The sequence below is a fragment of the Bubalus bubalis genome, chromosome 16 (genome assembly GCF_019923935.1).
Source record: "Bubalus bubalis isolate 160015118507 breed Murrah chromosome 16, NDDB_SH_1, whole genome shotgun sequence".
Taxonomy (NCBI): domain Eukaryota; kingdom Metazoa; phylum Chordata; class Mammalia; order Artiodactyla; family Bovidae; genus Bubalus; species Bubalus bubalis.
Genome location: NC_059172.1, coordinates 70019805 through 70163353, shown reverse-complemented (window position 1 = coordinate 70163353; position 143549 = coordinate 70019805). Strand labels below are relative to the sequence as shown.

The window sequence follows — 143549 nt, the reverse complement described above, 5'->3', positions numbered from 1 at the left end:
CCTCGTAAGGTGACCTTGAATAGTCTTAAACTCTAAGATCTAGGTTCCGAGTCGCACCTTCTAACTGTGTCATCTTAGTTAAGTCAGTTGAATCTCTGAATATTGCTTTAAAATCTGTACAATTTGGATAATTAGTACTCACAGGAATAGACAGAAATGAAATGAGCTAATGTTCAGTTCAGTTCAGTTCAGTCACTCACTTGTGTCCTACTCTTTGTGACCCCATGAATCACAGCACGCCAGGCCTCCCTGTCCATCACCAACTCCCGGAGTTCACTCAAACTCACGTACATCGAGTCAGTGATGCCATCCAGCCATCTCATCATCTGTCGTCCCCTTCTCCTGCCCCCAATCCCTCCCAGCATCAGAGTCTTTTCCAATGAGTCAACTCTTCGCATGAGGTGGCCAAAGTATTGGAGTTTCAGCTTTAGCATCAGTCCTACCAATGAACACCCAGGACTGATCTCCTTTAGAATGGACTGGTTGGATCTCCTTGCAGTCCAAGGGACTCTCAAGAGTCTTCTCCAACACCACAGTTCAAAAGCATCAATTCTTTGGTGCTCAGCTTTCTTCACAGTCCATCTCTCACATCCATACATGACCACTGGAAAAACCATAGCTTTGACTAGATGGACCTTTGTCGGCAAAGTAATGTCTCTGCTTTTGAATATGCTATCTAGGTTGGTCATAGCTTTCCTGCCAAGGAGAGCTAATGTTAGGGATTAGCAAACCTAGGTGGCTAAAAGAGATAAAGCAAGTTAACTTAAATGAGTCAGGTGGTTCAGAGGGATGATCAAGAAAAGATGGGGCCCATGATAAACTGTCTACTCAGTTCTAGATGATTATGGCCTTAGAAAAATGCTGGCCCAGAGTTACCAGAGCTTCTATTTTTCTAAGAGAAGTCAGATTCCAAAATAGGTGTTGTTCATATGTCCACTGATAAATGTGAAAGGGCTTTATAAATCACAATGCACCTCATATATTGAAGGGGTATCACTATGTTTTAAATCAAGCTGTGAGTCAGGCCATGAGGGTCTATTGTACGTGTCTATCTTGCACCACCTTCTTCATCTTTCTTATGACACCACGACCATCACACGGCTCCATGACACAGACTGGGTCAATTATCTTATCATATCTTCCTGGCCGCAGGGATTGACCCAAGATAGACTGTACTCAACTGGGCAAAAAAGTAGAAAAAAATTAATTCCCTGGGAATTTTCCTAGCCAGAGCTAAAAAGCTTCCCTTCCTCTCTAGACCTGAGGCCATAAGGATGAATATCCCGAGCTGCCTGTGACCATGCTGTATGAGGAAAGACTATCTACTCTAGGCGACAACATAGGACAACATGATGTCATAGAGTTCTGCCATCACGTGAGTCTCTGACATCCAAAGACCCTCTCCAAGCTTCTGTTACATGATCCAGTAAATTTGGGACAGGGCTAGCTTCAAAGGGGTTTCTGTTGCATGCAACCAAAGAAATCCTGACAAATGCATTTTGCCATCTTGAAGTACAATGGCAGCAGATGAGTTTTCGCTGATTTTCAGGGCACCCTCATGATATGTGATTCATGGAGAGAGGTCAGAGAATGAAGAAGTAAGTCTTGAACGAGGAGATGGAAAGGTGACCAAGGTGTTTAGGGGAAGCTAACCAGGGCTGTGTAGAATTCTCTGTTGGTTTGGACAGTACACCCTGAGGTATTTTCTTGTATTTATAAGTACATATGCAGGCTCTGTGGAGAAGGCAATGGCACCCCACTCCAGTACTCTTGCCTGGAAAATCCCATGGATGGAGGGGCCTGGTGGGCTGCAGTCCATGGGGTTGCTAGGAGTCGGACACGACTGAGAGACTTCATTTTCACTTTTCACTTTCATGCATTGGAGAAGGAAATGGCAACCCACTCCAGTGTTCTTGCCTGGAGAATCCCAGGGATGGGGTAGCCTGGTGGGCTGCCGTCTATGGGGTCGCACAGAGTCGGACATGACTGAAGCGACTTAGCAGCAGCAGCAGCAGCATGCAGGCTCTGATGAGCTTCTGGAAGTGATAGCTTTCTAGAAAGGGATTTATACTAGAACACATGAGAGATTGAGGGGAACAACACTATGATTATTAAGGTTAACTGAAAAATAGAACTGATTTGTAGACTGGAACACTTCCATCAGCATCTTAATACAGTATGTTCTTAAGCTACAAGGGAAACCAAAACATATTGAAAGCCACTTTGTTAAAATCTGGGTTTCTCTGGTGGCTTAAACAGTAAAGAATCTGCCTGCAGTGTAGGAGACCTGGGTTCAGTCCCTGGGGCAAGAAGATCCCCTGAGAAAGGATAGGCTACCCACTCCAGTATTCTTGCCTGGAGAATCCCATGGACAGAGGAGCCTGAGGGGCTACAGTCCGTGGAGTCACAAAGAGTCAGACATGACTGAGTGATTAACACTTTCTTACTTACTTGTTAAAATTTGCTAAGATAAAGCATTGTCAAAGGAGGTTGAAATCTATGTTCAGTGTACATTCACCTTAAAGGCAAAACAACATCAGAAACTCTATCACAAAGTTTCTTTGGTTGCAATGGGATAAAAACAGAAGTGTTAGTAGGTTGATGTTTAACAGCATCGAGCCGAAAATAATGATGCATTCATTCAGGGCAGGTGATGGAGCCTTTGGATTTGGAAATATTCAAAGTTCAAGTTGCAAGGCCTTCCTCTCTTCTGGTGAGTACTCCTCTGGGTGTGGTCAGTGTCTGTCTTGGTGATTTTTCTTTTCCTGGTATACGATGGCTGAACACCTCCTTTTTGTGCTGGAAAACACTTTTCCTATATATGTTGTAAGACCCTCAATTAGATTCTGGAGTTGTGGTGTGTGTGGCCAGCTTGAGTGAGTACATGCTGGTCGCTCAGTCATGTCCAGCTTCTTGTGACCCCATGGGCTGTAGCCCCACTAGGCTCCTCTGTCCATGGGATTCTCCAGGCCAGAATACTGGAGTGGGTAGCCATCCCCTTCTCCAGGGGGTCTTCCCTACCCAGGGATTGAACCCAGGTCTCCTGCATTGGCAGTCAGATTCTTTACCGTGTGAGCCACCAGGGAAGCCATGTGGCCAGCTAAGGAGAGCAGATTTTATTGTTCCCAACTGTGCTTTTCATGGTGGCGTTACACAGGCAGCTGGAAATCAGGCATCGTGGGCATGCTTATACTGGAGAAATTGGCAAATATTCCACATCAAGGTGGTCTCCACCCCCAGCAAGCTGGTTGTTCAACATTAACCAGCACACTGCAGGTGACGAGCCTTGTTGCTTCTTTCAGGTGTACATTTCTACTTAGATCTACTATTGGCTGATCATCCATGTGACAAGTAGAGAGCGATTTGTTGTATTATTTCCCAGACCTCAGAGGGGCAGCACACTCTGTCCCCAGACCTGGGAACGCAGGGCTTGCCTGGGCCAGGCTCCAGCCCCGTGGGAAACTGGTCTAAGCAACCTCCTGATCCTCCAGCAGAGTTCCCACCACACCTCTCACCTGGCAGAACAAGTCCTGTGTGTGGGACTCCATCCAGCTGGTAGGAAGGATTTCACAGGATCATCTATTCTAAGTTGCTAATAGTAACACAATGGGCTAAATCTCCTTGGGCTGTTTGTATTTTCATGAAAGCAGACAGCTGAAGGGAAGAGAGTCAAGGGGTGAGATTTCTGGCAATACTGCAGGCTGCTGGGGGGAGGGAGGTGTTATTTGGGAACAATGAGTGTTTTATTTCTTTTTTTTTAATTAATTAATTTATTTTAATTGGAGGCTAATTACTTAAGTGCTCTCAGGTTGGTTGCCACCTAATGGTTACCCTGCTCATCAATTTTGTAAGTCTGGGAAGAACTGATGACAAGAATAGCAATGGTGGAGGCGATAACAATGATATCAATGTTAATGCCGGTCTGCTGTCGGTCCCATAACGTCCCAGGAGATTTCTCTGACTTTGGGGGAAGGCTCAAAGAGTAGAGAGAAATGGCTGGAACTTAATCTCTGTGAGGCACTGATGTGAAAGTGCTTGTTGAAGAGCAAAGATGTATTACCCACGATTTAACAAGATCCTAAAGACTGTCCTGTGATAGCATCCAGAAAAGGCGCAGTGACTCAGAGGAAGCAAATTCGGGTCTCCTGGGGACCACAAGCATCCTCTCCTTTGACCAGCATGCTGATTCCTCACTCCTGGAACTTTCACCTCCCTGGAAGTTTCCTTCTGGATGTCATGAACAGGATACACCTGGATATGCCTCGTCCACAAATAGGTTGGGGAATCAGAGACTGGAGACAACCTCCGGAATCATAAACCCAGGAGTGGCTGGCGGGTGTTCTCCGGGACAGTGACTCAGGGGCAGACCCAGACTGGCCTCCCGTTGGCAGGCTGCCAGGGGAGGTCTGGGCGCTCCTATCATTTCTCAGAGGCTCCTCTGGGACTTTTCACTCTCTGGCACCCGTTTCTTGTTCAGCTCTTATTGCTTATGACTCATATGGCATTTTCTTTTTAATGCCTAATACATTAGGGACTCTGCTGATTCATACCAGGAGGAAAGCGAACTGGCTTGAGGTGAGTTCAGAGTCCTGTACTGAAGATGGGATTCATTGAGTTTAAGAACACAGGACTTGGGACTTCCCTGGTGGTCCAGTGGCTAAGACTTTGACTTTCAATGCAAGGGGTGTGAGTTCAATCCCTGGTGGGGAAGCAAAGAGCCCACATGATTTGTGGCCAAAAAACAGAAGTAATGTTAGACTTTAAAAATGGTCCACATTAAAAAAAAAAGATATGGGACTTAATTGGAATTGACATGCATACAACGCTATGTATAAAATAGACAACCAGTAAGAACCTACTGTGGAGCACAGGGAACTCTGCTCGGTGCTGTGTGGTGACCTAATGGGAAGAAAATCTGCAAAAGAGGGGATATCTGTAAACATATAGTTGATTCACTTTGCTGTACAGTAGAGTAACACAACATTGTAAAGCAACTATATTCCAACAAGAAGTAATTAAAAAATAAAAAGGACGTCTGTATCTTGAAAAAAAAAAAAAAAGAACGAACGAACACAGGACTTAAGGACAGACAAGAGGCAGAATTCTGAGGCCTGGAGATAAGAGCCTTTTCAGGGCATGGTGTTCAACACTTATTGTCAAACTCAAGCTTTGGCTAAGCCATTTACACTTCCTGGATAACTGCTTTATTTTTCATGAATGTTTATTCACCTTCTTACAAAAAAGAACTATGTACTTATTTTTAAGATAAAAAGAACCAACTCTGGAGAGTTCTATAATAATACATCTTTATATTTCTATAATACTTAATAGTTTACAAAGCATATTATCTCATTTGATCTTTTTTTTTTTTTTTGAGGTGGGGGGGTAGGGGTAGGGGGCTTGCTATGCAACTTGTGGTTATCTTAGTTTCCAGGGATTTAACCCAGGCCTGGACAGTGAAATTGCCAAGTCCTAAGCACTGGGCCACCAGAGAATTCCCCTCATTTGATTCTTACATAAACTTTTTGAGGTTGATATTTTTATTCTCCACCTTTCACAGATAAGGAATTAAAGTTCACAGAGGTTTGGAGACTTCCCCTAAAGTGTCGTGGGGGGACTAAAAATCGAACCCGGGTATACAGAATCCAGAGTGCAGCTTTACAAACAGAAAACAAAACCCTCAAGCCCTATACCGTAACTCTCGGAAGAAGCACTGCAGTGTAGAGTTCAGGAAAATTTGATCTTGAACTCCTTTTTGCTCTTTCAAAGATGATTGAAATCCTGGAGGCTCTTGTAAGGACAAGGCCTTTCCTATAACACAGAGTCCTCAGGATGGTTCTAAATAGTGATGTTCCAAATCAGATTAGCACTGATCCGTACAGTCCTGGATGGAACTTCTCTTTGCACCCACAAAGTTAAAAAAACAAACAAACAAAAACTGCACTTTTTAAAACTGCTAATCGGTCCACCTTAGCAAGTATGCCATTCCTTATCTGGAAGATAAAGAAATATTCCCCAGACTCCTGCTGTCAAAGGCTAGATGACTGTGGAAATACCTGTCAGTATTCTGGTGTATGCAGTGTTTAGGAAGATCAGATGAATCCCTGCAGATGAAAGCACTCTGTAAACTCTAGGGTTCTATGTGGGTGTTTCCCACCTTCAGATGAAAAGAAAGCCAATAAACTTGTTCAGATGGGCAAGGAGTGTCCAAGCTATACTTGTATTTAGGAAGAACTTATAGACATATGTGAGAATCTTAATGAGAACTGGTTTGAAATACCTCTAGGTATCACCTTGCCTACAAATTATACCCCCACAACAAATTATTTTCTTTATTCTCAATAACCCTTTTTATTAAGCACCAGGGCTTCTCTGGTGGCTCAGCTGGTAAAGAATCTGCCTGCAGTGTGGGAGACCTGGCTTCAATCCCTGGGTTGGGATGATCCCCTGGAGAAGTGAAAGGCTACCAGTATTCTGGCCTGGAGAATTCCATGGACCGTGTAGTCTATGGGGTTGCCAAAGAGTCAGACACAACTGAGTGAATTAAGCATGAATTATATTTTCTATACTTTTTATTTATCAAAGCTATGCTTTATTCTGTACACATTTCCACTGTACATCACACATTCTCCTCTTGCTTTCACAGTAAACAAATGTACAGCAGTCCTTTGGCTCAGGTTTTACAGGTCTTCTCTGGAGAAGTGTGTCAGGCCAGTTAGACACATATAACTCTGGGCCAGCGTGTCCCACTGCCCAGGAGCCTTCGGGTCGTGTGTAAGTGCCCAAGAGGCTGGTCCCCTCCAGCTGGAGCTGCCTGAGCAACTGTCCAGAGGAAGGGGCTCTGGCTGGAAAAGTGATCTCTCTGGGGATATAACTAGATCAAGATTAAAAGAGGCAGAACTTGTCCTGAAGGGTCAAATCTTAGAAACCTGGAAGGTACCTAATCAGTGCTTCAGTTACAGTGGGAGGCAGAGGGATGAACAGATGCCGGACAAAGTGGTCAAGAAGGAGGGTGTGGGACTTGCCAATGAAAAGGGTCATTCAAGAGCTAAGCCCACGAGCTCTGGGTATCCACCAGCATGACTAATTTTAATGTTTGAATCAGAGTGATCCATTAAGAGGGTCAAGTTAGGACACAGAGGATACGTAGACCTCTTACAATTTCTTAGTTATTCATCAAAATTATCTCTTGGTTCACCTGATTAGTATGGATTCTTCTTTATAAAAATAATCTCTTATTTTTACAAGGTATGCAATCTTCAGTGATAGCAGGTGGTTTTATATCCTACTCAAGCCTCCAAAGTCCAAATGTGTTGTCAGCATCTGCTTTGGATGGGACTCGATCACCCAAGAATGGCACTGCAGCTGACAGGCAGGACCTCTTGGAGGTTGTTCCTGGTTCGTGTAGAGTTGGTGGGGGGAAGGGCTGGTCATTCTAGGGTGAGATCTAAGGATTAACTAAGGGGATCCAGCGATCCTACCTAATCAATGCTCCAGGATCAATTAATCTTTGGGGACAAATTCATAATGCTTTAACTCACAAGAGGCTGACTATAAAGAAGGTTGACTATTTACAGGGAAAGTCATCCTTTTCAGCCTTAATGTGTACGTATTCTCTGGTTAACTCTCTTTGAAGTACTGGGGTTCCTGAGAAACTGAATCTGTTATAAAACTACGGACTTAGCAAGGCAGGGTCTGGAGGGGAAATATTTCTCTACTCCAGAGACCAGAGATGCTCATGCCTCCCTTCCTGAGCGCATGCACTGTTGTGTCTGACTCTCTGCGACCCCAGGGACTGCAGCCCGCCAGGCTCCTCTGTCCACGGGATTTTCCAGGCAAGAATGCTGGAGTGGGTTGCCATGCCCTCCTCCAAGGGATCTTCCCAACCCAGGGATGGAACCCACATCTCTTGTGTCTCCTGCATTGGCAAGGCAGATTCTTTACCACTGAGCAACCTGGGGATAGCTTTCTGAATAGGTGCTGAAAACAAGTAGAGCTCTTGTTCTCAGAATCCCCCTTTCTAGACTAGCTCCAGCCCTTGCCTGTCTCTTCAGATACACTGACACCACCAATGAGGCTCTGGATTCCTTCATTTTCATTCCCGACCTCAACTCCCAGACTGTACTTTAACCCTCGCCTTTCCAGCTCTGATCCAGAAACGTCCTGACGTCTAAGGCAACTTCGTCATTTCACTCAAGATGCACGGATATTATGACCAACAATAGCTCTACAACAACAATTAACATTTACTGGGTGCTCCCACGTGACAGGCATGGGAATAACGCTTCATCTTCATTAACTCATTGAATTCTCATAACAATTCTCTGAGGTGGGTAGTGATAATTAGCCCCATTGTATAGACGAGGAAGCTGAGGCTTTGGGTGGGAACTTCCCCAGTATCGCAAGCTTGTTAAGAAGTGAAGCCTGGACTGGAACCTAAGTCATTCTGACTCCAGGGTCTGGGCTCTTACATTAGGCAACATGCCCTGCAGGAGTGACCTTGATCCTCTGCTGAGAGCATCTCCTTATGAACACCAACTGAATGGCACACAATCAACAAAGACAAGTGGTCTCAGTGTTTTCCATGTTGAAATTTAAGCTTAAAAATAATATTTTATTTAAAATGGATTACCAGTGAGGACCTACTGCATAGCACAGGGAACTCTGTTCAGTGGTACGTGACAACCTGGATGGGAGGGGAGTTTAGGGGAGAATGGATACGTGTACATGTATGGCTGAGTCCCTTTTCTGTCCACCTGAAATTATCACAACATTGTTATATATGTATAATTTATTTACTTAATTGTTTTTGGCTGTGCTGGGTCTTCGTTGCTGTGAGGGCTTTTCTCTAGTTCCAGCAGCAGGGGCTCCTCTCTAGTTGTGGTGTGTGGGCTTCTCATCATGGTGGCTTCTCCTGGTGCAGAGCACAGGCTCTAGGGCGAGCCTATAGCTGCAGCACGTGGGCTCAGTAGTTGTGGCTCTTGGGCTCCAGCGCGCAGGCTCAGCAGTTGTGGCTCCTGGGCTCCAGCGCGCAGGCTCAGCAGTTGTGGCTCCTGGGCTCTAGCGCGCAGGCTCAGCAGTTGTGGCTCCTGGGCTCTAGCGCGCAGGCTCAGGAGTTGTGGCTCCTGGGCTCGAGCGCGCAGGCTCAGCAGTTGTGGCTCCTGGGCTCGAGCGCGCAGGCTCAGGAGTTGTGGTGCACAGGCTTAGTCGCTCCCTGGCATGTGGGATCTTCCCAGATCAGGGATCAAATTCATATCTCCTGCATTGGCAGGCGGATTTTTTACCACTGAGCCAGCAGGCAAGCCCCCTATCACAACATTGTTAATGAGCTATACTCCAAAAAAAAAAAAAAAAAAGGTTTGGAATGTATTTATTAGAAATCAAGCCATGATCTGGGAGAAAATACTTAGAGAGAGAAACAGTGAGAATTCTGAGAGCCCATTTATGAAGACCAAGGAGTCCACACTATGTAGCTCCTAGTGTAACATTTTGAAACCTCAGTGGGTGACAAGTTTAGGTGAAATGCTGAACAAGACATCAAATCACACATAAGACCCAGCCCACAGTGGGAAGGCAAGAGCTATCCCAGGGTTGAGTGCCCTACCAAAGGCCACAGAAGACCACCTGTGTTGAGAAGACCACCACTCAACCATCCCAGGGTTGAGTGCCCTACCAAAGGCCACAGAAGACCACCTCCCTCCAGAGACTGCGTGTCATATCTCACACTGTGGTGGTGGTGGGGGGGGGGGGGTGTTCCTAAAATAAAAATTTAGAGTGTTCCTATAACTTCCTATGTGATTCAGAATCAGTGAAGCAGTAGGTTCCTGGGTGCTTCAAATATTTCATGTCCCAAATAGCTTTTCAGAGAAATAACATGGAAAAGAAGGTCCAGGGCCTGTTTCACTGATCTAACCTCTCTGTTTTCTTATGTATGATTAAAAAATTTAAAAAAAAAATCCAGATGGGAGTGGAAATGGCTTGAGTTAATGTTGATCAAGAAGAAAATGGAAAAAAATAAAATAAAAATCAAAGATAACCCCCAACCTCCTTCCAAGATTCTCCCCCTTTATATATTTTCCAGAACAGCTGATGAGTTGTCAACAATTATTTTATTGAGCATTGCAAGGTGCACAGCATTGTACATAGCTTGAAAATGTCAAATTGACTCATCACGCCCTTTATAAAGGCTTCCCCAACGTCCATGTTTTGTGGGTTTTCCTGCTGTGCTCCAGGGATGCTAGTACCATTGCAGGCTTACCACAATGTGGTACATGGATCAGCTCACCACGTCCTCCCCACTAGATATCTGAACTCCTCAAGGATGGGATGCACGTATTGTTGATCTCTGCAACTTAGATGTTCAAATGGACATTGGATGGATGAATGACCAGTGTTTCACTCTAGCTCCTTCTCCAGATCCCTTCATCTGCATTTAGGGGCAAGTGCTGATGCTGAGTGAGAAGCGAACACTCAAAAGGCACAGTGGAACAGAGGAGTGTCCGAAGGCGTGGCTGATCCAGACTAGAAAGTCAGCTCGGCAATGATGAAGAGCTGGCTGACCTCTCCAAGGGCCTGAGAACATAGCAGAGCCACAGAAAAATCTTCCAGCCAGAAATGGGGCTCGTCAATTCAAAATCCCACCCCAAAGGCCAAAGTGGCTCACTGGGGGGCCAGCGGTCTGGCCACCTGCTGGGGCTGGCGAGCCACAGGCACAAAGACCCACAGTCCGGAGTGGAGGCTCTCAGCCACCCAACCTTGGGGATTAGTTTTCCCTTTATTATCCCTTTCCAGATTTCAAAAAAGGCCACACCATAATAAATAAATAAGACGCAAAACAACTGGAACTGAAAAGGAAGACATTTTCGAATGGTTCTCTAGAAAAGTTCAGATGCCCTGCTCCTTGCATGGTGCCAAGGGGCTCCAGCTGCCATGGATGGCCCCCATGGGCCTTTCGGTATGCAGATAGGTACTCTGAGGGGACATTAATTCCACAGGAGGCAGCAACCCTACTGGTGCACATGGACAGCTAGTTGCTTTATCACATGGGCCAAACCCATTTAATTCATCAGAGTCCAGTTTATCCGATGGATGATGGAGAAAACCCCGCCCTAGACGAGGGAGACACAGATCTGACATCCAAGGTGTGGGATGTCACCTTGGATAGGACCCAAGCCGAAGACCTTGGCTCCTGGTCTACCATCAGTTAGCATCAGGCATCAGCTTCCTCATCAGAGGCGGCTTTGGTCAGGCCGAGCTTGTCTCTGGTCAGACCATCTCTCTGGTCCCCTCTGAAATTCCCTTTCTTTCATCTGGCAGGATTCTACCTGACCCATCAGTACCAAGGCAAAATCTTCTCCTCCATGGCTCCTCATACTACTGAAATGAAGGAAAGCCTGACTACAGATTTTTACAATCACCAACAGAAGTGTTGGTAAAATACTGCTTAAGAGTCTTAGATAATCTAGTATATTACTTCCTATGACAGGTTCAAGGCCTGGTGTCCCACTACCTACCTCATGTAACAAACTGATCAGGATGGCAGCTTGCTGGCTGCCCTGTTACTTCGGGTCCAATTCCATTATTTTTCTGCAAAAAAGTAACTCTCATCACACTCACATTTCTTGGGCATCAACTTGATGCTGACAGTTTGCCCATCCTTCTCCCCTCATTGCCTTTCTGGACCCAGATCTCTGCACTGAACTTTCAGATGCACGGTGGCCTGCACCCCCAAATCAGTAGTTTACACTGGGTCCTATTCTACCTCACAGGAACTCTCTAGAACACTCAGAAAAATCCAGGTGATTCCCTCTCAGCTCTGGAAGGCAGAGCAAAGTTTGAGAGCTTTGGCTTCCTCCTGTTATCGTTTTTCAGTGCAAGAATTAAAATGACAAGTGCTTGATCAAAACATTGGAGATTAGCTCTCATAAATAACTTGCTTTAATTGGACAGTTATGTTTTCTAGCATCAAACACACTATAAAAATAATTTCCTGAGATAATGATTCGGAATCAAGATTATATACATATAAACTTAGATATATGTGTCTATGATTTTTTTTTTGCCAAGATGGCCAGAAGAGTTATAATTTTCTGACTATTTTTTTATACTTTTATACTAAAACCACCATTTAAGGACAGAATCAGAGCATTTTACTCTATTGGGTACTTGCTGGAAGTTTAAGAAAGACTGATCTAGTATTTTTCAGGATATGAATTTTCATATTAGCTTAACATGTAGGTCTTTGAGCTCCATTTTCTCAGCCAGAGATTTAATATATGTCAAGTTAATCCAAGCTTGGCTAAGGATATCCTCAGACCTATGGCACCTATTCAGAGCAGAGGTCCGATCTTTGCACTCCCTTTTTAATACCTGGGTAGCATTCAAGGGGCAAACAATCTTAGTCCTTGCATTCAGAATTTGTTATGCCATATTTGCATATAATGCTTACCATTAACTCAAAGGAAAAATGCAGCAAAATTCAACGTTGGAGAAACAAAACCACCTTACAGATTCTCGGGAGTCATGGAAAGCTAAGGGATGTAACAGATTCTATATCCTAAGAGAGCTATTTCAACAAGGAAGTGTCTGCACCTCACCAAGTCAGCTGAGCTGGGGAGAAAGAGAAGCAAAATGATAACAAATTGGCCAGGAATACTTATATCAGTTTTGTCTTGAGTCTCCGAGAGTAATAGCAGGAATAAATTCCTTTCTACTTTTCTCAGACAGTTTGGTTTAAAGTGGTCCTCTTCCAGATTCTCCTTCTTCTGTAATTTTTACTGATCACAAATGAACACCAGCATCTCTCACAAGGTCTCCTGTATCAGAGTGAATCACTGAAGGGGACGGCTTGGAAGTTCACCCACATCCCAGCAGGAAACCTACACATAATCCCACCCTGAACATGTCCTTGGGTTAGGTTGGAACAGGCAGACACCCCCACCAAAGGCCAAAATATAATTGACAGTGAACAGAAACCCATAGTACAGACAAAATATTCCAGCTTTCTCTATTAAAAAAAAATCAAATTCACTGGGACTGGGCTCTCATTATTTTTTTTTCTATAACTCCCCAGGATTGTCAAAAGTAATCTTATAGCCAACCCGCTTGCAGACAGTAAAGATGACCTGAAATAGACCACCCATGGTGCCAAAAGCTGTGTCAAAGAGCAGAGAGAGGATGCCACCAAGGCCCATGGCAATGTCCCTGCAGACGATCGGAACTGCGCCTATGGTGTACACGGGGAACGTGGCCACGTCCACAAGCACCCGGACAGGGACACCCACAATGCGGCAGACCACCTTCAGCAGGCAACAAAGGATCCGGAGCACGGCCCTGGTGATCCTGACCGTGACTTTGAGGACCTTCCAGGGAATGCTGCCCAGCTCCTCCCCGATGGTCAAGAAGTAGGTGATGGTGGCTGACCCCAGGCGATAAAGGCAACTTTCTAGACCGTTAATCACCTGCTTCGTAACATACCAGAGGAAATACACAGTGTACTTCAGGATCCCGAAGGCAAGGTAATAAATTAACTGGCAAAGCTTAATGAACGGGGTAGCGACAAAGCCCAGGAGTCCTCCCAGAAGGCTACTCCCTTCCCCAGATGTCTCCGGAGGTGGCAGGGCAGACCTGGTTCCCCTTGCGCTGGAGAGCATCTCGGAGCCCCCCTCAGAGTCCAGCCTCCGCTCCTCGTCCTGGACTTGGTTAACCACCTCCAGGATTTTTTTCATCTTCTCTGTGTCTTGGTCACTTTCCCCACAGTTGTTCTGGAACAGCTGAAGGTGGAACGGAAGCAGCTTCTCCAGGTCCCTCAGCATCACATCCTCGATGACCTCCCGGTTGCGGGTGTGCTTGACAAAGCCCATGGCCCAGCCTCCCCCAGGGACCGCGCAGCAGGCCGCCAGCCAGACAAACTCCGGGATGCTCACTCTGTCTCTGACCCTGAGGTCCGAGGGCACAGCGCCTGTGATGATGTAGAGCTCGTCCCCGCTGCCACACTGCGGGGTCAGAGCTCGCTCCATCAGGCTGTTGAGATTCATGTACCACCTTTCCTGGAAGGATGGGGTCATCGGAGCCGCATTTGTGAGAGTGAAGGTGGCCGAGTGGGGATCACTGCTGAGGGAGAACGGGTAGAGCTGCCCGGTCCGGTAATCAGAACCCAGGAAATCTTCATTCAAGGCTTGGTTGCTTCCTAGCTTGTTCACAGACCTGATGGCCTCAGCCTCATCCGTCACCTCCTCCAGGCTGCTGTTGGGGTCATCAATCTGAAAAGAGAGAGCGAGGTTGAGATACGTCCCTGTTGACAGCAGACTGGGGATCCTCAGACCATTCTGCCCAGACTCTAGTGAAGTCCCTACTATACAGACACTTCCAACACTTTGGTCTGGAAGTACACACACACTTCATCCTAATACACCACAACCCTAGTGTCTGAAAGCATCTTTCAAGTCGACTATATCCTCTTCCACTCTCTGTGTCTATTCCACTCTTGACCTACAGTAATGACCTATCACACACTCACACAAATACACCATCAGAACACCGGTTTTCAATCTGCTGTGGTTTTATATACGTCATACCCTTTTCCGGGAATGTTTTTCCATGAGATTCAAACTGACTGTAAAAACGAAAGCAAGGGGAAAAGTAAATCTCAGCAGGCCTGTAAAAATCAGAACTGGAATTCAGATAATCAGCCACCAATGTGAGCTGCAATTTAAAGAACGCAGTCTTAAGTGAATTTTGCATATTTTGGGATATACAAAGAGCAATCAACTCTAGAGAATTTAAATCAAATAGAGGGACATGTATAGATTATTGTCAGTTACATTAGATTCTTCCCAGGCCAAGATAAAATTTGACCAGCTGCTCTTTGAACTTCATCTCCTCATAATATTTGCTATTATTAACAATGTAGTTTCTGTCTAGGCTTATCGAGCTATGTGCTAAATATCAATAATTATATATATACACATACACACACATCCCTCTTAGTTCTGCTCTTATTCATTTTAAATTCAGTAGTATAATATATACTTCACTTTGCCAATCTGAAAAGATGAAAGGAAAGAGCTCAGGACTGACCCAAACCTCTGTTTTTAGCTCCCAAATTAGACTATAAATTTCTTGACACCATGGACCCTGTACATAGGACCCAGTCAAGGACTGATACATACTAGAATCTCACCTTGTTGTTGTTTTTTAGTCACTAAGTCATGTCCAACTCTTTGTGACCTATGGACTGTAGCCTGCCCAGCTCCTCTGTCGATGGGATTTTCCAGGCAAGAATATTGGAATAAGTTTCCATTTCCTTTTCCAGGGAACCTTCCCAACCCAGGAATCGAACCCATGTGTCCTGCATTGGCAGGTGGATTCGTTACTACTTGAGACTCTCAAGGCACTCTTGTTAATCTGAGATCAGTATTAACTGATCACTGCAGTATTTATAATAGCAGGAAGCTGAACCAACCTACATTTTCAAAAACTAGGAACAGTTAAATAGTGTTATATCCAGCAAGGAAATATCTCAAAGCCATTAAAAAGCACTTGTAATGATAGGGAAATATGTGCTATAATTTTGAAAGGAAAAGGCAGATTATAAAATTAAATGGCAGATTATTAAATTAAATGGATTATAAAATTAAATTAAATAGGCTTAAATTAATTTAAGCCTAAAAATGAGCAAGAAAAAAGTCTGAAACACATGAAAATGTCCATTATGGCTGATCAACTCCCAAGGATACAAGTGATAGACTTTTTCCCTTGTTTTCTTGTTTCTCTTGGTATACCTCTTACCTACATCAACCTGCAAATGATATATATGTTACTTGCAAAAGGAAAAAAAGAAATGAATTAAAAGAAGTAAATTCTGACTAATTGATTCCCTAGAGTTGGTGCCACTTGCTAAACCCAAGAGGGCCAAGGCCATGTGGATTGCTGTACCTCACGTGGGGAGGGCAACCCACTCTACATTTCTCCAGCTCTGCAACAGCAAATGTAGGCATGCTCATGCACACATGTGTAGCTTTAGTGAGGGCAACAGACGAGCAAGGTGGTGTGAAAGCAGGAATAGTCATGAAAGCTAATGGAGTATTCCATAGCCTCACCCTTCAAGGTCGTTCTGTCCCCACCCCCAGACTTCGAATTAGAAATGATCCTCTTGCTGCTTTTAATATTTGTTCTTTGTGTTTGATCTTTGTTAATTTGATTAATATGTGTCTTGGGGTGTTTCGCCTTGGGTTTATCCTGTTTGGGACTCTCTGGGTTTCTTGGACTTGGGTGATTATTTCCTTCCCCATTTTAGGGAAGTTTTCAACTATTATCTCCTCAAGTATTTTGTCATGGTCTTTCTTTTTGTCTTCTTCTTCTGGGACCCCTATGATTCGAATGTTGTAGCGTTTAATATTGTCCTGGAGGTCTCTGAGATTGTCCTCATTTCTTCTAATTCGTTTTTCTTTTATCCTCTCTGATTCATTTATTTCTACCATTCTATCTTCTAATTCACTAATCCTATCTTCTGCCTCTGTTCTTCTACTATTTGTTGCCTCCAGAGTGTTTTTAATTTCACTTATTGCATTATTCATTATATATTGACTCTTTTTTATTTCTTCTAAGTCCTTGTTAAACCTTTCTTGCATCTTCTCAATCCTTGCCTCCAGGCTATTTATCTGTGATTCCATTTTAATTTCAAGATTTTGGATCAATTTCACTATCATTATTCGGAATTCTTTATCAGGTAGATTCCCTATCTCTTCCTCTTTTGTTTGGTTTGGTGGGCATTTATCCTGTTCCTTTATCTGCTGGCTATTTCTCTGTCTCTTCATCTTGTTTAAATTGCTGAGTTTGGGGTGTCCTTTCTGTATTCTGGCAGTTTGTGGAGTTCTCTTTATTGTGGCGTTTCCTCACTGTGTGTGGGTTTGTACAGGTGGCTTGTCACGGTTTCCTGGTTAGGGAAGCTTGTGTCGATGTTCTGGTGGATGGAGCTATATTTCTTCTCTCTGGAGTGTAATGAAATGTCCAGTAATGTGTTATGAGATGTCTATGGTTTTGGGGTGACTTTGGGCAGCCTGTATCTTGAAGCTCAGGGCTGTGTTCCTTTGTTGCTGGAGAATTTGCTTGGTATGTCTTGCCCTGGAACTTGTTGGCCCTTGTGTGGTGCTTGGTTTCAGTGTCCGTATGGAGGCGTTTGATGAGCTCCTGTCAATTACTGTTCCTTGGAGTCAGGAGTTCCCTGGAGTCAGGGTTTGGACTTAAGCCTCCTACTTCCAGTTATCGGTCTTATTTTTACAGTAGTTTCAAAACTTCTCCTTCTATACAGCACCACTGATAAAACATCTACGTTAAAGATGAAAAGTTTCTCTACTGTGAGGGTCACTCGGAGAGGTTCACAGCGTTACATGGAAGAGAGAAGAGGGAGGAGGGAGTTAGAGGTGACCCAAATGAGATGAGGTGGAATCAATAGTGGAGAGACTCTGTGAGAGAGGGAGAGGGTGGGAAGATTTGGGAGAATGGCATTGAAACATGTAAAATATCATGTATGAAATGAGTTGCCAGTCCAGGTTCGATGCATGATACTGGATGCTTGGGGCTGGTGCACTGGGACGACCCAGAGGGATGGAATGGGGAGGGAGGAGGGTTCAGGATGGGGAACACATGTATACCTGTGGCGGATTCATTTTGATATTTGGCAAAACTAATACAATTATGTAAAGTTTAAAAATAAAATAAAATTAAAAAAAAAACAAGGATTAAAGTTTAAAAATTCAAACCAGATTAAACTAACAATATAAACAATTTAACCAAGATTAGAATGCAATAAATGATATTTGATTAAAAAAAAAAAAAAAAAGAAATGATCCTGGATGGTCCCCACTTCCACCACACCCCTAGAGGACAGAAGCTCATCCATTTTGTAAAGCTGCCCTTGCTTTCCTATAGCCAGAAGATACAACCCATGGAAATATCTGCCTCATTCCTGAATCATGAGATCAAGGTATGGCAGAGCCAAGATTGTAGAGTCTTGGGTGGAAGGAATTTTAGGGTGCCTGTTTATTCTCCCTCTTACTAGGGTACTGTGTCTGCATTTAGCCTGGTGTAGCTTCTTTATCCCATCTAGAGGAAGCCTGGAGCTGGGTTTTTTTTTTTAATGGTAGCCGGTGACAGAGCATAGGGCAACACACTGGTTCATCTTCTGTCCAAGAGCCACCCAGGGATGAAATAATGCCTTCAAGGACAGAAGGCAGGTTGGAACACAAACAGAGAAGAGAGTCTTAGATAAAGAAGGGGAAGGAACCAAAAAGGGCAGGCAGGTAAAGAAAAGGGGAGGGATAAAAGAGAGGGGGGATAAAAGAAGAGAGCGAGATTGGGGGTGTGTGTGTGCATGTGTGTAAGAGACAGCCTACAACATCCTGCTCTTGGACAGAAACCAGGATTGTGGGTTGATTTACTCCCAAACTTCAGAGCGTGGTCTCCCGTGGCTAAGGTCAGAGGAGACTAAGCTGGGTGCTTCCACATCCTCTCAGGCCACTTGAGTTCAATGGGCTCCAGATATCTGCCATAATGGAGTCTGTTCTGCCCGCAGCTCGCAGGTACATGGGAACGGGCCAGGATGAACCGAGGTGACTGCAGAGGTTGGGACCTAATTCTGCAGTGGGCGCTGTGCACCTCCCTGCTCTGAGCCTCTGCAGGCAAAGCAGAAACTAAACGATGTGGTCCGGACGCACAGGCAGGAGAGAGCTCTTCTTCCTTTCCCTTTTCCTGGCCTTCTTCAGAACCCCACATCCATGGTCACTGTATTGTTATGAACCCCAAATTGGCCCTATGGTTTGATGACAGGGTAGAATATAGTGCTGGAAATGAAGATAGAATGTCTGCACCCGGTACCTATATAGCAATACAGCAGGAGGTCAGGGACTAATTTTTCTTAACTACCAATTAAATGATTTCAATATAATGTTACAGAAGGTGTTTTTTTTCTACCTGATTTTACAGGTGGGAAAACTAAAACACAGAAAGGTGAATTTTTCCAAAGTCATCCAATAATTAGCAGGACAGAATTTGAACTGAGGTCAGTCATTTTATTCCTAAAGCACACATTCTTTATGACTAAGCCATGCTTTCCCCATATTAACGGACACTGCTGTACCAGTTTTATATGCCAGAGAGTGGAAAACCAAACAGAAAAAGAAATCACTGTCTCCTTTTCTCTCTATGACATGGAATAAATGAAATTCCTTAAATGTACAGGGAGAGAAGCCGGTGTCTGAGCGCCCTGGGGTTGCAGTCCCCAGAAAGAAGGGAGAGTGGAAAGGGGAAGGTGAATGGGAACACGTGCAGATTGGCCCTCAGGCTTGCTTTCTGCCTTTGCCCAGAGCACATAAAAGCTCAGCCGCCAGCTTCACAAGCCAAGGAAGGTGGCAGCTCAGGCAGGAGCAGCCGATCAGAGTAGTTTCCAGCTTGCACGCTTGCACTCAGTCGCTCAGTCATGTCCTGACTCTTGTGACTCCATACACCATAGCCCGCCAGGCTCCTCTGTCCACGGGATTCTCCAGGCCAGAATACTGGAGTGGGTTGCCATTTCCTTCTCCAGGGGATCTTCCTGACCCAGGGATCAAACCCACATCTCTTGCATTGCAGTCAGACTCTTTACCAAATGAGCTATGAGGGAAGCATACTACTACCCTTAGAAAGTGGGCAGCTGGCTGGTCTCCCAGAGACGTTGGTTCTATTAGCACCTTACATGGCTACTTGTTCTCTTTCTCCTCACCAGCAGCTGTAACAGAGAACAGTAAGCACAGTGAAACGTCACGGAGAAAAACTGTCAGGCATTCTAGGACTGTCTTGCCTGGTCACAGTTCAATACAGTGATGTATATACTGTACATAAATCAGTGTGGATGCTGCCAGTCAGAATTAAAACAGAAAATAAATAATAGATTTCTCAAGGCTTATCTAACAGAGTCTTATGAGGGAAGTTGCTCAGTCGTGTCCGTCTCTTTGCGACCCCATGGACTGTAGCCCGCCAGGCTCCTCCGTCCATGGGATTCTCCAGGCCAGAATACTGAAGTGGGTTGCTATTTCCTTCTCCAGGCGAACTTCCTGACCCAGGGATCGAACCCAGGTCTCCTGCATTGCAGGGTGACACTTTACTGTCTGAGCCACCAGGGAACACAGTCTTAAATCTCTGACCAAAATGCCAAGGAATGTTTTATGAGACCATACACTGATCTTCAATGAACTCTCTATTCTCTCCTCTGAGGATCCAATCATATCAAAGCCTCTCTTTCTATCCTTTTTTGTGACTTACGTTCTTTTTCATAGTGTTGTGCATTATTTGTTCCATCAGGTCTGACTCTGAGACCCCATGTACTGTAGCCCTCCAGGCTCCTCTATCTATGGACGCCTCCAGGCAAAAAGACCGGAGTGGGTAGCCGTTCCCTTCTCCAGAGGATCTTTTCAACCCAGGGACTGAAGCTGGGTCTCTTGCATTGCAGGCAGATTCTTAACCATCTGAGCTATTTATATCTTATTAACTCTCTATATAGCATTCCAGGTGAGTCCCTAGATCTATCTTCCAAGGCACTGAGTCTCTCCTTAGCTATGTTTAGTTTAATACCTATTTTGTTGAGGTATTTTTCTTTTTTCTTTTTGTTTCTCATTTCAATGACTCTTCTTTCTTTCCTAGCATTTCTATTTGGTTCTATTGAAAATTCTGTTGTTGGTTTTTTTCTCTTGAGAAATTCTTTTTTTTTTTTCTATCTTTCTTAGATATTCTTAAATTCCCTTTAAGATCTGTCTATTTTATTTGGCTTTTCAGTTTATTTTGTTGCTCCTATTGCTTGACTTTAGGGTGGTGTATATACTTAAGTGCTCTGCAATGTTTGCCCATGAGCTTGTCTTCATAAAAGGTCCATGATGGTCTGCTGAAAAAAAAAAAAAAAAGACAAAAATGGAAACAAAACCAAATCTAATAGGACTGCATTTGCAGTTGCCTCTGCTGGAGCTCTAAAGAGTTCAATGATTCTGGACTAGCTTCTGAGTTTTTTCATAGGTTAGGGTTTCCACATGGAGTAAGCAGTGCACATCTGGACCCATACAAGGAAAAATGACAGCTTCAGGCTTACTTCTGGAGGTTGACTGTTTCCACTAATGACATGGTGTAGGCAGCTACTTCCTATAACAACTTGCAAGTAGCTTTCCTGCCTGGTTCACCAAAGCTGCAACAGTCTGCCAGCCCCCAGCTTTACCTGGAGAGCTCAGCTCCAGACCCACATCATGAATAGGTTATGTAACCTTGACGTCTGTCCACAGGCAGTATAGAGCCCTAGCCCCTAGCATCTACGTGTCCTCCCACACACAGCTTTGGCTATTGATTTCTTATATATTTCTGGCACCTGAAAATTTCTTCTTACTTTTTGGCTGAAATATGAATTTAATTTAAATATATAGATAATTTTAAAATTCAACATTTCTATGTGATTGCAGTGGGAGGAGAGGAACTGCACACCTGCCCAGGAACTTTGTCTAAGGTTATAAAGTTTCTGCTAAAGCATGCCTTGTTTACTTTTATAACTCACTATAGATTTATCATCCCCAAATTTACTTACTTTGCTTAAATCTCCTTCTTTTATATTTAGGCCACCTCCCGTGTGGTCTAAGTAGAACAGTACCTTCCAAGACCTTTCTCTGATGTGTCAAGAACTTTACAGGCTGAACTCTCTCACTAAGAATAAGACAGAAGGACTCCCAGCCCTTTGCCAAAACACACCAGCCAGCTTACAAACAACCTGTTTGGTTTTTGTTTATTTTTTACTAATTCCTTTGCTTTATCTATTAGCTATAATTCTCTCATCTCTTCATATAGGTATTTCTGTCTTATTCAAATTCATTTTCATTGATTTTGTATTTGCAATTTGGAGTCATTAAAAATGGATATTCCATTATGAAATCACTCTTCCATCTCATCATAAAACCTATTAAATCCCAGGGTCTTAGAACAGTCTGCTAACTGATCTCCACTGGGAGAAACGTCCATCACGATTTCTACTTCCTGTCTTAAAGCCGCTTTTTTAACTTATGACAAAACTTTGTTTTGATCTCAAGATGACTGTGGTTCTAATGTCATTTGTTAAAGACTCATCTGAAAGTCTAAATAAAATCAGTTATAACAGCTTCCCCCATCATCATGCTTACTAAACTCTATGAAACAACCACCATGTCTTAGTAGGTTCTCACTTTCTGAAGGAACAGCCAAGTGTGTGTGTAACTAAAATCTCTGACTCATGTATGGAAAACTGTACTGAAAACAATAAGAATATTTGATGTAAAAGTCGAATGCATTCTTTGAGACACTGTCACATAAAGGGCAGGTGTTTTTTGTTTCTTTCCAGGCTCTCTGCAGACACAGTCTAATGAGCTGGTCACTGCAATTACACTAAATTACCAACAACACTGCTCCCTAAAGACAAAAATACACCTATGATGTAAGAAGTAATTTCAGATTACAGTTTTGGGGCTGCCCTTGCCCTTTTGCAAGCACCACTTATCTTTCTCTTTGGTTTCTCAGCAGACTCCCTGGATGAAGGGACAGGTACAAAGCTCTCTGTGTAATCTGCCTCTCTATTGACCTAGTCCTCCTGGGCTGCCAGTGTTATTTGATACAGCGCCTGTGTTTAATGGATTTTTTTTTTTTCCTAATCGCAACAAGTTTTAGACGAATGAGCACTCTGCATCCACCAGCATCCTGCCCCATAAACAACTTTATAATAAATTCCTTTTCAAATTTAATGCCAAGAAAAAAACCTGTTTCTCTCAATGAGTTGGTCTGTTTACTTTAGCAGACAGCCAAAGCTACTTAAACCCATGGGATTGTTTTCCCCCTCCTTTGGAATTAAATAAAAGGAGCCTTTCAATTTTCCTGCTAGTATGCATGGAAGAAAAATAGATGAGGAGAAAATTGAGAAGGAGAACTGGAGGGGAAATAGGCGCCCATTCAACAATATGGATTGAGGCTATTTATGTGTGAGTGCTACTGTAGGAGAAAGCAGGAGGAATGGTAACAATAACAATCAGCAACACTTAGTGAGTAATACACGGCAGGCACTATTCTAAGAATTTCACAGTACTAAATCAGTAAGTAGCTGCACCAAGTACTCACTCATCTAAACCCACAAAAACTAGGTACTATTAATATCATTTTTTGACAAGTGGAGAAACTGAGGCACATGAAGATTAAGTAGCATACTCAAGGTCACATAGGTGGTGAGTGGTGATGTCACAGCTGCTGCTCTGAATCCCTGCCTCACATACCTCCAAATGGCATCAAGAAACTCACCGTCTACTTAGGGAAGCAAGACACAGACACATACAAAACTAAGTAGGAAACCAAGGAAAAACCAGATAAAGTTAACTGCCAAATAAATGTTATAAAGAAAAAGAGCAATCAGATTCCAGAGGAAGGAAGGACACCATAAACAGTCAGAGAAGATAAGATATCTTTAGCTTTTGGAGAAAACAAAAGTTGAGGCAGGGTTAGAAGGATATGCAAGGTTTTGATAGAGAAACAGAAAGGTCAGTATGGCTTAAGGAGACATCTGCACAAAGGCTTGAGAGATGGGGAGTCTGTGAAAATGGGACTCTGAGAAAGGAAAAGCTTTAACTGGGAGGGATACCAGGGGACCAGATTATAAATGATCTGATACACAGATAACTCGTCATAGAATAATCACAACTAAAGCTCACCGAGTGCTCTCTAGGTAGTGGGCACCATGTAAGTGTGTTACAGGACATACCTTCTTTAATCCTAACAGGATCCCTACTACCTCCTCTGTAGAAAGTGTAATGTAGGCTCAATCACTGAGTAGCAGGTGGATATCACACTGTCGATGAGGGAGGCCGAGTTTGCAAACCCACGTGGTCTGACTTCAGCGACCATAAAGCTCTCCAGCTCCACTCTGCTCTCTGGGTCCTTTCAATGCTGCGTTTTCGAGTCTGGACTTGATCTGTACATTCCCTAAGGCCAGAGCATCATTCAGTCAGTTCAGTCGCTCAGTCGTGTCTGATTCTTTGCAACCCCATGAATCGCAGCACACCAGGCCTCCCTGTCCATCACCAACTCCCAGAGTCCACTCAAACTCATGTCCATCGAGTTGGTGATGCCATCAAGCCATCTCATCCTCTGTAGGCCCCTTCTCCTCCTGCCCCCAATTTCTCCTAGCATCAGGGTCTTTTCCAATGAGTGAACTCTTCGCATGAGGTGGCCAAAGTATTGGAGTTTCAGGTTCAGCATCAGTCCTTCCAAAGAACACCCAGGACTGATCTCCTTTAAGATGGACCGGTTGGATCTCCTTGCAATCCAAGGGACTCTCAAAAGTCTTCTCCAACACCACAGTTCAAATGCATCAATTCTTCTGTGCTCAGCTTTCTTTATAGTCCAACTCTCACATCCATACATGACCATTGGAAAAACCATAGCTTTGACTAGCTGGACCTTTGTTGGCAAAGTAATGTCTCTGCTTTTGAATATGTTATCTAGGTTGGTCATAACTTTCCTTCCAAGGAGTAAGCCTCTTTTAATTTCATGGCTGCAATCACCATCTGCAGTGATTTGGGAGAACCAAAAAATAAAGTCTGACACTGTTTCCACTGTTTCCCCATCTATTTGCCATGAAGTGATGGGACCAGATGCCATGATCTTCGTTTTCTGAATATTGAGCTTTAAGCCAACTTTTTCACTCTCCTCTTTCACTTTCATCAAGAGGCTTTTTAGTTCCTCTTCTCTTTCTGCCATAAGGGTGGTGTCACCTGCATATCTGAGGTTATTAATATTTCTCCCAGCAGTCTTGATTCCAGCTTGTGCTTCTTCCAGCCCAGCGTTTCTCATGATGTACTCTGCATAGAAGTTAAATAAGCAGGGTGACAATATACAGCCTTGACGTACTCCTTTTCCTATTTGGAACCAGTCTGTTGTTCCATGTCCAGTTCTAACTGTTGCTTCCTTAGGAACGTGTAATTCCAGGGAAATGTACACCTACCCACACTGGGCAGGAAAGACCGTGAGGTAGCTGAGGGAATGGAAAGGAAAGGACATGTGCGTAACTTTGGAAAGAAGGTGCCCCAGGATGTGGAGGTGGACCCAGAAGGGTCCCCAGAAGGTGAAAGATGATGTCAACTCCGGAGCCCAGGTCACCTGAAAACAAAGGGCAATGGAGGGAAAGTGAACAGGCTGACCTCTAAAAGGGACCAAGCTGACAGGCAGAAACATTTTATAGCAGCTGGAGATACATGACTGGAGCTTGGGCATGAAAGCAAGTTTGGCCACAGAGAGATAAAGGCTCATCCTGGTGCACACGCATCCTGGGGTCGGGGCACTGGGGCATGACTCATGTAAGATTCGCAGGACAGTGCCTATAACTCTGTGGTTTCTTGTGGACAGCGAGAAGTGAACCAATGGATGCTTCTATTTTAATAGCTATGCATTCATGTTTAATTTCTCCTGGGAAGATATAACCAATAATTCCTACACACAATTTCAAGGATATGATTATTTAGGATAAGACTAAATTTGTTTTCCAATGACTTGACTTAAAGTCAATGTAAAGACCAAATCTCAAGAAAATAGCAGTACAAGCTGGACTCTGGTGAAGCAGGGGTGCAAATGACTATTATTTAGAAAACACTGCAGTGCAGCAACGCATTCAGTTCAGCTCAGTCACTCAGCCGTGTCTGACTCTTTGCGACCCCATGAACCGCAGCAAGCCAGGCCTCCCTGTCCATCACCAACTCCCAGAGTCCACCCAAACCTATGTCCACTGAGTCGGTGATGCCATCCAACCATCTCATCCTCTGTCGTCCCCTTCTCCTCCTGCCCTCAATCCCTCCCAGCATCAGGGTCTTTTCAAATGAGTCATCAACCCATTGACTCTCCACAAAACCCCACCAGGTAACTAGTATCATCATGTCCACTTTACACACAGAAAAACTAAAACTTGGGTAAGGGGCAGGTACGAGGCCACTCAATTTGTCAGTGGCACGGCCAAGGCCGTGCCCGGCATTCTCAGATTCAAAAGGTCCTAGCCCCACCACAGCAGCAGCCCAGCCTCTAGGTGAGGGCAGTGAGGAAGGAGGCACTAGAGGATGAGGTGGAGGGTGGGCAGGAGGGGCAACTGGAAACTGATGGAGCTGCGGGAGAATCAGTCATCCAGTATCATGTCGAAGTCAAGGGAGGACAGAGCTTTGGCTAGAGGAGGATCAGCAGTGCACGACACCTGCACAGAAAGGAAAAGGAAGGATGGAGACAAGGGTCGAGGGCTGTGATGATGAGAGAGTCATTCATGAGGATTCAGAGGGCAATTTCCCCAGCGGGCTCAGGAAGGAAGACAGGTGGTGGACGTGGCTGGGTTTGGGCAAGAAGAGGCTGCAGACAGACCTGCATTTAAGCAGTCTTCCCTAGTGACTCAGAGGGTAAAGTATCTGCCTGCAATGCAGGAGACCTGGGTTCCATCCCTGGGTCGGGAAGACCCCCTGGAGAAGGAAATGGCAACCCACTCCAGTATTCTTGCCTGGAGAATCCCATGGACAGAGGAGCCTGGTGGGCCACAGTCCACAGGGTCACAAAGAGTCGGGCACGACTGAGTGACTTTACTTTACATAAAGGCAGGGGAGGAACATGGTCTCAGCAGGAGAAGTAGGGCCCACAGGGGTGAGCAAAGATGCTCCATCAGCCCCCCACAAACCCCCAAGAAGAAGGGGCACTGGGAAGGTGGGACAGCCTAGGTCTCCAGACATGTAGCATTGGGAAGCATCTCAGGGGATGATGAGAAATCGATGGGCTAGAGGGGCAGGGGGTCCCTGAGCAGGGCTCCTGTCCTGGAGGACTCCTGGGCTGTGAAGTCCAGGCAAGCCTCAGGGCACCGCCACTGGGAGCGCACAGAGCAGAAGCAGAGGAGCAGGGTGGGCTCCGAGATGGGGCAGCTGGCACGGGGAGGGGGCAGGTGGGCCCACGGCTGACGGGAGCTGGCCAGAGTACAGACAGGGCTGAGGTGTGCGGGACACGAGGGAACCCGGTGCTGGGCAGGCCAACCCCAAGGACAAAGTGGGGAAGGGTCAGCCCAGGATACCGGGGAGACAATTTCAACACGATGAAAGAATGATGTCCCGTGTGAGCCACAGATGCGCATACAATGTCCTTGCAGACAAGGAAAGAGGGGCTCCAGGGAGAACAGAGGGGCCTCTATCTCTGCTCCAGGATTTCTCCCTGGGAAAGCTAGTCGTGGAAAAGGATGATCAAACGGGTGTTAGAGCTCCGCACTGATTCGCCCTAGGAAGGCTGGAGTCTCCTTCCCCCGCTCAGTCTCAGTCTCCATAAGCACGGGCTGATAATGATTCACACCAGACCCTATGGTCGCAAGCAACCTCGCCAACTCCTATCTAACTGTGGCCACGGGGACAGGATGTTTCCTCTGGGGGTTGTTTTGTTTTTCAACCAGAGTTAGGTCCATGTATGAGTTGAACAGCGGGAAACAGGGTTATTAAAGAAACGCAGTCACCCCACGGCCCATCAGCAGGTGGGCAGGAGGGCCCCCCTCGAAAGAAACTGAGATTGCAGCTGACCATCGGAACATCAGATAACCTTATCAGAGCTGAAGCTGCAGACCGCTCCCCCGCACACTCCCAGCGTCAGAATGAACTAGATCTGAGGACTCACCACGGAAAACACCCAGCTGGGGGTTCAGAAAAGCCATGTTTCAAAAAAGAAGTGGAGGCCAGTGGGGCCACAAGAGGCGAGGAAGGACTTTTGAGAAGGAATAAACCGCAAGGCCTTTCAGCTCTCAGGAAAGGCATAAACAGCTCTGACCCACCCACTGCAGGAAAAAAAAGAAAGAAATCCTCCCTGCTTGGCATCAAAAATCTTCTTTCTGCTCTTGGGCGTAGAAACAGCTTTAGAAGAATCAGAAGGATGCTTTTTCCTTTTTTTTTTTTAGGGGATGAGAAATGCAGGATTTTTATTTTCCTGAACAGCCTTCCTGCCCTGAGTCACCCTTCCTCCAGGCTGCCCACACTCCCCCCTGCCTTCGGGAGGAGCTGCCCCGGCACTGGCACACCGTAGGCGCCTGGCACGCATCTGCACTGGGGCAGCCGTGCAAATCCAAAGACACGCGCAACCTAGGAGTTCTCCCCTCCTAGGTCAGAAGACGGTGGGACAGGAGAGGGGAGGAAAGGATGGCGCCCTTGCATGTGAGACCTTCCTTTGTCTTCAAAATCTGAATAATGCAAATGAAAGGGGCGGGGTGAAAAAAATAATCCAATCCCGAATTTGCTGTATGACTCAGGGAACTCAAATGGGGGGCTCTGTAATAATCTAGAGGGGCGGCAGAGGGTGGAAGTCGGAAGAGAGATTCAAGAGGGAGGGGACCTAGGTATACTGGTGGTGAATTCATGTTGATGTGTGACAGAGATCAAACCAATACTGTAATCATCAATCAATTAAAAATTAAAAAAAAATTTTTTTAAAGGAAAGAGAAAGCGGAAGAAAAAAGAGAAAGTGGAAGAAAAAGAAAAACAAAAAAAACAAAAAAAAACCAAAAAAACCCCAATCCTAAATTGGCATTGGGTGCAGGCAAGGGAGGCCTTGAGGAAAACTCCTGTGGGACATCTCCCACCGCCTCCCGGGGAGCCTGAGACAGCCCCCGGCGCCTTTAAGGCCTCTCTAGACCTGTGGTACCTTCTCAGATTTCCAACACCCCTGGTCCTATTCCTCCTTACTCGCTGAAGCCAGTTTTCCACTCCACTGTTGCTTTCTTTTCCAGAGCAATTATTTTTAGCACTTGACTATGTGCTACAGAATTCAGAAAAGTCAGTTAAATTGAGACATCCCCATTTCTAATTTTTTCCACGTGCAGACAAGATCAGAGGTTCTTAGAATCACCTATGTGTATACTCAGTTGTGTTCGAGTCCTTTCAACCCCAAGGACTGTAGCCCACCAGGCTCCTCTGCCCATGGGACTTCCCAGGCAAGAAGACTGGAGTGGGCCATTTCCACCTCTGTCTCCAGAGGATCTTCCTGACCCCGAGATCGAACCGCATCTCCGGTATTGGCAAGCAGATTCTTTACCACTAGCGCCACCTGGAAGCTTCAAAAAGCTTGAGTGGAGGGTGGTGCTTGGAGATCGGTTCAGGATTTTTTTTTTTTAAGTTCTCCAGCAGCAGCAGCAGGTGATTCTAAATGGAGAACCCCTGCGCTAGATCACTCTTAGATTCATGTTTGGTCTTCAGTGGAAATAAGCCCCCCTCTACGCAGCTTCTATAGGAAATCAGTGATGTTCCCTTAAATCAATACTTCTCAAAATTCAGCCTGTATTAGAAGCAACTTAATCTTGTTAAAAATGCAGAATCCTGTGCTCCACACTGGAGATGCTTTCAGAAGGCCTCTGGTGGTTTCAAGATTGCATTTTTAACCACCACCCCCAGTAAGGCTGATGCCGGGACAGGGGTCTATGGACAACTCTTGAGGCACAAACTGCTGATGAGGTCAGCTCCGGTGGTGGCCCAGCTGGGCTTGATTTTTTCACACCCTATTAATACTCTGTGAGAGGTGTCATCCTCAAATTGCAAGAGCTGGGATGGTAAAGCCGAGAAAGAGAATAAAGTACTACAGGATCCTCCACTCATCAGAACAGCTAACGTTCTGATCACAAAACTGGACACACATGGATTTCCTGCCTTACTCACGTGTGAAGTAAGAAGCCCCTTTTTGCTATTTGTACTTTTTGGATCATGTCTTACTACTCTTTCTAACATCTTCAAGAGCATCCTGAACTTGCAGGTTAAATGACAGACTGGCACAGTCATGACCACCCGCCCCCTCCAATGCCTCCTGCCAAATCTTCTCATACATCAACCAGAAAAGTACACTCTGGTCCCCTAGCTGAGTCAGTTACATGGTTAGGATGGAAATGCTGCCCTGCTTACCTCTGTGCTGCGGCCCATGTCAGCACTGGCCGGGGTGCCTTCACCACTCCTCTCTGCTACCTGTGTCCTACCTGGGGGCCCAGGCCTTCCTCTAACCTCACAGCTCCCGTGTGGGGTGCTCTTCTTTGGACTCCCAGATCCATTCTCCACTCTCTTCCATCCCCTGCTCTGTGTCCCAGGGACCCGATTTCTAGGGACCACATCATCTGAGCTCTCCTGCCCTCTGGCTTCTGACTGGAGCAGCCAATGGGAGGAGAGAAGACACGATTTACTCCCTTGCTTCCTCCAAACTCCAGGAGACAGTGAAGGACAGGGAAGCCTGGCTTGCTGCAGTCCATGGGGATGCAAGGAGCTGGACACGACTGAGTGACTGAACAACAACCTCCCCACCTGGCTGTTGCAGTTCTGACTCTAGCTGAGTTTCTCTGCAGTCACAGCTCTTACCAGGCTCCCTGCAGGCCCCATAGGCCTGGGATGGTGAAAGCTTCCTGCAATAACCAGGCCCTGGGTACTTGATCATATCTTAACGACTTCCTTGTGTGCATGCATGCATGCTTAGTTGCTCAGTCGTGTCTTACTCTGTGATCCACAGACTGTAGCTTTCCAGGCTCATCTGTCCAGGGGATTTCCCAGGCAAAAATACTGGAGTGTGTAGCCATTGCCTTCTCCAGGGGATCTTCCTGACTCAGGGATTGAACCCAGGTCTCCTGAATTGCAGGCAGATTCTTTACCATCTGAGCCACCAGGGAGCCACCAGCCACCCTGTTGACTCCCTTAATTCTCTGCAGTTTCTTCACTCAATTCTTAAACTACTTTGAAAGTTCCGTCTGTTTCCTTCCCAGACCCTGGCTGATACAGCCTCAGTAAGATCTTTCCCAAGACCCCAATTCACGCAGTCCTGGGGGATCACACCCACCTCAAGGTCTTCTGGAGCATGAATCACACATGTGGTTGGTACACAGGCTAGGCTGTGTTGAACAATGAGGGTCCCTTGAGTAGTCTAATCTGGCTGCCCACCCTACACTCAACCACTAGCTCTGCCAACCGTGTCAGCCAATGCACCACACTCAACTCTTACGTCTAACTTAACCTAGCACTTATTTCTCCTCACATGACCTCTCCTACCCACCTCCTTACCAGGCATAACGAAACAATAGCCAATCTGACCAGCAGCCTACCAGATGGCTTTATTGGATTCTCGATCCAAGAAGCTCTGAGCCCAACATTGTCAGGGTGGGGAGGTTGCTGGATGGCCTTCAGGAAGGCCAGGCTGACCCACAGGAAAATGGAAGAGCTGGTCGAGAGAGAAAAGACAGAGGAGGGTGGGAGAGAGATCCTGAAGGCTCTGCGGGGGACCACTGACCTTCCAGAAGCTTCCCGGTTCTGGATCCTTTGAGGCCTGTGTGTACCTCTGTTCCTGTGCCTGTGAACTTACCAGTGATTTCTGACGACAGTTCTGCCCTTCCTTTGAATAAGCTTGGGTAAGTTTATGACTCATGCACCAACAAGCCTGAAACCTCGGGAGTCCTACTCTTACGAGAACCCAAGAGAATCAAGGCAGGGACCTTGTAGACCAGGAACTGTCTAGATACCTGGATTAAGTCTTGGGCACAAAGGAAGAGACATGCCTTGGTTGCAGAAGTCTGGGAATGGATAAGAGGGGCACCTGCGGGACTGAGAGAAGGCACTCCTACTACATTCTTCAGCAGAGGAGAGCATCAGTGGGCAGAGGAGCACAGAGGACAGAGCGGGAGAAGCTGAACCCAGAGGAAAAGCTGAGACCAGTCACGGGCAAGGTGGCAATGAAGCAGGGCAGAGGGAGAAAGGGCATTTCAGCAGGAGAATGGAGACATATTACTGAAATGTCTGACCTCAGGGTCAGACCTAAGGACATGGGAACCCCCATCCTGGTTGTCTCCAAGGAAGGCATGGTCTGGGAAGCAAAGGTTCCTTATTCATCCCACATGCTTAACATATGTGTATTGAGTATGCAGACACAATGCAGAGTCATCCTGAACCTTCCTAACTCATCCACAGGGTGGGAGTCTTAGCTGCTTAGTCGTGTCCGACTCTGTGACCTCATAACAGGCCAGGCTCCTCTGTCCATGGGATTCCCCAGGCAAGAATACTGGAGTGGGTAGCCATTTCCTTCTCCAGGGGATCTTCCCCACCCAGGGATCAAACCTGGGTCTCCTGCACTGCAGGCAGATCTTGACTGACTGAGTTACCAGGGAGGCCCTCATCCATAGTGTAGGGGTGATTTATGAGCTCTGGGCCACAGATGGGGACCTGGGCTCTGTGAGATTCAGCCACCCGGTCAGTAACTAACAGAGTCAGTTGTTGTTAAGCTGTGTTGCTCAGCTGTGTCCGACTCTTTGCCACCCCCTGGACAGCAGCATGCCAGTCCTCCCTGTCCGCCCCCCATCTCCTGGACTTTGCCAAAATTCATGTCCATTGAGTTGGTGATGCTGGGACAGAGCTGGGGCTCAGCCCAAATCATCTCACTACAAAACCCATCTTCTGAATGACTCCATATGCCCAGTCCTTGCCCCTTCCAGTGGGGCATTTCTTGTCTCTGATCCACTTTCTTCACTAGGTAAAAAGACATCTGAGGGCAGGGACTAAGTCTCGTCCCAGGCCTGTGTCATGGACTCCTATTTCTGGGCTTAGACCCCAAAACTCAATAAATGGTTGTGACGCCAACAATAATAAAGACACTACTAGAGGAATCAATCAGCAGCCTGATGTCTGGGGACTCTTCCTTCAGGATGCTAACATTCTCCCCCTGCTGCCCAGGAATGAAGAGATGAAGGTACAGATAAACAGGGTGAGCTTGTTTCTGCCACTGAAAGAAAGTGAAAGTGAAGTCACTCAGTGGGGTCTGATTCTTTGTGACCTCGTGGACTGTGGCCTACCAGGTTCCTCCGTCCATGGGATTTTCTAGGCAAGAGTACTGCAGTGGGTTGTCATTTCCTTCTCCAGGGGATCTTTCTGACCCAGGTCTCCCCCATTGTCCATATACACCCCAAATCATTCACAGAAAGCAAACTGAAGATAATCTTTCATCCGTGATTGGCTGTGGCCACATTTATTATGTAAATGAGTGAGAGGAAACTCCCAGGCTCTGATTGGCCTGGGACAGGAATGGAGGGGCAGAAGGCCATCCAATATTGAGAGCAAAAAAGCAAGAGCAGTGATAAGCCGGGTCAATGAGCTCCCCGGGTGCAGAACTGCAGCCTGTAAGGTCCCACTGTCAACTCAATAATGTGTCACTTTCATCTGAAAACTGGGGAAGGCTCACAGCCAGTCTCCACACAAGACTGAAACTATGAGATGGCCCTGCTCCAAAGCTAACAGGCAAAGTGCTATCTTTATCTTCAAGTTCATGAGGGAGGGGGACCTGATAGCCCTTGGGCCCTTTGCTCTCACATCAGTTCAGTTCAATCACTCAGTCGTGTCCGACTCTTTGCCATCCCATGGACTGCAGTATGGCAGGCCTCCCTGTCTATCACCAACTCACTCAAACTCACGTCCATTGAGTTGGTGATGCCATCCAACCATCTCATCCTCTGTTGCCCCTTCTCCTCCTGCCCTCAATCTTTCCAGGATCAGGGTCTTTTCAAATGAGTCAGTTCTTCACATCAGGTGGCCAAAGTATTGGACTTTCAGCTTCAGCATCAGTCCTTCCAATGAATATTCAGGACTGATTTCCTTTAGGATGGACTGGTTGGACCTCCTTGCAGTCCAAGGGACTCTCAGGAGTCTTCTCCAACACCACAGTTCAAAAGCATCAATTCTTCAGTGCTCAGCTTTCTTTACGGTCCAACTCTCACATGCATACATGACCACTGGAAAAACCATAGCCTTGACTAGACGGGCCTTTGTTGGCAAGGAAAGGTCTCTGCTTTTTAATGTCTAGGTTGGTAATAGCTTTTTTTCCAAGGAGCAAGTGTCTTTTAATTTCATGGCTGCAGTCACCATCTGCAGTGATTTGGGAGCCCCCCAAAATAAAGTCTCTCACTGTTTCCACTGTTTCCCATCTATTTGCCATGAAGTGATGGGACCAGATGCCATGATCTTCGTTTTCTAAATGTTGAGTTTTAAGCCAACATTTTCACTCTCCTCTTTCACTTTCGTCAAGAGGCTCTTTAGTTCTTCTTCACTTTCTGCCATGAAGGTGATGTTATCTGCATACTTGAGGTTATTGCTATTTCTCCCAGAAATCTTGATTCCAGCTTGTGTTTCCTCCAGTCCAGCGTTTCTCATGATGTACTCTGCATATAAGTTAAATAAGCAGGGTGACAATACACAGCCTTGACATACTCCTTTCCTGATTTGGAACCAGTCTGTTGTTCCATGTCCAGTTCTAACTGTTGCTTCTTGACCTGCATTCAGATTTCTCAGGAGGCAAGTTAGGTGGGCTGGTATTCCCATCTCTTTAAGAATTTTCCAGTTTGTTCTGATCCACACAGTCAAAGGTTTTGGCATAGTCAATAAAGCAGAAATAGATGTTTTTCTGGAATTCTTGCTTTTTTGATGATCCAACGGATGTTGGCAATTTGATCTCTGGTTCCTCTGACTTTTCTAAAACCAGCTTGAACATCTGGAAGTTCATGTACTGCTGAAGCCTGGCTTGGACAATTTTGAGCATAACTTTGCAAGCATGTGAGATGAGTGCAATTGTGCAGTAGTTTGAGCACTCTTTGGCATTGCCTTTCCTTGGGATTGGAATGAAAATTGAACTTTTCCAGTCCTGTGGCCACTGCTGTGTTTTCCAAATTTACTGGCATATTGAGTGCAGCACCTTCACAGCATCATCTTTTAGGATTTGAAATAGCTCAATTGGAATTCCATCACCTCCACTAGCTTTGTTCATAGAGATGCTTCCTAAGGCCCACTTCACTTCACATTCCAGGATGTCTGGCTCTAGGTCTTATATCAAGAAATGATTTATTTGCATCTGACCTCAATCCTCCTCATGGAGAAGGAAATGTCAACTCACTCCTGGAAAATACCATTGCCTGGAAAATCTCATGGACAGAAGAGGCTGGTGGGCTGCAGTCCACGGGGTCTCAAAGAGTCAGGCACCACTGGGCAACTAACACTAACACTTACTCAATCCTCCTCAACCTGTTGAAGCTTAAGGCCTCTTGTCTTTAGCACAAAAGACAGCATCTGCTTCTCCATGTTGTGTCACCAACAGCCTCTGAGGCTAGTAAGTCTGCCCCCAGGCAAAATCATTTCCCTTTCTTTGACCTCTCCTCCAGGCTTTTGTGGGATTCCCTGGTGGCTCAGACAGTAAAGCATCTGCCCACAGTGTGAGAGACCCAGGTTCAATCCCTGGGTTGGGAAGATCCCCTGGAGAAGGAAATGGCAACCCACTCCAGTACTCTTGCCTGGAAAATTCCATGGATGGAGGAGCCTGGTGGGCTACAGTCCATGGGGTCATAAAGTCAGGCACGACTGAGATTTTTCTTTCCAGGCTTTTGTGAACGTGCTTTTCTTCAAGCTCCTCTAAAGGTGAGGCTGTTAGGCAGCGGTGACGGAACACCAGGTTGGAAACGAGATCCCTTCAGCTCTGTCACTTAGAGCTTGTGACTTCGGGCAGCCCAGGGTTGCCCCAGGCCCACTCTCTTCTTAATGTAGAGGATAATACTTCCTCTACTCAGCAGGGTGAAGAAGGTATTATTTCAGGCCACCTGTCAGTTATACATGACTTTAAAGTTGTGAAAGAAGAAGGTGATGAAATAGACTTTGCATTTTGAGTCCCCAGGCCTTCTAAATATTTATTACGTGCAAATGCTTCATGAGACCAACTGTTTATGCTTCTGTGCAAATCTGCTCATCAAAAGTCCCTTTCCTCTCCCACTCCATGCGGGTGCTGATTGTTTGAGAGACTAGTTAGACGTGGCTCCCCAGAATCCAAAAGGATGCTAATGCTTGACCAGAAGAAAGGATGTGAGAGTGCACAGGTCTCTCTGTATGTGATGGAAATTTCTGGAATGTTACACACACACATTCATACACACACCCATACACACAAACTGTGAAGACTGGCTATCTGTTAGAAGCAGGATCTTTTTCTTTATATACTTCCAAAATGCTCAGAAATTTTTTTTTAACCATAAGCACATGATTACTTTTATCATCTGCTGCTGCTGCTGCTAAGTCGCTTCAGTTGTGTCCAACTCTGTGTGACCCCATAGAGGGCAGCCCCCATAGATGGCTCCCCCATCCCTGGGATTCTCCAGGCAAGAACACTGGAGTGGGTCGCCATTTCTTTCTCCAATGCATGAAAGTGAAAAGTGAAAGTGAAGTTGCTCAGTCCTAAAAAGGCCTAAATATAAAGAACCACCACAACACCACTTTAAAAAAGTTCCTGGAAATTGACTGTAGGTCTCAGTCTAGGGCTGCCATGCACTAAGAGGAAGAAGACTGCACAGTTTTCAGATTTCACTGCCAACGCTCAATCCATACCTGTTGAGTGCTCAATATTCAACAACATTGACTAATAAGCACACACTCGGGGCTGGCATCGTGCTAGACCAGGAGTTGGCCAGCCGCAGCCTGTGCACCAAATCCAGCCCACCACCTGTTTCATAAATAAAATTTTCTTGGAACATAGCCACGCTTACTCATTTATGCATTGTCTGTGGCTGCTTTGTGCTAGAAAAGCCGAGTTGAATAGTTGCAATAGAGACCAAATGGCCCCAAAGTCTAAACTATTTACTCTGTGGCCCTTTACAGAAAAGGTTACCAGCCTCTTGTGTTAGGATGGTGAGTGCAACAGGCCCGTATCCTACACGCATGGAACTCAGAGGCTAGTCAGGGGCACCCAGTCATACAAATAAATGTACATTTGTGCCATGCTAGCAAAGAAAGGTGTGTTTGGTGCCTTTAGAGTATTATTGACAGCTGATGGCTTCCCTGGTGGCTCAGATGGTAAAGAACCTGCCTGCAATGCAGATCTGGGTTCCATCCCTGGGTTGGGAAGATTCCCCTGGAGAAGGAAATGGCAACTCACTCTAGTATTCTTGCCTGGAGAATCCCATGGATAGAGGAGCCTGGCGGGCTACAGTCCATGGGGTCACAAAGAATTGGACACGACTGAGTGACTAGCATCTCATTGGCAGCTGACGTAGTTGGGAACGTCATGGAAGACAAAAATGTCCAGTAGGTACAAAGACCCTATGATGCAAGAGAAGACAGAAATTAAAAACAACAACAAAAACAAAACAAGAAGAGGCCAAAGCGGACAGAGGTTAAGGCCTGGCAACGTGTGACAGCAGATAAGGCTGGGAGGGGACTGGGAGGCCGACCACACAGGACTCTGGAGACCCCGATAAGGACTGTATCTGAAGAGAAATGGGGAAACCTTGAAAGGTTTCCAGTGAGGTCGATGGAGACAGGATGAATGTTTTGAAAGACTGACTTTCAGATGAAGGAAGGCTAAAGGAGACCCAGGCGGGATGGGTCAGCCAGTTGGGAAGCTGTTTTACAGAGACCTGGATGAAGATGTAGCAGCTTGAACCTCAGGGTACAGAGGGTAGGGCTTAGAGGGGTGAAGTCTGTCTAGAGAGGCCCAGAAGCAAGGCCATCAACCATCCAACTGGTCCCACCTGGCTGTGAAGGTGGCGTCCAAGGTCATCAAGGTTCCATGGTTTCAGATACAACAGAAATATTCAATAATGAGAAAAGATCTTTCTATGGTTCATAAGCCGACTTTTCCTTTCTCTGTGCTTCCTGTGTGTTCTGAGACTGTGGTGGATGCCGAGTCTTTCAGATGCATAAATAGTGGCCATTTCCTCACATGGTTCCTGTTCCATCATGCCTCCTGGTCAATTCAATCACCCCTAAAATGAAGGTGCAAGTCAACTGGAACATGTAATTTAATTTATGTCTTCAAGCCCTAGTTCAGTCATCTATTTACTCTGAAAAAGGAGAAGTACTCGTTTTCCAATTTTGATTAAAAATATAAAATGCCCTCATTTGACCTCCTTTGAATGAGCTACACGTCTGTCAGGCACTGGGTCAATAAAAGCATGACTGGAATACTAAATGGTGCTTCTATTTTGGGTTCACTCGAAGAGTTGGTTTCTTTCTTATGTCTCCTTCCTTTCAATGGCCAAATAGTTACGTCAGTAGGCAATGAATTATTGCTTCATATGTGTCAGGTTCTATGGAACCAACAGGCTACAGGACCACTCAGAAGTTATGATATGCAACTTGAAGGAAAAGACACTGTTGACCAAACAGGAATTCTGGGAGCAAGACCAGATCCCTGGCAATGAATACTACTGGCAAGTGGGAGTATTTATCTTCTCATATTTCCACTTGTAGAGCTGTCAGTTTGAAAGGAAGAGGAATTTGAAGCCCAACAAGCAAAATCTTTATTCCTCAAGGCAAACTCCATTTAATCACCATGAATTGTAACTGAGATTTCCAGAACAGTGTGTTAGAAGCCCAGCCAGACAACATCCAAAGAAGTGGATTAATTCAGTAAAATGAAAATAACACATCAGTCCATTGAGAATCCGGAGAGAAAATACTGACATTGTCATTAGAAAGCAGCATGACATAGCAAAAAGAGAGCTAAGAGCTTTGGAGTGAGGCAGCATAAGCAGCTGGCAAATTTAACCTTGGATAAGCTATTTAATGCTTCTGAACGTCAGTTTCCTAAACCACAAACCATGGATCATAAGACCTAGAGTTGTTCAATGAATGAGCTAATTTGTGAAGATCCTTGCACACAGTAAAGGATTAATAAATGATAGTTCCTTTCCCTAAACTTCCCAAATTTAAGTCTGGACTGAAAGAATGGTGTACATATCCATCACACTGGACAATTCCAGGACAAAGAGTCACTCAAGTGTTCTGCCAGTTCAGGGCAAGTACCCTAACTTGCTCCTGAGAGCGACCACGAATCCGATGGAGACACTAGATTCAAAGATGAAGAAAAAGCCAGAAAAGGAGAAAAAGGCAGCAAAGGGGAGAATGTGTGACTCCTGTTTTTACTACCTGCTAAGAAGAAATTGTGAGCAACTGACTGTGGAACCAGCCCTGTGAGTCAGGCGCTGCCTGGCACTTCTCGGGCTCGGCACAGGAGCTTGGAATGCAATTGCTCACTGTTTTCTTTATGACAATACATCTTCTGGTTGCTCAGGACAGGGAGGGTGGAGGTATCTCTGGCCTCTGTTTTGTTTAGGTTTTTCCAATCACCTATATCCATCCACCCATCCATCTATCTTCCATTCACTGTCTCTCACCAGATACCTTCTGAGAGCCTATTATGTGACTGTGGGACACACACCAAGCATTTGAGAAGATACGCAGATGGATGTTTCAGGACAGACATGCAGGGTTGCAGGAGTTACTCCAGCATTCCATTCGTGTGCGTGTGCGTGTCTGTCTAACACCTATTAGAGGAAGACGTTAATAGTGTACACATTACTATTAAGACCTCACCATGTTACAGGTTCCATGCTACACGCTTATATGTGTTATCTTGTTTGTCACAACTACTTTATGAAGTCAACATTGTTATTATCTTTAATGGACAGATCAGAAAAATAGGACTGGAAGAATTTGATTACACAGCTTGTAAATGGCAGAGCAAGGATCCGAAGTCAGGTTTCATAAGGAGGAAGAAAGAATCAGCAATGTCCCGTTTGCTGAGCCCCTTACCCAGAGATGTCAGCGCATGATATCTTCTTTGTATCTGTTCTCTGACACAATAAAAAGAGAGCTGGTGTTAGAATGAATGAAACAGTGCATCTAACAGCTTCAGAAGATACCAGCAAAAAGGTACTGATGGAAATGAAAGATTAAAGACCTAACTGAGGTTCTAGCTGTGACGACTGTTCACGTACATTTACTAAGATCTGAAACATGACTTCACTGGGCCCTTTAGGAAAATACTTTTGCCACTGACCAAAATATCTGCTTTACTCTGGAGTCACTGACACCTAAACAACATTCACATGGCCAGATATGTGCTCCCACTTGTTCTGTGACAGTGGGGAAAGAGAAATGGGGTAGAAATTAAGATTCCCGTGTGAAAGATGTACTGGCGGCTCAAGACAATAAAGAACCTGCCTGCAATGCAGGAGACCCAGGTTCGATCCCTGGGCCAGGAAGATTCCCTGGAGAAGGGATGGCTACCCACTCCAGTATTCTTGCCTGGACAATCCCACAGACAGAGGGGCCTGGCGGGCTACAGTCCACAGACTTGCAAGAGTTGGACACAACCGAGCAACCATACTTCCACTTTTCATGAAAGATGAGAATTAAAGTCCTATGACCACTAAAGCAGTGGAAACCACGGGAGGTCAAAAATCTCCACAGTAAAACAAAAGAGCTCCGGACTAGGAGCAACTAGTCATGAGTTCGAATCTAAGCTATGTGACCTTGGGCACAACAATTAATTAACCCCTCTGAGCCAGTTGCTTCATATCTACAATGAAGAGAATAAGATCTACCTCACAGTATTTTTGTAAGACTAAATAAGTTTAGGCAGACTATAAAGCCAATTCCTTCCAACAGTCACTTTTGTAAAATGACAAGGGCTTGGAGACTTCCCTGGTGGTCCAGTGGTTCATGGGTTCGATCCCTGGTCAGGGAACTAAGATCCCACATGTCGCATGTCCAAAAAAAAATGTTTAAAAAAGAAAATGACAGGATCTTATACGTTGGCTTCTAGTGTAAATTGACAAGATCCTTTGCAAAGACATCACTAGTACGTTATCCAAAAATTCTTCCATTAAATGGAAATAAGTTGAGCGGCTAAAAGGTCGAGGCTCCCTGTACTAAACCAGAACCCAGTCCTTAGTTCTGACTGCAAACCCTTCAGATCATTTCCATCCTGCTAATAGGCACACACGCTATCCCATCTCTTTCTTGCCTTCTCTCCATTCTCAATTTAAAGGTGACCATATTCCACATAATACCCGCAACACCCCTATGTCGTCTCTGCTTCCCTTTGAAGTTCTCATTATGTCCCTCAGAAGGCCCCTCAAATGTGGGGCCCTGTTATATGACACCAGTGCTCGTGGTGGTTTAGTCGCTAAATCTTGTCCCAGTCACTGGGACCCCGTCGACTGTAGTCCGTCAGGCTCCTCTTATCCCAGGCAAGAATACTGGAGTGGGTTGCCATTTCCTTCTCCAGTTACATGATGCTAAAGAGAGCTAAATCATTTGAGGTAGTTCCAAACACCAGAGCTAGAACTGGTGGGATGGATTTAGAGGAAGGTTCCAGCTCTGCGTATGGAATATGCTTGGAACAGTGGCGGCTGGCCAGCTGGGAGGCAAGCTTCTAAAGCAGGCAGCTCTCCACCAAGAAAGCTCAGCAGAATATCTCACCTCCTGCTGCTTGACTGAACCCCCGAACATCACATGATTTTATCCAGAACTTACTGAGTGCTTTCTAATGTCCTAGGCATTAGAAAGGCAAGTATGAGTAAAACGCGGCCCTCAGCTCTCAAAAGCTCACACTGGAGAGACAAACTCATGAGCAGGTAGTTATAAAGCAATGTGTATGTGCGTGTGTGTGCACACACGCATGCTCAGCCATGTCCAACTCTTTGCAACCCTAAGGACTGTAGGGCTCCTCTGTCCATGGGATTCTCTAGGCAAGAATACTGAGTGGGTTGCCATTTCCTTCTCCAGGGGATCTTCTCAACCCAAGGATCGAACCTGTGTCTCCTACATTAGCAGGTGAATTCTTTCCCACCGAGCCACCAGGGAAAGTGAAAGTCCCTCAGTCATGTCCTACTCTTTGAGACCCCAAGGACTATAAAGTCCCTGGAATTCTCCAGGCCAGAATACTGGAGTGGGTAGCCTTACCCTTCTCCAGGGGATCTTCCCAACCCAGAGATCACGCCCAGGTCTCCTGCATTGCAGGTGATTCTTTACCAGCTGAGCCACAAAGGAAGCCCGAGCTACCTAGGAAGCCCTTTATAAAACAATGTGGTAAATACAAAAATAGAGAAATTATAGGGAATGCTGTGGGGTGGTCTAACTCAGGAGGTGGCCCTCACTCAGGTGGGCTGTTCTTTCTGGAGGAGGTGACACTGGACAGTGTTAAAGGATGGAGTAGGGGAAGCAGTGAAGGGCGAGACGGGGGCAGTGTAGGACGGATGTTCAGGGTGAAAGGACTGAGCGTGAGCAAAGGAACAACCGTGACCAACAGAATGGTGTAGGGGAGGCTCTCCAGGCAGCTGGATAATGCTAGAACAGTCCACAGGAGTGGGGATGGGTGGGAGACAGGCTGGAGCTGCAGACAGGAACCTGGGGAATGCAGGCCTTGTAACCTGCATTCTGCAGCATGAACTTTGCCTGGAGGCAATGGGCAGCCAACACCCTAAAGGTTCTAAGTACACAGGTGACTGAATTTCCATCACCTTGGATTTAGGAGGTTTTCTTTTCTTTTCCCAAAGGGAGACTGCAGGACAGCTTTGAGAACTGCTACCTTGAACTCCGGGAGCCCCAGGGTCAGAACAGCCCTCTTGACTCACCACCGAAGGCAAACACCCAGTTCCTTTGGTCCCTGCCTCTTCCTCTTCTGTCTCCTGGGCCTCTTGGTAATGCTGACCTCACAAAAAAGTGACATGGGCACTAGGTGACTCAGCGTTACAGAGCGCTTGGAAGCTGCCAAAGTCTGCGTTGAACCCTGAGCATCTTTCTGCAGCAGGCACACTGGTGGGGAGGCAGGCCTCGGGGAGGCAGGTTTGCTGCAGTGAGCTCCAGGGCCCGCCAGCCTTGTGATCTGGCAGCTTCTCCCCCCTCTCGCCTTCCTTGCCTTCCACTTAATACCCACTGGCTGCTGGCTGACTTGGCCAGACACCGTTGGGAAGGGACGGGCAGCACAAGCCCACCTTGCAGATGAAAGCATCCTTTTGGCTGGGTCAGCCACCAGACCACTCCCACCTCTCCAGGAGGGGACCCTGGCCTCCTGGGCTTTTCTGAACTGCTGCACCTCCTACTTCTCAAGCTGCCCCCTCCCCATCCCTGGGCTTCCCCGATGGCTCTGCAGGTAAAGAATCTGCCTGCCAATGCAGGAGATGTGAGTTCCATCCCTGAGTCAGGCAGATTCCCCTAGAGAAGGGAATGGCAACCCACTCCAATATTCTTGCCTGCGAAATCCCAAAGACAGAGGAGCCTAATGGGCTCCAGTTCATGGGGCTGCTAAGAGTTGGACACGACTTCATGACTAAACAACAAAAACCTCCCACCCCACCAGCTCCTTCCTCCTTCCCCATCCTATTTTATCCCCCAGACCTATTCCTCACTACCCAGGGCCCAGAGTCTCCACTGCCTCCCTGAAAATCCTGTCCATCTCTTCTCTCCTGAATGAGTCATGTTCCTTCGGGCTCCTTCAATAAGTGCCTAAATGCCCCCCACCCCTCAAACTTCCTTGATCACTCCATTCCCAACCCCTCCCTTCCACCACTCCCCTTCAGTCTGAGCACAAGTTGACCGTCATCTGCCCCCGGTACTGGTTCAGCTGCTCCGACCACTCCCTCCACACGAATCCCTAAATCAGCCACAAACTTCCCACTAAGCATATTTCCTCTGCTGGGAATGTCCTCATCCCTGTCTCCATTCTGAACGTCCTTCTGGGCACAGCGCAAATCTCACCCTGACCCAAAGGCTCTCTCCTCTCACCTCCAAGACAGATTAAATCTAATAGGACTTTGCTTACCTTTTTAAACAGAGGGTGTTTGGCTTATGTTATAATAACAGCTAGGGCTGATGTATCAGGCACTCCTCAGAGAACCTTGTATAGAGTAACTCATTTAATTCTCAGAATCACCCTGTTATTACCTCTAAGTCAACCTGCCCAAGTTTACAGTGAGCCAGTGGGAGAACTGAGGCTTAAACTGAGGCTCTAATAAGAAGCAAAGCCACCTCTCCCACCCAGGAAGCCTTTGAATCTTGGAGTCTCCCTCTGTTCCCTTGGCACACAGTGGGTGACTACTAAATGTGAGAGTTCTGGGTTTAACTGAAATTTGTTCAGCATGCATCCTGGTACCTTCCCCGCATGTATGTTCTGGCTCCCCGAGCCATCCACGAGATCCTTAGGGAGACAGGACCAGGTCATCTATTTTCTTCACAGGCCTGCCATCAGAAGCATAATGGGGAGTTGGGGGATCCTCAGAGAGCTCTATGGGTGAAGATGGGGGCAAACTAACTTTGGACTAAGGTATGCCTTGAAGAGTGAAAGTGTTAGTCACTCAATCGTGTCTGACTCTTTGTGACCCATGGACTGGAGCCTGCCAGGCTCCTCTGTGCATGGAATTCTCCAGGCAAGAATACTGCAATGGGTAGCTATTCCCTTCTCCAGGGGATCTTCCCGACCCAGGGATCGAACCCGGGTCTCCTGACTTGCAGGCAGATTCTTTACCATCTGAGCCATCAGGGAAGCCCCAGTGTATGCCTTAGAGTATCTAATTTACCAAGGCTTTTTCACAAGCCTGAGTTCATCAGCTGGATGTGGAGAAGGTAAAGAGGACAGAGGTGCAGACGGCCTGAGATCTGGTCAAGGTCTTCGAGCTAGAAATAGCTGAGTGAGATGATAGAAATTACAACCCAGGGCTCTGAATAAAACAACAGAAAGTCAGTCCCCTGCTCATGGTGTGGTCCTGGGCAGCTGTGGCCATCAAGAAGGGGTAGGCTGATGTAAATCAACTGTACTTCAATGAAAACATTGGAAAAAAGAAAAAGATCAAGGTCAGCCAGTTCTTTAAAAGAAAAAAAAAAAGGGTGGGCTGCGTGTTCAGCTACCCCCTCCCCCCATGGATGAAGTGCCCTTGGTTGCTGGGCAGGAGAGCCTGACCCGGACTTCTAGACAGAGGCTGGCTGAGCTGACTAGGGCAGAATGTGTTAAGGCAGGTTCAGCAGGACCTCTGGGGACCTCTCGGAATGTTGGGTCACTCTCATCAGACAGAACCCAAACACCCTGAGAGACCACCTGATTTTCCAAGCGGTCTGATAATATATCAGTAGCTATAAATAAAGAGTCAGGAAAAACTGGTTTGTCCCTCCCATTAGCTGGACGCAGTCAATGGTTGCCTACTACTTGTAACTATCCCATCCCATTTCTAAAACATCTGTATCTTTATTTCACTGTCCTAAGCTCAGAGGGTGAAGAATCTGCCTGCATTGCAGGCGGCACAGGTGACGCGGGTTCCATCCCTGGGTCGGGAAGATCCCCTGACGAAGGAAATGACAGCCCACTCCAGTATTCTTGCCTGGGAAAATTTCATGGACAGAGGAACCTGGCGGGCTACCGTCCATGGGGTCGCAGAGTTGGACAGGACTGAGTGCATGGCACAAGCCAACACAACTTCAGATGGGATATACTCAATGTCTTGTGCAGAACGGAAGGCTTTTCCGGCTCATGTGGCTTCTGCAGAAGAAAAGCTTTTCCCTAGAAGGAAGACGGACCCCATCTTTCCGCCAGTTTGGCGGCCTCTCTGAGCCTTCATCTACCCACCCATCCCGCAGAATCCTGGCAACAACTTGTGAGCTCCCAGCCCCCGCGTCCTGCAGATCCGACTGATCTCCTGGGTCACCGTCTCACGCTCCTCACAGTTCAGGAAATGAATGAGACACTGCAGATGTCTACGCTGTAGAACCACTGCCTACTGGGAACCTCGGACCCTTGTAGCTTCATCTCAGACTCGCATATGGCCGAATTCTGGCCCGCGGAGTTGACAGGGGACTAAGCAGGCTGTAATTCCGGGGGCCCGGCGGGGAAGGTCGGAAACCCGGGTCTCCAGATCCCGGCATCGAAGCCCGGGGCCGCCGTTCCCCCCACGCCCCCGACAGCTCGCGGGAGCTGCCAAGCACCCTGCGAGGCCAGTCCGGCGACCCGGCTCGAGAAGCGCCTGGCTTACCTGCGGCTCCACCAGCCCGCGCGGCTCCGCGCCCAGGGGCGCTGGGCGCGCGGCGCGGAACGCCGAGTACACCGGGATGCGGTGCTGGGTGCTGTACAGGGTGGCGAAGCGCTCGGCGCCCTCGGAACGCTGACAGATCCTCACGTGGGCAGCGGCCGCCGGTCCCGCAGGCGGGGTCCCTGCGTAGAAGAAGCGGTCGCATTCGCCGAAGCCGGCCTCCTCCTGGCGCACCAGCCGGCCCTCCAGCAGCCCGGCCAGGGCGAGGAGGCCGCCCAGAGCCAGGCAGCGCTCGGGGCCCATGGCGCGTCTGCGGGCCGGGCGGGCGGAGCGCGAGGCCGCACAGCTTCGCAGCCGGGAAGTCGGAAGCCGGGCGCGGCGCGGGTGGGGCGAGCTCGGCCGGCCGGGGTGGGCGGCCCCGGCGGCGGGGGCGGGCCCGCGTCCCGAGGCCGCGCCCCCCTCGTGCCCGCCTCTCCTAAGACGCCGGCTCCCGCCCGCCTCGGGCTGGGCGCGCGGGTGCGGGGATGCCAGCCCCGTCCCCCCGGGGCGGCCCCGCACCTGGCACCGCCTGGACTCTGCCGTCCGAGTTCACAGGCTCCGGGACGCGCGCTGCCCCGGCGGAAAGGGCTGAACCAGGTCGGCTTCATCCGGGGAAGCGGGGACCGTCCCCGGGGCGCCAGCCTAGAAGCCTCCGGAGACAGCGCGCCCCAGGGATCCTCAAGGATGCCAAGAGGCGGCATGAGATACCCACAGTAACTGTGGCTCTTTGGGGCGAATGGGCAGAGAGCCCCCCGGTGAAATCCGATACAAATCAGTCTCCCGCCTTCCCAGTGGAAGTCTTCCCATCGGCCCGCGCATGGACATAACTCAGAGATGAAGTTTTAGCAGGTCAGAAGCGGGGACACCCAAGTTAAGAAATCCTGTTGTAGGAAATTCCTAACCTAGGTAGACACTTCAGCTCTGTGGTTTACTTGGAATCAAAACCAAAACCAAGAAAGGAACAAGACCGGCTGATTTCACCGGTTGGTAGGTCGGTTGGTTCATTATTCTCTTTTGAGTGTCTATGTGCCAAGCTGGGTTCGGTGACAGCGTACAATGGTAAACAAGAATAGGATCCCTGCGGTCCGGATGACTAAACCTAGTGGGAAAGCTTGTCGTTAATCAAAGAAGCAGTCTATTAAAGGAATAATGAAACACAGAGCGTGGAGCTGTGAGAAACTGCCCCTCTGGGAGTGAGGGTGTGTTTGCCTGAAGAGTGTTGTCTGAAGTGAGATCAAGAGGATGTTCAGTTCAGTTCAGTCGCTCAGTCGTGTCTGACTCTTTGCGACCCCATGAATTGCAGCACGCCAGGCCTCCCTGTCCATCACCAACTCCCGGAGTTCACTGAGACTCATGTCCATCGAGTCAGTGATGCCATCCAGCCATCTCATCCTCTGTCATCCCCTTCTCCTCCTGCCCCCAAATCCCTCCCAGCATCAGAGTCTTCCAATGAGTCAACTCTTCGCATGAGGTGGCCAAAGTACTGGAGTTTCAGCTTTAGCATTATTCCTTCCAAAGAAATCCCAGGGCTGATCTCCTTCCGAATGGACTGGTTGGATCTCCTTGCAGTCCAAGGGACTCTCAAGAGTCTTCTCCACAGTTCAAAAGCATCAATTCTTCGGCGCTCAGCCTTCTTCACAGTCCAACTCTCACATCCATACATGACCACTGGAAAAACCATAGCCTTGACTAGCTGGACCTTTGTTGGCAAAGAGATGTTAGGAGCTAGGCAAAGATGAAAGTACCATGTGCTAAGGGAGTCTCCCAGCAGAAGAGATATGTTGGAGGGGTTTAAGGAGGGCAGGTGTGGGTAGAGAACAGTGAACTAGATTATGAGAAATAGGGTTAAACGAGGCAGGGGACATAGCATTCAGAGTGTCATAGGCTGGAGGCTGTCAACTGTTTTCCGACAGGACTCATATTGAGAAAAAAAAGCTGGGACTTCCCTGGTGGCTCAGATGGTAAAGAATGTGCTTCCAGTGCAGGAGACCTGGGTTCGATCTCTGGGTCAGGAAGATCTCCTGGAGGAGGGCATGGTAACCCGCTCCAGTATCCTTGGCTGAAGAATCCCCATGGACAGCAGAGGCTGGCGTGCTGCAGTCCATGGGGTAGCAAAGAGTCAGACATGACTGAGTGACTAAGCACACAGATGAGGGATGGTAGCTGGGACTGGGGTACTTCTAGAGACAGAGTCAGAATGCCTACTAGGGCGCCTTCAGTCACATCTTACTGTTTAATCTTAGTTCCTAAGTGTGACACATGGGGAACTGGACCAGAGTGTTCTAATGCTTGCCTATGACTCAGTGAGTGTGGAGACAGGTTTGATCCAGGCCTGTTTGCTTCCTAAGCCTGGCCTTTCCTCGGCACATTGGTGATGTGAGCCTGTAAAATAGGAGACAGATTGTCAGGAGAACATATTTTGAAGCTTCTTAAGCTGTTGTTCTTAACAAATTCCTTATGGGCTTCAATATCTCAAAATGTTAACTAGGTTTGGTCCCTGAAATGAAACCTAAACTTGTTTCTTACTTTAAAAAAAAAAAAAAAAAAAAGGCAAACGCCTATAATGTGATGTCACAGAAATGGCTAGACTCGAAATCCCCTTTGATACGGAGTTGATGACGCTGGTCAAATGGGGCTTGTCCCTCAGCCAGGTCGTCTCGCCCTTGTACACCTCTACCATGCCCTCCATGGGAGGCTGTGAGGATAATAGGCTTCGTGGGATTTTTTAATATTTATATTAGTATATAGGATTATACATGTTCCCCAATGGCGATTCGTGTTGTCAACTCTAAACACAATTAAACAACTAGAAATCAGTCCCTCTCCTCTCTGTGTCCTCTGTACCTGCTCACTATGCTACTTATCACATTAGACCAGCTGTCCCCAACATTTGGCACCAGGGACCGGTTTTGTGGAAGACAATTTTTCCATGGGGTTGGGACATTAGTTTCAGGATGATTCAAGGGCATTACTTTTATTGTGCATGCATGCATGCCTCCGAAGTCACTTCAGCCACGTGCGACTCTTTGTGACCCTATGGACCGTAGTCCATTAGGCCCCTCTGTTCATGGGATTCTCCAGGCAAGAATACTGGAGTGAGTTGCCATGCCCTCTCCATGGGATCTTCCTGACCCAGGGATCAAACCCGCATCTCTTACATCTCCTGCATTGGCAGGCGGGTTCTATTATCATTACATCAGCTCCAACTCTGATCATCAGGGATTAGATCCCAGAGGTTGGGGACCCCGGATGTTAGGGTATTAATCATTCCCGAGTCTGTCTTCTCTACTAGTCAGGTACTCCTGGGGACAGGCTTGTCCCTTCTTAGTCTCTGGGTCTCACTGGCTACCAGAGAGTCTGGAATAATAGATGTAATATGTGATTTTGTTGTATTTGAATAAATGCAGAATATAAAAATAAATTCTCAGTTTTATGACTAAGGCATTTATATGACCTTAATTCACTGTTTCTCAAACTTTCTTGATCCTTCCCCCTACCCCCCAAGCATAACTATCTCTGCCACTACTCCTCCACACCCTACAGCAGATTCTAGTTTTCCTCCAGGCCCCGGTCAGGAACCAACACACATATACACAGAATATTTGCATATCCCATAGCTGGGGTAATTCTGTCTACTTTAGTATCTTTTAATTTTATAGTATAAACAAGAGAGCTTCTTTTTGTTTGCCTGCTTTCCAAAGATAAAGTATACTATGATATTGAGTTTACTTTTGCAAATTACAAATGTCCACATGCCAAGATTCTGGAACATACTACATTGTGGGAGTACCTTGGTCTAATCAAAGTTTTTGCTGACAGCACATTCCAAGGGAAGACTGTCTTTCACAGCATCTTTATGAGTGATAATTCATTCTCTCCACTGGAGGTCCCTTTTCTTTGCCACTGACTCTTCTCACTGGGGTGAGGTTTCACAGCAGACCGTCTTAGACCTCAGCACTCACACCCGTGCCAGCCCAGCATCTGTCAATGTGTGTTAGTTGCTCAGTTATGTCCGACTTTTTACAACTCCATGGACTGTAGCCCTTCAGGCTCTTTTGTCCATGGAATTCTCCAGGCAAGAGTACTGGAGTGGGTTGCCATGCCCTTCTCCAGGGGATCTTCCCAACCCAGGGATCGAACCTGGGTCTCCTGCATTACAAGCAGGTTCTTTACCACGTGAGTCACCAGGGAAGCCCTGTCAATATCCTCCAGGAAAGCCCAAAGAGGAAGAGTAATGGCTGATGTGGAATAAAACGACATTCTACTTGGACTTCAGTGGTTTGGTTGATTCTGTTCCAGGTTGTCTGAAAACATAAGCCACACTAGACCCTTCTCCAACTTTGCAGCCCCTACCACCTCACCTCTCATACCCAGTCTTCAATCTCTTCACCTCCCCCAATTCATTCTGCAGCTGGAGTGGCTTCCTAAAAATAAACCTGATGATGTTATCCCACTCTCACAGCCCATCAATCACTCTCCATCTGCCTTGGGGTAAAGCCTGACTCCCTACCTGACAACTGAGACCACTGAGATCTGCCCCCCTTGGGTCTCACCTCTGACAGGTGCCACCTGGCCCTCTGTGCTCTGAGCAGTACAATTCAGCTTCTTGCAGTTCCTACAGCAGAGTTCCTCTCTCTTCTCCCTAAGACTTTGCATCATAAACTACTTCCCTTGGCCTGGAATTCTCACCTTGTATTCCCATCCCTTCATCTCTTTCATTCAGCTTTTTTTTTTTTAACACAACCCAGCTAAACATTAGTTCCTCAAGTCATCCATCTTTCTAACACGCGTGTCCTCACCCCTTGCCCTCCTCCTGCACTATGCCCAGTTACAGGCCTTTTCTGATTGTGCCTTTTCTTTTTTGGCCACATCACACAGCTTACAGAATCTTAGTTCCCAACCAGGGACTGAACCCTGCAGTGGAAGCTCAGAATCCTAACCACTGGACCACCAGGAAATTCCCTGATTGTGCCTCTTAAACCTAGTTTTTCCCCCTGTATCTAATTGCTACCTCCGCACTCAGCCATAAATACAGTGCCTGCTATACAGTAGGTAGTCAATACAATATGTGAGTAAATGAAAGAGGAAAAATTGCTCCATGAAATTCCATTTGAAGTCTTGTGGCTCTAATTCATTCATTCATTTTCAAACTGTTTTTAAAATATCTGCCATTAAGATGAATGGATAAGGAAGTTGTGGTACATACACACAATGGAATATTACTCAGCTGTAAAAAGGAACACATTTGAGTCAGTTCTAATGAGGTGGATGAACCTATTAGAAACTTATAGGGAATGAAGTAAGTCAGAAAGAGAAGACAAACACCGTATATTAACACATACAAATGGAATCTAGAAAGATGGTGCTGACTATCCTAAGTGCAAGGCAGCAAAGGAAACACAGATGTAAAGAAGACACAGGCTTCTGGACTCAGTGGGAGAAGGAGAGGGTCGGATGATTTGAGAGAATAGCACTGAAACGTATATACTGCCTTATGTAACATAGATGAATAGTGTGAGCATGATCTATGAGGCAGGGCACGCAAAGCTGGTGCTCTGTGACAGCCTGGAGGGGTAGGGCGGGGAAGGAGCTGGGAGGAGGGCTCAGGAGGAGGGGACACATGTCTACCTATGGCCAGTTCTTACTGATGTATGGCAAAAGCCATCACAATACTGTAAAGTAATTATCCTCCAAGTAAAATAATTAATTTTTTAAAAATCTGCTTTGAGAACTGGCTAGATGATGAGAATTCATGGAGGAACAAACTTAACCTTGGTCCCTGCTCTCACACCAGCACCACACAGGGCTCCATGGGTAACCAGAGCAGAAGGCAGAAGGTAAGTGATGCTCTGCTTTAGACAGGGAAGGCCGTGCTGGGGACCTGTCATGCCACTAATGAGTTCTGTAATGTAGACTTCACGCTGGGTCAGCTCTAGTCCAGGGCAAGACTGACACAGATCTTTGCACCACAGAACTCAAAGTAGGTAGGGAAGACAGACAGACAGACAAGCAATTACAATGCAGTGTGAGAGGTGCTCTTTAAGGGAGCTATGTGCTATGAGGGCAGAGAAGGGTCACTGAAGCTAATCTGGGAGAAGCACCTCCATAAAGACAGTGGCAATGGTATAAAATCTTACTTGAGGAGATGTGTTGAAGCCATGGCTCATAACTTAGAATAATAACTAAATTTCTGGTTCCCTGAAGCTACTTCTTCAACTCTCGTCTCTGCTGATTGTCCAACGCATGTATGAAATTGACAAGTAATAAGAAAATTAATCCCATTTGGATTGCAAAGAGAAGTGAGGAGGCTGAGGTGTAGCTCCTATTTGGGTGAGAATGCATGAGTTATTTTCCTAATCATCACTAAACCTAAGAAAGCATTCCCCGCTCAACCCTCAAGTTGAGAGTCAGAAGGACTCAGAGTCAAAAATGGTTAACACCCAAGCCAGTCAGAGGCTGAGTCATGCTCTCCTTAAACTGTGGGAAGACAGTCTTCTTTCTAGCAAAGTTAAACCTTGGATGAGGTTTAGAAATAACACTAGACAACCTTAAGGAAGAAGCCATGTGTCCACACGCATGCTCTCACCCTATGAGCCTGCAGTAAAAAAAAAAAAGACACATGGTCCATAGAACTCTGAGCACTTCCAGATTGCTTAGCCGTCTTTTGGATACTGGAATAGAAAATTAGAGATACCAAGGGAACATTTCATGCAAAGATGAGCATAATAAAGGACAGAAATGGTATGGACCATTTATGGACCTATAGCAGAGATGGTATGGAAGATATTAAGAAGAGGTGGAAAAAATACACAGAAGAACTATACAAAAAAGATCTTCATGACCCAGATAATCAAGATAGTGTGATCACTCACCTAGAGCCAGATATCTTGGAGTGCGAAGTCAAGTGGGCCTTAGGAAGCTTCACTACAAACAAAGCTTGTGGAGGGGATGGAATTCCAGTTGAGCTACTTCAAATCCTAAAAGATGGTGCTGTGAAAGTGCTGCACTCAATATGCCAGCAAATTTGGAAAACTCAGCAGTGGCCACAAGACTGAAAAAGGTCAGTTTTAATTCCAATCCCAAAGAAAGGCAATGCCAAAGAATGCTCAAACTACCACACAATTGCACGCATCTCACATGCCAGCAAAGTAATGCTCAAAATTCTCCAAGAGAGGTTTCAACAGTATGTGAACCATGAACTTCCAGATGTTCAAGCTGGATTTAGAAAAGGCAGAGGAACCAGAGATCAAATTGCCAACATCTGCTGGATCATTAAAAAAGCAAGAGAGTTTCAGAAAAATACCTACTTTTGCTTTATTGACTATGCCAAAGCCTTGGACTGTGTGGATCACTATAAACTGTGGAAAATTCTTAAAGAGACGGAAATACCAGACCACCTGACCTGCCTCTTGAGAAATCTGTATGCAGGTCAAGAAGCAACAGTTAGATCTGGACATGGAACAACAGATTGGTTCCAAATTGGGAAAGGAGTACATCAAAGCTATATACTGTCACCCTGCTTATTTAACTTCTATGCAGAGTACATCATGCGAAATGCTGGGCTGGAAGAAGCACCAGCTGGAATCAAGATTGCAGGGAGAAATATCAATAAGCTCAGATATGCAGATGACACCACCCTTATGGCAGAAAGTGAAGAGGAACTAAAAAGCCTCTTGATGAAAGTGAAAGAGGAGAGTGAAAAAGTTGGCTTAAAGCTCAACGTTCAGAAACGAAGATCATGGCATCTGGTCCCATCACTTCATGAGAAATAGATGGGGAAACAGTGGAAACAGTGTCAGACTTTATTTTTTGGAGCTCCAAAATCACTGCAGATGCTGACTGCAGCCATGAAATTAAAAGACGCTTACTCCTTGGAAGGAAAGTTATGACCAACCTAGATAGTATATTAAAAAGCAGAGACATTACTTTGCCAACACAGGTCTGTCTAGTCAAGGCTATGGTTTTTCCAGTGGTCATGTATGGATGTGAGAGTTGGACTATGAAGAAAGCTCAGTGCTAAAGAACTGCTGCTTTTGAACTGTGGTGTTGGAGAAGACTCTTGAGAGTCCCTTGGACTGCAAGGAGATCCAACCAGTTCATCCTAAAGGGTATCAATCCTAAGTGTTCATTAGAAGGACTGATGCTAAAGATGAAACTCCAATACTTTGGCCACCTTATGTGAAGAGTTAACTCATTGGAAAAGACTCTGATGCTGGGAGGGATTGGGGGCAGGAGGAGAAGGGGACGACAGAGGATGAGATGGCTGGATGGCATCACCAACTCGATGAACATGAGTTTGAGTAAACTCCGGGAGTTGGTGATGGACAGGGAGGCCTGGCATGCTGCAATTCATGGAGTCGCAATAAGTCGGACACGACTGAGTGACTGAATTGAACTGAACTGAACTGAATTGAAAGAACTAAAGAGCTTCTTGATGAAAGTGAAAGAGGAGAGTGAAAAAGTTGGCTTAAAACTCAACATTCAGAAAACTATGATCATGGCATCTGGTCCCATCACTTCATGGCAAATAGATGGGGAAACAATGGAAACAGTGGGAGACTTTATTTTGGGGGGCTCTCAAATCACTGCAGATGGTGATTGCAGCCATGAAATTAAAAGACGCATGCTCCTTAGAAGAAAAGTTATGACCAACCTAGACAGCATATTAAAAAGCAGAGACATTACTTTACCAAAAAAGGTCCATCTAGTCAAAGCTATGATTTTTCCAGTAGTCATGTATGGATATAAGAGTTGGACTATAAAGAAAGCTGAGCGCTGAAGTATTGATGCTTTTGAACTGTGATGTTGGAGAAGACTCTTGAGAGTCCCTTGGACAGCAAGGAGATCCAACCAACCCATCCTAAAGGAAATCAGTCCTGAATATTCATTGGAAGGACTGATACTGAAGCTGAAAGTCCAATAGTTTGGCCACCTGATGTGAAGAACTTACTCAATTGAAAAGACCCTGATGCTGGGAAAGATTGAAGGTGGGAGGAGAAGGGGACGACAGAGGATGAGATGGTTGGATGGCATCACCAACTCTATGGAGGTGAGTTTGATTAAGCTCCAGGAGTTGGTGATGGACAAGGAGGCATGGCGTGCTGCAGTCCATGGGGTCACAAAGAGTCAGACACAACTGAGAGACTGAATTGAACTAATAGATTGTTAGGGGACAACTCCAGACAGAAATAACTTTGAGCACCTCATGCAGAGAAATATTTAAAATAACATTTCTGAAACCTCCTCTTCTTTTTTAACTTTTTATATCTGCAGGGAGAAAAGTGTAATAGTTATGAACTTCGACCCTGGAGTTGGACTGTCTGCCGGCCAAGGCAGAGTGATCTTGAACAAATTGTGGAAACTCTCTATGCTTCAGTTTCCTCATTTACAAAATGAGGATAATGATAGAACCTACCTCCTAGAGTTGTTTAAGTATGAAATGTGTTTATATACTATGTTTCATTGATCCTAAGACATGCATTTTTCACATTTTAACATCTCTGAAATTGAGGTGCAATTTACTGTTGATAGTGTGGCATAGTATCATTACTGCAGTCGTGTGAAAAATAATGGTGCATCTTATAGTCAGTGGCATGTTAAATGTGATGAACATGAAGGATACAAACAACCTAGGAATATACATACACGTGCAGCTGCTGCTGCTGCTAAGTTGCTTCAGTCGTGTCCGACTCTGTGTGACCCCATAGATGGCAGCCCATCAGGCTCCCCGTCCCTGGGATTCTCCAGGTAAGAACACTGGAGTGGGTTGCCATTTCCTTCTTCAATACATACACATAGACAGTACTAAATTAATATTTACTAGATGATATAGAGATAAAATACATATATAGCTCTTCTGACCTCATCAATGCCAACATTAAGCTCATTTTTAAACAAATGTCTAAATAGCAATGGCAAATAGTAACATGACTGACCCATTTCCAATAAAAGACAGAAGCTGCTCTTAATACCAGACTTGGAGTTGGAAGAGGCATCTGGTACCCTTCCCTTTATCTTACCCAAGATCAGAAAGGTGATATTACTGAGACCCACTGAGATGTGGGTACCTTGGGCAGGCTAAAAATTTGATGCCTCTTTAGATGGATATTCTTCTCCTACTCCTTTATTAGAGAGAGTGCTGCCCTGGACATAGCAGAGAAATAGGATCTCTGATGATGAAGCTCAGAAATCCAGTTATCATCCCGAGTCTGCATACACCAGGGAGCAAATCTAACACCCTAGGTTAACCAACCACCCTTCTTAGGAGGACAGTGACTATTGGGCTACACTTCCCCAGGAGTCTTGCTTTCCAATCACAGACTACACTATATCAAAGAGAAGATTCACTATACATTTTTTTTTAATATCATCAAATTTCCAGTAATGCTCTAATGAACCCTGGAGACTGGTTCTATAAGCAACCAGTCTCCTAAGTTGCTTTTGTTGTTTAGTCACTAAGCCATGTCTGACTCTTTGGTGACCCCATGGGCTATAACCTGACAGGTTTCTCTGTCCCCGAAATTCCCCAGGTAAGAATGGCCACTGTAATGGGTTGCTGGGGATTTCCCAACCCAGGGATTGAACCCACGTCTCCTGCATTGGCAGGCAGATCCTTAATCACTGAGCCACCAGGGAAGTCCCCTAAATTGCTTACAGAACCTAAATTCAGTTCAATGTATGGACTACAAAAGGAGTTTATTCAGATGACAGACACACAGACATGAGTGAATTTTATATATTTAGACAGGGGATCAAAAGGAGCTTCCCTGGATTTTCGTTTCTTGCTGAGTACATATTCCTTTTTAAAATGTATTCAAGTGTAAATGGGAGAAAGCAGAACATTCTGGTTTAAACTTCCACATTTTAAATTTTCGTCATTTTGAATAATCCGTGTATTTTTACCTGTACTGTTTTATTTAACTAGAACAAATATGTATATTGCCTTTATATTATGAAAGGCTTTTTTAATTTCCAGGAAAAATGAAAGATTAAGTTCTACTAATATATTTATAATATAAAGAACAATTAGAAAAGTAGAATAAAAATATTATGCATGGTATGATCATATTGTGTGAACATATGCAAAGGCTCATAAAAGACTGAGAAAAGCTCAATAATTGCCTTTGTGTTAGAGGTAAATAAAATTATTTTATTTTTGTGTATTTAAAATTTTAAACAGAGAAACTATCTTACTAGAGAAAAACTGAAATTCTTCTTTAAAGCAAATGGTGTTAAATTCAGTTGAAATTTGGAAACCACTGTAGATTTTTTCTGTGTACATTTTAGAAAAACTCGCAAGAGTATTTCATTTTCATTAGTTGTTCATAGATCACCAAGGCACAGAGTCATTCTTCCTCATAATCAGTCAGTTCAGTAGCTCAGTTGTGTTCAACTCTTTGGGACCCCGTGGACTGCAGCACGCCAGGCCTCCCTGTCTATCACCAACTCCCGGAGTTTACTCAAACTCATGTCCATCGAGTCAGTGATGCCATCCAGCCATCTCATCCTCTGCCATCCCCTTCTCCTCTCACCTTCAATCTTTTCCAATTGAGCTATTTCAAATCCTAAAAGATGATGCTGTGAAAGTCCTGCACTCAATATGTCAGCAAATTTGGAAAACTCAGCAGTGGCCACAGGACTGGAAAAGGTCTATTTTCTTCCCAAAGAAAGGCAATGCCAAAGAATGCTCAAATTACCACACAATTGTACTTAACCTCACATGCTAGCAAAGTAATGCTCAAAATTGTCTAAGCCAGGCTTCAGCAGTACGTGAACCATGAACTTCCTCATAATACAAACAGGAAAAGGAGGTTCTGATGAAGGAAGATGACTAAAATCCACCTTTTTCAGATATGGATAAACTGCTTGGCTTGGCTTTCTTGCCTACCCTGTAATATCATTTAGTATTTGTCATAGTCTTCTCAGGATGATATACAAAATATAATTGTGGTTTAGAAACAAACGTTTATTTTTCACTATTCTAGAGGATAGGAAGTCCAAGATCAGGGTTCAGCAGAGTCTGGTGAGAACCAACTTCCTGGTTCACATGGTTGTATTTTTGCTGTTTACCCACACGGCAGGAGGAACAAGAAAGCTTATGTGGTCTTTTGATAAGGGCACTAATCCGTTTCATGAGGACTCCACTCTTATGACCTAATCACCTCCCAAAGGTTCCACCTTGTCCAGATACCATCACTTAAGTTTCAATGCATGAACTTTGGAGGGACACAGACATTCAGTCTATGGCAGTATGGCTGAAGGCAACAGTCTGCTCAGTGTGTAAAGGAGGTCCATTTAAATTAAGTAGACGGTCTCTTTTTTTCCAAATACTGATGTGATAGAGGAAACACTTACTTATTCATTCAACAAACACCGAGTGCCTTTCTCCCCACTATAGGCAAGGCTCAGTGCTAATTGCTGGGGACTCGACATGTAAGGGGCTTCCCAGGTGACACTAGGGGTAAAGAATTCGCCTGCCAGTGCAGGAGATGACGGCTCGATCCCTGGCTTGGGAAGATCCCTTGGAGTAGGAAATAACAACCCACTCGAGTATTCTTGCCTGGAAAAGTCCATGGAGAGGAGCCTGGTGGGCCACAGTCCATGAGGTCACTAAGAGTCACCACAACTGAATGACTGAACACAGAGTGTATAAAACATGGTCTCAGCTGTCCTGGAGCTCACAATCTCAGCTTTCTACCAGGGCATCTCGATTTTTAACATGGAACTTTAAGCATTTATTTCAGAAATCTATGTGTCTAAATATCTATTCCATTGTAACTACTTATATATCTAAAATAATTGCTGTTTATTTTTTTCACTGCAGAAAATATTAAGAAAAATATTCAGTCCTATCTCTGTCTATATGTGTCTGTCTTAGTTTGAATGTAACAGCATCTAGCAATTGCAAAAGAACTCCAGAAGTGCAGATAAATGGAGAAAGCAGAAGTTTGGGTATGAGGAGACTGATTTAAATCTAAGCTCTGCCATTTATAAGCTGCTTGAGCTCTTTGAGCCTTAAATCCCTCATCTGTAAAATGGGAATAATGATACCTACCTCATATATTTGACTTGAGATTGAAAGGAACTAAACAATGGGAAGCACTTAACCTACAGCAAAACACAACAAACACTAGTTCATTTCTTCCATATTGTTTCACTATAGGTAGGTAGCCAGTCCTTCGTTTAGGGGGGGAAAAATGCAATTACAAAAATCTGAAATTTACAAGACAAGTTATTTTTAGGGCACTGGTTTTCTTTACAGAAAGATTAAACTCAGATTATAAACAGTTTAACTGCAGGATTCAACTTGATAATCCAATTTTCCAAATCAAGATAGCACCCTTAGAGCACAGAGCTTTCTAGCACAACTCTGCTGAGATCAAAAAACGCTCGATCAACTGGCTTTGACCATGTTTCAGGAAGCCTTCCCCAGCATTAGCACTGGGATCACTGGGGGCAGAAAAGGCTCATTAGGACAATGCCTGCGAGTGTGTGAGTCCGTGTGGCAGGCAAGAGAGTCACACGCAATCTCTACCTCACTGTGCAACAGTGATTCCCTAAGGGTTCAGGCAACTAACTAAAAATCTTGGGGGGAAAAAAGCACATTTAGCAAATATTAAAAAAATACAACACAAGATAAGGGAAAGATGGATTGGGAGTTTTGGATTAGCAGATGCTAACTTTATATATCGGAGAAGGCAATGGCACCCCACACCAATACTCTTGCCTGGAAAATCCCATGGACGGAGGAGCCTGGTGGGCTACAGTCCATGGGGTTGCTGAGGGTCAGACACGACCAAGCGACTTCACTTTCACTTTTCACTTTCACGCATTGGAGAAGGAAATGGCAACCCACTCCAGTGTTCTTGCCTGGAGGATCCCAGGGACGGGGGAGCCTGGTGGGCTGCCGTCTATGGGGTCGCACAGAGTCGGACATGACTGAAGAGACTTAGCAGCAGCAGCAGCAACTTTATATATAGAATGGATCAACAACAAGGTCCTACTGTATAGCACAGGGAACTATATTCAACATCCTGGGATAAACCATGATAGAAAAGAACACGAAAAGAAATGTGTATATAACTGGATCCCTTTGCTGTACAACAGAAATTACCACAACATTGTAAGCCAACTACACTTCAATAAAATAAATTAAAAAGAAAAACCCACAACACAAATTATCTTTCAATAAAAATATGAGGGAAGAGAAAAGAAAGTATTATTGAGAACAATGGAAAGAAGCAAGAAGAAAAACATTGGCCATGTTCAAATGAATTATCTACTGTCTCCCTGGAGTTGCTATTAATGTTTGCTTCCCCTGGCTCTTCATTCTGTCCATCAATGGTGACTAGATGACATGTCATTTCAACCACCTTACTGTCTGTCTCCACATGAACATACCACCTCTGGGTGCTTTATGCTCCCTACCCGTTTCCCGGGAAACAGCTCTGCCTGCAGTTCTCATGGTATCTGGACTGTGGTCCTAATTCCTGGGACTCTCACAGACCTGTCCCCTCATCCCTGGTACCAAATCCTGCTCTTAAAGTCACTGAGCATTTGAGGCTTTGTCTTCGCCTTATTAATGTGCTCCACACGGACCCAGGGCCCAACAATGAGGGCGTCTGTTGCAGATCTAATATTAGCAGCCAACACAAGTCACATCATCTTGTATAAAGAGAATATTGAGGGAGAAACGGTCACTGGCAGAGGAACAGCAGCATCAAACAAGGGGCCCTGTCACACACTGGGGCTGGCTCTCACTCGGGGAGGGCGGGGCAGTGAGAGAAAAGATCGGAGGGCGTAAACCTTCTTTCCTTCTGTTCTGCTGTCCGAGGGGAATACAGCGACCCTGCGCAACTCCTCCCATATCTGGCCCCAGGTCAGGCAGAGAGGTCCCTTGTGCCCCTCGAGGACACATGGAGGTCTCAGAAGCTAAGTGTCAGACCGCCACGCTCGGGCCTATGGAAGGTGTGACTTCAGCAGCGTGCGTGCCCAGTCGTTCAGTCGCGTCTGACACTTTGCGACTCCATGGACTGTAGCCCGCCAAGGTGCCTCTGTCCGTGCGATTCTCCGGGCAAGAGTACTGGAGTGGGTTGCCATGCCCTCCTCCAGAAGAGCTTTCCCACCCAGGGATCCAACCCACATCTTCTACAATGCAGGTGGATTCTTTACCCACAGAGCCACTTGGGAAGCCAGGCTTCAGCAGAGGGGCCACCAAACTAGTAAGTCATCAAATTAAAAACCTTTGGCCACATGGCCTAGGTGACTCCCAAGCACCTCCCCTTTTCTTTTTTTTTTTTTTTTTTTTTATTTCTTTTTTTTTTTTTCTTTAATTTTATTTTATTTTTAAACTTTACATAACTGTATTAGATTTGCCAAATATCAAAATGAATCCGCCACAGGTTTACATGTGTTCCCCATCCTGAACCCTCCTCCCTCCTCCCTCCCCATTCCATCCCTCTGGGTCGTCCCAGCGCACCAGCCCCAAGCATCCAGTATCGTGCATCGAACCTGGACTGGCAATTCATTCCATACATGATATTTTACATGTTTCAATGCCATTCTCCCAAATCTTCCCACCCTCTCCCTCTCCCACAGAGTCCATAAGACTGTTCTATACATCAGTGTCTCTTTCCCTTTTCTACCAGCTTCAAAGGCACAGCAAGATCATTTGGATTAGTCACCAGGGCTCATGGAATCTTCATGACCCAAATGAACTGCTTGGAACAGGAGGCAACTCTGAGCTCTGGAAATGTTTTATGTGACCATGAGCACTTTCAAATCAAAATGTAAATTTTTTTCATAAAATTGCAAGTTTTTAGCTCCTCTGGAAAATTCCAAAAATGACAACCCCGTGCCCCTCATTTCCGCAAAACAATAGTAGACTGGCCCCCAGGAGTTCTTGGCCTTACTGTGGGGCATGAGCCACCCTCCTGACAGCAAGAGTCACTTAGGTAACCAGCCTGAGCCTGGTGGGAATGCGACTTTTCCACCAGGCATCAAGGGCTCAGAGGAAAGGTCAGCATCCTCTGGGTGCTAGGCAGGAGTGGCCCAAGGAAGGAGATGAACCCTGTTTCAAGGAAATGCAAATTCCCACCACCAAAAAGGCAAGCCCCAGGCACACAGGGCTGAGAGAGGGAGAGACTGCCAACCAGCCCTGCCAGACAGGCTGTGACCCACAACCAGAAAAACAGAAAAACGGGCCAAGAAGCCTGCTCAGAGCTTTGTCACGTGGCCTTAGCTGGAATGAAGACTGGGAATGGCGGAGGCGGGGGAGAAGAATGTGTCCCCCGTGTCCCTCCGTCCTTCCACTGGGCTTGACAAGAAAGAAAGGAAAGCTGAACTCTCACAGGCACTTGCTGAAGAAACTACAGTCCCATCCACCCTTGCAGCCTAACTCCCCATGGACCAAAAGCTAGATGGGTGGGTGTCAATCATGACTGCTCATCAGTTTTAACATTTGTGCTTCAGCCAAGGGAACTGGAATTTTGGGGGTGGTGGGAGAGGGGAGGAGGATCTAGGCATCCATATGTTCCAGATGTGATGCCGGGGGTGGAGGACCACAGAGCAGTGCTCCTCCACACTGTGTGTGCCCCCGTCTCACCTGGATCTAGTTAAAAATGAAGATTCTGAGTTGCAGTTCTGTGCTGAAGTCTGAGTTCTTGCACTTCACCAATGTCCAAAGAGATGTCTGTGCTGAGCATCCTGGTCACTCTTTGAGTCCCAAGAAGCTACAGCCTTTCCCAAGAGGCACTTGAAAAGATGTTCAACATCATTAATTACTAGAGAAAGGCAAATCAAAACTATAACAAGATATCACCTTACACCAGTCAGAATAGCTATCATCAAAAAGTCCACAAATAGTAAATGCTGGAGAGGGTGTAGGGAAAAGGGAACCCTCCTACACTGTTGGTAGGGATGTAAATTGGTACCACCACTGTGGAGAACAGTATGGAGGTTCCTGAAAAAAACAAAAATAGAGTTACCATATGATCCTGCAGTCCCACTCCTGGGCATATTTCCAGAAAAAAAACATGGTCCAAAATGACACATGCACTCCAATGTTCATTGCAGTGCCATTTACAATAGCCAAGACATGGAAGCAACCTAAATATCCATCAACAGAGGAATGGATAAAGATGTGGTACATATACACAATGGAATATTACTCAGCAGTCAAAAAGAATGAAATAATGCCATTTGCAGCAACATGGATGGACCTAGAGATTATCATACTGAGTAAAGTAAGTCAGAAAGAGAAAAAGAAACATCTTATTACAGCCTTATATGTGGAATCAAAAAAGACATGATATAAATGAACTTATTTACAAAACAGAAATAGACTCACAGATTTAGAGAATGAACTTATGGTTACCAAGGGGGCAGGAGGGGGAGAGGGTTTGGGATTAACACATACATACTGCTGTATTTAAAATGAATAACTAACATAAATTTTTTAAAAGCAAAAAGAAAAATCAAAAATACATAGCCATCAAAGACCTACTTTATATCACAGAGAACTCTGCTCAATATTATGTAACAACCTAAATGGGAAAGGAATTTGAAAAAGAATAGATACCTGTATATATATATATATATATATATATATATATATATACACACACACACACATACACACACATAACTGAATCGCTTTGCTGTACACCTGAAACTAACACAGTGCTGTAAAGCACCTGTACTCTAATATAAATAAAAAGTTTTTTTTTAAAGGGACCTCCCTGGTGACCCAATGGCTAAGACTGCACTCCCAGTGCAGAGGATCCAGGTTCAATCCCTGGTTAAGAAACTAGATCTCACATGTTGCAACTAAGATCAAAGATCCCACATGCTGCAACTAGGATCCGGTGCAGCCAAATAAATAAACCAATACTTTAAAAGAAGAAGTGGCAGTATAGGCTTTTCATTCATCATTCTCCTTTCAAGTACTTCAGCAGGGACAACCCCAGGTCTGTTACCTCTAAGTCCTATACTATAAGGACTATAAGTCATTATAGTATACTTATACCTATAAGTCTATAGGTATACCTATAGACTTATATATAAGCTTATATCTATACCTATAGCTATAGGTATAAGCCTATACCTATAAGTCATTATACTATAATGAATAATGTAATTAAAGTAATGCGAAGTAATAATAATAGTATCAATAATAGCTAGATTTTATTACGTGTTTCTCACCACTGTGCTAAAATCACACTTTTAAAAACATATTCAACCAATATTCAAGTGAAATAAGAGCTTATTTTCGCTCCACACTGGTTACTACTCCGAGTTTCTTATTTATATGGAGCTGAGCTTCCACAACCACGCTGCTGTTGTGAGTACTGTTATCATGCCCAGAAGCGGCTCACGAGGTCACGTGGTTTATGAGCGCAAGCCTAGTGTGTGACTCAGGGCGTGTGCTGGCCCCTGCTGGCTGTCCCTGGAGCTGGGGCCTCTGTGTGCTGAGTCACTTGCCAGTCACCCTAGCAAAAGGCATTGCTGGATTTCCAATCTCCATCTGGCTGACTCCGCAGACTGAGTCGTTGGAAGGAAAGTGAACGAATGATGTATGTAAACTGAAGTCAGGATTGCTGGCATGTTGTAGACTCTCATGGCATGGTAATCATGTTTCCTTTCTCTAGCCTCTTTGTTTCCTCCTTACTCCTAGAATAACCAATGTGAACTATAGACAAGCTGTTAGGGCAGTGTCTTTGTGCATTTGGGCTGCTATCACAAAATACTACAAACCGTGGGGCTTAAACAGTACTTTTTTTCATAGCTGTGGCGGCAGGAAGTTCAAGACTAGGGTGTCAGCACTATCAAGTCCTTGGTTAGGGCTCTTTTCCTGGTTTATAAACAGCCACCTTCTTGCCGCATTCTCATGTGGTGAAGAGAGTGATCATCTCTTTTTTTTGAAGGGCATTAATCTCATTCATGAAGGCTCCACCCTCGTGATCTAATTACTTCCCAAAGGCCCCACCTGCAAATCCATAATTGGAGATTATGGTGTCAACATATGAATTTTAGGAGGACATATTCAGTCCGTCGGATAAGAAAATGGCAACCCACTCCAGTATTCTTGCCTGGAGAATCCATGGACATAGGAGCCTGGCAGGCTACAGTCTACAGGGTTACAACTGAGTGACTAAGCATAGCACAGCAAGGGGGAGAGATAGTGGGAAGATAGAATAGAACACGGGAAATGGAATTTAAATGACCCAACTCCCTAAAGGAGCCAATGAACGTCAATGCCATGGGTGGAGGAAGGGAGGAATTTGACAAAAGCCACACGCATTTCCTAGAGTGAAGCAGGAAGTAAGGACATTCAAAGCCAGCCCCAACCTCCTGCAGACTTGGCAGGAAAGGAATGCCTGAGCAGCCATCATACTTCCAAAAAGGTGACCTGTGTCCATTTGTCAGATGTGATTGAGAAAAGTGATCTAAAGACCTGCCATGAGCCCAAGAACAGACTGAAACAGTTCTGAGAGCCTCTCTGGGCTTTGGCCCTGAACTTGAGGCTGACTGTTTCCAATAAAAGATACATTTCTTCAGAGCTTCTAAAACCTGCAGTTTGGGGAAGAACCTGGCTATGATTATGGTTGCTGGGAAGAAACTGTGGCATGGTGAAGCTGCCTAATTGCTAGTCTGTCTCCAAGCGGATCATAAACTTTGTATTATGTTTCTTTAGTACATAGTACTAGCCTGGCACAGTGAGGGAGCTTAACAACATATGTTGGGTCAATGAATGAAGGTCTTGTATGGAATATGAGAAATAGAGGTTATTCTTTGGGTCTGTAAGTTATGTCAACCCACAGCTTAGAACTGGATGTCTTATTTTAAAAGATAATTAACATATAGGCAATAATGCTATAACAGGAACTATTCATTTATTTTAGCTGTTTCTTATGATGAAAATTCTTTTATTTGTTTCTATTAGTGGTTCCAAGTCATTCACTCAATCGACAATATTCATTGAGTTCTCACTATACAGAGAAAGCCAAGAGAGATAATTACCAAGTGTACTAATCTGGTTCAATCCCTGAGCTAACCACAAGTCAACAAAGTACTCAGGGTCCCATAAGGTCATGGTGATAAGTGTAGTCAAGGTGATAAATCACAAGAGAGGTGAAATTAGGACACCTGGTTACTAAGGAGTTTCTCAGGAAAAAGACACTTAAGCAGTAAACCCTTGACATCCACAGGGAGTGGACTCTGAGCTCTTTCTTTGCACATTTTCAATCCTGCTGCTAAGTCTCTTCAGTTGTGTCTGACTCTGTGCAACCCCATAGATGGCAGACCACTGGGCTCTGCCATCCCTGGGATTCTCCAGGCAAGAACACTGGAGTGGGGTTGCCATTTCCTTCTCCAATGCATGAAAGTGAAAAGTGAAAGGGAAGTCACTCAGTCATGTCCAACTCTTCACGACCCCATGGACTACAGCTCACCAGGCTCCTCCGTCCATGGGATTTTCCAGGCAAGAATACTGGAGTGGGGTGCCATTGCCTTCTCCATTCTCAATCCTAGCGCTTTCCTAGAAATGATCCTTTCCTGAAACCAGGATTTCCCATGCATATCCACAAACTCTGAATCTACTACTGCCTGTTCAACTCTCACCCTTGATCTCTCACCTGACAGCTGTTTTTCCAGAGAATTTCTTCTGAGGTCTTCTGAGGAGCTTCTTTCATAGCCCTAACCTTCATATTATCCATGTATGGGCCTCAGCACAGTTCTAAAATACTGACCACATGCCTTTGCCTTGGAGTCTCTCCTAAACAGCCCAAATGGCTGCTGTTAACTTAGTGAATCTTAGAGACCTGCTGGGTCTGTTCGAGGCCCATCCTGTTCTATGTGAGTCAACACGTGCCACGCCAGCTGATAGAGCAGGAAACCAGGACATCCAGACCTCCTGCTTCCGGGATTCACATCTGGGAGGAAAAACAGAGCAGTGTTCAGAGATGCGTGTAAATGGTGGGTGTAAATGGTGAGTGCTTTCAAAGGCTCTGGGCCCCAAGCTCCTCCTGCCCCAGCTCACCTAAAACACCAATGGCCCCACTCACTCAGTGGCAGGAGTTTTCATGAACTGAGTTAAGACCTTTGGTTTCCCCACCAACCAGACCCCTGTCTCAGCTCCCACTGCCTCTCCCACAGCCTCTTTGCTAACCTGGGGGTGCTGAGGGTGCCCCTGCGGAGGGTGTTTGCACGTGTCACCTCTCGGACTGGAATGATGCCCCCACTCCCGTGTCCACAGGCCACACTCTAAAACCACACCTTCAAGAGCCCACTGTCCCCAGGACAGCTGCCCTGTCACTCTTGAACTCTGCTTTATTTTTTTCTCATAGTTCTTATGACTACTTGACTTGCTATGTCTCTCTGTATAATGAGAATAGAAGCTCCGGGAGAACTGGAATGTTGCCTTTTTCACAGTGTGTCTTCAAACTCCAAGAATAGTGCCTGGTACACGGTTAGTGCTCAGTAAAGCACATGCTGAATGAATGAATGAGTGAACAGGCCTTGAAATACAAAGACTCCACATAAATCCTTTGAGAAGAGGCACTGAGAGATTGGACAGAGAAAAGACGCTCCCTGAGGTCTACAAGCCTGGATGTAGCCCTTTTTAGCTCTCCCTAATAAGCAGAAAATGAAAGTGAAAGTTGCTCAGTCGTGTCCAACTCTTTGCAACCTCATGGACTATACAGTCCACAGAATTCTCCGGGCCAGAATACTGGAGTGAGTAACCTTTCCCTTCTCCAGGGGATCTTCCCAACCCAGGAATCAAACCCAGGTCTCCCGCATTGCAGGCAGATTCTTTACCAGCTGAACCAACAGGGAAGCCCAAGAATACTGGAGTGGGTAGCCTATCCCTTCTCCAGAAGATCTTCCTGACCCAGGAATCGAACCGGGCTCTCCTGCATTGCACGTGGATTCTTTACCAGCTGAGCTGCCAGGGAAGCCCTCTAATAGGCAGAGGGGCCTGACAATTAGGGCTCAAGGATGCTGAATGCCAGGGACCAAATCCAGAAACCAAGCCACACAAATACTCCTTTTTAGTAGGGTGGCACCTCCAAAATGCTCCCCATGCCTAGCAGAGCTCAGCTCTGCCATCCTCTGTCCTCCCCATAACACCCACCACTCACTGAGGACCAGTGAGAAGGGTCTCTCTATCACCCTGTAGTCCCTGCAGGTCGGTGACAAGGAGCTTGTGAGACATTTCACTTTGAGAGGCTGGTGAGCAGAGAGTGATGGGAAAGGGCTGTCCTCACCAAAGTCTGTTCAGTTCAGATCAGTATCCTTTCCACTTATCTCTGAAGCCAATTCCTAGCAACGGTTTGCAGTTTCCTATTTAAAGTGGCAATAGGTAACACAAACCCTGGGGGGAATGGCAACTTCAAAACCCACATATGGCCACAGTCTCATGACATAAATATCAAGGTGAAGTTATTTCTAAATATCTGGAAAGGATTCCTTACACACACAGAAACTGTATTGGTATAACAGTCTCTATGAACAATTCAGCGTAGCCAGATAGTCAGACAAATCCATGACTGAAGCTTTTTATAAATCTTAGAGTCCCAAGAACTGACACCAGCCTCTGTAAGTTACATTTAAGTACAGGTTCTAATGTCTGTCTTACAAGTTTCAGCTTCTAAGTAACAATGATACTAGCTAATATTTATTTACCACAAATTATGTTTGCCCTGGTCTGAACCTGTTACATGCAAACTTTAGCACAGGTGCAGTGTGGTTAAGGGCTCTTTTTGCCTAAACTGAGAAGTGGAGAGCCAGCAAAAAGACCTGATTTGTTGAAAGACTACCCAACAAATCAGTGTAGGAGTCTGAGAAAAGGCTGGCTCCTCTGGCTGTTGACTGACTGTGAAACCTTGACCTTGCCTTGGGACCACAACAAAGACAAACATGACAAGGAGTGGAAATTGCAAATGTGAATGTGTGACCTTTTGTCCAAATATGTGGTAGACCATGAAAGAAAAAAAAAAAACAAACAGTTTTCTACTGGTAACAATCATTTGTAATTGTGGCTCAGCTGGTTAAGAATCCACTTGCAATGCGGGAGACCTGGGTTTGATCCCTGGGTTGGGAAGATCCCATGGAGAAGGGAAAGGCTACCCACTCCAGTATTCTGGCCTGGAGAATTCCATGGACTGTATAGTCCATGGGATTGCAAAGAGTCAGACACAGCTGGGTGACTTTCACTTTCACAAAACTAAATATAGTCTTACCATGCTGCTGCTGCTGCTAAGTTGCTTCAGTCGTGTCTGACTCTGTGCGACCCCATAGACTGCAGCCCACCAGGCTCCCCCGTCCCTGGGATTCTCCAGGCAAGAACACTGGAGTGGGTTGCCATTTCCTTCTCCAATGCATGAAAGTGAAAAGTGAAAGTGAAGTCATTCAGTCGTGTCCGACCCTCAGCGACCCCATGGACTCCAGCCTTCCCGGCTCCTCCGTCCATGGGATTTTCCAGGCAAGAGTACTGGAGTGGGGTGCCATTGCCTTCTCCGATAGTCTTACCATACAATCCAGCAATTACCCTCTTTGGTATTTACTCAGATGAGTTGAAACTTATATTCACACCAAAACCTGTACACAAATGTTTGTGGCAGTTTTATTCATAACTGGAAAAAAAAAAAAGCTTGGAAGCAACTAGGAGAGGAAACTGTGGTACATCGTGCAGTGGAATATTATTCAGCAATAAAAAGAAAACCACAAAGACATGGAGGAAACTTAAAGGCGTATGACTAACTGAAAGAAGTCATTCAGAAAAGGCCACAGATTGTAGGAGTCCAGCTAATGACATTCTGGAAAAAACCAAACTATGGTGATGTAAAAAAAGATCAGAGATTGTCAGGGGCTTGAGAGGAGGGCGAGATGAACAGACAGAACACAGAGGATTTTTAGGTAATGAAACTATTCTGTATGATACTCTAAGTCTAAAACTATTCTGCATGGTACTCTAAGTCTATGATACTAAACATGTCATTGTACAATTGTCAGAGCCACAGAATAGACAACACCAAGAGTTGAACCATAAATGAACCTACGACTCTGGGTGATAATGGGGTGTCAGCACAGCTTTCTCGGTTGTAACAAATGTGGATGCAGGTAGAGGAGTCTGGGGAGGAGCACATGGAAATTCTCTGTAGTTTCCACTAATTTTGCTGTGAACGACTCTGAAAAATGAAGTCTATTAATGAAAAGAAAAGCAATAGGTCAGCCTGTGTGGATGGTGAGGAAAACAACAGTAGAACTGAGCATCAGAGAAAGAATATGAGCATATGTCCTTGGCCTCAGGCTTGCTTGAGGTCGGGAGAGTGCGTGAGGATACACAAGCCTCCACGCCCACCACATTCACATGCCCCAGTATCTCCGCAAACTCTTGCACTGTAATTTGGCCTCAGAGAAAATCACTGATTTCTTGCTGAAGGTCCCACAACTACAAAGCGGCAAAGTGCCCATCTGAATGCCCTTCTGCTGGCTAGAGTCCAGCTCTCCCCTCTAAGGAACTGCTGGAAAGGTCAAAGCAGTGACTACAGAAAGGTTTGCTTTACTAAATAAGTTATGTTTCAGAATCAACTTTGCACATATGCATACAGAGCAAGTCGTCGACGGACTGAGCCTGAAGATACAGGGAACATACAACACCAACAGCATCGCGTTTATTGACTTCACCATGAAAAGAAAAGAAGAGGCTGCGGGGGAGGAGATAGGGAAGGAATAATAAATAGAGAACCATTATTACTCTCCAGAGTAACAGCTTTTCTGGAATTTCCCACACCAAGGACAAAAATCCCTAAAGTACAGAGTCAGGCTCTCCCGGGAGTCACCCTCTCTGCCTTGGTGAGGAAGGAAGAAAAGCTTCAGCAGCTCTGGTATGGAGCTAGGGGAGGTGACCACACAGCCTGGTGACAAGGCAGGCCTCCCCAAGTCTCCTTGCTCTCTACACTGCGTCCCTGACACCCCATCCACCTTTCTCACCTCTTCATGGACACGTTCATCTTATGCTTGTACCGCCAGGTCTGGCTGGAAAGGAAGACAAACTCTCCCATCTCCCTACTTCCTTGCTGCTCCAAGAAAATAAAGTCTTTATCCCTTATTGCTGCTGGAAAACAGAAGGCACTCTTCCCCCCACCACACCCCCTAACCCCCCTCCATCCTGGCCAGGCGTTTTCAGTTCAGTTCAGTCGCTCAGTTGTGTCTGATTCTTTGCGACCCCATGGACTGCAGCACACCAGGCCTCCCTGTCCATCACCAACTCCTGGAGTTTATTCAAATTCATGTCCATCAAGTCAGTGATGCTAGCCCCCCATCTCATCCTCTGTTGTCCCCTTCTCCTCCCACCTTCAATCTTTCCCAGCATCATGGTCTTTTCAAATGAGTCAGCTCTTTACATCAGGTGGCCAAAGTATTGGAGTTTCAGCTTCAATATCAGTCCTTCCAATGAACACTTAGGATTGATACCCTTTAGGATGGACTGGTTGGATCTCCTTCCAGTCCAAGGAACTCTCAAGAGTCTTCTCCAACATCACAGTTCAAAAGCAGCAATTCTTCAGCTCTCAGCTTTCTTTATAGTCCAACTCGCACATCCATACATGACCACTGGAAAAACCACAGCCTTGACTAGACGGACCTTTGTTGGCAAAGTTATGTCTCTGCTTTTTAATATGCTGTCTAGGTTGGTCATAACTCCTTGTAAGCGTCTTTTCATTTCATGGGCACAATCACCATCTGCAGTGATTTTGGAGCCCCCCAAAATAAAGGCTGCCACTGTTTCCACTGTTTCCCCATCAGGCGCTTTCAGTACCTTACAAAGTTCTGCTGTTAATGTCACTAGCATAACGTCGGACTCCCTTCCCAGCTGGTAATTGCAGGTCTCCATCTGACTTTCCCCTCGATTTTTAACCTCTTAAAGGTGCTGGCTTTTAAGTGCTGAAATCGCCCTTATTCTGACCCAGATTTCCCCCAAAGGTCATGCAGAGTCCCATTCCCAGGCCGCTTTGCCATAATCGATCCAGCGCGGGGTGGCGAAATTGATGGCCTCGGCGCAGTTGAAGCCGTGGTTGAAGCCCGAGTGGTAGCCGTAGGGGAAGGTCACCATGAACTCGCCCGCCTCCTGCGTGACCCGACCGAAGGGGATGCCGTTGTCCCGGAGCACCGTGGGCGAGATGAGCGCCGCCTTGTGGCGCAGGAAGGCCTCGCAGCCCCGCGAGCTGCCCGGGAAGAGCGCGCCGGCCAGGCGTTCCAGGCGCCGGCCGTGTTCGGGCGGCACCGCGTACTAGGTCTTGGGCTCCCCGAAGTGCAGGAAGTTGATGTTGTAAAGGTCCATGTCCTCCGTGTGCCAGGCGAAGGCGGTCTTCCACATGCCGAAGTACAGGTAGGGGGTGTTGACTCCCTCGATGACCACCCCGCACTCCTGCTCCAGCAGGTCCCCAGCGCTTGTTCTCATAGACGGACTCATCGGTTTTAACACCATAACGGAGTCATACGTGTGTGTTCTTCGAATGTTTTCCCTCCAAATTTTCAAAATCCACCTCTGCCCGAGTCGGATACTTTCAGCTCTTTCCTAAACCTGGCGATGCTCGCTCACTGCCAGGGCTCTGCTTTTCTCCCATGTAGTAGACACACCTCCCTCCCTCTCACCCTCTGCTGGACGGACGGGCAATTACAATTCGTATCAGACACCCTGATTTTTCCCTTTCTTCCCCGGGCCTGTCCTGTGCCTGTCTTAGGATTCCTTGTAAGCAATATATTTGTGAAATACTTTTTCCCCCCCAAGACTGGATGATATGTCGTTACTTGAAAATTTAGATTCTAAATGTCATGTTCCTCACATGCTATGGATTTAAATTAATAAGCCTCATAAACTCCCAAATCCTAAATTCTATTCTGCATATATTCTGACTCATTTGAAAAGACCCTGATGCTGGGAAAGATTGAAGGTGGGAGGAGAAGGGGACAACAGAGGATGAGATGGTTGGATGGCATCACCGACTTGATGGATGTGAGTTTGAATAAACTCTGGGAGTTGGTGATGGACAGGGAGGCCTGGTGTGCTGCAGTCCATGGGGTTGCAAAGAGTCGGACACAATTGAGCGACTGAACTGAACTGATTCTGCATATAGCTGAAGTTGCTAGAGATCCTTGTGAATCATCATAGAAAACATAAGCATTAAGTACTACAAGTTGTTGTTTTGCTTAGTTGCTAAGTCGTGTCTATCTCTTTGGGGACTCCAAGGACTATAGCCCAGCAGGTTCCTGCGTCCATGGGATTTCCCAGGTGAGAATACTGGAGTGGATTGCCATTTCCTTCTCTAGCGCATCTTCCCAACCCAGAGATGGAACCCTTGTCTTCTGTATTGGCAGGCAGATTCTTTATCGCTGAGCCACCAGGGAAACCCTACAATAACAGCAAAACCTCCCCATATGTCACTCACCACCAACAGTTCTCACCTGAACTCCAAGGAACTAAAATTATAAAAATATCTCCCAACTTTCCAGTTCATTCAGGAACTGAATCCTAGAGTCAGCAGTTTCTCTCACAAAGGAAACAGGATTTCAATTAAAAAAAAAAATTAGTGAAGATTTTATATTATGGATATGACTGAGGGAATAATTTCATTTAGTCAGCTCTGATATAATTCCATTGTCAACAGAGCAATCACAGACTCAAAACTGTTCTTTTCAGTTTAGTCAGTTCAGTCGCTCACTTATGTCCAACTCTTTGAGACCCCATGGACTGCAGCACACCAGGCCTCCCTGTCCATCACCAACACCTGGAGTTTACTCAAACTCATGTCCATTGAGTTTGTTGGCATTGATGCCATCCCCCCATCTCATCCTCTGTCATCCCCTTCTCCTCCCGCCTTCAATCTTTCCCAGCATCAGGGTCTTTTCCAATGAGTCAGCTCTTTGCATCAGGTAGCCAAATATTGGAGTTTCAGCTGCAGCATCAGTCCTTCAGAAGTGATTTCCTTTAGGATGGACTGGTTGTATCTCCTTGTAGTCCAAGGGACTCCCAAGAGTCTTCTCCAACAGCACAGTTCAAAAGCATCAATTCTTCCACGCTCAGCTTTCTTTATAGTCCAACTCTCACATCCACACATGACCACTGGAAAAACCATAGCTTTGACTAGATGGACCTTTGTTGGCAAAGTAATGTCTCTGCTTTTGAATATGCTGTCTAGGTTGGTCATCATGGGCTCAGTCACCATCAGCAGTGATTTTGGAGCCCCAAAAAATAAAGTCTGACACTGTTTCCACTGTTTCCCCATCTATTTGCCATGAAGTGATGGGACCAGATGCCATGATCTTTGTTTTCTGAATGTTGAGTTTTAAGCCAACTTTTTCACTCTCCTCTTTCACTTTCATCAAGAGGCTCTTTAGTTCTTCTTCACTTTCTGCCATGAGGATGGTGTCATCTGCATATCTGAGGTTGTTGATATTTCTCCCAGAAATTTTTATTCCAGCTTGTGCTTCATCCAGCCCAGCATTTCTCATGATGTACTCTGCATATAAGTTAAATAAGCAGGGTAACAATATATACAGCCTTGACATACTCCTTTCCCTATTTGGAACCAGTCTGTTGTTCCATGTCCAGTTCTAACTATTGCTTCTTGACCTGCATACAGATTTCTCAAGAGGCAGCTAACGTGGTCTGGTATGCCCATCTCTTGAAGAATTTTCCAGAGTTTGTTGTGGTCCACACAGTGAAAGGCTTTGGCATAGTTGATCAAGCAGAATTTTGGAATTCTCGTGCTTTTTCCATGATCCAACGGATATTGACTATTTGATCTCTGGTTCCTCTGCCAGCTTGAACATCTGGAAGTTCATGATTCACATACCATTGAAGTCTGGCTTGGAGAATTTTGAGCATTACTTTACTAGTGTGTAAGATGAGTGCAATTTTGTGGTAGTTTGAGCCTTCTCTGGCATTGCCTTTCTTTGGGATTGAAATGAAAACTGACCTTTTCCAGTCCTGTGGCCACTGGTGAGTTTTCCAAATTTGCTGACATATTGAGTGGAACACTTTCCACTGCTAGCAAACCTCAGTTTGTTATCATTTCACTAAATGAAAATATTTTGATTGAAAATATTTCTTTGAAACTGGAACATGAAAAGATTGCTTGATAAAACTTTTAAAAATTTAATCACCAAAATAAAAACTAAAGATTTAAAAAAATTTTTAATGGCACCATGGACTCAATAGACATGAGTTTAAGCAAACTCCAGAGGGTTGCAAAGAGTTGGATATGACTTAGTGACTGAATAACAACAACAATGAAAGTGTTAGTCGTGTCCAACTCTTTGTGACCCCATGGACTGTAGCCCGCCAGGCTTCTCTGTCCCTGGAATTCTCCAGGCAAGAATACTGGAGTTGGTTGCCATTTCCTTTTCCAGGGGATCTTCCCGACCCAGGGATTGAGCCCATGTCTGCTGGGTCTTCTGCATTGCAGGCAGATTCTTTACAGTCTGAAACACCAGGGAAGCCCAACAACAACAACTCCATCTCAAAAGTAAATAGCTCTTGCCTTAATTTCTTTTACATACTTTTTATTTAACTAAGACACAAGAGTTTCTTGTTTAGTTCTTCTTCACTTTCTGAGGACTAAACAGGCAATTGTTCAATAAATGTGAAATCCTAACTTCACATGAACATTTTTCGAGAGCCAGAAATATGCTTTCCCCTTTGGACTCAACCTCAAAATGAAGAAGCATAGACTGATGGTCTGGATCTGTGTCCCACCAACAATTGGATTCTCTCAGTACCATTCCTTTACAATTCTTCAATATCTTCCAAAACCATTCAACTCTAGCTCTGGTCCACTCCTTCAGTTTCCCATAAGAAGAAAATATTTTTGCCTGATACAAATCTGTTTTTAAAACATTTAACTTGACAACATAGCAAAACTAGCTTTCACTCATGAGACAACTGTATATTACATACATATTTATGTATATTCATGTGTAAATAATATGTATTTTGGGTTTTCATGTATATTTATACATATATACTTTTTTTTCAATCTAGGAGAAATAAGAATTCCATTTATCACAGCTTCTGATGTAGAAATCATAAAAGATATTCCCACAACTGAAAAACAAATGCTTTAAACTTTTAACAGAAAAGCTTCTCCCTATCAATTTCACACATTTAGCAAGAAAATAAGAATATAATTAGGCAGCAAATCTTCCACGAAGCTCAAATCCTAATTTCAAATGAGATACTCCCAGCTCCATAAAATGTTTTCTCCCAGTCCCGTAAAATGCTTTCTTGGTGGTGTTTCGTTTATGCTCAGTAACTAAGTCGTGTCTGACTCTTGGTGACCCTGTGGACTGTAGCCTGCCAGGCTCCTCTGTGCATGGGATTCCCCAGGCAAGACTACTGGAGTGGGTTGCCATTTCCTTCTCCAAGGGATCTTCTCAACTCAGGGATCAAACCTGAGTCTCCGGCTTGGCAGGCAAGTTCTTTACCACTGAGCCACATTGGAGCTATCCTAAAGTAAAAGAGAATGGTCTGATAGGCCAAAATATTTTAATTCAATCAGACATATCCTAATCCAATTCCATAACTTCTCACTAAAATTCAAAATAGAATTAATCCTAAAATTGAAAGCCACAGAAAGATTGAAAGGTGAAGACTCAGAGAAATGTTTAGTAAGGAGAGAAAAAGATAAGAAATGTTAGCTAGATGATTTAACTTAATTGTTTATTCAAATACATATGAATCGAGTGACCACTATGCTTAAGGTAACATAGCAGGCTCAATGGGGAGTATAAAAATCAATCAAGACTTAGACCTTCCTGAAAAGAGGTTTGTTTCCATAGGGACGATAATTCAAATGCAGAATTAGCCTTAATCAATAATCTGGATTTGAATATTCAGCTCAACATTTACTACATGGAGACCTGAAATATTTTATTCAATTTTTCTATATTCTATATCTTCATGTCTTTAAAGAGAATATTAGTAGTCTCTGCTTCATAGAGTGAGTTTGTGTGTTGTGCTGATCTTGAGGCTTGGTGTGGTGCCCGGCATATTGTCTGTGCCCAGTGGAGTAATAATATAATATCCATAGTGTGCCACACAAGATCAGAGAGGTGTGGGACACTGAGGGACTCTTGCCCGGTCAGTAGGAGTCATTATCACCTGCCAAAAGAGAAAGAAGTGATAAAACGGAAGTTCCAGGAAAGGTAGAAAGTTTGAAGTAGTGACTATGTATGGGTGACCGTTGACATAAGCAAGAAAAATGTGAAAGGTCTCTCTAGACCTTTTCTTACATTGTTCAGCAAGGTGACCTCTGTTTCTTTACCTCCTCTCCTTCCTTAAATGATTATCCTCCTCACCCCAACTAAGTCACCCTTGTCCTCTGACCTTTTCTGAAATCTTGATTTTAGGAACCCTCCTCATGAACTAACTCTGACTACCCTTTTGCACACAGCAGTGCCCAACAATTTACCCAGATGAGACTTTCTGAATGCCTGGCCCTTCTTTCCTTTTATTTTTACTCATTTTAGATGGACAAAAAAGTTCTGAGTTCTGATTCAATCCCTCCACCCTCTTGATTTAGGAAGATTAATGTCTGCTTCTTCCATGCAGAAGTGCCCTTCACCATTGGTAAAAAGTCCCAAGAAGTAAAATCTAGGCAGCAATGAGCCCTGCTAGGGTCAAGAGTAGGAGGAAAAAAGATAGGTGTAAATAGCAGCTTTCTTGAGTTTTCCAGGAACCAAGGTTTTCATACCAATTTTAATAAAAGGAAATATTGTTTCTTCCTTTCCATCACTTATAACTCTACTATTTTGCATTGGTTAATACCTCTAATTCTAATTACCGGCAGAAACATCTCAATTATTTCCCGCTTAACCAAAATGCTGGCTTTGGGGATAAAATATTTAACTAGATAAATAGAGGAAATGTTTTCAGTTTAAGGAAATATTCAGTTGGGCCATGTCTTAAACAGAACTGAGTGTTGAATTCTGTCGTATGTCCATTTGAATTTATGAAAGCAATCATATAACTTTCCCTCTTGGATCTATTAGTCATATTACCAGGTTTCCTTATTTTAAACCGTCATTGTTTCCCTGCAATAAACATTTTATCATTGTTATTCTCTAAATAGGGGCTGCTCGGGTGTTGAAGTGGTAAAGAATGAGCCTGCCAATGCAGGCCTCACAGGAGACGTGGGTTCAACATGGGGTCAGGAAGATCCCCTGGAGGAGGAAATGGCAACCCACTCCAGTGTTCTTACCTGAAAAATCCCATGAACAAAGGAACTTGGGCTAATGTCCTTTGGGTTGCGAAGAGCTGGACACAGCTGAGCTAAATTTTAATTTAAAACCTGGTGGCTCAGATGGTAAAGAATCCGACTGCAATGCAGGAGACCTGAATTCAATCGCTGGGTTGGGAAGATCCTTTGGAGAAGGGAAAGGCTACCCACCCTAGTATTCTGGCCTGGAGAATTCCACAGACAGAGGAGCCTGATGGGCTACAGTCTATGGGGTCACAAAGAGTCAGACACTACTGAGTGACTTTCACTTTCATCTAATTTTAGAGCTTTGGTGGTGGCTCAGTGGTAAAGAATCTGCCGCAAGGCAGGAGAGGCTGGTTCGATCCCTGGGTCAGGAAGATTCCCTGGAGGACGGCATGGAGACCCACTCCATTATTCTTGCCTGGAGAATCCCCATGGACAGAGGAGCCTGGCGGGCTATGGTCCATGGGGCCACAAAGAGTTGGAAATGACTGAAGCAATTAAGCACAGTACAGCTAGTTTTAATTTAAAACTTTAACATCGATATTCACAAATAACTTTTGTTTATTATTTTCATTACATAATTTGTCAGGTTTTTCTATCAATATTATGCTTACTCTAAAACTTTGAAATTTTTTTTCTTTTTGAATGCCTAAATTGATTTGAAAAGATCCGTGGGTTAAAGGGTTCACACACTTCCCCCATGAAACTACCTAATGCTAGTGATTTTTGAAGAGGCATACCTTTTAACATCTTTCTGCATGTCTTACTTGGAAATCTATATCTTAGGTTTTCTACCTCTTCTGAAATCTGTTTTAGTTAATTAATTTTTCCTTAAAAAGTATCCAGTTGAGCTTTTTGTTGACTTAGTTATATTATATTACAATTTTTCTAATTCATTTATTTCTGCATATATATATTTATTTATTCCTTTCAGCTACTTTCTTTCTGTTTTTCCCTAACTTTGAGACAGGAGCAAAGTCAATTGAATTGCATTCTTTTAATTTTATTGATTAAAAAAATTAAGCCTGTAAATTTTCCCCATTACTATTTCCATTGAATCTCATATATTCTTATGTATTTCATTCATTTTTATATCTAAAAACACTCCAGTCATGCTTATTATGTCCCAGGCATCCATCGTAGAACTTGCAAATACTGATTCATAGAATCATATCAGGTAAGTACTATTACTATCTCATTTCACAAGTGAGGAAACTGATTCAGCATGAAGTTAAATAATTTAGGAAGGTCAGTCAAACAAACTGGTAAGAGGGAAGCTGGGATTCAAAATCAGGCAGTCTGGTTCCAGAGTTTATATAGTTGTTATGAGCTGTGCTTAGTTGCCCAGCCATGTGACTCTGCAACCCTCTGGACTGTAGCCCACCAGGCTCTTCTGTCCATGGGGATTCTTCAGGCAAGAATACTGGAGTGGATTGCCATGCCCTCCTGCAAGGAATCTTCCCAACCCAGAGATTGAACCCATGTCTCCCACATTGCAGGCAGATTCTTTACTGGCTGAGCTACCAGGGAAGCCCACTTATACATTTAACAAATATTTATTCTATGTCCTTGTCTCCAGGGGATTAACTATTGTGGTTTATATCCCTCTAACCTACAGGTCTTTTAGTTGAGAATTTTTTAGTTTCCAGGAAAGACTTCTGTATTTCTTGATTTTTACAGTTAATTTCTAGTTTTATTGCATGATAATTAGAGTTTGACCTTCTTTCTTACTTCAGAATTTATTAGTGTTTTCTATTCACCTAAGGACCAGGAGAAATATCAATAACCTCAGATATGCAGATGACACCACCCTTATGGCAGAAAGTGAAGAGGAACTAAAAAGCCTCTTGATGAAAGTGAAAGTGGAGAGTGAAAAAATTGGCTTAAAGCTCAACATTCAGAAAACGAAGATCATGGCATCTGGTCCCATCACTTCATGGCAAATAGATGGGGAAACAGTGGAAACAGTGTCAGACTTTTCTGGGCTCCAAAATCACTGCAGATGGTGACTGCAGCCATGAAATTAAAAGACGCTTACTCCTTGGAAGGAAAGTTATGACCAACCTAGATGGCATATTCAAAAGCAGAGATATTACTTTGCCAACAAAGGTCTGTCTAGTCAAGGCTATGGTTTTTCCAGTGGTCATGTATGGATATGAGAATTGGACTGTGAAGAAAGCTGAGCGAGGAAGAATTGATGCTTTTGAACTGTGATGTTGGAGTAGACTCTTGAGAGTCCCTTGGACTGCAAGGAGATCCAACCAGTCCATTCTGAAGGAGATCAGCCCTGGGACTTCTTTGGAAGGAATGATGCTAAAGCTGAAACTCCAGTACTTTGGCCACCTCATATGAAGAGTTGACTCATTGGAAAAGACTCTGATGCTGGGAAGGATTGGGGGCAAGACGAGAAGAGGACAACAGAGGATGAGATGGCTGGATGGCATCACTGACTTGATGGACGTGAGTCTGGGTGAACTGCGGGAGTTGGTGATGGACAGGGAGGCCTGGCGTGCTGCAATTCATGGGGTCGCAAAGAGTCGGACACGACTGAGCGACTGATCTGATCTGATCTGATTCATCTAAATGTATTTATTGTCAATTTTTGTGATTTACCCTTTTGCATTGACAAAATGGAGTCCTCTATTATCGGATACATAAATTCTATCTTATGGTTAATGCTGTTGAAGTTTTCTACATCCTTAAAGTGAAGTCGCTCAGTTGTGTCCGACTCTTTGAGGCCCCATGGATTGTAGCCTGCCAGGTTCCTCTGTCTATGGGATTTTCCAGGCAAGAATACTGGAGTGGGTTGTCATTTCCTTCTCCAGGGGATCTTCCCGACCCAGGGATCGAACCTGCATGACAGGCAGATGCTTTACCTTCTAAGCCACCTAAGTCTGTCCATTTTTTTCCTCTCTTGCACAACATAAGGTGAAACGGGGTTCCAGGCCCTCCCTAGGTGCAATACTGTCCCCAATTCTCTAAAGGTTTACTGACCCAGCAGCTCCCCAAACTTTGTCCTTTTTTGGAAGGGGTGGGGGGTTATGGAGGTTTTATTACATATGCATGATTGATTAAATGATTGGCCATTGGTGATTGGCTCAATTTCCAGCCCCTCCTCCTCCTTGAAAGTCTAGGGTGGGGCTGAAAATTCCAATCCTCTAATTGTAGGGTTGGTCCCCCTAGCAAACAGCTAGGGGAACCATGCTTAAGTGACTTAGGGGCAGTTTAATAGCTACCACAGTAAGGTAACAAAATCATAAAATGTAACTTTATTTACTTCGGAAATTCCAAGGGTTTTAGGAGCTATCAATCAGAAATTGAAATGAGGACCAAACATATATTTCATAGTATAAATCAAAATATCACATTAAGTAATTTAAATTCTCCTATTTTTAATGTTTCTTCCAACTTGTTTGATTTTCTATAATTTAAACTTTATCAAAGTTGCCTGGGCATTCATGACTGTTATACATTTATGGTGAGATGTAGCCTTTAGAGCCCTTTCATATACCTTTGAGAGTCAATTCTATTTTCTCTGACACTAAGATTCATGACTTCTGCTTTCTGTTTGTATTTTTCTTAGTATAATTTTGTTGATTCATTTACTTTTAACTTTTCTGGATTACTCTGCTTTAGATTGTTGAAAGATAAACTGAGGCATATTAAAAAATTGAAGAGTTTACTTATGCAAAATACAATTCAAACTTGGCAGCATTCAGTCTAGCAGAAAGCACCAAGAAGCTGTACAAAATAAAAAATGTAGGCAGAAAGGAGTATAAATAAAGAAGTTATACTAGGCAAAAGAGTGGACTAGTTGTTGAAAGGTCACTTTCCTTTAGGAGATAATGCTGGATTTAAAAATATATTTTAAGGATTTTACCTTTCTTTGTTTTGTGGATATACATTGGGATAACAGCTTTAACAAATATCAATACAGTTACAAAGGGCTTCCCTGGTGGTTCAGACAGTAAAGAATCTGTCTGTAATGGAGGAGACCTGGGTTCAATTCCTGGGTCAGGAACATCCATTGGAGAAAGGAATAGCAACCCACTCCAGTATCCTTTCCTGGAGAATTCCATGGACAGAGGAGCCTGGTGAGCTACAGTCCATGAGGTCATAAAGAGATGGACAGGACTGAGCGACTAAGCAGACAGACACAGAGTTAAAAAAAAATCCCCGAGAGTCACATTTGGCAAATTCTTCAGTAGTCATGGGCTCACAGATTGAAGACCATCCATTGGTGGAGAGCTCGTCACAGGACTCAAGAGATGCAAGTGCCTCTAGCTTTAGCCCCAGGGGATCATAGTCAAAGGTGCTGGAGACTCTGGTCTCTGCAGCTGGTGCCAGACTCTTAGAGGCATAAGAGTGGTCCAACCTTACCACCTCACCCAAGTTTATGGGGGCCCTGCAGGTCCTAGCAGCGTCTCTGGGGAACGCGGTCAGAGTCTCACTGACGTTGGGAGGAATCAAGGGGGCGCCGTAAAGGTCACCGGCTGCAATACCCTCCAGCGATCGCAGGCACGGGCCGGGGTGCATTGGATTTCCAGGATCCAAAGGGGGACCCAAGGGTTGAAGATCAGGAGCACAGCAGCATCCGGAAGCATTAGCAGGATGCTGGAGCCGAGGGCTCAGCAGGGCAGGGCTGTCCATCGAAGGGGCGTCAGCAAACAGAAACTCAGCTTCGAGTTCCAGAGATGTGTGCGCCGTGTTTGATGAGACGCTCCTCCTAACCCGGGCCAGGACAGTCGCTTCCCTGGGTCCCTCTTCCCGAGGACACTGATGAGATCCACACCTGGGTCAGAGTACTGAGATCCCACAGGCTGTGTGGTACAGCCAAAAAACAAAAATGAAATATATGAGGTAGTTGTGTTAACTAGATGCCGGGGGTAATCCTTTCATAATGTACATCAAATCACCACAATCAAATCTCGATATTTTACAATTTTATATGTCAATTATAGAGTAATAAAGCTGAAAATTAAAAATAATAAATTAGGGCAAATCATAAGACAGAAAAAGAGAAATATTTAACTGAACTAAAAGGAAATTAAGCAAGTCTGAAAATAAATGAGTTAAACACTCAATTCAAGAAATGGGATGGTTTAACCTGAAAGAAATTAGGGAAAGGAAAACAAAGATATAAGCTGAAACATTTGCAAAAGAAAACATACACCCAATAGAAATAGATGACTGAAACCAAAAAGCAATTCATAGACCATTAAAAGTGTAAAACCATGAAGGTGAAGAATAAATAGAAAAGTACAAGCAAATCGCAAATCTTATTATGGTAAATTAGGGGATGCAGCAAAAATCTACCATGAATAGAAAGAGTGCCTATGTAAACAAAAGCAGGCAAAAAAGGTACAGAACACAAGTTTATACATTCTTAACTAGCATTATCCTTAATGGGTAGACATTTGAAACATTCTAATTAAAATCTAATCAGTAATTTGCTTTGTTAGACAAATTATTAGAAATAAAAAGTTCAACCAAGTTTCTAGATACTGATTAGCATTCAAAATCTATAGATCATATACACCAGTTAATAATCAATTATAAAGTGAAACAGTAAAAAGATTTCAATCCCTTTAATAATAGAAATGCATAATTCTAATGAAGAAATCTAAAAATTACATGCATTTAATACTTGTACTTTAAATGCATAAATAGATGCGAATTTTATCCGGGAAAAAAGTTGCCTTCTGATATAAAATGTCATCTTTTCCATCTTTATTCCTCAAAGGAAAAAAAGATAGTCAAAAAAGTTCTTGCTTTCGTCTAGTCTAAAATCTTAATTCCAAATGATGTTACACTACAATGCAGAAAATGTTTTCCTTGAAGGATTCAACCTTTAAATGAAACATGCTGAATTCTATATGCCTCACTCCAATTTCAATTCAATCAGCACCACCCTAATTCTAATACCCTTATATCCAATCTCTAATCTGATCACACATGTTTTTCAGAAAGTGTTAGTCAATTCAGTTGTGTCTGACTCTTTGCAAAACCATAGACAGTAGCCTTCCAGGCTCCTCTGTCCAAGGAATTCTCCAGGCAAGGATACTGGAGTGGGTTGCCATTCCCTTCTCCAGGGGATCTTCCTGACACAAGGATCGAACCCAGGTCTCCTTCAGTGCAGGAGGATTCTTTACCATCTGAACCAGGGAAGCCACATGTTTTTCAAGTCTCTTCCAATTGACTCACCCCTTTCCCAGTTCTAGAAACCCTCTTATTCCCATTGGATCAACAAATCAGGTGTTTTTTTTTTTCCTGAAAATCTTTGCAATTTACTAGGAAAATATTAAGAGGAAAATAAACTCCACAAGTTGGAAAATTGTTTAAAAATAAAACTCAAGGAAACAATATCCCAGTGTATAATTTTCTCTTTCCGTCTATGTGTGTGTATGTGCATAACAAAAGTTGCTTTTTAAAACTTGTGGTAAGAAAATAACTCCTTCCCTCAGAAGCACAAATAACACAAGTAAAGGGACCTACCTTCTATCAACAAAATCCTGATTCCAACTGCAGCTATACAAGGACCCAGAGAGACACTGTTCTCCTGGCAACCGGACTCCAAATGCAGGCCCATGTCCTGATGGCTCTAGCTTTATACCTGGGAAACAGTATAATTTGATCAGCAGCAATCAACAGTAATTATGTGATTAGGGCTCTGATTGGTCAACACTTTTTTCTGTCCCTTTTTGATTTTTAAACCAATCTTGCCAGGAACAAAGAAACTTGGTTAAAAGTCAAACCAAGCAAATATCCTAAGAAATAGCCAAAAAGAAATTAGCAATTTGTCTAGCAGCAACTGAAGAGTACCTTATAGTTAGTCTTACCTGATGACTCATCACAAGCTGGAATCCAGATTGCTGGGAGATGTATCAACAACCTCAGATGTGTAGATAGTACTACTCTAATGCAAGAAAGCAAAGAGGAATAAAAGGGCCTCTTGATGAGGATGAAAAGGGAAAGGGAAAAAGCTGACTTGAAACTCAACATTCTAAAAACTAAGATCTTGGCATCCTGTCCCATCACTTCATGGCAAATAGATGAGGGAAAAATGGAAGCAGTGACAGATTTAATTTTCTTGGGCTTCAAAATCACTGCAGATGGTGACTGCAGCCATGAAATTAAAAGATACTTGCTCCTTGGAAGAAAAGCTTTGACAAATCTAGAAGAAAAAAGTGAAAGTGTTAGTCACTCAGTCTTGTCCATCTCTTTGTGACCCCATAGACTGCAGCCTGTCAGGCTCCTCTGTCTGTGGAATTCTCCAGGCAAGAATACTGGAGTGGGTAGCCATTCCCTTCTTCAGGGGATGGATCTTCCTTACCCAGGAATCAAACCTGGGTCTTCCGCATTGCAGGCAGATTCTTTACTGTCTGAGCTACCAGGGAAGTGCCAGGGTAGGGGCTAGAGACAGTGTACTAAAAAGCAGAGATATTACTTTGCGAACAAAGGTCCATATAATCAAAGCTATGACTTTTCCAGTAGTCATGTACAGATGTCAGAGTTGGACCATAAACAAGGCTGAGCCCCAGAGAATTGATGCTTTCAAATTATGGTGCTGGAGAAGACTCCTGAGAATCTCTTTGGACAGCAAAGAGATCAAACCAGTCAATCCTAAAGGACGTCAACCCAGATGCCCAGATTACTGGTAAAGCATCACTTCTGCTGTGTCCACCTGGCTGTCCCAGGAAGAGCTTAGCATTTGCAGCAGTAGACTGAGTAAAGATTGCCTTCATCAACAGATGGGACCATGTAAACCACAGAGAGCCTGAATAGAACAGAGCAGAAGAAAGGCAAGTTTGCTCTCTCTGCTGAGCAGACACATCCATTTGCCTGCTGTGGGACACTTGACATGGGCACTCCTGGTCCCCAAGCTTTTGAACCCAGACCCAGGTCATATTCCTGGTACGGCCTGTTGCAGATGATCCATCTGACAGATCAGGGGATGTCTCGTACTGGGTAAACACATTCCTCTAATAAGAGCTGTATGCATCTCATATCAGTTTTACTAATCTGAAGAACCCTGACAAAATGATGTAAAAAAATTAAAAGAAATTACATTCTAGAAGTTTTTCATCATACATGAAACTGACAATGAATTAGTATCCTAAATATCACATATGTCTTACATAGCAACAACAAAATATAGTCAATCCAAGAAAAAATTGGACAGAGCCTTAGGTCATTCACAACAGAGGAAATCCAAATGGCCAATCAACACGAGGTGTGCAGTATCACTAGTAGTCAGGGGAAAGCAATGAAATGCTATCTGTTGCCCATTTAGATTAGGTCTGACAGTGTAGAATGTGGGTCAAGAGATGGAGAAACCAGGACCCTCCTGTACTGTCAACAGTGATGGAAACTGGAGGGTAATCTGGCTTTTCCTAGAAAGTTCAAAATGAGCATGAATGCAAACCAGTAATCCTAGGTACAAAGCTGTTGTGTAAAAAGCATTGTCTGAATTCACAAAGCTTTAGAAATTATCATCCTGTCTATCAGCAGCACCATGAATAAAATTTAAAAAATTAAACCAATCTAGTTGACTCTATTGAACTGACTAGGATCTATATATAATAATTTGGGCCTTGTAACTGTAATATTGACTTTTAAAAATATTTGTTTAGTATTTTTGGCTGCACGGGGTCTTCACTGCCACATGGGCTTTCTCTAGTTTTTACTCTTCACTGCCCCGTGCAGGCTTCTCATCGGGCAGGTTTCAGCAGTTGTGGCGCATGGGCTTAGTTGCCCCGTGGCATGTGGGATCCTTCCAGACCAGGGACTGATCCCATGTTCCCTGCATTACAAGGCAGATTCTTAACCACTGAACAACCGGAGAAGTCCCTGCAACACTGACGGTTTAAAGAGGTGATGGTGAGGATACATTGACAAAACCATGTGAAACATACTGCTTTTGATGTCCTAGATGTCTGTTAAACATTTGATGAATATACACTGAACTCGTGGTTGTTATTTCTCAGAAGTGGCTGCTGCTGCTGCTGAGTCTCTCCAGTCGTGTCCGACTCCATGCGACCCCATAGACACCAGCCCACCAGGCTCCCCCGTCCCTGGGATTCTCCAGGCAAGAGCACTGGAGCGGGTTGCCATTTCCTTCTCCAATGCATGAAAGTGAAAAGTGAAAGGGAAGTCGCTCAGTTGTGTCTGACTCTTCACGACCCCATGGACTGCAGCCTACCAGGCTCCTCCGTCCATGGGATTTTCCAGGCAAGAGTACTGGAGTGGAATGCCATTGCCTTCTCCAGGAGTGGAGAGGAGCCTAAAAGAGATCATGGCAATGAGAACAAAGGTGGTTCTATTCTTGCTTGTATATAATTTTCATTGTCAGTGGTCTTGTTTTTCCAAGATTAAGTTTAGCAAAAACCTCTTGGACATGGAGAAACAGCTGGCTATGGGCATCTTGTCCTGAGAAGAGCAGTCCAGATTGAGAGTGTCCAAATTGAGTGTGTCCATCCACATGAAGTAAAACAGAATTTTGAATAGAATCACTTGATGAGTCCCATTCATTACCACTCCCAGCTCCTGATCCTTTCAAGATTAATTTTTTAAATTTAAATGTAATAGCTGATGTGCAGTGTTGTGTTAGACTCACATGTACAGCAAAGTGAATGTTATATGTGTTTTTTTCAGGTTTTCTTCATGTTATTTCAAGATATTGAATATAGTTCCCTGTGTGTGAATGCTCAGTTGCATCAGTCATGCCCAACTTTTTGTGACCCTATGGACTGTAGCCTGTCAGGCTCCTCTGTCCATAGGATTCTCCAGGCAAGAATACTGGAGGGGGTTGCCATGCCCTTCTCCAGGGCATCTTCCCAATCCAGGGATCGAACCCACAGCTCTGAGTGTCCTGCATTGCAGGTGGATTCTGCAGTACAGTTCCAGGTGCTGCTGCTGCTGCTGCTAAGTCGATTCAGTCGTGTCCGACTCTGTGCGACCCCATAGACAGCAGCCCACCAGGTTCCCCTGTCCCTGGGATTCTCCAGGCAAGAACACTGGAGTGGGTGGCCATTTCCTTCTCCAATGCATGAAAGTGGAAAGTGAAAGTGAAGTCGCTCGGTCGTGTCCGACTCCTACGACCCCATGGACTGAAGCCCACCAGGCTCCTCCGTCCATGGGATTTTCCAGGCAAGAGTGCTGGAGTGGGGTGCCATCGCCTTCTCCAACAGTTCCAGGTACCATGCAGTAAATCCTTGTTGCTTATCTATTTTATGTACAGTTGTGTATATCTTTGACCCTGTACCCCTAATCCATCCCTCTCCTGCTCCTTTTCCACTCTACCAGCCACAAGTTCGTTTTCCCTGAGTCTGTTTCTGTTTTGTATATAGATTCACTTGTATTGTTTTTTATATTACATATGTGATATATTTGCCTTTCTTTGTGTGTTCACTTAATATGATATTCTCTAGGTCCATCCATGTTATTGCAAGTGACAGTACTTCATTCTTTCTTGGCTGAGTAATATTCCATTATGTGTATATATATGTCTATACATACACCACTTCTTTAACCTTTCATCTGTTGATGGGAACTTGATTGTTTCCCTGTCTTCTGTGCTTAGTCACTCAGTTGTGTCAGATTCTTTGCAACCCCATGGACTGCAGCCTGAAAGGTTCCTCTGTCCATGGAAATTTTCCAGGCCAGAATACTGGAGTGGGTTGCCATGCCCTCCTCCAGGGGATCTTCCCAGCCTAGGGATCGAACCCAGGTCTCCTGCATTGCAGGCAGATTCTTTACCAGCTGAGCCATGAGGGAAGCCCTATCTTGGCTATTATAAATAGTGCTACTATAAACACTGCGGTACATGCATCTTTTCCAATTAGTTTTTCTCTTTTCTGGATGTATGTTTAAGAGTGGGATTGCTGGATCATGTGGTAGTTCTATTCTTGTTTTTTTAAGGAACTTCCATACTGTTCTCCATAGTGGCTGAAGCACTTTACATGCCCACCAAACATGTAAGAGGGTTACACTCTCTCCAGCATTTATTATTTGTAGATATTTTGATGATGTCCATTCTGACAGGTGTGAAGTGATCTCGTTGTAGTTTTGATTTGCATTTCTCTAATAAATAGAAATGTTGAGCATCTTTTCTTGTGCCTGTTGGCCATTTGTATGTCTTCTTTGGAGAAATGTCTACTTAGGTCAGGAAGACCAATTTAGGAACCAGTATATTGGTAAAACTAAACTGTATTTTTTATATTTCTTGTCTTCATTGGGCAGGGAAAATTTTCTTTTAAGTATGAAAGTGAGTGAAAAACATAAGGAGTACAATGGGAGCAATATTTTCTGAAAATCACTTTTGTTTCTTTTCCTTCAAAACTCCCAATTTTGTTAGCTTAGGTTTTCCAGGATATGCATCTACAGGGGAAGAGATCATAATATTCCTGAAATATAGCAAGGAGAATTTCAGCTTCTAAAGTTTAAAATAGCAATATGAACCAGGCTCATAGAGACTTTTCAGAGTCCCTTATTACTCTGCAGTACTGTAGCCAAAACTTTCCTACATTAAAGGACCAAAATCCCTCAATATTGCAGTTACTTATCGCATGAAAGTTTACTCCCTGCTCATAAAGATCTACTCTGGTCCTGCTGCTTTCTAGGACTGCTGTCTTCCAAGTAATCCCAGTCTTCATCCATCCTGTGGTTCCACCATCTCAAAACAAGCCTTAATCATCTTGTCAGCCAAGCATCTTACTACCATCCTCCACTGTGCCCGGGTCCATGAATTCACTCTCTCAACTTCAATTTTCCACAGAACACGCGACCACAAAGTTGCCTAGCTGCATGTTGATAAGAATGAAACATGGGCTTTTGTGCATGCGTGCTCAGTCACTTCAGTCATGCCCAACTCTTTGCAACCCCATGGACTATAGCCCACCAGGCTTCTCTGTCCATGGGATTCTCCAGGCAAGAATACTGGAGTGGGTCACCATGCCCTCCTCTGGGAATCAAACCCGCGTCTCCTGCATTGCAGGCTTATTCTTTACCGCTGAGCCACTGAGGAAGCCCTATGGGCTTTTGCTACTCCTCAGAGTTTCAAACAAGCCTTACTTTTTCAGGACTCCAGCCTTTAGTTTTACATGGTGCTTCAAATCCAAAGTCTTACTGAAATTCTCTGGGGCAGAGTGGGAGGGAAGAGAGCTGTGGTTTGTATCTCTGAAATGTTTCCTTCTGCATCCAAACTATCATTTTAAATTTCCAGGAATGATTCTGACCACTTCTGCACATTTTCATAATTAGGGCCTAACTGAGTAAACATCAACTATCACCTATACTATTTAGATGTTCTAACTACATTCTGGACTTCCCAGGTGTCTCAGTGGTAAAGCATCCACTTGCCAATGCAGGAGACCTGCTCCAGTATTCTTGCTTGGAAAATCCCATGGACAGAAAATCCTGGAAGACTCCAACCCACAGAGTGGCAAAGAGTTGGACATGACTGAGCATTCATACACCCACAACTACATTTTCCTGTCCCTAACATGGTCCACAGAACAACGAAGGTGATTATTTAAATGGAGAAATGGTATCATGTCAAGTGCTGTTTTAAACTTCCAATGACTTCTCATTTCAATTTAAACAAACTCAAATACTTGACATGAGCTACAAGGTCCTACATACCCCAGATCCTGCCTCCCCCTTTGTCTGCCCCAGATACAAAGGAGTGTCTGATAATTTTCTATCCTGCAAAAACAATACCAAGCTCTATGGTAAGTCTGTTACACCGCTGTTTCTTCCAAGTGGAAATCAGCTCTGGATCTCCCTTCTTGTCATTTGGGACTGGGAAATGTCTCCTGCTCTAGGAAGTATTTCCTTACCACTCGAACTAGACTTTCATTGCTGCACAGAATGTATGCCCACTTGAAATTGTCTTGTTCATTTATGTGTGGATTCATTTACTGGGATGTATCCATGACTTAACCATGTGAAATAGACACACAGCATTGAAAAGGCAGGGGAGAGTTAGAAGATTTTCAGATGATGGTTTTTTATCCTATGTTGGTTCATCTCTCCTAGCAACTTGGGTCAGACAAGTACCAGGTGATTTCCACCAAGTCCTCATCCTTAATATATGGCTGCAAATCAAATCACCCAACCCATCCAGTCAGCCTGAACCCAACAATCAACCCCAAACTTATTCATCAACACCACACAACGCAACAAGCTCATAAAAATAACTTTTACTTAAAATGTTTTGATACAGTAATTCAGAAAAGTGCCTAAACACCTCCCAAATGATTGAACAACACCAGAAATCAAGTCAGATGTTAACATCCTAGTTACCTTTAATATAGTTGCGAACAAATACTGGCAGAGAACACTTTTCCAATACATCAAAGACTCAAAATACCCAGTATACTTCCAGGAGCAACACAGGAGGGACCCTCCTGCAAGACTGATGACCTGCTAATACCCAAAGCTCTGAAATATAAGTGTTGACCAGTCTTGAGGATCTCCACACCCAAGAACAGTGGGGTACAAAGGCTTCTCCTAAGAGCAGTCATACTCGGAGGCCTTAGCAAGACGTTGGAGCCCACCGGCTGGGTTGTTCCATCCAGGGTCCCTCTGCAGGGCAGGGCTGCGTCTCATATCTGAGTCTTTGGAGAGGCTCCTCTTCGCCCGGGTCGGACAGTCAGCTCTGGAGTACCCCTTTTCCGAGGACGACGACGAGAAACACATCTGCCAGTTGGGTGGTGATCTGGAGATGGACCTGGCTTCCGCGGCGGGGTCTGGCGCGGCTCCTGGGAGTTGCAGGCGAGCCGGGTTCCCCAGGGCGAGTGCACCTCCCTCCAGGCACTCAGCCCCTGGCCGCCCGGCGCCGCGGGCTCGGCGTGGTTCACCACTGCCCGGTCCTGCCCGCGCTTCCACAGCTCATAGCGCTCGGGCTGCAGGATGCGCACGAAGGCGTCCATGGAGAAGGCCACCTGCGCCTCGCCGCAGCTGCACTGCGAGGCCACTTTGCCATAATCGATCCAGCGCGGGGTGGCGAAATTGATGGCCTCGGCGCAGTTGAAGCCGTGGTTGAAGCCCGAGTGGTAGCCGTAGGGGAAGGTCACCATGAACTCGCCCGCCTCCTGCGTGACCCGACCGAAGGGGATGCCGTTGTCCCGGAGCACCGTGGGCGAGATGAGCGCCGCCTTGTGGCGCAGGAAGGCCTCGCAGCCCCGCGCGCTATCCGGGAAGAGCGCGCCGGCCAGGAGTTCCAGGCGCCGGCCGTGCTCGGGCGGCACCGCGTACCAGGTCTTGGGCTCCCCGAAGTGCAGGAAGTTGATGCTGTAAAGGTCCATGTCCTCCGTGTGCCAGGCGAAGGCGGTCTTCCACATGCCGAAGTACAGGTAGGGGGTGTTGACGCCCTCGATGACCACCCCGCACTCCTGCTCCAGCAGGTCCTGGATGGTCCCCAGGTGTCCCAGGTTCCACTGCTTCGTGTTTTCATCAAATAAAGAGCCACTGATATCCGCGCCGTATATTGGGGACTCAAAGAGGCGGGTTTTCCAATATTTTCGCTCCAATTCCTCAAAATCGGAGTAGAACGGAGTCTGGTATTTTTCAGTATTTGCTAAGTGGCGGTACTCTGCCACGGTCATGGCTTTCTTCTTTTTGTGGTATTGAGTAAACACACCTGCCCTCCCAGAGACCACCTGCTGGAGCGGAGCGGCTATTAAGATATCATCAATATCGTCGTAGGTCTGTCTGGCTTTCCATTCCTTGGGTGGAACTATCTTAGCCAAGCCTGCTCGGTGGGCCCCTTGCGATTCTATGTAAGCAATGTATTTGTTGAAATCCGCATATTCTTCCATGGTTGGGTGGAAGGTCATGATCTTACAACTTGGGTTCTGGGAACCAAGGTGCTTAGCCTGCATGGCTGCAGTATAATCAGCAGTGGCCTCTCGGGGTCTTAGGTATGCTGTGGGTACCTGAGAGTATTAGGGAGTAACCTCTTCCCTATGCTTTATTCTATAGCCAAAGGAAAGAGGGTGTTTCCCAGAGAGGAAGGCTCCCTGAACCAAGTCCTGCCTCAGTCTGCAGCTCTGTTACTTTCTTTGGTTGGAGATGTAAATGCCTAGGAGGCTTCCCTGGATTCACAGGCTTGAGTGCCTGGCAGTTTCTCAGCTCACTGTGGCAAAAAGTGTCTTCATGGAAGTTTCAAAGCCAAACCTAAAGAAAATACAGAATATCTGAAGATGAGTAGATGACAAAAGGAACTGATTTAACGCAAAATTTTATAGCAATCTTAATTTCAAAATTTGAATTTAAGGGCAAAAATATACTTTGTAAACAGGAATGTAAATTGGTGCAGTTATGGTACATACTATGGAAAACTGTAGAGAGGTTCTTTAAAATTTTAAATAGAACTATTATATAATCCAGCAATCTCATTTCTGGGTATATATCCAAATGAAATAAAAACAGAATATCAAAATAATATCTGCCCTCCTAGGTTCCTTGAGGCATTACTCACAATAGCCAAGATATGCAAACAACCATAGTGTCCATCCATGGTTGAATGAATACAGAAGATGTGATATAGATATTTGGTGGAATACTACTCAGTGATAAACAAGAATGAAATTTTTCCATTCGCAATAGCATTGGTTGACATGGAGGGTATTATTCCAAGTGAAATAAGGCAGAGAAAGAAATAAAGTACAGATACCAATGTGCACATTCCTAACAAGTATTATTATCCTTAAAGGGTAAACATCTGAAACATTCCAACTAAAGTACAATTATTAAATTGCATTCACAAACAGATTATTAGAAATATATGGATCAACTAAGTTTCTGAACACTGATTAGCATACAATATCTATAGATCCCATATACAAATTAACATCAATTATGAAGTGAAATATTAAAAAGGTTTCAATTCCTTTAATAACAAATAGATGCCTCCAAAGAAGAAGTCAAAATCTTATGCATTTAATCCTTGTACTTAAAATGCATAAAATGAGAATTTTACCAAGGGGAAAAAGTTGTTTTCTAATATAAAATGTCTTTTTCATCTTTGTATTTTAAAGGACAAACATCAAAAAAAAAGTGCTTGCCTTCTGCTAATCTAAAACCTTAATTCCAAATGAGGAAACACTACAACCCAGAAAATGGTTTCCTTGAAGAATTCAGCGTCTAAATAAAAAAGGTTGTGTTCAAAGCCTGGCTCTATCTGTCCCACCTCAGTTTCAGCTCAGTCAGCACCACCCTAATTCTAATATCCTCATATCCAATCAAAGTCTTTAATTTGATCCCACACATTTTTCAAGTTCCTTCTAATCGACTTACTCCTTACCCAATTCTAGAAACCATCTTATTTCCATTGGATCCCAGTTAACTAAATGAAGTACTTTTCCCCGAAAATTTTTGTGATTTTTACCAAAAAAAAAAAAAAATTAAGAAAAAAATTAGCTCCATTTGTCAGAAAATAGTTTAATAATAAAAACACAAGGAAATGATATCCCAGTGTATCTCTCTCTCTCTCACTCTCTCTATATATGTATATATACATATATATAGTAACTTTAAAAAACTTGTAATAGAAAAATTACCTCTTTTGCTTATAAGCACAAATAGAAATAAAATGACATACCTCTGATCAACAAAATCCTGATTCCAACTGGAGCTATTCAAGGATTCACAGAGACAGTGTTCTCTCAGCAGCTGGTCTCCAAATGCAGACCAATGTCCTGATGGCTCTGGCTTTATACCTAGGCAAAGGTATAATTTGATCAGGACCAATCAACAGTAATCATGGGATGAGGGCTCTGATTGGTCAGCCCAGGTAGTCTGTGCCCTTTTGATTTTTAAACCAATCAACAGATAACTGAGAGGTTGAAAATTACAAGAGTGGCACTTCCCTGGTGGCTTGGATGGTAAAGAATCTGCCTGCAGTGCGGGAGACTGGGGTTTGATTCCCTGGGTTGGGAAGATCCCTTGGAGAAGGCAATGGCAACCCACCCCAGTATTCTTGCCTGGGAAATCCCATGGACAGAGGAGCCTGGGGGGCTACAGTCCATAGGGTCGCAAAGAGCTGGACATGACTGAGTGAACACGACAAATTCATATCAGCTCACCATACCATCATGGTTATCCAGGCCTTTAAGACCTTTCTTGTATGTTCTTCTGTGTATTCTTTCCACTTCTTAATCTCTTCTGCTTCTATTAGGTCCTTACCATTTCTGTCTTTTATTGTGCCCATCCTAGAAATTAATAAATGTTTCCTCTCTATCTCCAATTTTATTAAAGAGATCTCTAGTTTTTCTGATTCTATTGTTTTCCTCTGTTTTTTTGCATTGTTTATTTAGGAAGAACTTCCTATCTCTCTCTCCATGCTATTCTCTGGAACTCTGCATTCAGATGGGTATATCTTCCCCTTTCTCCCTTGCCTTTCACTTCTCTTTCCTAGCTATATGTAAAGCCTCCTCAGACAACCACTATGCCTTCTTGCATTTCTTTTTCTTTGGGATGGTTTTGGTCATTGCCTCTTGTACAATGTTATGAACCTTCTTCCGTAGTTCCTCAAGTACTCTGTCTACCAGATCTAATCCCTCAAAACTATTTGTCACCTCCACTGTATAATCATAAGGAAATTGATTTAGGTCATATTTAGGTGTATGGCCTAGTGGTTTTCCCTACTTCAATTTAACCCTGAATTTTGCAATAGGAGCTCATGATATGAGCTACAGTCAGATCCAGGTCTTGTTTTTACTAATGATATAGGGCTTCTTCATCTTTGGCTGCAAAGAATATTATCTCATTTTGGTATTGACCATCTGATGATGTCCGTGTGTAGAGTCATCTCTTGGATTGTTTGAAAAGGATGTTTGCTATGACCAGCATGTGCTCTTGACAAAACTCTGTTAGCCAATGCCCTGCTTCATTTTGTACTCCAAGGCCAAACTTGCCTATTATTCCAGCTATCTCTTAACTTCCCGCTTCTGCATTCCAATCTCTTATGATAAAAAGGACATCTATTTTTGGTGTTAGTTCTAGAAGGTCTTGTAGGTCTTCATAGATCTGGTCAACTGAAGCTTCTTTAGCATTAGTGGTTGGGACATAGACTTGGATTACCATGATATTGAATGGTTTGCCTTGGAAACGAACAGAGATCATTCTATCGTTTCTGAGATTGCACCCAAGTACTGCATTTTGGACTCTTCTGTTGACTATGAGGACTACTCCATTTTTTTCTAAGGGATTCTTGCCCACAGTGGTAGATATAATGGTCATCTGAATTAAATTAGCACATTCCCATCCATTTTATGTTGGATCATATGGTAGCTCTATTATTTTTTTAAAAATACCTCCATACTGTTCTCCATAGTGGCTGCACCAATTTACCTTCCCCCTCAAGGTGTAAAAAGGTGCCCTTTTATCCATACCCTCTGCAGCATATGCTGCTGCTAAGTCGCTTCAGTCGTGTCTGACTCTGTGCGACCCCATAGACGGCAGCCCACCTGGCTCCCCCGTCCCTGGGATTCTCCAGGCAAGAACACTGGAGTGGGTTGCTATTTCCTTCTCCACTGCAGCATTTATTTGTATACTTTTTGAGATGGCCATTCTGACAGGTGTGAGGTGATGTCATTGTGGTTTTGATTTGCATTTCTCTAATAATTAGCAGTGTTGAGAATCTTCATATGCCTATTGGCTATTTGTATATTTTCTTTGGAGAAATGCCTACTTAGGACAAGAAGACTAATTTAGAAACCAGTTTATTGGTACAGCTAACCTGTATACTTAACACTGCTTGTCCTGATTGGGTAAGGAAAATTTTTCATTTTCTTTAAAAAAGCATAACACTTTTTTTAAGATTTATTTATTTTACTTATTTATTTTTGCATGTGCTGGGTCTTCATTGCTACACAAGCTTTTCTGGTAGTTGCGGCAAATGGGGGCTACTCTCTAGCCGTGGTGCCCAGGCTTCTCATCGGGTTGACTTCTCTTGTTGCTAAGTACAGGATCTAGAGCTCACGGGCTTCAGTAGTTGACATTCCCGGGCTCTAGAGCACAGACTCAATAGTTGTGGGGCACAGGTTCGGTTGCTCCAAGGCATGTGGGATCTTCCGGGATCAGAAATCGAACCCAAGTCTCCTGCATTATCAAGCAGACTCTACCACTGAGTCATCAGGGAAGCCTGGGAAATATTTTAAGTATGCAAGTAACCGAGTGAAAACATAAGGAGTACAATGGGAGCAATATTTTATGAAAACTGCTTTTGTTTCTTTTTCTTCCAATCCCTCAATTTTGTTATCCTAGGCTCTCCAGGACATCTATATGCCAGAGAGGAGACTGTGATATTCCTGAACTATAACAAGGAGAACTTCTGTTTGTAAAATGGAAAAGAGCAATATGAGCCAGGCTACTGTCTTCATAGAGACTTTTCAGAGTTCTTTTATTTCTCTGCACTACCATACCCACAACTGACCTATATTAAAGGACCAAAACCCCCCAACATCTCAGTCACTAAAAGTTACCCCCTGCTCGTATAAGATCTACTATTATGGTCCAAGGGAACTCTAGGGCTGCTACCTGCCCAGTAATTCCCGTCAGCTTCCATCCTGTGGTTCCACCATCTCAGTACAGGACTTAATCATCTTTTCAGCCAAGCATTTCACTGCCATCCTCCACTGTGCCTGGAATCCCCAAGTTCAGTTTCTCAATCTCAATTTTCCACAGAATACGCTACCACAAATTTGCCTCGCTGCATGGTGACAGGAATGAGACGTGAGCTTCTGCCATTCCTCAATCAGAACTTCAAAGAAGCCTTACTTGTTCATGACTGTTCCCTTTTGTTTTACATGGTGCTTCAGATTCCAAAGTCTTCTGGAAATTCTGTGGGGGCAGAGCTGGAGGGAAGAGAGATGTGCTTTGTATCTCTGAAATGTTTCCTTCTGCATCCAGTTTTCAAAATTTATTCTGTTTGGCCACTTCTGTGCATTTTCAACACTAAGGCCTGAGTCAATAACCATCAACTCTCACCTGTTTGGGGACTTCTCTGGTGGCTCAGACAGTAAAGAATCCACCTGCAATGCAGGAGACATGAGTTCGATCCCTGGGTCAGGAAGATCCCCTGGAGAAGGGAATGGCAACCCACTCCAGTATTCTTGCCTGGAGAATTCCATAGACAGAAGAACCTCGTGGGCTCCAGTCCATGCAGTTGCAAAGAGTTGGACACGACTGAGTGACTCTCACCTGTTTTAACTATTTCTCTTGTCCCCATGTGGTGCACAGAACAACGGATGTGGTTATTTAAATATGCAAATTGTATCATGTCAAGTGCTGGGTTTTTTTGCTTAATATCTTTAATAATTCTTATGAAAGATATTAAGCAAAAAAAAAAACCCAGCACTTTCTATTATCTGTAAATCCTTCCACAAAATGTGTTACAGTTCTTCAGTTTACTGCAAACATATCTTTAAAAAAATGTCAGCCCTACAGTTGAAGCCATAATGCAAAGTTTTAATTATTGGCACCATACTAAAAAAGCACAATGGAAAACATTTTATTTAAATAAAATGAGGATAATATTTTACTGGGGAATACATCCACCAATTCATTTTCCCTCCATATCTACATCCAATAGTAGTGTTTTATAGGCAAATTTTAAACAAACACAAATTCTTAAAAAATAATGAAAGCCATATTTTGCTCAGGGATACTATTATCCACATACCATACAGGTTATTTTATAGCAGATACTAGTCTGCTAAATTTCAGATGGCAAAATGCTAAGCAGTGAGTTGGGTATTGTCCAGCTAGTGGTTTCTTGTCATCCTGGAGAATCTGTCAATGTGTAATGATGAGACCATCTTGTCACCACCACTTCTCTTCTCAGAGGTGACTTCACTGTGATACAACATTCATATTCTTAAGATGCAAGGCCTAGCAAAAAGCCTCCCACAAATCCACTGCATATCACAATGTTCTGCTTGACAAATTCTGTTGCTTCTTCTATTATGTTATTGATTTCAGGTGCTGCCTTATTTGCTCGTTTTTTAACCTGTCTTTTTGCTTTGTTTACATCTTTTTCCACTCTCTTCCAGTCGATCTGCACATAGCCACTGTGACTGGCAATCTGAAGGAGAAGAAAGCCACCACCTACTGCAGTTGCTGCAAGTTTTCCAACTTTCTGGAACAAAAATCCGGCACACCAGCCACTCACTCCACCCATTACAATCTGGGTGGCTACCAAGTATTTTTCTACCATAGGTCCGGAACTGTGGCCAAACACTCGATTCCACCAGTGATGTCGTCTGGCATACTCAGTTAAATCCAACACTTCGTAAGAATCATCATCACTTTCATATTCTTGGGGAGGGGGGTTCCGGGTCACCATGATACCGCCGGCGGCCTGTACTGAGGCGGTCCCAACCTGCCCGCCTCTCGCCCCTCCTTTAAAAACCGCTCTAGCCCTCAAGTGCTGTTTTAAACTTCCAAAGCCTTCTCATTTCAAGTTGAATAAACTCAAATACTCATCATGAGCTACAAGGTCCTATATACCTTACACCCTGTCTCTCTCCTTTCTACGCCCCAGACACAAAGGAGCTTCCTTTCTATCTCTGCAAAAACAACAACCCCAAGCTCTATGTTACATCTGTTACACTTGCTGTTTCTTCCAAGGGGAAATCAGCTCTGGACATCCCTTCTTGTCATTTGGGACAGGGAAAGATCTCCTGCTCTAGGAAGTATTTCCTGACCACTGGAACCAGACTACCCATTCTGCTGTCTCATCCCACCCCCTTTCATTGCTTCATAGAACATATGCCCACTTGAAATTCTTGTTCATTTATGTGTGGATTCATTTGTTTGGATGTATCCATGATTTAACTATGTGAAATAGACTAACAACATCGAGAAGACAGTGGAGAGCCAGCACTCTTTGTCCCATGTTGGCTCATATCTCCCAGGTGATTTCCACCAAGTCATCCTTAAGATATGGCTGCAGACCAAATCCCCCAACCCAGCCAGTCAGCCAGAACCCAACAATCAACCCCCAACTCATTCATCAACACCATACAATGCAACAAGCTCATAAAAATAAGTTTTGCTTTAAATGTTTTGATATAACTATTCAGAAAAGTGCATAAAAGCATTCAGCTCAGTTCAGTTCAGTTCAGTCACTCAGTCATGTCTGACTCTTTGCGACCCCATGAATTGCAGCATGCCAGGCCTCCCTGTCTATCACCAACTCCCGGAGTTCACTCAAACTCACATCCATCAAGTCAGCGATGCCATCCAGCATTACCACCTCTCAAATGATTGAATGAACAATCCCAGAAATCAAGTCAGATGTTAACTTTCTGGTTGCCTTTAATATAGTTGCAAACAAACACTGGAAAATAACACTTTTTCAATACATTAAAGACTCAGAAATATTATATATTATTATCTGAGCCTCTGCTGACCTAATTGGTCAAAAGAGCTTTGTGTGGCAGAACCAAGGGATGGGTGAAAAGGAAGTAGGAAGAAGAAAAGGAGAAAAGTTGTAGAGTACTCAAAACCCAGGATTCTTCAGAAGCTATGCAGTATCCAGAGTTGGCCCACGGGATGGGATCTGAGGTAGATCGGCTCTGGTGACCTCAGCAGGACCTAGTTCACAGGGTCACTAGAGTGTCCAGTGGATGAAGCTTCAGCTGGTGACACAGGAGTTAGCAGTGTCTGAAGATTCCAGGTTCTGGGAGAAAGAACAAACACTGGAGAATTGGGTAAGCACCATGGACCCAGCACTTCCAGGGGCAACACAGGAGGGACCCTCATGCCAGACTACACATGTGCTCAGTTGCTTTGGTCATGTCCAACTCTTTGCAACCCTATGGATCCTAGCCCACCAGGCTCCTCCATGCATGGGATTTTTCAGGCAAGAATACTGGAGTAGATTGCTACGCCCTCCCCCAGGCATCTTCCCTACCTAGGAATCTAACCCATGTCTCCAGGGTCTCCTATGTTGGTAAGTGGGTTCTGTGTCACTGCTGCTCCTGCTGCTAAGTCACTTCAGTCGTGTCCGACTCTGTGCAATCCCACAGATGGTAGCCCACCAGGCTCCCCCATCCCTGGGATTCTCCAGGCAAGAACACTGGAGTGGGTTGCCATTTCCTTCTCCAATGCATGAAAGGAAAAGTGAAAGTGAAGTCTCTCAGTCGTGCCCTACTCTTAGCGACCCTATGGACTGCAGCCTACCAGGTTCCTCCATCCATGGGATTTTCCAGGCAAGAGTACTGGAGTGGGGTGCCATTGCCTTCTCCACCAGCCACCTGGAAAGCCCCCATGCAAGATTAATGACCTGCAAATACCCAAGCCTCTGAAATGTCAATGTGACCACTCTTGAGGATCCTCCACACCCAAGAGCAGTGGGGTACAAAGGCTGGGTTATGGGACAGGGCCACAGTCATACCTGGAGGCCTTAGCAGGAGGCTAGAGTCCAGGGCTCGTTGGGGCAGGATTGTCCATCCGTCCCTCTGCAGACAGGGGTTGAGCCTTGGGGTTCTGAGCCTTGCGGTCTAAGGCGAGGCCCCTCTTAGCTCCGATAGGGGCAGTCAGCTCTTGAGTGCCTTTTTCCTGAGGGCGACGACGAGAACCACATCTGCCAATTGGGTGGAGGCACAAGGCCACCGACGGACCTGGCGACAGCGGAGAGGTCTGGCTGGGCTTCCGTGAGCTGCTGCTGGCGACAGAGTCAAACTGGGAGGCCGAGCAGGAACCCCGGGCAGGCAAGGGGCGCAGGGACACGGCCCGCACAGGGGCTCTGGGGTCGGTGCCCTCGCTTGAGGACACGGGCTGACGCAGGCGGGTGGTGCGGCGAGGCGGGAAGTACTTGGGGCCCAGCGTTTGCACCTCCTTCCAGGCTCTCAGCTCCTGGCCGCCCGGCGCCGCGGGCTCGGCGTGGTTCACCACTGCCCGGTCCTGCCCGCGCTTCCACAGCTCATAGCGCTCGGGCTGCAGGATGCGCACGAAGGCGTCCATGGAGAAGGCCACCTGCGCCTTGCCGCAGCTGCACTGCGAGGCCACTTTGCCATAATCGATCCAGCGCGGGGTGGCGAAATTGATGGCCTCGGCGCAGTTGAAGCCGTGGTTGAAGCCCGAGTGGTAGCCGTAGGGGAAGGTCACCATGAACTCGCCCGCCTCCTGCGTGATCCGACCGAAGGGGATGCCGTTGTCCCGGAGCACCGTGGGCGAGATGAGCGCCGCCTTGTGGCGCAGGAAGGCCTCGCAGCCCCTCGAGCTGTCCGGGAAGAGCGCGCCGGCCAGGCGTTCCAGGCGCCGGCCGTGCTCGGGCGGCACCGCGTACCAGGTCTTGGGCTCCCCGAAGTGCAGGAAGTTGATGCTGTAAAGGTCCATGTCCTCCGTGTGCCAGGCGAAGGCGGTCTTCCACATGCCGAAGTACAGGTAGGGGGTGTTGACGCCCTCGATGACCACCCCGCACTCCTGCTCCAGCAGGTCCTGGATGGTCCCCAGGTGTCCCAGGTTCCACTGCTTCGTGTTTTCATCAAATAAAGAGCCACTGATGTCTGCGCCGTATATTGGGGACTCATAGAGGCGGGTTTTCCAATATTTTCGCTCCAATTCTTCAAAATCGGAGTAGAATGGAGTCTGGTATTTTTCAGTATTTGCTAAGTGGCGGTACTCTGCCACGGTCATGGCTTTCTTCTTTCTGTGGTATTGAGTAAACACACCTGCCCTCCCAGAGACCACCTGCTGGAGCGGAGCGGTTATTAAGATGTCATTGATATCGTCGTAGGTCTGTCTGGCTTTCCACTCCTTGGGTGGAACTATCTTAGCCAAGCCTGCTCGGTGGGCCCCTTGCGATTCTATGTAAGCAATATATTTATCAAAATCAGTAAACTCTTCTTTGGTTGGATGAAATATCATTATGCTACAACTTGGGTTCTGAGCACAACTGGGCTTCATAGCTTCCATTAATAAACAAACTGCCAAGTTTTTCTGTATATTCTGGATATGTGAGGATGCTGGAAAATGTTACTTTTTCAAAAACGGTTTGAAGATCTGTGAGTCAGAAGGAATGCCCAGTGGACTTTAATACAATGAGCTGATGGTACTGCTCAGGCCTGCTGCTTCTCCAGGGGAATCCAGTCTGGACAGAAGCTTTGATCAGGACTAATGGCTGAGCCTGCAAGTCTATGATGTTCCTCAGTTGACCTTTGGCTCTGTCCTCTTGAGGTATATTGAATTACCCAGTCTTGGACAGATATCTCAAATGTAGTGTCTTCAGGGTGGTATTGAAAACAAAACCTAAAAAATATATATATATATATAATACAGAAAGGTTGAAAACTAATGTTTGGAAAATGTTAATAGAGAACTACAAATAAACTATCATGGAATATAATTGCAAGCTCAAATAAAGGCTAAAATTTCACAAAACTGGCAATACAAGAAATGGTATTGATTTGGAACAACAGAAATTCTTATATTCTAGTAAGGAGAATGTAAATCATTACACTCACTTTGAAAAACAATTTGGACAGTACTATGTTACTGAGTTTACCCTTTTGCTATGATTCAACTGTTACCACGTGCCTAGGATATGTGTATGCCTATGCACTGAAAGTCAAGTCCAAGAATGTTCAAAACATTATTCTAGTAACTAAACACTGAAAAAGGTCAGTTTTCATTCCAATCCAAAGAAAGGCAAGGCCAAAGAATGCTCTACCGCACAGTTGCACTCATCTCACATGCTAGTAAAGTAATGCTCAAAATTCTCCAAGCCAAGCTTCAGCAATAATGTGAACCGTGAACTTCCTGATGTTCAAGCTGGTTTTAAAAAAGGCAGAGGAACCAGAGACCAAATTGCCAACATCAGCTGGATCATCGAAAAAGCAAGAGACTTCCAGAAAAACATGTATTTCTGCTTTATTGACTATGCCAAAGCCTTTGACTGTGTGGATCACAATAAGCTGTGGAAAATTCTGAAAGAGATGGGAATACCAGACCACGTTAGCTGCCTCTTGAGAAATCTGTATGCAGGTCAAGAAGCAATAGTTAGAACTGGACATGGAACAACAGACTGGTTCCAAATAGGGAAAGGAGTACTTCAAGGCTGTATATTGTCACCCTGCTTATTTAACTTCTATGCAGAGTACATCATGAGAAACGCTGGGCTGGAAGAAGCACAAGGTAGAATCAAGATTGCCGGGAGAAATAGCAATAACCTCAGATATGCAGATGACACCACCCTTATGGCAGAAAGTGAAGAAGAACTAAAAAGCCTGTTGATGAAAGTGAAAGTGGAGAGTGCAAAAGTTGGCTTAAAACTCAACATTCAGAAAATGAAGATCATGGCATTCGGTCCCATCACTTCATGGGAAATAGATGGGGAAACAGTGTCAGACTTTATTTTGGGGGGCTCCAAAATCACTGCAGATGGTGACTGCAGCCATGAAATTAAAAGACGCTTACTCCTTGGAAGGAAAGTTATGACCAACCTAGACAGCATATTCAAAAGCAGAGACATTACTTTGCCAACAAAGGTCCATCTAGTCAAGGCTATGGTTTTTCCAGTAGTCACGTATGAATGTGAGAGTTGGACTGAAGAAAGCTGAGCACTGAAGAATTGATGCTTTTGAACTGTGGTGTTGGAGAAGACTCTTGAGAGTCCCTTGGACTGCAAGGAGGTCCAACCAGTCCATTCTAAAGGAGATCAGTCCTGGGTGTTCATTGGAAGGACGGATGCTAAAGCTGAAACTCCAATACTTTGGCCACCTCATGTGAAGAGTTGCCTCATTGGAAAAGACTCTGATGTTGGGAGGGATTGGGGGCAGGAGGAGAAGGGGATGACAGAGGATGAGATGGCTGGACGGCATCACCGACTCGACGGACATGAGTTTGAGTGAACTCCGGGAGTTGGTGATGGACAGGGAGGCCTGGCGTGCTGCAATTCATGGGGTTGCAAAGAGTCGGACATGACTGAGCGACTGAACTGAACTGAACTGAAACACTGGAAACATCCCAAATGTCAATCAACAGTAGAATGGATAAACACATGGTAGTATATTCATACAGTGTAATACAATACAGCAATGAAGATAAAACAAGAATTACTTGAAAATATAGGCATAATTCTATAAACATAAAACTAATTAGGCTTAAAAGAATATCTATTCTATGCTTCCATTTATACAAAGATAAAAAGGAGGCAAAGTAATCTATGTTAGAAGTCATAATAGTGGCTACCTTTGTGAATGAGAGAGGTTATGAGTGGAGTCATGAGGAAGTTTCTAGAGTAATATAAATATTCTGTTTGGAACATAGGTAAACACAGCCATCAGAATGGTTCATTGTCATAATTTTCACAGATTTCTGTGAACTAAATTTTCAAAAATTTACTTAAGTTAGTTAAATACATATATTTAAAAATAGAGTTTAGGGTGAAAAGCATTAAAGGAGTCAGAGATATATTATTATAACAAAAGGAAAAGGAAGAGTGACTGAAAGTAAATGAACTAATAAACATTCAACTGAAGAAGCTAAAAAAGAGAAAAAACTAAAAAAGTATATTTAAAAATTTTTAAAAAAGAGAACGAAGAATGAAAAAATAACAAAGAATAAAGATGAAAGTAATAAGCGATAACACATACAAAACAGAAAACTGATGACCAAAAATATCCTTTGAAGAAATTAATAAGAGCCAAAAATCATGGGAATAACCGAGCACAAGAAAAGGAAGAAGGGGACTTCCTTGGTGGTACAATGGATAAGAATCACCTGTAAATGCAGGGGACACAGGTTCAATCCCTGGTCTGGGAAGACTGCACATGCCTCAGAACAACTAAGCCCATGCAGCACAGCTAGTGAGCCTGCCCGCTTCAACAAGCGAAGCCCACGCGCCTAGAGCTGGCACTCCACGACAGGAGCAGTCACTGCAAAGAGAAGCCTGCGCGCCGCAGCTGGAGAGCCCCAGCTCTCCGAGCCTAGAGAAAGCCTGCATGCAGCAACGAAGACCCAGAGCCACCAAAAAGAAAATAATTTTTTTTAAAAGTAAGAAGGGAAAAATAAGTTACTAGGAATGAAATAGGGGCCAAAGCTAGTAACAGCAAAGAATTTTTTAAATCTCAAAAGAGAATATTAGGAGCAACATGACAGCAAAACTTTCCAAAGATAAGAGAGAAAAATAATTTTCTAGGGAGGAAACATATCCAAAATGGATCCAAGGAAAACGAGAAAGCTTCAATATCCCAGTATAAAGATCTGGCTCAAAGTATGACCCTTCAAAGTCCAGGAGACACATCATTTTATATGTGAATCTAGAAAATTTTAAAGAAACAATTAACTCTTATTATTCAAGTTGTTTCAGAGTATAGAAAAAGGTGGAAAGCTATTCAGATGAGACTATTATCTCTGAGAGCAAAATTAAATAAAGGACAATAGAAAATAAAGCTATGGGCTATCTTTGTTTAAGCACTGATAAAAGCATAAAATGGAATATTATTCAATGAAATGCTGTAGCAATACAGTAAAATAATAATACATCATGACTAAATAGAATGCAAGAATGATTCAGCATTGGAAAATCTAACGGTATAATTCAGAATATTAACAAAGGGAATTAAACATATCATCATATTGTAGGTATCCAAAAAAAGGCATTTGATGAAATGCAACATCCATTCATGATTTTAAAATTCTTACTTGCAAAGCATCAAGGGAAACTTCTTTTGCAAGATAAAGAATTTTAATGTAAAAAAATAGCAAGGATCATTCTTCACAGTGAAACAAAAGTAATAGTCTCATTAAATTTAGAAGAAAATAAAAAGAATCAGCAAACTATTCATTAACTCAATTTCAAGTGCTCTGTTTCCTAATCCTCTTCAGTTCAGTTCAGTTCAGTCGCTCAGTGGTATCCAACTGTTTGTGACCCCATGGACTGCGGCATACCAGGCTTCCCTGTCCATCGCCAACTCCTGGAGTTTACCCAAACTCATCTCCATTGAGTTGGTGATGCCATCCAACTATCTCATCTTCTGTTGTCCCCTTCTCCTCCTGCCCTCAATATCTCCCAGCATCAGGGTCTTTTCAAATCAATCAGTTCTTCACATAAGGTGGCCAAAGTCTTGGACTTTCAGCTTCAACATCAGTCCTTCCAATGAACACTCAGGACTGATCTCCTTTAGGATGGACTGGTTGGATCTCCTTGTAGTCCAAAGGACTCTCAAGAGTCTTCTCCAACACCACACTTTAAAAGCATCAATTCTTCGGTGCTCAGCTTTCATTATAGTCCAACTCTCACATCCATACATGACTACTGGAAAAACCATAGCCTTGACTAGATGGACCTTTGTTGGCAAAGTAATGTCTCTGCTTTTTAATATGCCTAATCCTCTTATACTCCTCTAATTTCCACCCTCTAAATATTCTATGTCACCTTCCCTGTCCTCAAACTTCAGGCATACCTACTCCACTCCACTTAGAATCCTTGGAATGTCCTAAAAGTCCCTATATGATCTGGCCCATCATCACCTCCTGACCTTACCCCTTTCTCCCAGGAGATCAGCCCTGGGATTTCTTTGGAAGGAATGATGCTAAAGCTGCAACTCCAGTACTTTGGCCACCTCATGCAAAGAGTTGACTCACTGGAAAAGACTCTGATGCTGGGAGGGATTGGGGGCAGGAGGAGAAGGGGACGACAGAGGATGAGATGGCTGGATGGCATCACTGACTCAATGGACGTGAGTCTAAGTGAACTCCGGGAGTTGGTGATGGACAGGGAGGCCTGGCGTGCTGCGATTCATGGGGTCGCAAAGAGTCAGACACGACTGAATGACTGAACTGAACTGAACTGAACTGATGTAAACATTAGTCTTCAGATATTGAGCATCCAAAGGAAACACTCTGATTTTGTAAGTGTAACTCTGTGCTCAAATCAAAACTCAGAATTTGCAGGTACAATGACAGTGATCCTTCCGTGCTCCAGACATACGCTTTCTCTATGGGTCTCAGATGGCTGCTTTTACTGTGAGACTGCCTCCGTGCTTCTTTGAGTTGGAGTCACAAGTACTAGGTGAATATAGATCTTTTCATTTCAGATACTCTTCCATTTTACCCTTAATTCATGGTATTCCCAAGTAACACAGAAATTCCTCATCTAAGGAAACTTGTCAATTCTGACAATTGAGGAAGAATATTTTTATCAGAATAATTAGACTTAATGGATTTCTGGAAATTAAGTAGGAAGTCTTTAAAAATTAATTTCTCCAAGATTTCCTGGATGTGTGTGTGTGTGTATGTGTGTGTGTGTGTGTGTGTGTTTTAAACTGGGAAGGTGAGAAATGAAGTGAAGTTTAAAAATCCCTCTCACTGTGGCCGCTGTCTAGATTGCTCACAACAATTTGAGGACAGCAGGAAAGCCTTCTTGTCTTCCATGTTGCATGCATATTTTCAAAGTTATTATTCCAGATGGGGACTGTTGACAAAATGCCTCAAGCATTAGCCACTGTTTCTGCTGACAGTCAATATCTAAATGATGTGTTTATTAAATTTCTTCTCAAGTTATAATGTCTGCTAACCATTTATTGAAAATAATTATAACCATAATATTTGACAGCTCAATAAATTCTATTTGATGGAGATAAGTGACTCAACTTTCCTCCTACTGTACAGTTTTTTTTTTACTTTTCCATAATTATTACCCATTTATAAATATCCTATATTTAAGTACTTAGATCAATATATAAAGTAAAATATCAGTTAAACAATATTCCTTGGATTAGATATTTAGAAATGGAATTACCACATTGCAAAGTTTAAATATTTTAAGATCCTTAACTCATATTGCCAAAATTTTCCAGAAAGATATCACTTTACATCCTTACTATTAACTTTGCTCTGAAAAAAATCTTTTAATAATTTGTAAGTGAAAAAAGAGTAGTTCAAGTTTTAAATTATACTTCTTGGATTACTACTAAGATTGATATTTTTTTCTTCAGTGAATGTTAGCCATTTGGATTTTATCATATGCACTGGTTCATATCCTTTGCCCATTTTTCTCTAATATGCTTCTAGTGTTTTGTCTCATCTACTTATGTGAACATTTTACATATTATGTGAATATTTCACATATTTTACATAGTATATGAATATTTTACAAACTGCTCATATGAATATTTTACAAACTGCTCATATGAATATTTTACATATTAAACCTCTTGTTCAATCTAGTTATAGTTTTTTCCCAGTTTGCCATTTCTTTAATTTATATTTAGTTTTAAATGATTTTTGACATTCATTTCAGTCTTATTAAAAAGTTGAGTCTGTTTTTCCTATGTAATGCCTTTCATGGCTTTTAAGTTTAGAAAGTTATTTCCCCATCCAGAGGCAGATAAATACTGCCTTATGAGTTTTTTCCCTTTTGTATGTTAGTTCAGTTCAGTTTAGTCGCTCAGTCATGTCCAACGCTTTGCAATCCCACGGACTGCAGCATGCCAGGCCTCCCTGTCCATCACCAACTCCTGGAACTTGCTCAAACTCAGGTCCATTGAGTCGGTGATGCCATCCAACTATCTCATCCTCTGTCGACCCCTACTCTCACCTTCAATCTTTCCCAGCATCAGGTCTTTTCCAATGAGTCAGTTTTTCACATCAGGTGGCCAAACTATTGGAGTTTCAGCTTCAGCATTAGTCCTTCCAATGAATTTTCAGGACTGATTTCCTTTAGGATAGACTGGTTGGATTTCCTTGCAGTCCAAGGGACTCTCAAGAGTCTTCTCCAACACCTCAGTTCAAAAGCATCAATTCTTCAGTGCTCAGCTTTCTTTATAGTCCAACTGTCACATCCATACATGACCACAGGAAAAACCATAGCTTTGACTAGATGGACCTTTGTTGGCAAAGTAATGTCTCTGCTTTTTAATATACTGTCTATGTTGGTCATAACTTTTCTTCCAAAAAGCAAACATCTTTTAATTTCATGGCTGCAGTCACCATCTGCAGTGATTTTGGAGCCCCCCAAAAATAAAGTCTGACACTGTTTCCACTGTTTCCCCATCTATTTCCCATGAAGTGATGGGACCAGATGCCATGATCTTCGTTTTCTGAATGTTGAACTCTAAGCCAACTTTTTCACTCTCCTCTTTCACTTTCATCAAGAGGCTTTTTAGTTCCTCTTCACTTTCTGCCATAAGGGTGGTGTCATCATGTTATTGCTATTTGTCCCGGCAATCTTGATTCTAGCTTGTGCTTCTTCCAGCCTAGCATTTCTCATGATGTACTCTGCATATAAGTTAAATAAGCAGGGTGACAATATACTCCTTTTCCTATTTGGAACCAGTCTGTTGTTCCATGTCCAGTTCTAACTTTTGCTTCCTGACCTGCATACAGGTTTCTCAAGAGGCAGGTCAGGTGGTATGGAATTCCCATCTCAAAGAATTTTCTAGAGTTTGTTGTGATCCACACAGTCAAAGGCTTTGGCATAGTCAATAAAGCTGAAGTAGATGTTTTTCTGGGACTCTCTTGCTTTTTTAATAATCCAGCAGATGTTGGCAATTTGATCTTTGGTTCCTCTGCCTTTTCTAAAACCAGCTTGAACATCTGGAAGTTCATGATTCATGTACTGTTGAAGCCTCGCTTGGAGAATTTTGAGCATTTCTTTACTATTGTGTGAGATAAGTGCAATTGTGCAATAGTTTGAACATTCTTTGGCATTGCCTTTCTTTGGGCTTAGAATTAAAACTGACCTTTTCCAGTCCTGTGGCCACTGCTGAGTTTTCCAGATTTGCTGGCATAATGAGTGCAGCCCTTTCACAGCATCATCTTTTAGGATTTGAAATAGCTCAACTGGAATGCCATCACCTCCACTAGCTTTGTTCGTAGTGTGATGCTTTCTAAGGCCCACTTGACTTCACATTCCAGGATGTCTTGTTCTAGGCTGGTGATCACACCATCATGATTATTTGGGTCATGAAGATCTTTTTTGTATAGTTCTTCTGTGTATACTTGCCACCTCTTCTTAATATCTTCTGCTTCTGTTAGGTCCATACCATTTCTGTCCTTTATTGTGTTCATCTTTGCATGAAATGTTCCCTTAGTATCTCTAAGTTTCTTGAAGAGATCTCTAGACTTTCCCATTCTGTTGTTTTCCTCTATTTTTTGCACTGATCACTGAGGAAGGCTTTCTCATCTCTTCTTGCTATTCTTTGGAACTCTGCATTCAAATGGGTATATCTTTCCTTTTCTCCTTTGCCTTTCACTTCTCTTCTATTCACAGCTATTTGTAAGGCCTCTTCAGACAACCATTTTGCCTTTTTCCACTTCTTTTCCTTGGGGATAGTCTTGATCCCTGTCTCCTGTAAAATGTCACGAACCCCAGTCCATAGTTCTTCAGGCACTCTATCAGATCTCGTCCCTTAAATCTATTCCCCACTTCCACTGTATAATAATAAGGGATTTGATTTAGGTCATATTTGCATGGTCTAATGGTTTTCCCTACTTTCTTCAATTTAAGTCTGAATTTGGCAATAAATTGTCCATGGTCTGTGCCACAGTCAGCTCCCAGTCTTGTTTTTGCTGATTGTATAGAACTTCTCCATCTTTGGCTGCAAAGAATATAATTAGTCTGATTTCGGTATTGACCATCTGGTGATGTCCATGTATAGAGTCTTCTCTTGTGTTGTTGGAAGAAGGTGTTTGCTATGACCAGTATGTTCTCTTGGCACAACTCCATTAGTCTTTGCCCTGCTTCATTCTGTACTCCAAGGCCAAATTTGCCTGTTACTCCAGGTATCTCTTGAGTTCCTACTTTTGCATTCCAGTCCCCTATAATGAAAAGGACATCTTTTTTGGGTGTTAGTTCTAGAAGGTCTTGTAGGTCTTCATAGAACGATTCAACTTCAGCTTCTTCAGCATTACTGATCAGGGCATAGACTTGGATTACTGTGATATTGATTGGTTTGCCTTGGAAACCAACAGAGATCATTCTGTCATTTTTGAGATTGCATCTAAATACTGCATTTCGGACTCTTTCGTTGACTATGAGGGCTACTCCATTTCTGATTTTAACTATGCCTTTAATACTAACGGCTTTTGTTTCTTTCTTTTTAACTTTTTATCGTTTTGTGAGTATGACATGAGGAGTAAGGGAGTTGCAAATATGATTCCTTGTCTTAGTTCGCTGTATTTTCCTTTTTCCCTCTTAGTTTACAGAATCTTTTATATGTTCCAGTGTTCTAAAATCTTTTCCATCTCAAAATTCAGGTTCTTTAGTTTTAGGAAAACTTTTTAGTTGCCTCTTTGACAATTTCCTGTAGTTATTCCCTCCGTACATTAACACCTGTATTTGGATACCAGACCTCATGGATTCAACCTCTAATTCTTATGTCTTTTCTTCTTTCAATTTTCTCTTTATCACTATATTCTGAAACTTTTTCTCATCTTTATCTTCCAAACCTACTTCTACTGTCTTTTTCATATGTTTTATCAATTTTTTAATTTTCAACAGTTCATTTCTGCTCCCTTAGCTCTTTTCTGTGTATATAGCTTCCTTACCCCCACTGTCCCCATGATCCTGTTCTTGTTTCATGGGTACACTTATTTAATCTCTCAGTTCAGTTCAGTCGTTCAATCATGAACAACTCTTTGTGACCCCATGGACCGCAGCATGCCAGGCTTCCCTGTACTTCACCATCTCCTGGAGTTTGCCCAGACTCATATCCATTGTGTCGGTGATGCCATCCAACCATTTCATCCTCTGTCATCCCCTTCTCCTCCTGCCCTCAATCTTTCCCAGCATCAGGGTCATTTCAAATGAGTCAGTTCTTTGCATCAGTTGGCCAAAATATTGGAGTTTCAGCTTCAGTATTAGTCTTTCCAATGAATATTCAGGATTGATTTTCTTTAGGATTGACTGGTTTGATCTCCTTGCTTTCCAAGGGACTCTCGAGATTCTTCTCTAATAAAGATTCTTCTCTAATACCACTCTAATTCTTCTCTAATAAGTTCAAAAGCATCAATTCTTCGGCACTCAGCTTTCTTTATGGTCCAGCTCTCATATCCATACAAGACTACTGGAAAAAATCATAGCTTTGATTAGACAGACCTTTGCTGGCAAAGCAATGTCTCTACTTTTTAATATGCTGTCTAGGTTTATCATAGCTCTTCTTCCAAGGAACAAGCATCTTTTAATTTCATGACTGCATTCACCATCTGCTGTGATTTTTTAGCCCAAGAAAGTTAAGTCTGTCACTGTTTCCATTTTTACCCCAACTATTTGCCATGAAGTGATGGGACCGGATGCCATGATCTTCATTTTTTGAATGTTGAGTTTAAGCCAGCTTTTTCACTCTACTCTTTCACTTTCATCAAAAGGATCTTTATTTCCTCCTCAATTTCTGCCATAATGGTGGTATCATCTGCATATCTGAAGTTATTGATATTTCTCCTGGTAATCTTGATTCTGGCTTGTGCTTCATCCAGCCCGGCATTTTGCATGATGTACTCTGCATATAAGCTTAATAAGCAGGGTGACAATATAGTCTTGAGATACTGCTTTCCCAATTTTGAACCAGTCTGTTGTTCCATATCCCATTCTGTTGCTTCTTGACCTGCATACAGGTTTCTCAGGAGGCAGGTAAGGTGGTTTGATATTCCCATTGTGATCCATACCATCAAAGGCTTTATAGAGTAGTGAATGAAGCAGAAGTAGATGTTTTTCTGGAATTCTGTTGTTTTTTCTATGATCCGATGGATGTTGGCCATTTGATCTCTGCTTCCTCTCCCTTTCTAAACCCAGCTTGAACATCTGGAAGTTTTCAGTTCATGTACTGTTTAAGCCTGACTTGGAGAATTTTGAGCATTACTTCATCTCTCAGAAAATACTAAAATGTCATTGACTTTTGGAGGTACTTTTCCCTCCTGCATAGTCTGGTTCTTTGAAACTTCTTTTTCTTTTTGTTTGTTTTGGCTTCTTTCAGGTTCAAGGCTTTCCTCAAATGCCTAGTGATCCTTAGTAATAGGCTCAAATGTAAAGGTATGTATGGCGCAAGGAACTTATTAGAAGCTCTGGGTGTGTGGATGGTTTTGTTGACTTATACTTCTCCATATGGCGATCTGGCTGGACTGTTTCCTGACTGAAGCTCTGATGCTGGTATCTCTACAACTGGTGATACTCAACAGTAAAGAATCTTCTAATCTTCCCCCTGAGGGGACAGGCCTGGTTTCCCCACCACACAGAAAATGGGTCCTGAATTTTCTAATATTCGACTGCAGAGGTTCAGTAAATCAACCTGTTTCCCCTTTGACAGCCATACTCCCAGTGGTTCCCCCAAATCCGCAGTCCAGAGAACATCCTTTTCAGCCATTTTTGACAATGAAGCTTAGTTTTCTGTCAGGGTGAAATAGCAGTTTACTCTGCTGCCCAGAGGGGGAGGGGCGGAATGTTAATTGCAGAATCTTAACTGCTTCTGAGACAGACTTCCAACAGATCCTCCTTAGCCCCATTTTAACTGTCACATCCAGAGGTACCTGGTGCCTTTGGGGTTCTTCGAGACAACTGAGCTGCTTCTGGACTTTCACTGCCAATTTAGGATTCAGCTTTCCAGGGTTTGACAAATCAGTTTCTACTTGTCCTTCCATTTTCAAATTTTGCTTCTGTATTATCTCCTTTACCATTTTCCTTGTATATTATTTATGTATACAAACATATATATAATTTTAGTTTTTAGTTGGGCTGCGCCAGGTCTTCCGTGCTGCATGGGCTCTTTCATTGCGGAAAGCGGGGCTTGCTTCCTAGTTGTGGTGCGCAGGCTTCTTACTGCAGTGGCCTCTCTTGTTGTGGGTTCTCGGGTAAGCAGCTGTCAGTAATTGTGGCGTAAGGGCTTATCGTTGCTCCGAGGCCATACGGGATCTCCCCAGACCAGGGATAAACCCATGTCTCCTGCATTGGCAGGCAGATTCCTTACCACTGAGCCACCAGGTAAGCCCTGTTTATTACTTCTTAAAACAAAGATCCTGTTATTGTCACTCCAGTGGAGTTTTGGAGGGAACAAAGTAAATGTTTTTAAAGCACCATCTTTATCTCGTTTTCCCAACTGTCTCTCCCAATAGTTCCTAAAACTAACTCCCAGCTTCAAATATACGCACTTTGGCTCTCGCCTTTCTTCTCTTGATGCAATGCTTAAGTCACTCAATCGTGTCTGACTCTTTGCGAACCTATGGACTGTGGCCCATCAGACTCCTCTGTCCATGGGATTCTCCAGGCAAGAATACTGGAGGGGGTTGCCATTCCTTCCTTCAGCGGATCTTCCCAACCCAGGGATCAAATGCAAGTCTCCCACATTGTAAGTGGATTCTGTCTGAGCCACCAGGGAAGCCCCACTTTCTTCTCTCACTGTTATCTAAATTGTGATCTCTGCCTTCCAGACAAGTCTCCTCCTTGAAGGATCCTTCTGAGTGTGTGCTCATAACTTCAACTGCCAGGCTCCTCTGCCCATGGGATTCTCCAAACAAGAATACTAGAGTGGGTTGCCATGTCCTTCTCCAGGGGATCTTCCTGACCCAGGGATTGAACCGGTGTCTTTTGTCTCCTGCATTGGCAGGTGGGTTCTTTAACCACTAGTGCCACCTGGGACGCTCCAAACCTGCAAAACCTAGGTGTTGGTAAAGACTGTCCTCTGCACTCCATGAGCACTGTTTGCCTGCACCATTTATTTGGTGCTTAAACTGTTGTCATGGGAACTCTCCAGACTGTTTTTACTTGAAGCTAGCTTGTACCTTCAATGGGCATGTAAGTAATAAATCCCTTCTATGAGATGTGCTTGCTTCTTTCTCTGAGATACCTGCATGTTTCTGCTTCACAAGCTTCAACATTCTCTTCTTGAGAAGTTATGTGGAAAAGAAAAGATGAAAAGGTACCTTTTACTGGACCCTTTTAATCTCAAATGCCAATATTTGATGTGGGCTCCCTAGTAAGGAACATCCAGGAGTGTGGACATAAAGGAGAATGACACATGATGGGAAGTCAGGCATGAACAGCGTGGCTAAAATACTGATCCAGTGGAACAGCAGAAATTAAATCATGACAAAGACAATGACTTGGCCTTTAAATCAGCAACTTAAATGTCTTGTAATGATTTCACTGTGACATGTGATAAATGGAGCGTGGGAATATTAACCTCAGAAACTTCTCTCTTTACTTTGCTCTTACATGGATGTTGTGGCAATCACAGCAGTATCTGGCAGTCAGGCAGAAGTCTTCTTGAACTCGTATCTTCATGACGCAGCCACTCAAATTCTAATTCTAACACAAGCCTCTTTGAATTGTTGATAAATTTTTAATATATTTCTTGAGCAGTATATAATCCTAATTCTTGCAATTCTCCCAGAGATTCCATAAAAACACTGAAAAACAAACTAAACCCAAAACAGAACCAACCTCTTTTGCCTAAGGGTAAATTCTCTAGGCACTAAAGAACCCTGACAAATACACTTCCTATCCCTCATTCCCATTCCTCAAAGGCTTACTCTTACATATTTTAGCTACTTCTGGTGTTTTGTATATCCAGTATTTCTAGACTTTGCAGTTTTAGATATTGTGGACATAAACTATAAAAAACATGGATCTAGTTCTCTTTTGCTCCATCCCACCACACACAGACTTCCCCTACCCCATCCTCTCATATATAATTGGTTGTAACTATTAACCAATATTTTGGTTAAGTCAAGTCTGAAGTTTGGCCACACAATCTTCGATACAGCTGAATCATGTAGTGTACCATGATTGCACTGCCTTTCATGTACGAAATGTTATCCTATAGTTAATTAATGCTTTATTTCATTTGCCTAGTTTTATACATATTAATTCATCCCCAAATTAATTCCCAGTAGTGTAAATCTCTTCTAAATACATAAAACACTTCAGGTACCAAATCTAATTTCTCTTTTCAGAAATATTCTTCCTGGAGCCCTCCATATGCTTACTTGAATCTGGACTGGTTAGTCTTTAGGCTATCGCACAGACTATACCCTGGGGTTTCTAGTCACTGAAATTCTGGGTATTCTTTTTCTCTATTATGTTAGATCCTCTAATCTAGCCCCTACCCCCAACACACATCTCAATCTTCTTTCCTGGTTTATCTTCTTGGCTTGGTGGAGTATCCATCAGGAGCATCCTTGGAAGCATCATTAGACATTATGAAGTAGCTCACAGAATCTCCAGGAGGACCAGAGAATAGGGTTTGGTGACTGTGTACCCAGGAACAACACCCAAATTATCCAACCATCTATGTATTCTATACCTTCTCTGGTCAAAGACCCTGAGCAAGGGACATCACTGTCTAAAACCTATGCCACTGCTGCCTCTGAAAGCTCAGTCTTCACCATCCTCCTCCAGGGACACATCTTGTGCAAAACTGACTTCCACACATTTCTTCAAATTGAGCACTTCCACGGAAATGTCTAATTGGAGGAGCTAAGGTCATGTGCTTCTGTCTTTGCTATAACAGATACTGGATATGTGACTTACCACTTGGCAAGGCGGGGGTTATAATGTACGAATTTCCTCAGATACAAAACAGAATTCTAACGTTACTGGCCACAAATGTAACTGTCTACCAGAATCCGCATGTCTGAAAATTTCTGTGCTCTACCTTTTTCTTTCAAGATTCTGAAGACAATGTTCCATTGAATTGCAGTTTCTAGAAATCCAAAACCAATCTACTTTCTGATGCTTTTTGTGTAACCTATCTTCCTTGAACACTTTGATGATTATTTCTTTGCTCCTTGTTTTCTGAGATTTCATCAAAATATGGTTCCTTTTTTTTTTTTTTTTTTTTTTTTTGCCAGTTACTGTGTTAGATCTTCTGATGTGAATTCTTCATTGCTGAGAATTTTCTTATTCCATCTTTGTTTCTTTCCGCTATATTTTCAGTTTTATCTCTCTGGAAATATAATTTGTTGGCTATGAGACCTCCTGGGCTGATCCTCTAATTTTCTTATTTTTCTCGTTTTCCATCTTTGTTCTTTTATTTTCCAAGCCTTCTAGCAATTATTTTCAATTTTCAGAAATTCTTTTGGTTCTTTGAATTCCTTTTATATATCCAATATTTTTCATGGCTGCAGATTTTTCTGTCTCTTTTGAAATATTACTAGGGTTTTTTTTTTTTTTTTTAAGTTTCATTTATTCTCTACATTATGTCAGCTTCCCTCTGAATTCACCCTTCCAGGATGCTTTGGTTTCTATTTTTTCAGGTTAAAAGCTTTCCTCCTAAATCTAATTACCCTTGGCTTATATTTAAATAAGAGTTAGGCACTAGAGAGTTGAGTTTGCTATATATGACTGGTAAGATTTGCTGAGAATGTTCTAAGTAATTTCCTCTGGGAATGGGGGCAACTGACAGTGTCTGAAGGTGAGAGTATAATCAAAAGACTGTAAATTAATGCATCTATCTCATTTGAAATTGGGGCCTAGGAATTTATGGTGTCTTAATTTTTTGCTTCTGAGAAACAGTAAAAATAGATAAAATAGAATATATAGCAAAACCCTGCATTCCAACCAGCCAGAATTGACATCTTAATATTTTACCATATTTGCTTCAAGTGGTTTTTTTAAACAGCTTTATTGTGATGTAATTTACATAACAAATATTTCACCCATTCTAAGTGTACAATTGAATGGTTTTTGGGGGATATTTACAGAGCTGTGCAGCCATCATCACAATGTACTTTTAGAACATTCCCACCATTCCGCATATAAACCCCATGCCCATTTGCAGTCACAGCCTATTTCCACTCTCAGCTCCAGGCAACCACTAATCGACGTTCTGTCTTTGTAGATTAACCTATTCTGGACATTTCACATAAATGGAACATGTGATATTTTGTGTCTGGCTTGTTTCATTCAGCATGTTTTTGAGGTTCATTCATGTTGTAGGCATGTTTCTTCTTTTTATGGTTGAATAATATTCCATTGTTATGAATATACCATATGTTGTTTATCCATCCATCAGTTGATAACATTTGGGTTGTACTCTTTTGGCTGTTATGAATAATGCAATTATGAACATTCATATTGAGTAGACACATTTTTATTTTTTTTCTTTATATAGATACCTAGAAGTGGAATTGCTGGGTCATACAGTAACAAAGGTAGTGGAGGTGGTGGAATTCCAGATGAGCTCTTTCAAATCCTAAAACATGATGCTGTCAAAGTGCTGCACTCAATATGTCAGCAAATTTGGAAAACTCAGCAGTGGCCACAGGACTGGAAAAGGTCAGTTCTCATTCCAACTCCAAAGAATGTTCAAACTACCATAAAATTGTACTCATTGCACATGCTAGCAAAGTAATGCTCAAAATTCTCCAAGCTAGGCTTCAACAGTACGTGAACTGAGAACTTCCAATTCAAGCTGAATTTGGATGTTCAAGCTGGGTTTAGAAAAGGCAGAGGATCCAGAGATCAAATTGCCAACATCCACTGAATCATAGAAAAAGTAAGAGAATTCCAGAAAAACATCTACTTTTGCTTCATTGATTACACTAAAGCCTTTGATGGTGTGAATCACAACAAACTGTGGAAAATTCTTCAAGAGATGGGAATACCAGATCACTTTACCTGTCTCCTGAGAAACCTGTATGCAGGTCAAGAAGCAGCAGTTAGAACCGGACATGGAACAACGGACTGGTTACAAATTGGGAAAAGAGTATGTCAACGCTGTATATTGTCACCCAGCTTATTGAACTTATACGCAGAGTCCATTACACAAAATTCCAGGCTGGATGGAGCACAAGCTGGAATCAAGAGTGCTAGGAGAAATATCAATAATCTTAGATATGCAGACAATACCACCCTCATGGCAGAAAGTGAAGAGGAACTAAACAGCCTCTTGATGAAAGTGAAAGAGAGTAAAAAAGCTGACTTAAAACTCAACACTGGAAAAATGAAGATCATGGCATCTGGTCCCATCACTTCATGGCAAACAGATGGGGAAACAATAGAAACAGTGACAGACTTAATTTTCTTGGGCTCCAAAATCACAGCAGATGGTGAATACGGCCATGAAATTAAAAGACATTTGCCCCTTGGAAGGAAAGCTATGACAAAACACAGACAGCATATTAAAATGCAGAGACATTACTTTGCCAACAAAGGTCTGTATAGTCAAAGCAATTGTTTTTCCAGTAGTCATATATGGATGTGAGAGTTGCACCATAAAGCTGAGCGCCAAAGAATTGATGCTTTTGAACTGTGGTACTGGAGAAGACGAGCATCCCTTGGACAGCAAGGAGATCAAACCACTCGATCCTAAAGGACATCAATCCTGAATATTCATTGGAAGGACTGATGCTGAAGCTCCAATACTTTGGCCACCTGATGCAAAGAGCCAACTCATTGGAAAAGACTCTAATGCTGGGAAAGATTGAAGGCAGGAGGAGAAGGGGATGACAGAAGATGAGATGGTTGGATGGCATCACCAACTCAATGAACATGAGTTTGAGCAAGCTCTGGGAGATGATGAAGGACAGGGAAGCCTGGTGTGCTGCAGTCCATGGGGTCACAAAGAGTGAGACACAACTGAGCAACTGAACGATGATACTAACCCTATGTTTAACATTTTGAGAAACTGCTATACTATTTTCCCAAAGTGCCTGCAACATTTTCAGTTTCCATCAACCATATATGACAGTTCCAATTCTTCAAAACCCTCACCAATATCTCTAATTGTCTTTTTTTATAGCACTTTAGTATGACATTGTATCTCATTTTGATTTGCATTTCCTTAACAATGTATGATGCTGAGCATTTGTCACTATGCTTATTGGCCACTCATATCTTTTTTGAAGAAATTTCTATTCAAATCCCTTGCTCATATTTGCATAATTAATTGAGTTGCAAGAGATCTTTATATGTCCTAATTATAAGTTCTTTTTTAAATATATGATTTGCAAATATTTTCTCCCAGTCTGTGGTTATCTTTTCACTTTCTTAACTGCATCTTTTGAAGTGCGTAAGTTTTTAATTTTGATGAATCCAAGTCATCAGTTTTCTTTATCACTTGTGCCTTTGGTGTTTTAGCTAAGAAATTATTGCCTAGCTCAACATCATGGAGATACATTTCTGTTTTAAGAGTTTTATAGTTTTAGCTTACATTTAGGTCTATGATTAACTTTGACTTAGTTTTTGTGTATGGTGTGAGGTGAAAAAAGTGAAAGTGAACTTGCTTAGTCGTTTCTGACTCTTTGCGACCCCATGGACTGTAGCCTACCAGGTTCCTCCATCCATGGGATTTTCAAGGCAAGAATACTGGAGAGGATCGCCATTTCCTTCTCCAAATATGGTGTGAGGTAGGGATGCAGATTCAGACTTTTAAGGATATCCATTATTCCAGCAAAATGCATTGAAAAGATTATTCTTTCACTGTTGAAAATGTCTTGAAAGTTTTGTTGATTCTATTAAAGTTTACAGTTAGTCATTAAACTATATATAGCTGTCCCTATACCAATGCCTTGATAATTGAAACTTTGCAATGAAGTTTTGAAATGGGGAAGTATGAGTTCTCCAAATTTTTTATTATTTTTCAAGACTGTTTTGGCTATTTTAGGTCTTTAATATTTATATACCTTTTTCAGGATAAACTTTTTTTCCTGGGGGAAAAAAGCCAGTAGGAATTTCAATAGGGAATGCACTGGACCCATAGAACAATTGGGGGAGTATTGACATCTTAACAACAGCATTTTCTGATCAATGAATATGGAATGTTTTTCCATTTATTTAGATCTTCTTTAACAATGTTTTGTAGTCTCCAGTGTAGAAGTCTCATATCTTTTTTGTTGAATTTATTTTTAAACATTTTATTTTTTGATATTGTTAATGGAATGTTTTCTTAAATTTTCAGATCTTGCTGGTGTATAGAAATCAACTGATTTATGTATACTTATCTTGTGTATCCAGAGAAGGCAATGGCACCCCACTCCAGTACTCTTGCCTGGAAAATCCCATGGACGGAGGAGCCTGGTGGGCTGCAGTCCTTGGGGTCGCTAAGAGTCGGACACAACTGAGCGACTTCACTTTGACTTTTCACTTTCATGCATTGGAGAAGGAAATGGCAACCCACTCCAGTGTTCTTGCCTGGAGAATCCTAGGGATGGGGGAGCCTGGTGGGCTGCCGTCTATGGGGTCGCACAGAGTTGGACACAACTGGAGCGACTTAGCAGCAGCAGCAGCAGTACCAGCAGCATCTTGTGTATCATGCAATCTTGTTGAATTTATTTGTTGTAGTAGTTTAGTCATTCCCTAAGATTCTCTCTATATAAAATCAAGCTATCTGTCAATAGTTTTATTTCTTTCTTTTCAACTTGGATACCTTTTTATTTATTTTTCTTACCTAACTGCCTTGACTAGAATCTCCAGTGTAATGTTGAACAGACATCCTAAAGGGTCTTCTTCCTGGTTCAAGTATTTTTAAATAGAATAAATATTTCAGATGAAGGAAATCCCTTTCAGATTTAAATCCCAAATCCTAATCTCCTTCTCCTCCCCAACCCCAAAACAACAGCTATCATGAATTCGGTGCATTTTCTATCTGTGGATGTCTTTTGTGTGTGTGTGTCCAGGTGGTTCAGTGGTAAAGAATCCACCTGCCAATGCAGGAGATGCAGTAATGATCCCTTGGTCAGGAAGATTTCCTGAAGTAGGAAATGGCTACCCACTTCAGTATTCCTGCTGGAATAATCCCATGGACAAGGGAGATTGCCCATGGACAATCCATGGACTGGCAGGCTACAGTCCGTGGGATCACAAAGAGTAGGACGTGACTGAGCAACTGAGCACACATGCACATGTGTGTGTCTGCTGTGTATCCACATATACAGTATTGTTTCGTGTGTTTGCTATTTTTATTTTGGATAAATGATTTTATACCAAATATACTAATTTTTGTAATTTTTAAATTCAACATTAACAGCTTCAAGATGCATTCATCTATGTACATATATAGTCTGCCATAAAAAAATTTTTAATGCATTTCTCTATTGATGAATATTCAGATTACTGTTTTTTATTATAAACAATGCTGCATTAAAAATCTTATTTGTGAGAATATATGTGAGAATTTATTGTTTAGATACTTTGGTCTTATTTATTAATGATATAGAAACTATACTTTGTAGTTTATTAGGCAATGTCAAGTTGCTTACCTGTGGATTATCCTAATTAACACAGTCACTAGCAGAGTAGGAGAGTTTATTTCTCTGTATCCCCAGATATATTTGATAATGTCAAATTTTTAGTTGTTGGTGATTGGATTGGCAAAGTAATTTATCACCTTTATATTTTTGTTAATATTAATGTTGTGTGACTCATGCTTTTTCATTGATTTATTGGCTTTTTGTGGGTTTTGACAATTACATTATATCCTTTGCCCATTTTTTCAGTGTTTTCCTTCATTGATTTGTAAAAGTTCTTTAAATGTATTAAATGTTTGAGATACTAATTCTATGTCTATTGTATGATTTGAAATATCTTATCCTAGGCACCACCTCCGTTTCAATCTGTTTATCGTTTATTTTTCAGGTGTTTTCAAAATTTAAATGTAGTCTAATTTATTCCTATTTTCCATTATGGTTTGTTCCCTTATATCTTGTTAAAGTATTCACTATTTTGGAGTAACAAAGATTTTATTTTAGTTTCTCTTTTTCATATTTATTTGTTTCAACCATTTAGAACATTTTTGTTGGAGGTAGGGATCTATATTGTCTTCCAAATTGCAGAATACGATTTTTTTGAGTACTATGGAAATTTTGCAAAATTGACTATAAAACTCTGGCCATAAAACAAGTTTTAACAAATGTCAAAGTAGGCAGAACATGTCCTCTAACCACAAAACAATAAAGTTAAAAATTAATATTAAAACGATAGCAAAAGCTCTATATTTTGTAAAATTAAAAATACATTTCTAAATAAAACTTGTAATCATAAAGAAATAAAATACTTTAAAGTAAATCAAATCCTAAAGAAATGAATATCCTACATTTCAAATCTAGGGGGGTACTAGTGAACAGTATTAAAAGGAAGATTTATAGGCTCGGTGGCTCAGACGGTAAAGCGTCTGTCTACAATGCGGGAGACCGGGGTTCGATCCCTGGGTTGGGAAGATCCCCTGGAGAAGGAAATGGCAATCCATTCCAGGACTATTGCCTGGAAAATCCCATGGACAGAGGAGCCTGGTAAGGCTACAGTCCATGGGGTTGCAAAGAGTCGGACACGACTGAGCGACTTCACTATAAGAAAAGAAAAAAGACTGGAAAATTAAATGAACTCAGCAACTCAGCATCCACTGCAGAAAGTCAGAAGTATAGCAAAGAAAGTAGAACAAAGGAAATAGTAAAAATAAGACCAGAAATTGATGAAAGAGAAAGCCAATATAAAGAAGATGAACAAAACCAATGCTAGTTTTTTTGTGAAAAGTCTAATAAAAACAACAAACCCCTGGTGAAAACGGTAAAGACCAGAAACAGAAGGCACAAATAATCAATATTAGGAAAGACAAAGAAGTCATCGCTATAGATGCTGCAGACATAAAAAAGAAAATAAAGACAGTAAAAACAACTTTAAGACAACATATTTTAAAATTCAGATGAAAAAATTCCTAGAAAAATATAAATAGCAAAACTGACACAAAAAGCAACAGAATGGTGAGTATATCCATAGCTAGCAAGGAAACTGAAGCAGTAATCAAAACTCTTTTCCCAAAGAAAACTCTATACTCTTAAATGGCTACACCAGCAACTTTTACCAAATATTCAAAGAAGTAATTCCAATCTTAGACAAATTTTCCTGAGGAATAGAAAAAGAAAGACTATTTCCCAACAAATCTTATGATACAAACTGTATGTACATGTCTCCAACAAGGACATTATGAGAAAGGAAAATAAAAGGCTAATCTCACTGATGGGCACAGATGCAAAAGTCCTAAATACAAACTGAGTAAACTGATCCCTACAATATATTCATCATGACCAAGATGGGTTGATTCCAGGAATGAAAGGTTAGTTGATACTTAAATAAATAAATATAATAACACATACTAAGATTAAAAAATAATCTTATTAGATGCAAAGAAGTATTTGATAAAATCTGCCATTCATTTAGCAAACTATAAATTGTCGGGAAATTTCTAATTGAATAAAGTGCATCTACCCCAAACCTTCAGTAAACATCACACTTAGTAATTAAAAGTTCAAAGTTTTCTCTTTCAAAGCAGGAAAAAGACAAGGATGCCTGTGACCAGCTGTTTTATTCAGTATATCCTGGATGTCTTATGCAATGAAAGAAAGCAGGAAAAAAAGGGAAGGGAGGAGGGGGAGAAACAAAGCTGTTGTCATTCCTAGAAATGACTTATGTAAAAAATCCAAAAGATCTATGAATGAACTATCTTAGTTAATAAAAGAGCTTAGAACAGTCTCAACTTAAAACAGCAATATATGAAAACAATTATCTCTATATATACACCAGCAACTAACAATTAGACAACTAAAATTTAAGAAAGATGGCATTTACAATAGCATTAAAAATTAAACAGTATCTAAGGCTAAAGCTAACAAAAATTTGCAAGACTTCTATGAAGATAATATAAATTTACTTAAGGGAACTTAAAGAAGACTTAAATAAATGGAAAAGACATAACCTGATAATAGATTTGAAGACTCAATTTTGTAAACATCAGGTTTTAAACTTATCTACAGATTCAACATTATCCCAATCAAAATCCCAGAAGTATTTCATAGAATAAGACAACTTAAATTTTAAAGTGCAAAAGGCAGAGAATAGCAAAGCACTCATAAAAGAAGGACAAGGTGAGAAGACTTGCTTTATCAGATTCTAAGACTCTTCTATTATACCATATACAAAAATGAATTCCTGGTAGAACTGTGAAAGGCCCAAGTATAAAATTTTCAGAAGATAATATCCGAGAATATCAATGTAATCTCAAAGTAGGGAAGAATTTTTTAACCAAGAAATACCATGCACTAAGCAAAAAGGAAAAAAAATTAATAAATTGAAATTCCCTGGTATTTATATGTTAAAATATACCAAAAAGCCAAATGCAATAAGCATAAATGTCTATACACATATTGTTTCTGTGTATCAATGTTGTTAATTTGGAGTTCATTTCCTAGTGGATTTCTGTGATGCAATAAGATGCCTATCTTTGTGTCCTTGTTAATGATACACTACTTAAAGAATGCTTTTGATAATATTGCTACATAAAGCTCCTTGTGAAAAAGAATGAAAAATTTATGTAAATTTTTACATAAAGTTTTACATTGCTTATTTTACAATTTATGTAAAATAAGTGACAGAGAACTGTTGCCCAAAGTATTAAGAACGCACAGAAATCAATAAGAAAAAAACATTTCGACAGACTGAACAGACACCTCATAAAAGAAATCCAAATGAACAATAAACATATGAAAGGTAATTAGTACTCAAGGAAATGCAAATTAAGACCCCACTAAGATTATCACTATGCACTCACCAGATGAGCTAAAATTGAAAAGTTGGACAATATCAAGTGTACAGTATCAAGTGGGATTATGGGACAAGGAGAATTCTTATCTTGATGACGGGATTATATATATATGAAAAGTATACACATACAGCTCTGCACATTTCCAAGAATGTTCAAGGTGGCATTATTTATAACACACTGAAAACATAACCATTAAAATGTTATAGGATGCATTTTTATGCAGTGAAATTCTATATAGCACAGTTACACATAATAGACATTAAGGAACAAAACACCAAAGAACATATATGATTCACTTATATAAAGTTAAAAAACTGGCAAGATTAAATACTATCATTTAAAGATAATACATAGGCATTTATTGAAATTTATTCAGGGACTTTATACTTGATTAAATTTTGTACATATTCATTGTTTATCAAAAAGAATGTGTATTCTCTTTTTTGGTTAAATGATTTTACATATAAATATAAATGCAATATATAAATATATTTATATTTATATTACATATAAATGCAATATATAAATATATATGCATATATAAATGCAATAAGCATATATTCTACACACAATCTTCTGTGTATCAATGTTAATTTGTTGTTAATCTTAGATAAATATAAATGCAATATATAAATACATATGCATATATAAATGCAATAAGCATATATTCTACGCACAATCTTCTGTGTATCAATGTTAATTTGTTAATATCTTAGATATCTGTGATGCAATATGATGTCCATATAAGTGTCCTTGTTAATGCTACACTAAAGAATACTTTTTATAATTAATATTGCTACATAAAGTTCTTTATTGTTGTTGCTTAGAATTTGCCTGGCATATCTTTTTCTAGCCTTTATTTTCTATATTTTAGTTGTTTGACTGTTTCTTAATGTTTGTTTTTAATTGTTTAATTAATAACAGACTGGCTAGCTAGTGAAGCAGCAAAGTGCTCAGATTAAGTAAGAGGTGATTCAGCTATAATATGGTCCAGTAATCTAGTCTGGACCCTCAGCAAATTTCATCTTGAGGTTACTGCTGGGAAAGCATCTCTCTGGTATCCAAAGCATGTGCATTTAAAAACAGGATTTTGTTGATAGAAAGTAAGCTTATTTTTCTATTCCTTTCACTTTTCAAAACAGGTTGGAGCAATAACTTTTTATAAAAACAAGTCATTTTCAGATTATTTATATTACTTTATTTTTTAAATGTAATTTTTTACATTTTTGATATTATTACATTGATATTTTTATTTTTGAAATGTGATTTCTAACTTCTGACCACTAGGTTTTTTCCTTCATTTTCAAGCAAAAGTTTAACACTTTGTGGGCTGGTAACTTTGTAAATGAGAGGGTTTACTAGAATTGAGGAAGAGAAGGGAAGTTTGATTGAATTAGATCTGTGATCCAATTAGGGGTGGGCTGATTGAATTAAAATTCTGATAGTACTTATACAGCCTGTTAATCACTTGATTTTTCATTTAGAGATTCTTTCCTAAAAACAACGTTTTTCTGGGTCTTGGTGTATCTTCACTTTAAATCTGGATTTCAGACTAGCAGAATAAAAATTACTTTTTTCTCCTTTAAAGTATAAGGACATATAAAGATTAAGGTAATAACTTTTTGCAGCAAATGTGAGTTTTTTTTTTTTCTGTTAAAACTCGTTCACTCACTCTCTCATGCATTCATTCATTTGGAAAACATTTATGTGCACCTATTGGTGCCAGGCACTGTTTTAGGGAAGGCTGCAGGGATCTGGACCCAGAGCACAAGGGAGAGAATTAGCGTTCCCTAACAGTGAATTCCCTGGTGGCTCAGACAGTAAAAGCGTCTGTCTACAGTGCGGGAGACCCTGGGTTGGGAAGATCCCCTGGAGAAGGAAATGGCAATCCACTCCAGGACTATTGCCTGGAAAATCCCATGGACAGAGGAGCCTGGCAGGCTGCAGTCCATGGGGTGGCAAAGAGTCGGACACGACTGAGCAACTTCACTTTCACTTTCAACAGTGTGTTCACCTCTTCCAATACACAGAAAGCTCAATGTAAGGACACAGTCAAAAGCAGCTCAGTACATCTGCTGAGGAGAGATGAGGAGTCTTCTGAGAAAAAGAGCTTCTATTTTCTCAGGGAAGTCAGATGATTATCCATTCCTGGGAAACAAAATGAAGGAAAGAAGGATGGAATAGGTGTGTAGATTTGAAGAAAGGGGAATGTGGCAAATTATAATATTGCAGAGTGGGAAAACAAGCAATTAGGAGAGTGTAAGAGGATTGCTGGGTAGAATAAACGGCTCACCTAAATTTTTGTGTAAATGGGTTTAAAATGAGGATTCTTGGTTATGTATGCTTTTTGCCAGCTGAATGGGCGAATTAGGTTTTTAAGTTAATCTTACTTTATCTAATATTTTCAAGTCATTTAAATAAAAAAATTTTAGAGTTTTGGATTTTCACTAATATTTTAAAATTATTTAAGCAAACTTTTTAGTTTCTTTTCCTTATTAATACTTTCAGACCATTTAGGCTAAAGCTTTTAATTTTGTGGGCTAATTATATTTAAGTTGGTGTTAATGAAACTACAGGGGTGGTTATACAATCATGGTTGGCGACCAAAAGATTATGTGGTTGAATGGGAGACAAATGAATCCGGGTGACTGACTTGGGGCTGATAAGTTGGAATATATTAATAAAAAACCAGGAGTGTTTTCTATATTTGTGTCACCACCTTGCCATTTACGTCATTCCTCCACTTCATTCATTCATTCAACAGATACTTACTCAGCACCTATTATGTGCCAAGCACTGTTCTACATGCAGAGGATACACCAGTGAACAAGAGAGACAAGGTTTCTGCTTTCCTGGAACTTATGTTCTAATACAGGAAGATAGACAATAATAATAAAAATATTATTAATAATAATAAACGTTTAGCAAATATTGTTTGCTGAGAATTTTAAGCACTAGTATTAATTCACTTAATTCTTATAACATTATGAGGTGGAAACTAGAATTATTCCCATTTAATACATGAGGAAACTGAGGGCACAGAAAGGGTAAATATCTTGCCTGAAGTTAGTTAGGAAAGGGCAGATCTAGATTTCAGAACCAAAACAGGCTGGCTATAGGTTCCTTTCTCTTAATGACTTTGCTATGCTGCCTCTCAGACAAGAAACAAGGAAATAAACAATGAAACAATAAATTCAGAAGTGTTTAGTTAACATAGGGTGATGTGATGCTATTTGTGTACTGGCGGGATGGGGGTGTAGATGTCAGGGGAAACCCGAGGAGGTCGTCTTTGAGTTGAAACTTGAAGAACGGTAATACTGAGGCACATACGACAGAGAAAAGCTAGTGCAAAGAAATCTTGTTTGTGAAACAGACACGCAGTGTTGCCTGCGGCTAGAGCTGTAGGACGATGATCAGAAGAGAAGCCAGGAGGTAGGTAGGAACCAAACCCTAAGAACTCTCGGGTCAGGTCACATTAAGAAATTTGATTTTCATTCTAAGTACAGTGAATTTTTATGCAGAACAGTAACACTACCTGGTTCACGATTTTAAAAGATCACTCTCACTTTTATATGCAAAGTTAACTGTGGGAGAAAAGTGGGAGCAGGAAGATCATTAGGGGACAATTACAACCAGGTAGAAAATGATGGTGGCTTGGACTGAGGCAGTGGAATGAAATTTGGGATATACTGAAAGTAGAATGGGGAAGACTTGCAAGTAAATGAGATGAGAAAAGTGAAGGAAAAGGAATTTAAGCAGGAGCCCTGGGATTCCGGTTTGAGTATCTAGCCTGATGATAGTAGTGTCCTTTACCGAGATGTGGCAGGTTAGAAGAGTAATTTAATACCTTTAGTAAGAAAAATCAAGATTAGCAACTTGAATTTTATGAGGGAAGGGACTTTTTCTAATGCTTTGTTTCATTTAAAGTTCAAAGAAAGAGTTCTGGGGGCGTGTGGGGGGGGGGGGGAAGCTTTTTTCTGTTCGATGTTATGAGCTCTTTACATTTGAAACTAAGGTCGGGGGAGTTGAATTTTCATTTGTTTAACAAATATTTACTGAGCACCTACTGTGGCCAAGGATTATGTGATTAGATACCAAGTTGAACTAAAAAGGCAAACAAAATCCATGCTCCCAGAGGGCTTTTGGTGGAGGAAGGAGTTAGGACGATTGGTGATTTTTTAATTTTCCTGTTCGTTACCTTATGAAAACTTCACCTAACTCATGAGTAGCCATCTTACAATAGTAACTGCGTCTAGGGCTCCTGGCAGTTGGGCCACCGTTCTAAACGTTCAATGTCGGTTAGTATACAAATGAATCTCGATAAATAGTGACACCTCCCCTCCCACTATAACTTCGGCTTTTTTAAAAAGTAAAAATTTTAACGAACGTTACGAATACAACCTTGGTTGTGAAGACTAATATTTTTGCAGGAATGGTACCTTTATAAAGATCGTGGTTGCCCCCGTACATATTTGTTCTTTCTTCATATCCAATTAAATGCAAATACTACTTTCCGTAGCCCAACTCTCTAGGCTTGTTGGGTCTAGCTCAGGAGAAAGGAAGCAGGAGCCGTTGGATTTAAACAGTTTGGTGTAATCCTTTTCTATGCTCTCTCGCTAGCCGGGGACTTGATGTCGGCTACCCGGGGCTCTCCGTTCACGCAGTACCGGAATGAAGGAATCTGGGAGGGGGTCAGAAAAGGAAAAGACGGAAGAGACATTAATTGGCTCCCGAAGCTACAAAACGACGTTCAGGGTCTACTCTAAAGCACTGATTTCAAACGCCCGCCCCCTGGGCCGTTTCAGCCCCACCCCTTGCGTCGTCACTTCGACTTCCACCTTGGTCTCCGCTAATTGGTCCTTGTGTCCGCGGGGCGGCTGAAGAGCTTGGGGTTTGCTTCCGGGTCTTGGGCTTTTTTTTTTTTTTTTTGGCCGCGGGTGCAGAGGTTTCTGGGAGCGGAGAGTCATGATGGCGTCTGTATGATCTCCGGAGGCAGCGGCATCGGAGTTCGGCCAAAGTGAGCGGCAAGAGGAAAGCACACTGTGGGTTGGTCCGTAAGGGGCAGTTGGCGGCGGAGGCAGAGAGCCCGGTGCGGGCCCTGGAGGCGCCAGAGTTCCAGACGAGGAAAGTCGAGTGTGGGTGGGACCGGAAAGGGGCAGTTGGGGGCGGAGGCAGAGAATCCAGTGCAGACCGAGCGGGCCCCAGAGGGGCCGGACAGGGAAAGCGGCCTATGGGCGGTGCCGGAAAGGGCAGCTGGGAGCGGAGTCAGCTAACCCGGTTTAGGCCGTGGAGGCCCAGGAGCTGCCGGTGGGGAGGGCCGGCTGTCAGTGGGGCCGGAAGGGGCAGCTGGGGGCGGAGTCAGAGAGCCCGTAAAGGCGGAGGAGGCGGCGGAGCTGCGCTCTAGTGGTGGGGCTCCGCGCCTAGCGAGCGTGTCTCTGGTCTCCGGCCGGCCGCCGAGAGCGCAGCGCCAAGGCATCTTTGCGGAGGGCCACCCCTCGCCCCCTGGGATAGGGGTGAAGAGTCAGCGAGTTCCCTGTGACAGCCCGGAGGTGAACTCCCCGCCCCAGGGATGACTGTCTTTGGGGGGAGGCGGCGGTGCTCCCCAGCGGCCTGCAACGCTGTTTCTGTCTCTGGATACATCCCTCTCCCTTTTTTTTTTTTCCCGGAAAATCTAGAGAAGTATATCATTTCCCCCAGTTTCCCCCTGACACTTGCTTTTCTGACGCTTGAGGATGTTTCAGTAACCACAAACGGGTCCCTAATTTTTGGTTATTAGAGTCATTTGAGGGTGGGCTCTTGTGTTTCCAGCATTTCTTAAATTGTAACTTGGAAAAGATCTGATTTATATTATGTTGGCTGCTGCTGGAGGAAATTTGATCAACAAAAGATTGTTGGAGATATTTGCCTATGTAACTGTCATTGAAGTTTAACACACTTTTTTCCTAGAACACTCAGTAACTTTGTTGGTGATTTTTTTTTTTTTAAGATGTCTTTGCTTTTGTAGTTGTTAGCCTGTTTTGCTGTGTGAGGTTTAGTTGAAATGAGAGTAAGGAGTCTGGTGGCATGAGGTTGAGTGGAGATGTTTAAAACTCAGACATGGCTGTACTGTATTTTACAAGGGTTTTGATGTGTCAAGTCTCCTGATTTAATAACCTTTTGAGGAATATCCCCATTTCACAGATGACAGAAACTTAAACTTGGTGGATTGCCAGGGGTCACAGATGTTTGAGGGAATGAGCTAGGGAAATTATTTCACAAGGATGGATATAGATTAATGCTTTTCAAAATGAGAGTTTGTCATATTGAAAATAACTTGGCGCTGTTTTTCTTCAAAGCATAAAAGATGACAACAGCAGCTCGGCCAACTTTTGAACCTGCAAGAGGTGGAAGAGGAAAAGGTGAGGGTGATTTGAGCCAGCTCTCAAAGCAGTATTCAAGCAGAGACCTACCCTCTCATACAAAGATAAAATATAGGTAATGAAGCCTTTGATTTTTTCTTTCACAAGCAAGACCAAATCTGTTAAATGATATAGTCATGAGATAGCGTGTTTGGGTTATTCTCACTCAAGTTATCTATTTTCATAGGAGTAGAATGTAGTAGTGTTTCTGACACCCAAAATTATGCTCCATGATTTTAAGATGCTACCAGATATTCCTTAAGTAGAAATTCCAGTTAACCAGGAATTTCTGTATGTCGATTGAACAATGACTAATAATACATTCTCTCAGGAGGAACAAGCACTATCAATACTGATCAGTATGAGATTAAAAGTGTTGCTGTAACAAGCCCTGAGTTAGCATACTAACAAAAAGTAAAGGTGTTTTGATCAACCCGCTGCCTTACTATGGGAAAGTATGTTGATTTAGTTTGAGGTTCTTAAAGGTTGTTGATTTAGTTTGAGGTTTTTGACATCACGGGATGCCTCTTAGTAACCTTCGGATAATGATTTTGTTGATTCCCCTAGTGGAGTTTTCTGCTTCAGGGACTCAGGATGAAGTTGTGTTTCTTGAATTGTGTTCCATTACTACAGCCGTGTGTTTTTTAGAAGTGACTTTGCCTTGTCTTGTTACTACTTTAGACAGACCACTCAGGATGCCCCTGAAGAGGTTCGAAACCGTGACTTCAGGAGAGAGTTGGAGGAGAGAGAGAGAGCTGCTGCAAGAGAAAAAAACAGAGATCGGCCAACCCGAGGTACCAATATTATCTTAGACATGTCTTTCGTAACATTATGTTGACAGTAGTTTTTCTTTTCATGTGGTGATAGGAATGGATTATTATTTTTGTTTGTTTGTTTGCTTTTAAATGTGGGGTGAGAGCTATAGCAGTTTCTTTAAAGATTAGATTGGATTGGATTGGATTAGAGATGATAATGAAATTGATACCAATGTCATCTTTTTATGTTTCTGTTTTAGAAAGAGCTAGGGGATATTTAGCAACTGTTATTTCAATTCAGATTAAGGAGTTTTTGACTATTTACAGCAGCCAGACTTCTTAAGGCCCCATGGTTTCTGTCTTTGAAATTCTTCCATTTTTATTCCTAGCATGTGTAAACTATATCTTAAATTTCCTTAGGCTACAGTTCCCATACTAAAATCAATACATTTGTTAACTCATTCAGCAAATATTTGTCAAGGACTTATTTGCCTGCCACTGTTGTTATAATCCTTACTGTCATGTTTAAGACCTAAAAGCTCTTTGTGCCTGCAAGTCCCTAAAATGTTACAGGAAATGCAGGATTTGATTCAGTGAGTTAACTAATGTTTGTGTTCTCCCAGAACATACAACCTCCTCTTCAGTGTCAAAGAAGCCTCGATTGGACCAGATTCCTGCTGCCAACCTTGATGCAGATGATCCACTAACAGATGTATGTTTCCTTCTTCCTCTTATCTCCATGTAGTAATTTACTTACCATTTTTCTGAAATACTTTTTTATTCTTTTAGCTTTAAGAAGCAATTTGCATTTACGTACTATTATTCAGTTACAGCTCTGACTTCAGTGCTAAACCTTATAGTCTATTTTAAAACAAAGAAAGCATTATCTTGTTAATCAGATTTCAAGTTTGATCTCTGGAGAGCCAGAAAGGTGTGCTTCCCTAAAAAATAATTCCTGGTATTAAACCATGAAATTGGCTAGCTCTACCTCTTTAGACTGGGCTCTTCATCAGTAGCATCCCCTCCAGTGAACATAGGGACCTTTCCATATTCTCAACCAGTGATGCCCCTTCCACATGTTCAGTGATGCTCCCTCTGTGTTTAGGGAGACATGTGATCTAAGTGGAAGGCTTTTAAGGATTGGCACTTTCATTAACATTCAAATTTAGGTCCCACTAAGTTTGCAGTTTTCTATGTACAGGGAAAAGTCTTCAAGGGTAGCATCTAATTAAGCATATATGTTAGTAATTCTAGAATTGATAGACTAAATTAAAAATTAACATAGTAATTCATATAAGGAACTCAGTTTTAAGTGAGATTTAATGATTATTCATTTGAAATTATTTTACTCTGAGAATTTAACACCCTTTTTTGTACTTTCAATTATCCTTATTTCCTTGTTGTTTTGAGCAATATAAAACTATTTTGACCCTCAAAGTATGTAGTTAGTGTGTATCAGTATAAAATGTTCTTTTTCTAGTTTTACAAATATTTTCATAAATAAATCCTTGTTCATGTAAATTTGAAAGATACTATTTGCTGCTATAATGTCTAAAATACATTTTAAAATACATTTTAGTAAGTAGTCATAAGCTACTTCTGAGGTTTTATTTTACTTTTTGTTTGGTTGCTGATTCTAATTGTATTTAGCTACATTTACCTTTCCCAGGGAAAATTCCTGCTCCAAAGATTCGATAAGTGCCATTTTTATGGAAAACATATGACTTATGCCTTATGTCTAACCTCCCGGGCCATCACCATTCTTTTCTAGGAGGAAGATGAAGATGAAGATTTTGAAGAGGAGAGTGATGATGACGATACTGCAGCTCTTCTTGCAGAGCTGGAAAAAATCAAAAAAGAAAGAGCTGAAGAGCAGGCCAGGAAGGTAAAACCAACATATTAAATGTTTTTTACATCTTCGCCCATAAACTATAGTAGAAATGTTTTTTAATTTAAGTAGTAGCAATTATATCAGAAATCATCCTTGCCAGGTCTAGATATTACAGCACCTGTAGGTCTATAAATCTGGTAAATTCAGTGATATCCTAAGCCTCCTAGTTACATTAAAAATTCTTTTGAAATGGTTCAGACGTGCTTTAGGCCTAATCATTAAATTATTCTTCACTCATTTATTTGTTCAACAGACATTTAGTCAATGTCTATTAAGTGTCAGAAGAATCAAAGATGATTAGATGTAGTTATTACCTAGGAAGAACCCACAGATATAATGATGCCATCTTTACCTCTGTCCTTGTCTTCTGCCCCAGCCTTCTTTCCAGGTACTTGCTGAGGCTATCTGTCAATAAATTTTATGTAACCTAGCTTTTCTGAGTCCCCAGTCTCTCCATTTGGAAGGAAAGAATGTCTAACTCAAAGACAGATAAATTAAATAGGATCCATGGTATGTACCTTTATTACATAATTACCCATAGTAGTAACAATAGTAGTATTACCCATAGTAGTAACAATAAGAGATAAAACTTAGGAGGCAAGAGTGAGTGAGTGCACCGACCATTTCTAGACCAGTGCTAAAGGAGTTTGAACTCTGTTCCAAAGGATATGCAGAATTAGTCGGTTTCAGCAGGAGATGGTGAGGTTGGGGCTGCATTTTAGAAAGATTACTCTGGCCAAAGTGTGGAGGATGCAAGAAAGAACTGATTAGAGGCTGTTTCAACAATCCTCATATCCTGTTAGGAGACTCTTGCATGTTAGGAGTTGAATTTGAGAGACATTAACTGTCAGGGAGATTAAATTGACCAAAGAAGAGTGACCAGTTAGCTATGACAGTTCCTGGGTCTGTGTGAGTGCCATGCACTAATTCATGGAACACAGAAGGATGGGCATGTTTCGGTGGAGAGAAAAGAAATGATGAGTTATATTTGGAACATGTTGAATTTGGCACACTGTGAGACCCTCAAGTAGATCTATCTGCCTCCACTTTCAACCAGAATAGAGCAATTTTTTTTTTTTATTAAGTGGGCTTCTGTGTAAGATTTTATTTGAACCAAGAATTGCTCTGTTTAAAAAAAGGAAAAAGACTGATGTAGGTTAATGCTTGGAACCTAGGGAGGTAGAATTCATATGGATCAGAAGGGCCAGGGAAGAATTGAGAAAAGACGTAGAATTGGGGATAGGCTTTGAAGACAGCTAGAATTCAGATTAAGAATAAAAACATTAAAGATACAATTCGTGTCAAAATTTGGTATAGGATAGCAAAACTCCAAGAGAACTATCAGACCATACCTACATCTGCACACCACAAGAGGGCACTTATTCTATTCCAGATTCTTTTGGCCTTCGTAACAGCTGTGGATATAGAAAGAGACAATTAAATGCATTTGGAGCATAAACATTTCAAACAAATTCTTGGCAATTTTGCAAGATGCATCTGATTTCTTTGTACAAACATGTGTTGGTGTTTTTTGGAGTCAGATGACAGTTTTGTACCTATTTCCCTGTCTTGCTTATAGTGGCACCTCTAGTAGCTGAGGTGTTTCAAAACATTTTCAAACCAGTCAGCCTATGTTAGGGGCTGGGAAACTTTCTATAAAGGACTGCTGCTGCTACTGCTAAGTCGCTTCAGTGTCCGACTCTGTGCGACCCCATAGATGGCAGCCCACCAGGCTCCCCCGTCCCTGGGATTCTCCAGGCAAGAACACTGGAGTGGGTTGCCATTTCCTTTTCCAATACATGAAAGTGAAAAGTGACAGTGAAGTCGCTCAGTCGTGTCCGACTCTTAGCGACCCCATGGACTGCAGCCTTCCAGGCTCCTCGGTCCATGGGATTTTCCAGGCAAGAGTACTGGAGTGGGGTGCCATTTCCTTCTTCAGTGCGTGAAAGTGAAAGTGAAGTCACTCAGTCATGTCCGACTCTTCACGACCCCATGGAATGCAGCCTACCAGGCTCCTCCATCCATGGGATTTTTCAGGCAAGAGACTAGATAATAACTGTATTAGGCTTGCAGACCACATAGCTTCTGTCGCAACTTTTCAACTCAGCTGATTGGAGGATAAGCAGCCATAGGAAACATAAATGAATGAGACTGTTCCAGTAAAATTTATTTACAAAACAAGATGGTTGGATTTGAGTAAACCACAGGCTGTCCATCCTATATACCTGTGGTCATGAAACAGTGCACCTGGTACTTGAGTATGGAAAGAGTTGGCCCCTTTTTTCCCCAGTGCTACGTGTGGGAGTCAACCAATAACTCTAAAGGAAATAATAGGAAACTGTTCTTGGTTAATAATAACTTGTCACCAGTCCTAGAGATGCTAGTTTACATTGTTATTGAGTCAAAAGATTATTTATTATCTGCGATATTAACCCTTCTTTAGAAATTGAGATAAATTGCTTTGCCTAATGTGTCTTTTTGATGTTTAAACATGTTCTTAAATAATTAGAATGTTTACTGATATACTCTCTAAGCAATTGTGTAATTTTGTATGTAATTCAAGAAAGAAAATATGTTTAAATAAATATGCAACTCAAGAATTTCAAAGTCAGAGACTAATGAATGATAACAAACATGAAATATTTATAATGAAAGTACCAAATTATATCAGTAGGACTTTTTTGGTATATCTTTAAAAACAAAAACAATGCTATCTTGATGCTTATCCCATCTCCCTCTAAAAATCCTAACAGTTTTTTAAAATATGAGTTATGATAATAAGATTGACGCCAGAGTTAATATAAGTAAATGAATCTTTTGCTTATGAATCTTCCCATATTGTTGACAGGAACAAGAACAAAAGGCTGAAGAAGAAAGGATTCGTATGGAAAACATTCTGAGTGGAAATCCTCTTCTTAATCTCACTGGCCCATCCCAGCCTCAGGCCAACTTCAAAGTTAAAAGAAGGTATTGTACAGTAAATAAGTTGGAGATTTTATATATATGTATACAGTACAGATTGTATATAAAATACAAGTTGTATGTGTATTTTTTTGGTTGTATTAAACTATATGGTAGTTCTACCTTGTTTGGTACAGATAGAAATGTTTGGAGGTTGAGACATCTCTTAATACGCAGATCACGCTTGACCTAGCTCTGCTCAGCTTTCCCCATTTCTCTGCGCTGCACCAGTGATGACTTGAAACACTTTTCAAAGATGCCCGTGTTCTTTGCTGATTTTCCACGTGCGGTTTCCTCTGACTTGCATACATCCACACTCACTCACATTGTATAGCCTTTCATTTGATATGTATTTATGAGAACTCATATATTGTATATGTGAGTTTGTGTTGTATATGCTAGATGATATTTTGAAATAATAGTCTTTATTTTCTCTAAAACATGTTTTTAAGCCCATCCCAGGCTGCCTGTTCGTTTGTTGTTTTTTTTTAAAGTTTATACATTATGAAAGCCAACCACGAGAGTCTTAACTAGAGTTCTGCCCTAAGCTCTTCAGCTGCTTTTTCCTTGTGGTTAATGTAGATGTGGGCCAACATATGAGCCTTAATTATTATACCCTAATAGTTTCTTCTTTTGTCCTACATTGTTAAATGGTTACAGAGTATATATAAAATCCTTAAAACTACATAATCTAACTATAGTGACTTGCCCAGTTATCCTTGAGACCTATTCATACTAATCAGGGTAGTACCAGGTGCTGCCTCTTTGTTTTAGACCTGAAAACATTAAATATTTATGCAACTTCTGCTTTTTTAACTCAAAGTTTCTTATACTGGAAGAATAATAAGAACATTGTGTGTATTTTAAAATAGGGATTACTCTTCCTGTTAAAAAAGCAAGCCAACTGCCTCTTAAAAATTACTTATTCTTTTGGGTATAATTGCAGCATCAAATGATGTGTATGTTGAGCATGAGGAAGCGTTGCAGTTCACATAATGTTTTTAGCTCTTGATACAGGTATTTTAAGATTGTTCTATTTTTCTTCTTTCAGGTGGGACGATGATGTTGTCTTCAAGAACTGTGCAAAAGGTGTAGATGATCAGAAGAAAGACAAAAGATTTGTCAATGATACGCTTCGATCTGAATTTCACAAAAAGTTCATGGAGAAATACATTAAATAGTACAGTTTTATGTGCTGAATTGAAGGCTATAAAATGTAAACGATCTGACTTCATTTTGATTTATTTTTCTCTCCCACCCCTATCTAAATTGTGTATAGGCTTCCCTAATTTTTAGTTCCAAAGTATCTTTTCCTTTATTGATTAATTACTTAATAAGGACTTGGGAATTGATTTAACCGTTTCCATCTCAATATTTCCAGTCATGTGTTTTCTCTTAAATATAGGAAAAGAAACCTTGTAATAAATATTTTTAATAATCTAAATAGCCAAATCTGTGTCCCCAACTTGTTTGTTGAAATGTATGCAGCTAGTAAAACATTGCATATTTTCTTCTGTGTGTTGTATTTCTTTGTAAACTTTTTCTCCTCATATCTCAAGTCAGTTAATTCATGATATCTCCTCTATCTTTTGAAAAGTGTGATGAAAGATTAAAGGGATTCCATTTTGGACCACTGTGTTGGTACAGAGGAGTGTTGTCAAGCAGAAAGCACCCCGAGTGCATGTGTGAGGGAGCATGGGGTACCTCTCACTTTGGGATTGCCCCTTTCTTTTCTCTCAGCCCCAGACAAGAAAGAGCTTCTTAAGTGTGCCCAGGAAGCATGTGGCATTCACCTGTGCTCTGGGTACGTAGCTGCCATGTTTCTCTTGAGTGAGAGAGAGTTGGCACACTGACACTCACTAGATGCAAAGCCTGGGAGAGTTTAACGTCAAGCAATATATGAAGTAAAACCTTTGGAAATACGAGGATATGGATACAGGAAGTGGGAGTGTTTACACAGCTGGGAAATGAAGTTTCCCTAAACCTTGGCTAGGATTTTTAAGGTTATCATTTTGATAGAAAATGTAAGACTGGGAATTGAATCTTTTACAGATAGAGACCCATTCATAGGATTCCTCTATTGTAAATGATGTTGAGCTTGGTAGGGTTAAAGGTAAAACCTTTAAAGCAAAAATAACTTGTTCTTTATCACTGGCATTTATTTAAACTCCCTTCTCTAGGATCCTCAGTGGAAGCTTGGACACAGGTTAACCTGAGTCCAGAGGAGAACTGGAATTACAGCCCAGGTCTTGACCAAGTTTATGCCTTGTGTTTTTGAGTTTTTCCCATCTGAGCAATTTACATTGATGTTTGAATACTTTGACGAGTGGGTTTTTTTTGTTTTAATTTGGCTGTGCTGGGTCCTAGTTGTGGGATCTAGTTCCCTGACGAGATCAAACCTGGGCCCCCTGCATTGGGAACATGGCGTCTTAACCACTGAACCATCAGGGAAGCCCCTTGACTAGTGTTTTTTAAAAGCCTCTCATAATACTGAAATGTTTTTATCTCCAACTTTCAATTTCTAAAGTGCCTTCACATTTTTCAATTTTCTTCATAGCAATATTTACATAGGAAGGAAATACTGGGTTATTCAAAGCTAAGGAAATTCAGGCTGAGTGATTGGATCAGTAGTAATACATGCTGGGACACATTTGAGTGCCTAAAACTATGTGAAAATGTGCTTACAGAAGTGAGAAGCATTATTTAGATTTCCAAAACTAGTTCTTGGGGTAATGGGTAAAGTCTTGAGGAAAAGAATTAGCAATTAATCATAATAAAACTTTTTAATATATAAAGGGCTTATAACTCATACCCAAGGGCCCAATTTAGGTGCATACACCCTTCTTCTGACATCCAGTTACTTCAGATAACCTATTGGAGCCCAATAGATTCAGGAAGAATCAGAGTAAAACTAATTTCAATGATTTCTTTTTCCATTTTCCTAATATTTTCCAATGTGAGACAACATTATGTAACTGGTCATAGATCAAGGACACATATAAATGGTACAGTTTCAGCTCTCAGATTTATAAAGCCAGTATCAGCCTTCCTAGCAAAAATGCCTAACATTCTCTTTGCAACACATCTTGCATAGGTGTGGCTGAGGAAACCGTCTAATCCCGCCAAGAGCCAGAACTTGGAAGCAAGATGGGCCTGAATGTGAAGCCCAGCTCTGTCACCTCGGGTTCCACTAAAGCGAACTAGGTAACATTTCCAAATGTGCTACATGCATGTAATCAACACTGCTCCCTGTAAGGCAGGCGGCGTTATTTTCTGTGTTTTATAAACAAGGAAATTGAAGTGTATAAGAGAAATTTAAAAACAAACCAAGTCATAAATTTTTAAGAGAATAAGGCCAAGATTCAAACCTTGCAGTGTCTATTTGCAGCCCATCCTTTTAACTGCTTGGAGAAGGAAAGGGAAACCCACTCCAGTGTTCTTGCCTGGAGAATCCCATGGACAGAGGAGCCTGGCAGGCTACAGTCCATGGGGATGCAAGAGCTGGACACAACTTAGCAACTAAACCACCACCACCACCTCTTAACTGCTATGCTTGACTTCCTTTTTGTGTGAAATAGCCCTTCTGACATTTCTCACCTATGAAACAGCGGTAACCAGGGTGATGAGTAAGGGGGTTTGATGGGAATCAATTTAAGGTTGAGTACCTGGCAGAGATATAGTAGGGTTCTACCCGCCTCTTCTAGCATATAGCATGGGCTGCCGATAAGTTTGAATGCCTGTTGTTTGTTCTATCATAAAAATGTGTGTGTGTGTGTGTGTGTGTGTCTGTGTTAGTCACTCATTCATGTCTGACTCTTTGCAACCTCATGTACTGTAGCCCACCAGGCTCCTTTGTCCATGGGATTCTCCAGGCAAGAATACTGGAGTGGGTTGCCATTTCCTTCTCCTACGGTTTTGAATTAAGAGGTTCTCAATTCCTTCAGTGGAGAAGGCAATGGCAACCCACTCCGGTACTCTTGCCTGGAAAATCCCACAGACGGAGGAGCCTGGTAGGCTGTAGTCCATGGGGTCACTAAGAGTCAGACACGACTGCATGACTTCACTTTCACTTTTACTTCATGCACTGGAGAAGGAAATGGTAACCCACTCCAGTGTTCTTGCCTGGAGAATCCCAGGGATGGTGGAGCCTGGTGGGCTGCCGTCTATGGGGTCGCACAGAGTCGGACACGACTGAAGTGACTTAGCAGTAGCAGGCATCTTAATGGAGGGAAGACGTGTGCTGTCCTGGGGGCCAGCACAGAGCTGTTCCCCTAATAGCTGCTTCACAGTCCTCCAGGATAAATTTCATGCAGTTTAAAGATTTAAAGGAAAAAACTAAATAAATGTACGGGTGAAAAATATGGCTAAAATAATGTGTTTGAGTTGAGATGGACTTTCTATGAATGACATTGAAAGCAGGAAATATTTTGTAAAAAGCTGAATTAATTACTTCAAAAGATTTGATAGCTCAAAGAACTTAAAATGCCAATATTATTGAATTTTCTTACTTAGCATTTTTGTTTTCTTAAGAGTTTCATAGTGACTTTCTTTTCTTCTCTATTGTCTTCATTTAAAAAAATATTTCATTATATAAGGTAAGCGGTCAAATTCTCTCTCTCTTTCCCAGAGTCTTCCAGATGGAGTAGTAGTCCCACCATGAGTGTAGTTATAGGTCAGCTTTTCATTCTTTCCCAGATAGAGTCCCCTATTTTCAGTGTCCCACGTCTACTTCCTTCTTAATTTGTGCCGCCTTTTTTTTTCATGGAGTACATTCTGAAATAACTTCCTAGGAAAGGATGAGTGAGGGGTAACATATCTGAGTCCCTTATGTAGACAGCTAGCTTTATTCTACCCACCTCACCCTCTCCCCCCGCCACACACACACACAAACCCTCAATTGATAGTT

The 143549-nt window shown here is 43.0% G+C and overlaps 6 protein-coding genes and 1 long non-coding RNA gene across 14 annotated transcripts; 1 reads left to right on the top strand and 6 right to left on the bottom strand.

Moving 5' to 3' along the window:
- Positions 1-10090: 10090 nt before the first annotated feature.
- Positions 10091-46255, bottom strand: ENDOD1 (endonuclease domain containing 1). Of its 2 annotated transcripts, none has more exons than XM_006080376.4 (2): positions 45857-46255; positions 10091-14261 (listed from the first exon to the last, which is right to left on the bottom strand). In XM_006080376.4, exons 1-2 carry the CDS (start codon positions 46154-46156, stop codon positions 13059-13061), a joined length of 1503 nt encoding a protein of 500 aa, XP_006080438.2. In that variant the 5' UTR covers positions 46157-46255; the 3' UTR covers positions 10091-13058. The 2 variants fall into 2 exon arrangements, with proteins under 2 accessions (XP_006080438.2, XP_044785717.1); XM_044929782.2 differs by lacking the exon at positions 45857-46255 and adding an exon at positions 29961-29993.
- A 25343-nt stretch (positions 46256-71598) lies between these two features.
- Positions 71599-72511, bottom strand: LOC123464989 (lysine-specific demethylase 4D-like). The gene is given in 1 exon segment (XM_045162886.1): positions 71599-72511. A coding segment is annotated over 1 exon segment (504 nt). The 5' UTR covers positions 72381-72511; the 3' UTR covers positions 71599-71876.
- An 8891-nt stretch (positions 72512-81402) lies between these two features.
- LOC123329830 lies at positions 81403-85026 on the bottom strand. The gene is made up of 2 exons (XR_006545424.2): positions 84652-85026; positions 81403-82976 (listed from the first exon to the last, which is right to left on the bottom strand). It is a non-coding gene; the product is annotated as an uncharacterized LOC123329830 (long non-coding RNA).
- A 6308-nt stretch (positions 85027-91334) lies between these two features.
- On the bottom strand, positions 91335-95039 carry LOC102390095 (lysine-specific demethylase 4D). The gene is made up of 2 exons (XM_025265960.3): positions 94763-95039; positions 91335-93336 (listed from the first exon to the last, which is right to left on the bottom strand). The coding sequence occupies exon 2, from the start codon at positions 93039-93041 to the stop codon at positions 91764-91766; it is 1278 nt and encodes a 425-aa protein (XP_025121745.3). The 5' UTR covers positions 93042-93336; positions 94763-95039; the 3' UTR covers positions 91335-91763.
- Positions 95040-98793: 3754 nt separating this feature from the next.
- LOC102390415 (FUN14 domain-containing protein 1-like) lies at positions 98794-99550 on the bottom strand. The gene has a single exon (XM_006080378.3). It carries the CDS (start codon positions 99506-99508, stop codon positions 99041-99043), a length of 468 nt encoding a protein of 155 aa, XP_006080440.2. The 5' UTR covers positions 99509-99550; the 3' UTR covers positions 98794-99040.
- Positions 99551-100457: 907 nt separating this feature from the next.
- On the bottom strand, positions 100458-131880 carry KDM4D (lysine demethylase 4D). Of its 5 annotated transcripts, none has more exons than XM_025266972.3 (4): positions 131477-131880; positions 131078-131319; positions 101564-103419; positions 100458-100846 (listed from the first exon to the last, which is right to left on the bottom strand). In XM_025266972.3, the coding sequence occupies exon 3, from the start codon at positions 103084-103086 to the stop codon at positions 101584-101586; it is 1503 nt and encodes a 500-aa protein (XP_025122757.3). In that variant the 5' UTR covers positions 103087-103419; positions 131078-131319; positions 131477-131880; the 3' UTR covers positions 100458-100846; positions 101564-101583. The 5 variants fall into 5 exon arrangements, 2 of the variants coding, with proteins under 2 accessions (XP_025122757.3, XP_025122758.3); XM_025266973.3 differs by having other exon boundaries at positions 131450-131592; XR_006640102.1 differs by lacking the exons at positions 100458-100846; positions 101564-103419 and adding exons at positions 128332-128786; positions 129411-129504.
- Positions 131510-140154, top strand: CWC15 (CWC15 spliceosome associated protein homolog). 3 transcript variants are annotated; one of them, XM_006064931.4, is made up of 7 exons: positions 131510-131655; positions 132974-133112; positions 133718-133830; positions 134415-134503; positions 135563-135676; positions 138531-138649; positions 139695-140154. In XM_006064931.4, the coding sequence occupies exons 2-7, from the start codon at positions 132982-132984 to the stop codon at positions 139822-139824; spliced, it is 696 nt and encodes a 231-aa protein (XP_006064993.1). In that variant the 5' UTR covers positions 131510-131655; positions 132974-132981; the 3' UTR covers positions 139825-140154. The 3 variants fall into 3 exon arrangements, with proteins under 3 accessions (XP_006064993.1, XP_006064995.1, XP_006064994.1); XM_006064933.4 differs by having other exon boundaries at positions 131592-131688; XM_006064932.4 differs by lacking the exon at positions 131510-131655 and adding an exon at positions 131878-132187.
- The last annotated feature ends 3395 nt before the right edge of the window (positions 140155-143549 follow it).

Bases quoted from the DNA above. Each gene is read 5' to 3' on its own strand.
- ENDOD1 (XM_006080376.4), bottom strand. From the start codon at position 46,156: ATGGGCCCCGAGCGCTGCCTGGCTCTGGGCGGCCTCCTCGCCCTGGCC. The intron at 14,262-45,856 runs GTAAGCCAGGCG...CTCTCTTTTCAG, and splicing joins GCGGGCTGGTGGAGCCGCAG to ATTGATGACCCCAACAGCAG.
- LOC102390095 (XM_025265960.3), bottom strand. From the start codon at position 93,041: ATGCAGGCTAAGCACCTTGGTTCCCAGAACCCAAGTTGTAAGATCATG.
- LOC102390415 (XM_006080378.3), bottom strand. From the start codon at position 99,508: ATGGTGACCCGGAACCCCCCTCCCCAAGAATATGAAAGTGATGATGAT.
- KDM4D (XM_025266972.3), bottom strand. From the start codon at position 103,086: ATGGAAGCTATGAAGCCCAGTTGTGCTCAGAACCCAAGTTGTAGCATA.
- CWC15 (XM_006064931.4), top strand. From the start codon at position 132,982: ATGACAACAGCAGCTCGGCCAACTTTTGAACCTGCAAGAGGTGGAAGA. The intron at 134,504-135,562 runs GTATGTTTCCTT...ATTCTTTTCTAG, and splicing joins CAGATGATCCACTAACAGAT to GAGGAAGATGAAGATGAAGA. The intron at 135,677-138,530 runs GTAAAACCAACA...TATTGTTGACAG, and splicing joins CTGAAGAGCAGGCCAGGAAG to GAACAAGAACAAAAGGCTGA.